Here is a 144,179-nt window from a genome sequence, read left to right as displayed (position 1 = left end):
AATAGTAAAGAACGACTTGGTTTCGTGATTTCGACTTGAGAGGAGTAACAGTGAGAACTCAGCCAGCTCGACAGGAGGTAGGAGGATGATCTTCCCCGTCGTCGACAGAGCTACAAGCAAGTTTCACGCCGTAGCCTACTCATCACGAAGTTTTCGCCGTAGCCTACTCATCACTAAAAGACTGTGGCTGTACCGGTAACCTAAGAGCATTGTGTGGTTAAGTCAACAAGAAGCACGTTTAAAACAAGTTAAACGTGAAGTGGAGTAGCGTAACCTCAACAACTGTGTTAAAAGGACTCTTTAAGTGTCAAAGTTTAATCGTTCTGGTTGCACATTAGTTTAACCCTTTGCCGACCGCACGCTCTAATTTCGGTACCCCAGTACCGATGACGTTCCGTCTAAACTCAGCCATACCCCAACCAATTTTATCAATGAAAACTTCCTCAAAAACGTCACATCATAGGCTTTCTGGCGATATTATTGGTTAAGGGATTTGTGGCGCGAATTTATTTTACTATGTAAAGGAAAAATCAAGAGTTGACGTCTCCCTCCACTAGAGGAAAAACAGCAGGAAGCACTATGCATCGTTGATCTTGACGTCGTCTAAAGGAGAAACTACTGGATCATCTGAGGTAAAAACAAGTCTTTTTATGTTATTACTACTTGTTATCCATGTTATTACTTCAAAATCGTTTTTAAAAGTTATTTTTGCTGGTAATTACACCTTGTATGCATGGCCGTAACATAATGTGTGTGTGTGGTTCACTTCAGCTAATATGACAGCTGGTATTTTAGCACACCATAATCTTTAGTAAACTCATTATTTTCAGTCATTTCTGGGGGGGGGGGGTACTATATGTCAACCAAGATTACAGACCTACTAGGACTGACATTTTAACGATTTGTTCTATTTTGAACGATGTTCCTTGCTTGTCAGCTGATACAGAAAACTAGCTAAGTTAGGTAACGTTAGCATCAGAAGAGGCTGCATCAGAAGAGGCTGCAACATGTCCCTGACGCGTAGTCGCGATAAAGTTCACTCCCGTGCTTCATGACTGCCAACTTTATGTCAAGTACACCTAATCGGTATTTTATTGTCAAATAAACCTTTCATATCTTCGTAATATGTATAGCACAATTTACAGTTGTTTGTAGCCAAGTTGCTTAGCTTACTTAGATAGAAACATCTGACATGAATGACAACGTTAATGTTGTTACCGACGTGAAGACTGTGTTGATCACCGATGGTGTAACGTAAGGATTTTATTCATTGACTGCTGTTTTCATGAATACATGACTGAAGATTTGTTATAAATGTGTCTTAGTATTGTTTAGCTTTTAGGCTGTAAGGTTGGCTGCTACGATTATGAGGTTTTTGGGTGGCTAACTATGATGGGAGCTCATACACCCAAGCCTACTCGTCGACACATTATTTTCTAAGGGGGTGTTTTGTCTTTACGCAACTGCAGTAGCCTATGCACGGTGTGTATGTGTATGCATACGCTGTTTAGATGTTTTCTGTCATATCTCCTGACTCATGTTCATGAATCAATGTTTGCTTGTAAGCTGGTATGCTATGTATGGTTTAGCCAAGGCAATAACACCTAGTGAGCTCTGAGACTAATGTTACCTCTCCAAGAAATATTTGAGTCCTCCAGTGACAATAATACTTTTAGTGAAAAGAGTCATGGTTGGTGGTGATTAAGATTATGTGGAAGTAATGTAAAATAAAACTAAACAACCTATTTACTATCAGACCTGTGATTTTTTGTTATTTTAGATGGAGGGAGAGAAGTATTTGCAACTGAGGTGAAAGCAGCCGACTGCTGATGGCAAACATGACCCCAAGGACCACGGTGGCATGGACATGGGACATGGATGGGTAGTTTCTGGATGAAGAGGAAGACAATGATGTGGTAGAGGACGAGAGTAATCTCCCATCATCCTCAGCTGGGTAAGCATGTATGTGTGTGTGTGTGTGTGTTCGCCCAACTGGGCGTATGCACATTTCTGGTTGTGATAAGAGTGTTGCTTATAACAATAATGACAGGGATTATAGTGATATAGTTTGGTTAGATTTGTAATTCAATTTCTAATTTTCTTATCTGACAATTTCTTTATTTTGAGCTTGGTCAAGTCCCATGTTAGGTAGAAAGCATACACTTTGCCTATCCTTCTAACACAGACAGGGACACCAACTCCAGTAGCATTTACACCTCATCGTCTGCTAGGCAGCTCACACACACACACACACGCCACAGCTGTGACAACACACACACGGATCTGGTGTGAATGTGGCGTTAGTGTATCACCTTATGTGTAGGGCAAATGATATCGATAATTATATATTGTATCAAATTATATGCTGTATGGTTGTTAAATGTATTGAATTTGTTAATGTTGTAATGAATGTTTTAATTGTTTATATGTGTGAATGTTAATATGAATTGATGCTTTGTTCATCATGTTAAAGTATTTTGTTGATCTTTGTTATACTGTTGTCTTGTCATTCTTGTAGTTCTAATAGTTACTGCTTGTTTGTAAACATATGTTTTGTTATTTACCTGAAGTTGTTGTTCCTGATTATTTAATGAAATTGTTAAAGACTTATCTAAATAAAATGATTTATTTCTTCTTTCGTAAACCTAACGCATGTGCCAGTGTCTCTTATTCTTGTTTTCATAGTAGAATGAAGCACACGGAGAAGCAGTTACCATCTGGCTAGTCTTTATTTCAGCCTTTATCTTTCCTCCCCACAATTGATTTAGCCTCTTCAGAGTACAGTAAGACATCCTATATTTAGCTATGCATCTTGTTTTGATGGTAAAACATCTTATATTTGTTACATGACCATTATATCTGTGTATTTTTGGTCAGATGTCAAACCAGGAAAGGAAAACTTCCTACTCTTTAAAAATTCTACATGTTACTGCGACTTGCAGTTATGAGTAAATTAATCATAACTTCTGAACCAAAGGTGATAAATTGATTGAATTTTGAAGGTATTGTTTAAAAACAATGTGTGTTACACTCAAACTTATTAACTATGATATGTACCATTTTAAAGAGCTAGTTCTCCTGATTACAATGGTGGGTATATCTTATCTCTGCCATGTAGCATGGCCACACAATAAGCCTTTTTGTCTCACAAGGGCATCAAGTATGAAAAATCGGAATGTTTCGTGCCGTCTGCAAAGGTCTAATACATTTATCTTAACTTTTGAACAAAAGGTGATACATTGATTCTGTTTGCATCACTGAGTAGAGGACAAAATTGTGAATCTCCCATACACTCTAAGTTTTTCTCTATCTACAACAGAAATTGGGGGGGAAATGAGATTAATCTTGACAAACTGATAGTTTTGTGTTTTTTGGGGTTGAATTTTAAAGATGTTTTTTTTTAAATATGTGTGTTCTCCTCAAAATTATGAATTATATTTTATACCATTTGAAAGGGCTATTTCTCCTGATTATAATGGTGGGTAAATTATATCTCTGTCATGTAGCATAATCACACAATAAGCCTTTTTGTGCCATAAGGCCATCGAGTTAGCCTGGCCCTTACCGCCTGTGACTACGAATTCTCTTCGTCATACAGTCTGGAACAAAGTAATAAGAATCCGTCTCCGTAATGGGCGGATGCTTATTTCGAGGTTTAAAATCATTGGAGTTCCCTTAACCAATCAGCAACGTTTGGTAATGACGTATGCTGTGCGCCGGAGTTCAGGCTATTACGCTTACCACTTCCGCTTCAGGCTCTTACGCTTCCCACTTCTGCTCTCAGTAGTAAACAGACCGCTGGCTAGTATGTAGGCTACCTGACCGCCAGGGCAGTCTCTTCGTAGTGGATATATCCCTAACTTGCGCCAGCCACAGACCGAGAGTTGTATACCAAAAGCGTCATGTCACCGAGATTATATCAGCTCTTGTCACACGCCAGTTTTCCTCTTATCTTTTCTCGCCGCTTATCAGACGATTGTTGTTCTACGCAGCCCGGTGACTTCGTCGGAGCTACGGAGCTTTTACTTCGTCCTACACGGGCTGTTCAGACTACACTCTTGGATAAGTTGGATTGTACTGATGACCTACGTGTTATTTAACCTGGAGCTTGCTCAGTTAAACTAACAGTTGTTCGGCATAAAACAACGCAGCCTCACCTTGAGCCATGCTCCGTGACTGGCTAACGTTACTGTCCACAAGCACGGTAGCCTCGCCTGGAGCCCAGCTCAGCCACAGGCCTCTGTCAAACACAAACACGGAGTGGTTTACCTTGAGCCCAGCTCGGTAACCGCTAGTCCCAGTCAAGCACAATCACAGCAGCCTTTCCTTAAGCCCCGCTTGGTAACCAGCTAGCTCAAGTCAAGACACACAGCCTCGCCTTGAGCCCCGCTCGGTAGGCTAGTAGCTAACATTCCATTCCTTAAGTAGGCCGCATTGATTTTGTAAAGGTAATTTGAGAGTAGGGGGGAGAATAACGAGCAGCAAACGTTTATTTGAAAACATGAAAAGTAGTGATGCATGTAGTACACTTGTGCGTTTAGGTTTAGTAATCACCATCTGATAAATCAAACTTTTTTTCCAAAGCCAGTTGGAAGGAGAGTTTTACGACGTCCTTGCCATTTATAAAATTGACAAGACAAGCCTATTGTTCCTGCTTTAATTGCGTGATGCCCTCGAGAGTTGAGACAACTTCGCGGATAGCTTCTAGCGTCTCTTCCTCCGTCGCCATTGTTGCTATAATGTTGAACTACAAGCTTCGCTGGACTACAACAAGCAACTCGGCAGGCAAGTTCCGCGTCATCACTCAACTGTTCGCTGATTGGCGCGGTTGTACGCGAACCGCATACTGTCTGTTGGGCCAGACTACGTGCGAGGCTTAAATCAAATTTTGGCCGGAAGTACGTAGGATGGTAACACCAGGCTACCATCGAGTATGAAAAAATGGAATGTTCGGCGCGGTCTGCAAAGGGTTAAATGAATGCACATTTCATCAAAGAATTATTGCTCAGCATCTTTAAAGTGTAAATAAGTTTAAAGTGTACAAGAAAACTTACTGAAACGGGTCAAGGACTCCATGATGACAAATTGAAAAGGCTTCAACATCACTTTAGTAAAACATATGAGAAATGGAAGGTTCTTGCTAAGGAGGCTAGGAAGACACTCAAACAACCATCCTCAAGCGATGTTCTACAATACCTCAAGACTAAAATTGATTCTGCTGATACTGAGGTTAACCCTTTCGTGCCCGTGCCGAACATTCCATTTTTGGTGCTGGATGATCTCCTTACACAAAAAACCTTATTTCTTGAGTATAATACATACCATCAATGGGATATACATACCATTGTAATCAGAAGGATCAGTTCTATCAAATGATGTAAAATACATATGGTAATGTTGATATAGTAATGAACAGTCTTTGAAAATCCTCTCCAAATGTATTCCGAAATTCGTTAAAATTTAATTTCATTCACATAAAAATGAATTTTCATCATATTTCTATACAAGATAGAGAAAAATGTAGAGTGTATGACATGTTCAGCAAGTTGTGGGCTATTTAACAAAAAAGACTGAATTGGAATATCATTAACCTTTCAAAAGTTATGATACATTTAGTGATCAGTGTAAAAAAATGCAGGAAACAGGATTTAGAATGTTGACAGAATTCACATTCTCTTTCTCACCAAAAACATGAAAGTATGCATAAAAACTAATAATTAAGTCAGACACAATGGTTTAGATTTATTTGGTCCATAAGAATAAACCATTTATTTGTATATAAGCAAATGCTACAGTCAATAATAATGATATATAAAAGAAAAACATGTACCTTACCAGTAATACAGGAAGTAAGTATACTGTATATTTATCGAAGATCAATTCTGAATAGACATAAAATACATTTGATTCAACAGATACAACTTCCTTATATAAATTAGTGTAATATGAAAATGATATACATCTATAAAATGTATTATTTATGAAAAGCTAGGAATACAATCAACTTCAACATCACTCAAAAATCAATGTGTTCTAAACATTTGAAAGTGGATTATATAGAACAAGCCTGTTGAGAATAAACACATACACACATATACACACAAACTCTCACACACACACACACACACACACACACACACAGAGGAGGATAGGGAAAGGTGGGGTGGGGAACCTGAAGGTTAAACACAGAAGACCTATGACTCAAAACGAAACGCATCCCCTTCTGTAGAATGCCAAATCTGACAGCAATTTTGTTTACCAAAAAAACAAAGTCACCTACTGCTAAACTCCAGGCCATACAAGCTACTTTAGTGTTATTATGTGTTGTTTTTATAACAAAGCCAACAATTTTTCTTTGGCTCCTGCTGTTCAGGAATATGTACTTGATGAAAAGACGACAGAGTAGTAGTTGGAGCAGCTGAAGGCGAGGCTGAAATTTTGACGGAAATGCCTGCCAGCTGTTGTGATAGATTTTCTCCAAAGTCTTTCTGGCTGTAGCTACCAAACCTAGGTTCAACACCAGATTCTGCATTGCCAAACTTGAAATTAGGGCTGCACGATATTAGGAAAACATGCGATTACATTATTGAGTACTGCGATAATGATATAAGTTGCGATATTTAAATATTTCCACCTCATGTTTTTCTCCAACCTCATACGCTGCGCATCCCACATTATTAGGCTACCGGCATACCGAGTGCAGCGGAAAGTGAAAGTAAGGAGTTGCGATCACACAGTCCAACGAAGTAGGCTTAACAACTTTTACAAATAACAAATCCTGATTACCTCTCTGCTGCTGTCTGGGGCTTTTGCTAAATGCAAATCATGAAATACAAGCCTTACAGTGAAAGACAGATATCTTCTGATCCTATAACTATAACGAAAGAAATTGTTTATTTTAACACAGTGGAGAAGGACGCATTTGGCGATGTGTTTGTAACACGTCATCCTTAATAAAACCAAAATATTTCCATATAACAGACGTGCTTTTCCTTTTAGTCACCAATTCCTCTTCACCCAAGTGTAACCTACCTCGCTCGACTCACTATCTTCAGCCATCACGACATTAGCTCCCGACTCAACACCTAAAACACCACACACCTAAACTGGTAGGGGACGGGCTTCTAGGGCAGCATGACAGCATCGGTTTGGTAAAATATGTTGACATTCAGAATGTGAATACACCATAGACTGTATGGAATGCGCATGGCACAAAAAATGTATCGAAATTTATCGAAAATTAAGTAATCTGTGCGGTATGTCCATCGCAAATGTTAAGCGAGTGCAAGATATCGCGATAACGATAGATTTTAGATATATCGTGCAGCCCTACTTGAAATAATAAGAAACTACTGACAACGGCAATGTCAATGGAGAAAAAGTGTACACAATATGTATTTCTCATTTGGTCAACACTCCCTGATCCCTTCAGAGACTTGGTTCCCCAGTAGCAATGGATATTAGGGAGGGAACTGAAGTCCCATGTCAATGATCAATCCCAGAAAACTGTGAAACTCTTCTGGGGTCTCTTCGTCCCATGCCCCTGCACTGTGTGTTTGCATACGACGGCCTACTAAGCACAACCTCCCACCCGTTCCGGTTGGTAAAACCACATATGCCTGGGACAACAACATATAAAAAACAACATAACAAGTCTATTTCACAGTGTTTTAGTGGCAGTCTACACCACCCTACGCACGGCACCTAAATCTATACCTTCTTCGTCCATCCTCACATGGTCTTCAACATTGTGAGCGCAAGCTCATCAGCAGTCAGCTACCTCTTCAGGCCTGCAAGGAGGTCTGTGTAGGTCTTGTCATCCTCCATCTGAAACAACAGTAAAATCATACAAATGTAATACCTTTATTAATTTAAAAAATAAAATCACAAAACTACAGATGCGTGCGTGTGTGCACATACATACACAAGAAGAGGTAGCCTAAACTATTGAAGCATTCTGAATAACTCAAAAATATTTAGAAGTATGAAAAGTCATTTTATTACACATGGGTTTAGCTACCCTAAATCTGCTTTCCTGGCTGGCATTAAGATAAAGACAGATTACATTTCACCTAGTAACTAACTGCTGAAATGCAATGACATTTCTGACATAATATGTGATTTCACATCATGTTTTCTATAACTACATATTGAGAAGAGTAGAATATCAAGTCATGCCATCTTAGAAAATGATGAGACAAGCATGTCTGATGTTTGTCATTTAGAAGTTAGCAAGGTAAAACAGTTCACTACAAACTGCCTAGCGAGGTAACAACCCGAGGAGAGGCAATAAGTTAATTAGCACTACATTTCTGACAGAATCCGTGATTTCACATCTTGTTTTCTACAACTACATATTGAGAGGAGTAAAAATATCGCTCAACTTATTTCAGGTAAGAGAACGCAACTTACCATTGATTTATTCAGCTTTGGTATGCTATACTGACTTGCCAATATAATGCTTACCTAACAAGCAAATTGGTACTAGAAAACAAACTTACTAACAGGTTATATACTAACAGGTTTTTAAATGAAATTGTCAAATGAAAATAACTGATATCAAAAGCAAACGAGAATACTGCAAGCAGTTCAGAGTAATGCAGCTAGCTAAAGTTACATGACGATGCACTTAGCCTCCGCTATGCCATAATGTTGACGCTGATGAGAAAGCATATTACTGTCAAATAACATGATTTTATGACTACAAATTAAGATTAACCATAACTAGAAACGATGTAAAAACATATATTACCTCAGTTTATCCAGCTGTGCGGTTTCCAGTCGAGGTAAACTCCAACGAAGTGCAGGTGGCATCTGGCGGTCCATGTCAAAATGTACGACTGACGTGAAAACTTTTTTTCACGACTCATCTTCAAGTATCCAAAACATTTCGCGCCATAAATCCCTTAACCAATCATATCAAATTGAAGCTTATGTTGTCAGCATTACGGGGAAGATTTCAGAAATAAAATCAGTCATTGGACAGCTGAGATATTAGATGATTGGTCATCGTTAAAATTTTAACGAAATTAGAATGGTCGGGCTTGTAAGGGTTAAGCAAAGATATGAAGATGTACGGCAACACAGCCTTCCTGATGGAGATATCCGCCGTCATGTAGACATGTGTGATGCTGTATCAAGGCAGATTCTGGAACGGATATGTAGTCTCCTTGATGACGACACAAATCAGGATTTTGATGCAAGGCAAGCACCATGGACTAAAACTGGCTCTGTGTTTTCATCTATAGAATCCCAAGGCCCTTCAAGTAAAGGATCAAGATGTTCAAGCCTGTCCTCCACAAGAAAACAAGCAGCAGCAGAGTTAGCCGCAACCCAAGCCACCTTGAAAATCTTGGAAGAAATGGAACATGAAGAACAAGAGCTTGAAAGGCTTGAAGCTGAGAACAGGAAGAAGCTAGCACTACAAGAGGCAGAAAATGCTGAAAGACTAAAGTTGAGAAGCGAAGACAGTTAGAACGTTTGGAAACAACTAAAAGGATGAATGCGGCAAGGGCAAGACTACAAGTTTATGAACAAGACGCAGGCTCTGATGAAGAGATATCCGAGCTTCTCCACAATCATGAACTGTTGCAGCATCCACCCAAACCAAAGGCTCTTCTAGTGCATCATATGCCTTCACAGCCTGCCATAAGACACACCACAAGCCATGAACCTGCTAGGCCCACTTATCAAGACAATGGCACAATAATACTTGCCGAAGCAATAGCAGAGTCCATAAATGCAAGCCGTCTTCCAGTGCCAGAGCCACCTGCATTTAATGGAGACCCAATAAGATACAAGGACTGGAAGATGTCGTTTCAAACACTGATAGGCCGGAAGAACATTCCTGTAAATGAAAAAATGTACTACCTCCGCAAATATGTCACAGGACTTGCAAAGAAAGCCATTGAAAGTTATTTCCTCTTGGGCATTGACAAAGCTTATGAGTCAGCATGGGAAATATTGGAAGAAAGATATGGCAGTCCCTTCGTGATCACTAAAGCTTTCCGGGATAAACTAAATTCATGGCCAAAGATAGGACCCAAAGACAGTGTTGAACTAAGAGAATTCTCAGACTTCCTTCGAGGCTGTCAAGCAGCAATGTCTCATATTAGGAGTCTCAAAGTCCTGAATGACTTCTGTGAAAACCAAAAAATGCTTAGCAAGCTTCCTGACTGGATAACCACCAGATGGAACAGAAAGGTCATTGAACTTGAAGAAGCTACTAGAGCCTTTCCAAGCTTCAACCAGTTTGTTGAGTTTATAACTAGAGAAGCCAAGATAGCTTGTAATCCCATAACCTCTCTTCATGCTCTTAAGTCTGGTGAAGGTGAAAAGGTGAAGCCATCCAAGTTTCGAAGTGTTGGTGCAAAGGTGCTGGCAAGTGGATCTGAAGAGAAAGCAGACACTAAAGTATAAAAAAGGTTGATGCTAAAGTGTGTGTGTTTTGTGAGAAGTCAAATCATGTTATTCACACATGCCGAAAGTTCATGGAGAAGTCCGTCACCAAACGAATTAAGTATGTGCAAACAAAGAAATTGTGTTTTGGATGTTTGAAGCCAGGACATCACTCAAAGAACTGTGAAAGGAGAAGTGTTTGTAACATGTGCAAAAGGTCAAAGGAATGGACAGAGTCTAAAGAGAGTAGTGAAATGTCAACATAGCTACGTCTAATCAAGTAACACAAAACAGGAATAGCACATATGCATCCACAATAGTGCCAGTGTGGCTGTCAACAACAAGTAACCCAGAGACTGAAGTTCTTGTATATGCTCTTCTGGACAGTCAGAACGATAGCACCTTTATCCTACAAGAAAAGGCAGAGACTCTTGATACACAAAGAGAGCCTGTACAATTAAAGCTTTCCACCCTTTCATCTAAACAAACTGTTATTCCAAGTCACAAACTAACTGGGTTGCAGGTCAGAGGCTTTTATTCCTCCAAGATAATCCCTCTTCCAGTGACCTATTCCCGAGAGTTTATTCCTGCTAGTCTAAGTCACATTCCTACATCTAAAACAGCAAGAGCATGGTCTCACCTAGAGCACCTTGCTGAAGAAATTGCTCCTTTAATTGACTGTGACATCGGTTTGCTAATAGGGTACAACTGTTCTCAAGCCCTGTTGCCCAGAGAAATTGTATCAGGCAAGGATGACGATCCATTTGCAGTAAGAACTGACCTTGGTTGGAGCATTGTCGGTTGCGTCAATCCCTGTGTTGATTATGGTGATGCCATTGGAAGCAGCCATAGAATTGTTGTGAGACAGGTTGCACCTTGTCTACAGTCACCTGTTAACCTAACAAGTCAAGTTCAGTACATATGCAGAACACAAATCAAGGAACTCATCGCTCTTACAGATGTGCTGAAGGCGCTTGAGTCAGATTTTAGTGAAAGGAATGTGGAAGATGCTCACTTCTCTCAGGAAGACCTTCGCTTCATCTCAATAATGGAGGAGGGTATAAAGATACAGGCAGATGGATGCTGTGAAATGCCCCTGCCATTTAAAGAAAACAAGCCATGTCTGTCAAACAACAGGAATTGTGCAGATCACCGACTCAATTGTCTGAAAAGAAGATTTGAGGACAAGCAATACCACAAGGACTATATGCTGCATTCATGAGTGACACCATAGCCTGTGGCGATGCCGAGAAGGTTCCAGAACATGAAGTCCACCAGAGCCCTTGCTGGTACATTCCTCACCACGGGGTCTATCACCCTCAGAAACCAGGGAAGATCCGTGTGGTGTTTGATTGTTCAGCAAGGTTCAAAGGTGTATCATTAAACGACCATCTACTCACAGGACCAGAGTTAACGAATACCTTAGTAGGTGTCCTCTGTCGCTTTCGTAAGGGTCCTGTAGCTGTGATGTGCGATATTGAGCGCATGTTTCACGAATTCCGTGTAAGAACAGATGATCAAGACTACTTAAGATTCCTGTGGTGGGACAACGGAGACGTTAAGTCAGAGCCATCAGTTTACCGGATGAAAGTGCACCTATTCGGTGCAGCCTCGTCACCTGGCTGTGCAAACTATGGCCTCAAGCACATTGCTGCACAAGGACAAGGTTGATTCAGTGAAACATCTATCTATTGAAAGGAATTTTTATGTGGATGATGGCCTGATAAGTGTCTCAACGAATGAAGAAGCCATACAGTTAGTCAGTGAAGCTAGACTGCTCTGTAACTCTGGAAAGCTACGCATCCACAAGTTCATTTCCAACTGCCAAGAAGTGCTTGCGTCCATTCCAAAAGAAGAGTGTGCTGACGCTTCAAGAAATCCAGACTTAGCTTTGGGAGAACCACAGATTGAGAGAGCCCTAGGTGTTAAATGGTGCGTCACGTCGGATCACTTCAGAGTAGTGGTGAATGAAAGGCCACTTTCAAGGAGAGGAGTCTTGTCGACAGTAGCATCCATCTTTGACCCATTAGGCTTTGTTGCACCCTTTATTCTGGTTGGGAAGCAAATCCTACAGCAGATGTGCCATGACAAGGTTGGATGGGATGATCCTTTACCAGATGATCTAAGACCACAATGGGAGTCCTGGCTCTTTGACTTGAAGAACCTAGCAGATGTCAAGATTCAGCGATGTTATCTCCCAGCAGAGTTCAAGGAAGTCAAAGGGTATGAGCTCCATTACTTCTCTGACGCAAGCATCATAGGGTATGGAGAATGTACTTACCTGAGGGCAATTAGTATAGCAGGACAAATTCACTGTTCTTTAGTGATGGGTGAAGTGAAGGCCAGAGTGGCCCCCACTAAAGTTACAACTGTGCCAAGACTTGAGCTGTCAGCAGCCGTTGTTGCCGTGCGTACAAGTGACATGCTCAGGAAGGAGTTAGAAATAGACGCTCAAGAAGTCTTCTGGACAGACTCAAAGGTTGTCTTGGGTTACATCAACAATGATGCGACGTATTTGCAAACGTATTTGTGGCAAACCGCATCCAGCGGATTAAAGACAGTACCAGACCAGATCAGTGGAGACATGTGAGCACTGAAGACAATCCTTCCGATCATGTGTCCAGAGGCCGGAAGGAGCTCATTGACTCCAACTGGTTTTCTGGTCCAGATTTTCTCTGGCATGAAGAACTTCCCAATGGTGATATCAAGGTGGGAGAGATTACGACTGATGACCCAGAGCTTCGGAAGGCCCATGTACTTAAGACCCAGGCCAAAGAAGAAAGATCAGTGCTTGATCGTCTCCAAAAGTTCTCCGACTGGGGAAAAGCTGTGAAGGCTATAGCTAGGCTTAAGCGGTGGGCCAAGGAAATCAAAGGTTTGAAGTCAAAAACCTGTGAAGCAACTAGTCTGGAAGAGAGGAAGGAGGCAGAACTTACCATCATCCAGCTGGTCCAAGAATCCTCCTTCTCTGAAGAGATGCAAAGCCTAAAATGCAAGGAAGAAATTATTAGGGAATACAAGACAAACAGATTGCACAGGTTAAGCCCATTCTTAGATGTACATGGTATCCTCAGGGTGGGTGGACGCTTGGAGTGCGCTGCATTGCACCCAGAAATAAAGCATCCAGTGATCCTGCCAAGAGAAAGTCATATATCAACCTTATTGATTAAACACTATCACGAAAGAGCACAACATCAAGGACGAGGTATGACCATGAATGAATTGAGATCAAATGGTGTCTGGATTATAGGCTGTAGCAGTGCTGTCTCTTCGTATATCTACAAGTGTTGTAAATGTAGAAAATTCAGGAGATGTGCTGAAATACAAAGAATGTCTGACCTACCTCCAGAACGCTTGGAAGCAACACCTCCCTTTGCCTATTGTGGCATGGATTGCTTCGGCCCATTCTATGTCAAAGATGGGAGGAAGGAGGTAAAGCGCTATGGTCTTTTACTTACCTGTATGTGCTCCCGTGCTGCGCGCATTTACAATATCTAGTAAATGTATTCTGGTCACAATGGAAGAAGGAATATTTGTTGAATTTGCAACACAGGCAGAAATGGCATAAGACACGCAGAAATGCTAAGGTGGATGACATAGTTATATTAAAAGATGACACTGCACCACGCAACCAGTGGAAGTTAGCAAGAGTGACAGAAGTGTATCCTGATGCAGATGGCTGCGTGAGGAAAGTGAAGCTGTTAATTGGGGATTCAAAGCTGGATGCAAAGGGCAAGCGAACAAGCACTAAGCCAGTCTACCTGGAGAGGCCCATCCATAAAACAGTCACCTTACTAGAAGCCGAGTGATGCAGCCTACCTGTACTGTTTTCTTGCAAAGTCTTAACATTCATTCTAGTATGCAATTGAAATCACAAGTGATTTGGTGGGAGCGTAGCTGCAGTAGAGGGCAGCTGAATAAATAAATAGGTTAAGAAATATAAATACAAATAAATTAGTTCATGAATACATACATCAATAAATAGTTAAGAAGTAAGAACAATTTAATATTAAAATATATACATATTATTTGTGTGTTCATTTCATTGGAGTTTTAAGTCTAAGCTTGGAGCGCGTCCTGACTCATGCCGGAACCAAAGTTCTGAAGCTAGAGACGGTGTCAGGGCTTTTGTTTTGAAGGGATTGGTACCGTTTGGACCACGCAGTTTGCGAGCGTCTACAGTATGCAAGAAAGTTGGTGTATTTCATACAGTACATGGACATTACTATTTGTGTTTAATGAAGATGTGAAGACCCGTTGGTTTATTTCTCTCAAGTAAAAGCGGCCAATGAGGTACAGTTGCTTTCTTGCTGTTATTTTTGTGTTAATAGATGTTATTGCTAGCTTGACAAAGTTGTGTTTGTCCGTGTAATCGTAAGGTTATTTACGCTATGTATGTGGTCTCTATGAGAATGTAATTTATGTTTTCATGTATTTCTGTTTCTGTATGTTTAGTTCTCACGGCACGCCTTTGCACATACGTGTGAATAAATGCCAGTAAATAGTAAAGAACGACTTGGTTTCGTGATTTCGACTTGAGAGGAGTAACACTTAATACCTACACACCGTTTCACTTGGTTTCACTGGGCGCCAAATCTAGACTGCATTTTCTGGTATCTTCTGCACGCGAGTTTGTCACGTCCGACCATCATAGACCTCTGGAGTCTAACTTGATTTCTCTAACTTGCTAACAAGTCGCAAGTTAGCTCTGGGGTAGCAACAATCAAATTGTGCCGCCTTCACGTACCATTGATTATAATATCTACTCGAAGGTTGAAGACAAAAGTGCGTTCAGGAAAACGCCTCCGATTTCGTTGTCTCCCTGGCCTGCGCGAGAATTTAACAGGTGATCTCCTTATATGGGCATAGATCGTAGCTTTTTTGTAGGCGAACTTCAGAGGTCTGTCAGAGCATCGTCATGTGTGGTGGTCACATCACATGGTTAGGCCTACTGTTTGCAAATGTGAACTTGAAAATATGTGCAATTAAAACAAATAAGCCAATGAAAATCATTTGAGAATTGTGGTACAACAGCTAGAGCTCTTACAGATCAGACTAATTTATAAAACAAATAGGTCTGGATGAGCATTACATGAGTTCACTTAGAGAGCTCTCTGATGGATAAGCCTGAGTAAAATATGAGATATATAAATTGAGCATTGTATAAGCCTTTGCTGAGATCTCTTTTGTAAATCAAAAAAGGACTAAACTGAGATAACTAGAATGAGAACAGTTCAAGCTTGTGAAGAGATCTCTCTTACAGAACTGATGGAGCCTAATCTGAGATTTACCAAAAAGATCTGAAATGAGAATTGCATGAGTTTACAGAGAGAGCTCTCTGGTGGATCAGCCTGAGTAAAATATGAGATGTATAAATTAGACAACACGAGCATTATTTAAAATATTGATGAGATCTCATTTGTAGATTGTAACAATCAACCTTTTACCTTTGGCTGTGTTAACTAAAACGCACAAAGGGCTCTTTTGAAAGATTAAGCAGTTAACAATAAACACGGTCAGTTTGTTATGAGATGCCTGAAACAATGTACAAATCAGAGTGCATCCGACACTTAATCAAAACTATAGCATAGACCACGGTATCTTCAGTTTACCAGCAGTAAAGGAAAACACGCACCAAACAATAAGGTCTAGATTACAGCATGAAACTTGTTGTAGGCTACATATTAATACATTAAATTGCTTTCCCTCTTCTCCCTCCCAGCACTTCACAACATAGTATGGACAGCTTTGTTCGCCCAGCTAAGTCATGCACAAGAGGATGCAATTTTACAGAGAGCATTTTGAACATTTTTTAATTGATGGCACTGGCACTTAAAAACACTAAATGGGTAAATTGAAATAAATGGGCTTAGTTTTGTAGCCTAATCTTGGAGTTAGAATAAATACCTCTGTGCCAATTGCTTGATCATTTTACAGCTATGTCATTTTCGTTATGCATTATGTGTTTTGGTTGTTTAAAAATGCAAAAAAAATTATCCGATTAATCGATTAATAAAGTGCTAGATTAATCGATTACAAAAATAATTGATAGCTGCAGCCCTAGTAGCCTACATCTCAGTTATTTCCTTCTATGTTTTGTTTTAGAGCAATCACGTAGGCTAGCATTCCAAGTTACAGAATAGAAACTAATGCGTTAGCTTATGGCTAATGTATATGAGAAATCCCATAGAGATGCTAATGGTTAGCATAATCGGTAAACGTAGATATTTAGAGCGAACTTCAATCCATTTACAAAAGAGTTACATGAGAATAGTTATTTGTTTACAACTGACTATTAAAATACTCAAAGGCTAATGTTTTCTCTCCATATAATACAGTGTAGGAAAAAACGTGACTGTCTCATCAATGCTACTTGAACAGAAGTAGCCGCATAAAATCCAAAGTAGGCTACTCTCGCTGCACAAAATAAACTTTAGGCTGCGTGGGACAACGTTGTGACCCACTAGTGATCACGTGACACTTGCTCTGCTGCACTTCTCCCGCATAGCCTACCTCCTGGGAATGTATGAGTCTTCAGTGCGTGATTTCGAGTGTTTTTCCCCCATAAGTAATTTAAATACTCGATAATGTAAATTTACACATCGTTAAAACAACAATCATGATATTATCGCAGACGATGTATATCGCCCACCCCTATTAGTAAGTATACTCTTTTGATCCCGTGAGGGAAATTTGGTCTCCCAATCCGCGAATTAGTGAAGCACAGTGAACACACAGTGAGGTGAAGCACACAATGAGCACACAGTGAGGTGAAGCACACACCAACCCGGAGCAGTGAGCTGTCTGCTACAATGGCGCTCGGGGATCAATGAGGGGTTAGGTGCCTTACTCAAGGGCACTTCAGTCGTGGATGTGGGCATGGGAGAGCAGTGCTCAACCACTTCCCTCGCCCACATTTTTTCTACTGGTCAGGGATCGAACCGGCAAGCCCGAAGCTTGTCGAATTAAAAAAGATAACTAGGCCATCATTAAAAAGTTTTTTTGCTTGCATGATAAAATGTAATCAGGTTATCCCCAACAATGTAACTGTAATCTGATTACACAATTTTTTTTATTGTAATCTGGGCTAATTATAGTTACTTGATTTTTGTAATCTGATTACGTAATCCAGATTACATGTAATCCGTTACTACCCAACCCTGGTTGTGCCCTTACAAATGTGGCACCCTCAATCATTCCTTCTGGTTAAATACTACAATAATACAATGTAAATATGCAATGATTTATTTATATAAACACACACTGTAAATAATAATAATGGATTAAGCCACACAGTCAACTCAATGTAAGTAAGATAAACGAGGATGCTAATTGTTCTCAGCATTGCCAGCATTGTGTATAATATGATTGTCACTTGGAGGAGACTTGTAGATAACTAACGGTAGCATAATTAGCTAACCGCTGCTAACGTGCTAGCATCGTCACGTCAGGCTGTGCACAGTAGTGTAACATTTATTCACTATACATTAATAAAGTTGAGTGGTTCTGCAATGTAGACTATGTTTCCGTTTTTTTTGCAGTACCATGTCCCTTACATGACATGGCCCAGTGTCCTTGTAACATGCATGCAGCAAACCTAGATATGAATGTGAATTTCAGCCGACTTTCAACATTTCTTTCAAGAAGACATGTAAACCACAAAGACCCGTAACGAGGGGTCTGGAATGTTGGTTACCTAGCAACCAAGACGCTGTCTATTGAAAAGGGAACTATTTTTTGATGCGTAAGAACGATGTCGAAATTAACATTTTTAAACAATAATGGGGTGTTTTCAGATTATTTAGTTTGTGTTAGAATTGTTGTATAAAAGCAATATAGCTTTTTCATTTTTTTAAACTACTTATCAAGCTGTCATTTGCCGGCAGGCAGGATGCACATATTCAGATGAAGATTTCTACACCTGCAGCATTTACCATTAGGGCTGAGCTACACCAGGCGCGTAACTGAAGCGTTCCGTTCGCGTTGCGTCTCCTGCAACAATTGACCTGTCGCTAAGCGCCACCCTAACGCCCCTGATCCACTAGCACGTGATGCGAACACCGCGACGCAGTATCCCTATTCATTTATATGAGAAGCGAATTCCGCACCTGCATAGGATTCTGGGTATGCGGTGCGACGAGTGCTGTGGCTGCGGCGCGTCACAAAGTTCAGCAATCCCCAACTTTATGCAAATTAATCCGTCCATCGCGAGGCGAGTATCCAATTGTAGAGCAAAACGCAGGGGAGGTCCATCATCACGTAGCCTAAACAAAACCTAATTTTCCGGTAGCGTGGTTACCGCCAACGTACAGAAACATGTCAGATGAGAAAAAATAGTCATAGCAGTGTCTACATTCCCGTGTTTGTATGATGTGTGGCATAAAATGACAAATTAATGGTTATTTACCTTGTTGCGGTCTTTCTCGTGCGATCTTGTAGCGGTAAAATGGTTGAACTCCTCATGCTTCACCGAAGCAATGTGCATGTACATTTCGATTTATTAACACAATCAGGTGCATTTTCTTCATCATCTGTGCTGCTTGAGGAAGTCATGGTGGCTGCCATCTTGCCACTCTGTTGACAAAATGCAGCTACCTTATTGGTGTAGCATGATCACGTGTCGAGCCATGCCACCACTTACGACCAAAATGTTATTATGCTCTGAAGACACTAGTTCTGCATAAAACATAGACGCATCGACAATCGACTGGAATTTCAGCGACAAACTTTTTTTTGGTAGCTAAGCACGACTCGTTCTTTTTTATGATCTGAAGATTGTGTAGATGCCAGACTGTGGAGCGGGATTCATTTTCTGAAAGACTTTTCGTGGTTCACCTTACGGCCTAGACGGATAACCATGGTCAAACGTTTTACATTGGGGACGTGTAATACTGATAGCCGGTACCCCGAGAGGCTAGAAAACGGGGTATATTTTCATCAAAAGTAGCCTAGGACGTCTCTCGCGTTTGCAACAGGTCAACGTAATGTAGGCAACTAAGCCAACAACGTGGGCACAGGTTCCCTGTTAAATCCCAAGATGAAAATGCTCATTAACCAACTACTATATTCTTACTACATCAAATACTAACATATCTTAGTATCAATCTTATTAACGTCAGTGGGATTTGCACGGCTATTCGCCACAACTGCTTGCCACCTTGTATGTATTCTAAAGTTTTGAATACACCCCTCCATAGCATAATTAAGTCCCTTTTGATAGCTTCTGAAGGAAAGTAAATCCTTTTATCGACCAAAACGTCCTCAAAGCCTGCTTTCATATACTGTTAGCTGCCATTGTCGACAATGTATTTCTAATCAAGTCTGGTTTGTTTGTCCGAGTTTTCACACGGTAACAATGGGGGTCGGGGCTTAGCGACAGGTCAATTAGCTTCCATTATAATCAATGGAAGTAGCTACACCAGACGTGACAGTGGGGCGTACGTTCGAAAAAAATAGACCATTCATCTAAAATGGATTTTACGCGTCGCGAACGGAACGCTTCAGTTACGCGCCTGGTGTAGCTCATACCTTAGGCTACTAACAAATAATTTTACCATTAGGCTACTAAAAAAATAATTTCTGGGGTGAGCCTATTTGCTATGGTAACCTAGCAACCTGTGTGTGTGTGTGTGTGCACGCGTGCGGTGCGTGGTGAAAAAAGATGAGGGTGCATGCATGTGTGTGAGGGGTTCTTTTTTAGGTCTTGCAATTGAACGTGAATAAGTTTATTTAAAAACATCAAAGCTAAACAAGCCATCATGACATCGCTACAAATACAGTATGTGATTAAAATCAGCCAACATCAATGTAGGCTATGGGCTACGTAGATAGATGATAGATAGGCTAGATAGATTGATAAATAGCCTAGCCTACTTTATTGACGCTTGGTGAAACAGCATGGAGTGGATATTTAGGTTCAGATGCTTGTTCTTTTCCTTTTTGAGTACCGTAAAACTTCAAATAATCGCCGAGTCCCTAAGAGACGCCTGTCTCTTTTAAATGCCTGGCGTGGCTACAGGTTTGGGTTAAAGGCCGGTCTCCAGTAGAGGCCTGGTCTGTTTTTTAGTTTCGGGTTGTATTTAATCTTCTAAAACCCGTCAGATCGTCTGTTTAAAGATTCGCAATGACACGAAACCATTACAGAAAGGAGGTTACAGTAGTGTGAATTAGATGTAGCACGTCGTTGCAAGCCGTCGCAAAGCTACGGAAGCGTATTAGGGCCATATGAAGAGAAAATATTTTTGAGAATTCTGAGATAAAAGTCAACATTTTCGAGATAAAAGTCAAAATATTTGAGAATCAAAGTCAAAATTTTCGAGAAACTAAGTCAGAAATCATTTCTGAGATTAAAGTCAGAATTTCGACGGAACTGGTTCGTGTTTTGCTACCTGAAATGGATGACTTAATTAAGCTTTATTTCAGGATCGGGTTTAATAACAAGGAGATCCTTGGTGTCTTGGCACAGAATATTTGTGATATTGTGATTTCTGTCCGTACTTTGAAGAGGCGTTGTCGCGAACTTCGCCTTTTCAGGAGGCGAAATCAGACTGACATAGACCAAGTGATAGCCTTCGTGCAGGAGGAACTGACTGGAAATGGACAGATGCAGGGGTATCGTTGGCTGCACCTTCGAGCAGTCCAGAGGGGATTGGTGGTCTCGCAAGAAACAGTAAGGCAGATCCTCAAAGCACTTGATCCACAAGGGATAGAAATGAGACGGGCCCGTCGTCTGAGGCGGCGTCTGTATACAACCCGCGGGCCTAATGCACTTTGGCATATGGATTCATATGACAAACTGAAGCCATTTGGGATTTGTATCAACGGATGCATCGATGGCTACAGTCGTTATGTATTATGGATGGAGGCTTACACCACCAATAACGACCCCAAAGTCATTGCTTCCTACTATACCCAGTGTGTTGAGCATGTAGGGGGCTGTCCAGAGCGGCTGCGAGCTGACAGGGGCACTGAGAACGGTCACGTTGAGGGCATGCAAATATTCCTAAGAGAACACGGCGATGTATTTGCCGGCGACAAGAGCTTCTTGTATGGCCGCAGCACTGCAAATCAGCGCATTGAATCCTGGTGGGGTATCCTTCGCAAGCAGAGCGCGCAATTTTGGATGAACCTTTTCAAATCAATGCAAGATGCTGGTCACTTCTCCGGTGATTCCTTGGATAAGAGTCTGATGCAATTTTGCTTCCTCGAACTAGTTCAGGTAGGCGCTAAGCATTAGGCCATCCCTGAAGACAATAATTCTCCCAAACTCTTTCTCTCTCTTTTTTCTCTCTCTCTCTCTCTCTCTCTCACACACACACACACACACACACACACACACACACACACACACACATATTAAACAGATTCACTGCGTGAGTTAAGTTTGTAACAAACGCTCTATAATGCTTCCGAAAGAGAGGGCTACAATACGCATCAAAAGGTGCGGGGTGACTATTTCATTACACTATGCTGGCAATCAAAGTAGTGGACATGCATTAAATAACCAAAAAATGGATCGTCCACGCAATAAACCCAGGAAGTTTTACCAAACACGATTGAATCACACAATAACACAAACGTTAAACCTCCGTGCTTTATAGAATTATTGTTCCGGCGGGTTAAGAAATCTACAGTAGGCCCGCTCCATTCATTCACTCATAAACAAAACAAAGTGCGCGCATCGCGCCAGCAACCCCAAAATCCCCCCAAAACAACACACAAAACAATTTGTCCAGTATATTGTCCAAAAGGTCAAGACCGTGGAATAATTAAATGTCCGAGCAAACAAAACAATGTCCTTTTAGGAAGTGGCAGCCTCTCCGCGAACGCAAAAAAATAAGGAAGGACACGGCGGTCCGGTTTTAAAAACCCCGCGTCTCACCAGCCTGTCCTTGTTGGCAAACGTCCGTCCAGATTAGAAATCCCCATATAGGAAACAAAAGCAAAGTATCCAACAATGTCCTAGAGAACGAAAAAAGGGTAATCCGAGACCGAGCGATGATACTCCACACTCACGTAGTCCAACATGTCAAACACATAGGCCTGTTCGCGCTGCCCCTACCTAACATGATAGCAGAACATAAGAAAACTTTGAACCTGTCCCACGAACGCCTCCTGTTGATTGCAGGCCAATCGATGGGAGTTCCTCATTACCAGTGTGAAAATCAGTCCTCTATACCCGTGTGCTTACTTCAGTTCTGGTATCTAATGTTCATGACTCACATAATTACTATTATACAAACAGTAACATTCAAAACCATACAATGAGTACATGCTCAAAATAAAACACATCATTTTAATGGTTGACCATTACAAGTTCACATGCCAGCGCAGCAGCCATTCTCAAAACGCCATATAGGCCATAACAAACCCTAGGCATTGAGGTAATCAAAATACTGCTTATGCCAAATTGTAAAAATGCACAGTAAATGATTTTGATGTACATCATTGACAACATCAGATAATTATGTAGCAAACCTAGACTAATTAACCCATTTAAGCCCAAATTTTTCCTAGACATGCAAATATGCAAATCATTGTGTTATTAGCAACCCTTTGAGAGTTAGTGTGCATAGTGTGTGTGTGTGTGTGTGCGTGCGTGTGTGTATATATATATAGATATATATATATATATATATATATATATATATGTGTGTGTGTGTGTGTTTTTGTTTTGTGTGTGTATGTATGTGTGTGTGTGTGTGTGTGTATATCTGCAGGTGGGTGTGTGAGAGCAGCAGGCAAAGCGCATGCCGCGTGCAATGTGAAGTCCCCTTGAGTGTGTATGTCTGTGTGTGTGTGTGAGTGTATGTATGTGTGTGTATATGTGTGTATGTGTATATCTGCAGGTGGGTGTGTGAGTGTGTATATCTGTGTGTATGCGTGTGTGTGTGTGTATCTATGTGTCCCCACATATTTTTGGTGGAGAGGACAGACTGAAGTTGTTTCGTCAGGAGGAGGTTGATCTTTGTAAGGAGTGCAGACCCAAGGGTCAATTGCCTTGTGATGAAACTCTTTGATCTGTCAGTTTTGCTGATGCAGGAAAATGGATGGGACACTCCTAAAGATGCGTTTGATGCTGCTGAACTGTACACGCTGTTACGAGAGGAGATAAGAAATAATATTTGAGGATTTCAACTATCCTGTACAAACCAAAAGACCATGGTGTGGGCGGGTGGCATCCTTGACAATGGATTTGGCTTTGTTTGTACTGCGTTTATGGTATGTATTGTGGATGGAGGGGAGTTGGGAGCCAATAGAGCCTTGCAATCGGCAGCATTGCAGTTACCTTACCATACAGATGGTACAACAGAAGTCTGATAAAATTCTAGGACATAGGTGTGCTTTCTTAAGGGTCAGTAGAAAAGTGACCCGCCTTTTTAACCAAATGCAGTTTGCGTCTAACTAGAAGCGCAAAAAAGCAGAAAAGGGCAATGTGATACAAAGTATAGACAGGTGGTGCATAGGCAGGACAAGAAATATAGTGCAGTGTAGACAGTAGTTTGTTGGTTTTACAAAAGGTGGTTTAGAGTAATATAAATTAACTATAAATATGTGCAGTGTATTATCAAAAACAATAAATATGGATATGTAATATGAACAATGTATGAACATACATGTACAGATATGTGCAATGTAGTAGCAGTAACATTAAAATAGTAGTAAGAACAATACAGATATATGCAGTGTATTAACAGAATATATTATAAGACAAACAATATGGATATTCAGTATGAACCATATAGACAGAAATGTATAGTACAGCTATGTGAAGTGTGGTAACAGTACCATTGTAGTGCATTGTAGTGTATGTGCCCATCTTCACCACATATATCATTATCCATATTGACTGTAAACTACATAGAGTATGTTGTAATGTTTTATTTTATGCTGCTTGAGAAAGATTCATGAATTTAACACATACTTATTACATATTATTGTCATCCTTTTCCTCACACCCTAGTTTAAAGTGGGCTACTGACACATAAAGCCTTACCTCTTCTATTTCATCCAATTGGTGTGCTGTTTCTTTGTGCACAATTTACTATGGTGTGGTAAAAATCCTTTATATTGTTACTTGCTCTTTCCAAGTTTGTGAAAACATATTTCATAATGTTATATCTATGCCTTATTCTCTGAATATTGTCCATAGTTATCCCAAAATAAAGTGTGGGAGCTCTGTTAATATTCCCACAACTTCAGAGTCTGATAATTATGAAAAACAATACAGAATGAATGCCAAATTAAGACAAGTTATAGGATTTGTAGGGGATAAAAGGCTCTCCCCGGTGATAATGCCCATGCCAACTTCTTGTCCTCAACTGTATTTATACAAAGTCTGCATTTACATGTGTTCATTTTGTGAAGTTGAGGTGTTTAGAGTTCGTAGGTCATTGTATCAAAGTGTAATTGAAGTTGAATGGTCTGCAATGTGTGCTTGTATGCATACTTAGCAGCCTGTGAGATTTATATAATAATTAATGATGTATATAAATTGTATAACATGTACATAGTATGTATATAAATTAACATGTTTGTCACATTAAATTGCATGTTTTTCTAAAATGCCCTTGTGTTTTGTGACTTATCACATTCACAATAATTTTAACAATAATTAATTAATAATCAACTTTAACAAGATTTAAAACAAATTTTAAATACTTCAAAAGTAACACTTTCAAGGAAACGGCAATATAATGTTTAAAATGTGACATAGCCCTGTACTGTACCACAGAAAAATAATTGTATTATGAAATGGAGACAACTTTAGCTGTTGTGACATTATTTATCCCAAGGGAAATTCAAAGTATTATTTTGCATAGGGATATAATTTACACACTGCCTACCCTGCCACAGACCTCACAGCATGCCATCACTGAATAACAATGTAAGTAACAAATAAAATCACTGACTTTTTCAACGGTTTGTAAAGCATTTACTTAAAACTCATTTTACTCATTGTTTTCAATGTACTCAAGTACAAACAAGTTCAAACAATACATAGGCCTATTGTGCTCAAACAGTATAGGCCTACACCATATAAAACATGACAGCTTTACAAAAATACAAAAGCACAAATACAACATAAAACTGCATACAAAAAAATTATTTAGTGTGCTAGAGAACAGTATCAGTATACTTAACAGTATAGATCAATATTTAAAATAGTATACGTTTCAAATGCATGTAAAAACATGTATGACCAATATGCATGTGACAAGGTGAAACATCTGAACAACACATATGCCTAAAATTGTGTTCAATCAACACATATGCCTACATCATAGAAAACATGGCAGTGGCCCTTTAAAGCCTAAACCGACGTAACGGGCAAACACCACAAAGCCACAAAAATAACTGCATCAAAAAAAGTTAATTAGATTTGTAAAGACCAGTATATAACAGTATACCGGTACATCAGTACTTTAAATGCATGTATAACGTCCATGAGCAATGTGCATGTGACAATCCAAAACATCAAAAACATCAAAAGCTCAGTCAGGCTCAAATACATAGGCCTAAACACAATTTGCACTCAATGAACACGTAGCCTTGTATAAAACATGAACACATAGCCATGTATAAAACATGAAAGTGCAATTATACAATTGGCTGTATACAAACAAACAGCTGAAGTGCATTAGTGTGCTAGAGCAGTGTTTTTCAACCTTTTTTGTGCCACGGCACACTTTTGACACATAAAATGTCCCACGGCACACTAACATCCTGTGTGAAGAAAAAATAAACATACCATAGCCTAAAATTTCAAATAATACACAGATATGGCCTTATTATGGCTTCTATGCAAGACCTGCTCAATAAAACAAGCGCCCTCTGTTTCATTTGTAGGTGACTATATCTAATTTAATTGTTGTTATGAACTGGATATGTGATGATTCTGTGAATACTGGATATGGGGCCCCCGTTGTACAATGCCTGCATACCACAAATAGTGCAATCATACAATCAATGAGGGCATGTGGTTATAAATTATTTGATGCAACAATTGCTTTTCTGGACCAGTGAGTGACATTTGGGTAATTTTCTGCGGCACACCTGATGATCTCTCACGGCACACTAGTGTGCCCCGGCACAGTGGTTGAAAAACACTGGACTAGGCTTTAATTTGTAAAATTGGTTTGAAATGTTTTAACCTGCAGCTAGGCTACTTACAGATTGTGGCATTGTGCTAGTGTGTCAGGCCACTGAGCGTTTCTTAAAAGACGGCATTACCATGTCAAACACTGTTTTTGTCTCTGAACTTGACAAAACGCACCAGCCCAGTTTAGGAGCATTTAATTCAACTATTTAGTTATTCACATTAGCCTTTGGTATACTGATAAAGTAGCCTATGCCTATTTGCTTCACCATTTGTCGATCTAGATGGCTCAAACTGCAGGTATTCTTCATCAAATGAACTCGTTATGTCTATATTTCTGTCCAATATCGCTAACTTTAACAACAGTCAATGCTACGTTGCTACACCAATCTCAATGTCTTTTTCTGACAGAAGTTGAACGTTTCAACTAGCCCACCTGTGACATCAATAAGCATCTCTCCTCGCCGGGCTCACATTCCAGCTGACATTTCAGACGCCTGTAGTCACACAGACAGCGCAAGCGTTCTGTTCGCGTTGCATCCGCGGCAAAATGTAGCTTCCACTGTTTAAATAGGCTAAATGCATAGGGGCTGCATTCACATAATCGTTGCTGGATCAGACAAGTTTTTAATTGGTCTCTTGTCTTACAACGCATCAAGATGCGTTCGCGTCTGCGCGTGATTTGTAAACTCAGTTGTAACCCCATACCCCCCCCTAAAATATTTTCTCATCGGATCTGTGCGAACCACGTAAGTCCCCTATTTTGGATTCAAAACAGGGGCGTCGCTAGCTATTTAAAACATTCGGGGCTAGAGCCCAGAACTTAGAAACCTTTTTATCCGGGGGTTTCTCCCCCGAGAGATTTTGAAAATCGGGCTGATGAACATGCAATTTTAACCTACTTTGAGAATGAAAAGGAAGGCCAATTGTAATGACTCACGTCACCCCAGCTAGCACAGTTACGTTGCCGGTACGTTGCTGCAATGTAACTGAATGACCCAAAATACATTGCCACAACGTCGTATCCAACGTTGCCACAACATGCAAAGTGAAAGGTGAGAATTCGTAACCGCAATGTCACTCCCCAACGTTGCCAATCCGTAACTGCAACATTAAGTTACGTTGCAGTAACGTGGAATTGAAAGGTGCCGTTTCGTAATCGTAACGTAAGTTACCGACGCCACCAGTCCTGTTCAGCAACGTTGCCACAACATGCAAAGTGAAAGGTGACAATTCGTAACCGCAATGTAACTCCCCAACGTCGCCACTCCGTAACCGCAACATCAGGTGACGTTGCAGCAACGTGGAGTTGAAAGTTGCCGTTCCGTAACCGTAACGTAAGTTACCGACGCCACCAGTCCTGTTTAGCAACGTTGCCACAACATGCAAAGTGAAAGGTGACAATTCGTAACCGCAACGTAACTCCCCAACGTTGCCAATCCGTATCTGCAACATCAGGTTACGTTGTAGCATCATGGAATTGAAAGGTGCCGTTTTGTAACCGTAACGTAAGTTACCGACGTCGCCAGTCCTTAACAACTTCAGGCAACATTGCGGCAACGTCGCAAGTGGAAGGTTTCATTACGTAACCGCAACGTAACTTGCCAATCCGTAACCGCAACAATAATAAAATTATAGTATGTGCCTTACATGACAACCACCCTTCTTACAGCACTTGTACATAGGCCAATTAATACCTGTAGGCACAGCGAATGCTTTGATCCGGGTGATATTACTGTTACTGTGGGAGAGAGACAACTTATGTAACATCAGATCACATCATCATGGTTATCCATTTTGCTATTAATTACATACAGTCTATGTATGAATTTACCTTATGTGTGTAGCTGATTTTCAACCATTCAGGCTTATGTCCTCCAACAAGATACACGATGGAATTGTCAGCTGGACTTTTATACTGGGTTAGAACTAGTAGTTTCACGTCCACGGTTTCTTTTTTTAAAAATATAAACTATTCAATTTATTGTTCAAAACATCAGTAAGAGTTGAGCCTAAGCTAAACTGTTTCAACCATATTGTTTCAAAATCAATAACAATAATAGCCTATAAACGAGACAACTGACTTGAAATGCATGCTGGGAAGCAAACCTCAACATGAAATAAGAGACACCTTAGGCTACATTAGTTCCCCCCTCATTATGAAATAGCCTACTTTTTACAGTTTTTCACTGTTTTTCTCAGTTGCTAAAACACTAAGGGCTCTATCTTCCGTGCCGGCGCAATTGACTTTGTATACTCGCGCGTTTGTCTTTCCTATTTTGCAGTCAGCGCATATTGGAATTTTCCCTCCACAGGTACATGCCTGTAAATTAGGGAATTCGATTGCGCCCACGGGGGCGGTTCAGCGAAAAGACGGGGCGTGTTCCGGCGCAAACGTTCACTGTTGATATTTTGCAGTTTCAGAAAACAATTCCGCCACAGACCAGGAACTCCCTGGTCTAAAGTCTGTGGCGAAAATGCAGATGCTATTTTAAGGGCGCATGCATGACCACAGGCCTGCATGAATGAATGCGTTGCACACCAATCTACAGACACCTCCGTGCACAGACGGAAACATTCAAAGCCTTGATAATATTTGTCCATTTCCCGGTTTTGTTCGTGCATTGGTGACCTAAATATTTAGTAGCCTATATAGTACAACATCTACATGCAATATCTTTACAACAACGCCTAATTACGACCTATTAATCTGGACAACTTTATAGGCTACAGCCCTATAAAGGCTAAAGTTACTTTTAGTTTTGTTCCAATTTACCGTTGTGAAAAGGTTTTAAGCACCATAATTTTGCCTACCTTGTTGTAGCCCATCTGAAATAACTCCAAGCTTTGCTATGTTCCCTCCATCCTTTCGTTATTTTCAAAAAACGTTTTATATCCATGATGGCCTTGAAGTCTTGAGTTAGTGAATTAGCTTAAATCAGCTTTTCATGTGCTGTTAACCAGCAACATATAGTACAAGAAAGCAGCAAGTATGGTTACAATTTCTGTACAATTTCTGTAGTTGCTGCATCCATTCATTGTTATTCTCTCTCCTGCTCAAATAAATGAATGAAGTTGATGAGCGTGAATTAAGTTGATGATAATGTGTTTACAAACTCTGCTTTACAGAAAATATTGTAAATAGTCTACTGTCACGCAGTTAATGGGATACTGTGCAGAGTTGAAAGTTAGGTCAACCTAAACGAAGCCCTTGCTTGGCCGCCTGTGCTGTGCAACGCACACTTAGCTCCTCTCATCTATACAATGTAGTTCCCATTTCTGTAAACCATACATAATTTCAAAGAAAAATATTACCACTCGAGGGAAATCAGTGTGGTGTCCATGTGAAAAAATAGGCATAAATCTAGCGTACACATTTTCACGGATCACTGATGTGTTGATGACATAAATTAGGAAATGTTAGAGGACTTAAGGAGACGTGATGTTGAACTGCATGCCGATGCCATTTAACCCAAATGCCCCAGCGGCAGCACGGGAGAGAAGAGATTAACTGACGGAAGATATGCATTGTCTATAGAGAGGTAATGTTAGATTACATTGTACATTGCAAATATATCACCATGCATTCATAACCTCGTGATTCAGTGAGAATGATCCCAAAACATCGGAAAGTATGTCTTTGTGACAATTCTGTATTACATTTTGTCAAGATGAAAAATCAATAGCTAACTGTTCCCAACTGAACAGTGATTATAGCGCTGTGAACGCTCCTGGCTGCGCCTGGCAAATAAGCCACCATAATAGCAATCAGCTATGGAACAAGCGTGCCTGTTGTTAAAGGGAATGTGAGATGACGCTCTGATTGGTTTATTGCACGTTACGCCCAAACCACACCCATGATTAATGTAGCTACTTCAGACCACCCCATTTTAGATTTGCGTCGGGCGCAACAGTCAATATCCCGCCGGTAAAATAGCATCAGCGCCCAAGATCCGCCCACAAAGTCACTTGCGTTTTGCGCGAAGACACTTCCGTTTCAGACCATTAAAATAGGGCCCTAAAACCCATTGGCTGAAGAAGGTTCTCAGTTGCCTGAACTCATTTAGCTAATTGTTCAGTCTGTTGTCAATACCTTAAACCATTTCACATGGTAAAACACAATTTTCAGATCCCACTTACACTTTTCAGCAAAACTCTAAACACATTCACATTCTCAAAACACATTCTGAACTCTAATGCACATGTCATCCATACTGGTAAACACAAGTGACAACAATTACAGTTTTTTTCAATCGCTAAAACACAATTTCTGAAACCTTGCTCCATTTTCTTAAAGCATTAAACACAAAACCCTATTTACAAGCACTATTTACAAAACCTCTGACTCCTCTTGCAAAATCAAACTTTCGCCTCAAAACAAGGAAACATCAAGTGGAAATTACTACTTTGCTTTGCTCTTTGCATTTTTTTGTTCTTCCTCCTCCTTGTACCTCTATTTTTACAGTATCCTGCATCTCACAAACTTGTCCTTTGATTCTTGTTCTTTGTTGATATGAACGTGCACCAGTCAAAATCTATTGAGCAGTCAGTACTGCAAACAAATGGAAAGCACAATGTTCAGGGCCATACGATTTGTTTACAGTATTGTACAGTATACAGCCTACAATGCACTGTAGTTCAGTGTCCAATAAAAATCCTCTTTCTTGCCATCCTCCCCTTCCTCCTCATCCCCCACGTTGCATATGCACTCATCTTCTTACATAGTTTCTTCTATCCATTTTCATTCCCACCTTCAACAACCTGTTTGCTCTCTGAACTGGCGTATATTGGTTTTGTCACACCATTTGAAACAAGTGAAATCAATTTTGAGTGGTTGTGTTTAATCGATGACATGTGTATGTCTATTTGTATTTTATTTTTGCCACTTGTGTTTACCAGTATGGATACAGTACATAAGCATTAGTGCAGAATGTGTTTTGAGAATGAGTGTTTAAAGTTTTTCTAAAAATTGTGTTTTACCATGTGAAATGGTTTAAGGTATTGACAACAGACTGAATAATTAGCTTAATGAGTTCAAGCAACTGAGAACTTTCTTCAGCCAATGTTAGTGTTTTAGCAACTGAGAAAAACTCTAAGTACATATATATTTTAGATGTTACATGTACTGTACATATACTGTATACTGTATCACCACATATGTATTGTGCATACATTGTATGTGCATGGTCTCATATATGTACATATATTGTGTATATACATATATCTTTACAAATATTACCAATACATTTCCCCATATACATCTGAATACATTATGGTGGATATTTCTAACTAATTTGGGGCAGTCATGGCCTACTGGTCAGGACTTGAAACCGAAGGGTTGCTGTTTCGATCCCCGACCAATAGGTAAAATGCTGACCTGATCATGATGTTGTGGCACCATTCTTCATGGTAGCAAATGGCAACATCATCAGCTGACCAGTTCACAATGTTGTGGCAACATCACTCACAATACTACATGGCAATGTCATCGGCTGACGTCGCGGGGACGGTTCCAATGGCAGCAAATGGCAACGTCATCAGCTGACCCGTTTACAACGTTGTGGCAACATCACTCCAAATACTACATGGCAACATCATCGGCTGACGTCGCCGGTACATTTCCCACAGCATCAAATGGCAACGTCATCAGCTGACCTAATCACGATGTTGTGGCAACATCACTCCAAATACTACATGGCAACATCATCGGCTGACGTCGCCGGTACATTTCCCACAGCACCAAATGGCAACGTCATCGGCTGACTTAATCACGATGTTGTGGTAACATCACTCCAAATACTACATGGCAACATCATCGGCTGACGTCGCCGGTACATTTCCCACAGCATCAAATGGCAACGTCATCGGCTGACCTAATCACGATGTTGTGGCAACATCACTCCAAATACTACATGGCAACATCATCGGCTGACGTCGCCGGTACATTTCCCACAGCACCAAATGGCAACGTCATCAGCTGACCCGTTTACAACGTTGGGGCAACATCACTCCAAATACTACATGTCAACGTCATTGGCTGACGTCGCGGGGACATTTCCTGATACTAAATGGCAACGTCATCAGCTGACCTGACCATGATGTTGTGGCAACATCACTCACAATACTACATGACAACGTCATTGGCAGACGTCGCGGAAACGTTTCCCACGGTACCAAATGGCAATGTCACCAGCTGACCTAATCACAATGTTGTGGCACCGTTCTTAACGGTACCAAATTGCAACATCATCAGCTGACCAGGTCACAACGTCGCTGCAATGTCACTAATGGTACCAAGTGACAACATTGTCTTGCAAAGTAGCTGTGACGTTGCAACAACGTAGCCAGAAGGTAATGTCGCTGTGACCAAATGACAACTTTATGGCGACATTGCTGCAACGTCATGTGTTAGCTGGGACGCATTCTGAATATTTTGATGTTTAAAGACCGTGTAAGGAGAACGTCTCTTCTGCCAAAGTGCATCACATACAACACCCAAAATATGACATTAAAATAGCCTGTAGAATAAACATCGTCATGCACCTCTGTCAAGTGCACAGGTGTGAGCGTCCATCTGGGGATAAACATTTGGACGTCATCCCCTTCAATTAATGGGCTATGGGTGCCTTGAAAGCAATGCATTTGGGTTGTGTAGGCTATCACAAACTTTTGCCCAAAGAAAAAGTTCCATTCTGTCAAAATCAAGCCCAACATGCATTGCTTGGAAGCCCCCTCAAACGAGGTCAGGTTTACCATATTTAGGCTACTGCGCATGTGATTCAATAGTCGGTCCGTGTGGAACAATCAGATCCCTGCGCGTATAGTGCACGTCATAGGAATTTAACGAGGCTTCGAGGCAGGGTTTTTGCCTTGTTAATTTTTGTAATCGAGTTATTCGAGTAACTCGATGAATCGTTTCAGCCCTATAGGCTACTCTGTTGGTCTGCTCTTAGTTTTACAGTGAATCCTATGTAAAGGTTTGAAAGGACTTCAGCTTCAGACTTTGTCTTGGGAAACTGTTAGGCCTATTCATCTTCTCTAATGCAGCTGGCTAGACCTTGTCATTGCCACACACACAAGTGGGGGCAGAATTGGAAATGTGTCATAGAGTGACAATGCATTGGTTGATTTGGTTAAAAAGTCACAGGTTAGGTTATTGGTTATTATTGTAATGATGCTATTCATAAATAATGAGCTGTAAAGTAACTCAGACTTTAACAAAAACATTTTTTAAAGGATATCGACTAATTATCGTTATCGTCAAAATCACAAAAAATATCGAGATATTATTTTTTGTCCATATCGCCCACCCCTACTTACTAACTTATTTACTATTGGGGCAGGTCTCTCGGCACACTGCCTGATCTTTTCCTCCTAATCTTAATGTAGCCTCTTGTTTTAGTGTTACCGTTTACTTTGAGAAAGTCACCAGGTCCCCCTGGTTGAAAAACATCCCAAAGGAATAATTTTCTCACCCCCACAATTGAAATGGACATGGTGTCATTCAATCTCAGGCCATGTCCCTGGGTCCAAAAAATCCAGCGAAAGCTAAATTCATTGTCCAGGTGTGCCCTTATAAAGGTTAAGCTGAGTTGTGCATGTTTGGAGAATAGTGATCCATGATCACATCCATGATGACTAAGTGATCAATTTTGGGGGAAATTTGTACCACCAAAATACCACCCCCAAAGTGGAGAATAGCTATAATGTATTCGTTTTGGGTGTTTTTCAGACAATGGGACCTGGTGACCTCAAAATAAATGGTAACACTAAAACAAGGGGCTACATTAAGATTTTTGGAGGAAAAGATAGTTCACACAGGAATGCTTTACTCAGAACAAAGACATTTCTTAGATGTAATGAAATAATAAACAGAAAAATAGAATGAGAATTCTTTCATCTGACCCAACCCTGGGCACACACATGGACTACTTTGTCTAAAACGGTTAACCCTTTGGGGTGTTCCGCTTCACACATCTGAATACCTATAGTACTTTGTAGTATAGTGTATCAGTTTGTTGTTTCACGGATAACTTTCTCTACATGGATTCTTACTGCGGCAAGTCCACGTGTGGACTCCAGCTCTACTGGGCTCAATTGTTTCCTTCCTTTGGTGAAAGCTGGGATCTTCAGCTCAGCATTATACAAGCTAATAGATTCTGCCACGTTAAACCCTTGATCAGCCAGTATTACATCACCTGCACTGATGCATTCCAGAAACCCAGAATTTTCTGTGACACGATTGTCTGATGTTCGGCCTCCCCATCCCTTAGATATGAATATGACTGTTCCTTGTGGGGATATGCCTATTAGGTATTTCATGGTGTGATGATGTTTATAGGTTGAATATGTTTGTGCTCTTGCTTCTAAGTCTTTGGGTTTTTCTATAAACATTTCAAAACAATCAATTATGTAGGCACATCTAGGGTAAGTTTGTCTAAATATCATGGGCATTGACAGCCGAAGCTCTTCTCTCTGTGGCCAAAATAAAAATGATGGGACAAGCTTTCCATGCTTTCCCTCCTTTTAAGTATAAGTATATATACTTTTTTGATCCCGTGAGGGAAATTTGGTCTCTGCATTTAACCCAATCGGTGAATTAGTGAAACACAAACAGCACACAGTGAACACACAGTGAGGTGAAGCACACACTAATCCCGGCGCGGTGAGCTGCCTGCTTCAACGGCGGCGCTCGGGGAGCAGTGAGGAGTTAGGTGCCTTGCTCAAGGGCACTTCAGCCGCGGCCCACTGGTCGGGGCTCGAACCGGCAACCCTCCGGTTACAAGTCCAGAGTGCTAACCAGTGGGCCACGGCTGCCCATAAATGGTGGTGTGAGAGAAGACAGATGGAACCCAATCAGGGGACAGTGGGTCATCAGATTTGGCACCTGAAATAATAAAATAAGATAATATAATAGATAAAACACGTTATTGCCACACAAGGTTTTGGGTATTTTCAACATTGAGTCCTGTAACGTTAGTTCCAGGTCTTTCTAGTAGCTATCAAGTCTGTTAGCGAGCTAGCTGCATAACTATGGACTAGGATTAACTCCAAGGTAGCTAAATTGTGTGAAGCAGACAAGTTTTTTTTTAATAATCGAGCAGTAATAATTCCTCCGTAAATAATCTAGCTCTACGGTTGGGTCATCTCTGGTTCTCATTGAAAACCATAGATATCACAAACCTCAAACCAACCTATCACACAACTTTTGTTGTTGTTGCAAAAGACGACAGCTGTTAGCCTAGCTTAGACTCATAACACAAACAGCTGACTCGCGGAACCAGCTGGTGGTGTTGATTGACGAAACTAGCTACAGGGTAACTTAAGACACGATTAATTACATGATCATACACCCATTGTATTCAAACAAATGTTGAAATTACCTTTGATGAAATGATCACTGCACAGACGTGTATACTGTGAAGGTTGCCAGGTCCCATTTCCTGAAACGATTGCATGTCGGATAGCTTGTATCAGATATGGGATCCGGTAAAAACATAATCCAATCGCACAACAACTATCTGGCATGTTATTTACACCTCAAAACACCAACTTTTGTATAGTAAAACTGGCGACGTCCTGGCCAGATCCTAGACTAATTTACTGGATTTCGTTGCTGGAGAACGACGTTCTTGCCCGCCAGCCAGTGGTTGTGACGTCACGTGCAAAGTATGAATAGGCTACTGAGTTTTTCCTATGCAGTAAACACTGTGCTTTGCCATATTACGTGGAATTTACCTAGCTCCCAGCTAGAAATTTTAGGTTCCCAGGACGTTCTTAGAACGTCCCCTGTGGTGCAAATAACGTATTATTGTGACGTTCTTAGGACGTTCCCACACGGTTTTGATGTGGAGTTCTTTAAGTGGCAAGGGGACGTTATTTTGGGAACCTTTAGGGAACGTTTGGGACGTCCTGGGAACCATCAATGTAGGACGTTCCCTTTACGTCTTTTAAGTATCGTTTCCAGAACGTTCTCTGAATGTTTTTGTGACACAACGGGAACCCTTAAGAAACCAACCCATATGTTGTTTTTAGGTCCTGTTTTGGTCCCTGACTCAACATTTATAGAACTTATTAGATGTGATCGGATGTAGGGACAGGATGTCGGCTACGCCGTTCATATCTGATTAGGCCTGCTGGTTTTCCATTGTGGTTTTCCTATAGGCCTATACTGCCCTACAAAGGCAAAAGACCTTAACTCACCAGAGTGTAGAACTGAGAAAAATGAGTTTAAAGTTATTTTGTTGTCCTGTCAAATCAGTTGTAGGTAGATTATTGAAAATTTGGCATGTTATTGTATGAAAAGGAAGTTATTTATCCCCCAAAAAATCTAAAGTTTAATCTTGACCTTTGACCCTTTTTCGGAAGTTACTGTACTCTGCCTTTGTATTTCCTGCAAAACAATAATGGATCATACAAAGGCAAAAGACCTTAACTTCTATTCTATTGACAATTTGGATTTGTATCACTGTACATCAACATTTCCTGTGATAACAATAATAGCCTTAAAATAACATTTAGTCAGTTTTGTCTACTTAGGCTTAATACTACATGAAATAAATATAAAAAAAATAAAAAATTGTTTGAATTTTAAGGCTAAAATAGTTTTAAAAACGTATGGCTGTACTAATTTGAGATAAAATAACACTTTAAAGTAACCTTTCACCTATATGTCTTACATTTGAAAGGTTGTCAGTAAAATGTCGTCTCTAATATCCCATTCATCCTTATCATAAACGTATAGTAATATGGTTGTGTTTAATGACATTATGTGCAAATCGATGAAAAAACACTGTAACAGTACATTTTGGATGGAAAGGAACATTTATTTAGAGCCATATGAGAGAGACTTTGACTTTAGAGGTTCCTTTATTGACAATCAAAAAGGAAACCAGGTAACATTAAAACCAACCCATAATAAAAACCTCCCTCCACCCCGAACCAAGAAACCCAAAGAAAACAAAAAACAGTAACCCAAAGAAAACAAACAAAAAAAACCCCCACAAAAAGTGCAAAAAGTAAAAACAAAACACAAAACAAACAAGCAACCAGACAGACAGACCAACCTAACTATCAATCACCCTTTGAAAAGTTCAGAACTTGAACAATAATTTCCCTTCTTCATCTAGTGCACAAATACAACCCTCAACCCCCCATGTTCCATTGAAAGACTCAAGATCATCAATTAACCGATTATATGATAATATGAGAGAGAGAGAGTGCGAGAGAGGGAGAGAGAGAGTCCAGATATCAGGTACTTAATTCTTCCCTCAACTACTCTTCATCCTCATTGAGGCCTCTGACAGCCAAAGAGCTCCAGAATAATCTCCTGGTAGGTGGCATGAGTGGAACCAGATTCCTTAGGATCTCCATCTTCTTGGCCTCCTCTACACCCCAGTCTTGCGGCCTCAAGGTGGCTGGAACACAGGAAGTAAACTTCTTCTGGAGGAAGTCCAGCTCAATGAAGTCCTCCTCCCCATGGGATTTCTTGACAAACATGGACATTGACCCACGACGCAGTTGAACCACTTTAATTTGAGCCAGTCTGGGCATTTTTTTTACCTTGGCTGCAGAATGGCCATCAATCCATGCCCTGATCATCTCATTTTTCAATTCTACCACCTCCACTTTCCTAGAATTTGAATTAGCGACCACTGACAAAAAATCTTCAAAATCAAAGACCACTCCTCCTGGTCTGCGCCGCATCTCCTGTTCCACACCATGATGGAAGCTGTCTGCGCTCATAAATGTGTGCCCAGGCTCGAAGAACTTCAGTGTCACATCTTCGGCTGAAATAGTGTCTGAATTAACTAAAGTGACCAGTGAAGTCAGCAACAACCAGTTCTTGTTTTGCGCGCTACAATTGTCCACCCAGTATATGACATGTTTTGTGTCCCGCTCCTTTTCAAGAGCTGCCGCGTAAGCTGAGGTGACCTCTTTGGCGCTCCGCCCTGCAACACCCTCATGCCAGACAACAGAGATTGTCTTCTTTTTGTTGGTCTTCTTGGCTCCAACTGTGGCGAAGGTCTCGTGGTATGCCGAGATGCGTCGGGTGAAGACTGCTGCCTTCACACCTGGCATACGCGGAAGCATTATTACCTTTTGAAGGTCAACACTTCGGACAGCCGTGTTCTCAGGCCAGTCCCTGTCTGCATCTGCTCTGTAATGTAGTCTGGTCTCAGTGGTTGCAGATGTGTGAGTACGCCAGCTCTCGCACTGAAGGCAATCGTCTGCAGCCTCCCCCTGGTGATCAGCCCTCACATGCTGGTCCTGGAGCAGACAGCTCTCACACTCCTCCTCTCCAAGCTTGACAAAGCTAATGTTTGCCGACTTCACAGCCTTACGATACGTCTCGTAAGAGCAGTGGTTCCCCTTGTCAATGAAGTCCGCAAACATTAGCTTCACTGTTACATCACTTGGGAGATAGAGGCGGAGTGGGGCATGCTCCCTCCGGTAGTGGCTGACTGATGGATTGTACGATTGTATATGGTCTCTCAATGGCTTCAAGTCCAGCTTGTTGACAGGCTCGCGTCTCCCTCTTTGGTCATTAGGTGGAGCTAGAGCAGTCGATGTTTCTTTGCCCATCACAGAGATCACCAGGCTATCATTGGTTGGATGGTAGCCTAGCGTGGAGAGAAAAAACAGCTTACACACTTGCTGCGGGGTCTTGTGTGTATCCTGCAGCCTGTAAACAAAAGATCTGCTCCGCCGACTGGGATTGGCACAGACCTTTGCCTTTGGAACCTGACTGACTGTATGGAAGATAAAGGCCCGTTTCTCTCCATACGACATGTTCCAATACGCCCTCCAAATTTCTTGGCGCCTGTCTTCAGAAAATTTTCCCAAGCATTGTCTTCGACACTTGATTCCACACGGTCCCCTCATTGGTGGTCGATTGGTGGTGGGCTCTGATGGAGGAGCAGGAGTGTTCTCTGGGGCAGAGGCTGGTGTGACTGGTCCAAGAACTGGGTCTGGAATTGTGACATGGGCAATCACTGGCTCAAGTGCTGTCAGTGTGGGCTCTGAGATCACTGAAACAAGGACCTGTTCAAGTGCAGTGAGTGAAGCAAGTGCAGGCTCTGGTGTCATACGTGGCAAAGGAGTGGGGTCTGGTGTGCTCGTGGTGAACAGGTCATCTGCTCCACAAAACAGATCATCACTGATGTCCAGATAGCTATGGAGAACTGTCCACTCGTTTGCCTCCAGTTTTGCAGGGGGCATGTAGGCTGCTCCATTTTGCTGACTTTCTCCAGGAAGAGAAGAAACTAAAAAGTATAAAAGAAAATAAATTAGACACCAGAAAATTTCTTTACCAATGTGATGGTAAAGGTATGTAATATATTAAAATGTTGATATTCTGGTACATGGATAAGGTCTTTGGGCCTGTGACATTAAGGTAAAACTGTTTCAACCTCCTAAACCATATCTCATTTGATGTTAAATTACATTGTGAGGTATAACCTCACAATGTAATTTAACATCAAATGAGACATGCCCCACCTCCCCATCGCTATGCTGGCCATATATAACAAATAGGATATAGGTAAATTGGGCATGTGGATAACACCTTTGGATCTGTGACATACTGTAAAGGGTTAGACATGTCCCACCTTCCTCATTATTTTGTTGATCATAATACATTAGGTCAGGGAAAATTGAGTGTATGACTGATGAGTTTCGACCTGTGATATGAAGGGAAAACCAATTCAACCGTCTAAACCATATATTTTCTGAGAGTGTATATTCTCCAGATGTGATATAACATGTGATGAGACGTGAGAAATGCCCCACCTTCCTTTTTAATCTGTCTCCCATGTGCTATACATCGGGTATTGGTAATTTGGGAGAAGGGAATGGCCGATACCTTTTGGCCTGCACTGTACTGTAAAGGCACTGAGGTGTCCTACCTCAACATATTCAATGTATAGTTTAGAAATCTGTCTCTACATAATATATTTTCAAGAGCAACCCCCATTGCCTACAATATTCTAGCATTTAAATGTGATGAGCGGGGAAAGAGGGTGTGGTAATTTTTTCCCATCAAGGAATACTTTTGGTGAAACATGTTGGTGACAAATGCTTGCAATCATCTAAGAATTATGAAAAAATACCTAGTTTGACACCAGAAAGTTACTAGGGCCTACTTTGAGCATTAAAAAAAGTTTCCCACAGAATTTGAACATTTTGTGTGTTATACACACCTTCACAAACACATTGGTGTTTGGTCAGGCCCCCCAATCCAAAGAGAGCACGCACATTTGTATTCTTGTATAAAAACATATTTCTAGTGGGTCTGAATTTCCAGGCTACCCACTTCAAATCATAGGCTATTGGTAAAAGTTATGCTAAAATTCCCAGACTATTAATAACTAAAATCTACAAGACTCAGTTTGCTATCATGCAAAATCGTAGGCCTACTCCTAGCTCTCAGAAAAATATAGTGATTCAACACATGTATGAACCAATATGAACACGTCAAACGGGAGCCATCCATGTAGGAGTCACATGGTGGATTCGCCCAATAAGATCAATGACATCGACCTAAGGAAATAGTGCAGCTAATTGTTTGTATGGGAGTGAAATATTTTGCAACCAACACTATTCAGCTTTAGATATCAACAGTAGGCCTACCCACAGCGATACTTAAAACTGAATGCAACCTCCAGACGATAACTCTGGCACTTTGGTTTGGCTAGTTAGAAAATAATATCGAAAGCCAGCAAATGGGCTAAACTGTTTATGGATTTAGACGATGGATTTGTCTTCTCAGTGGATGTTGTTTGCTATGGATTTTGGCCAGATTTCAAGAAAAGGTAAGTTGTGATCTAAGTTATATTTGCTGGGCTGGTTTGTGTTCGTGTAGGCTATGTTTTCTCCTCGCCTGGGAGGTGAGGCATCCCCAATTCGCTCGCTCGCATTGATTTCTGTCAGTGTGTGGACTGAGCTGTTATTAGCAGGCAGCTACTGTAACTCTACCTGTATGGCACGAGAAAATTAGTCCATACTAGTATTCAGACTTTGATTTATGGTGTCTTGCAGCTGGCAAGCCATCTACCATGTTCCCTTATAGAGGATATAGGAACAGTTGTGTTTTGTTTATCAAGTAGCCCAACTTGTTTGCATCGCTAGCTAGCTAACAAGGCGACCGGGTATGCTAGCTGAATTTGACAACCTGAAGTAGATTGCATATATATACATCTTTTTTCATATATCTTCATCATCCTTACCTTGATCATGGTGTTTGCGTTTCAAAGCCATCTCCACCATCAATTTCCCTCGAGAACAGGCCATTCTTAATGCTGTTATAGAAGGCTTACACAAACACTACAACAATTTGCTTTACACTTTATTGAAGTTAATGTGTGTGACAGAAATGCTTAAAGTACATGGAATACATAGGTCGAACACCGTATCTCCAGCGCGGTAAACAGTATCTTCACTTTGGTGCTTGGTTAAACAAAGGCCGAGGACCGTAACTCAGCAGTAACTTAATCTCAGCATTCTATAGCGCCGCGAAACAAAGCTAAAGGACGCAACTGATGTTACGGGCTTCGGCCTTGGCTTTCCCTCTGCTTTTTGAAGTTACGGCAAAAACAGCATCTTATTTTGATAAGAAAACGACAAAATTGACTCAAGATATTTGTCCACATGATAAAACTGATGCCCATTGTTCCAAAAATGACAAAAACTCATTTTTGACAAAATTGAAGTTACGGCCTTTTGCCTTTGCACGGCAGTATAGGCTAGCCCAATACATAAACAGTCATAGGCAATAATTGCTTTTTAAAATGTATTTGAATGGAGAAGAGTGAGTGTGTGATTGTCAGTGATAGTATTTGTTATATGTGTTAGTATTTATTATTATTGTCTAGTGAGTGTTAGTCGGTGTTAGTGCATAGGTGCCAACTCTCACGCATTGGCCGTGAGACACACGCATTTGATTAGTTTCACACGCTCACACGCCACACCCCCGATTTCTCACGCTGAAGTGTCGACCCGGTCGGTCAGATGCCTGAAAAATGAGTTTAGCCTATCTATAGATCTACCTGTTGAGCCACGGTTATGCTTTCAGAGACGGTGAGAGGGTTCAAGAGCACCCCCTGTCTGTGGAATTTTCAAAATGTTCTCTCATTTGCGATGCTACTTCAGAAGCCATCCCAGGCGCATCCCCCCCCGCATTTCCCCGGCTTCAGGTATGCTTTGAGTATTATTGAGTATTTTTCACGCTGTGTCAACCTGGTAGGTCAAATACCTGGCAGATGAGGTTCAACTAAACTAAACCTATACATATGATATCACACATCATGTGAACGTGCGGAATCTAAGCTTTCCAATGATATCAGCGCCAAGTTGCTGTGATAAATGGTTCGCGAGAGAATTAACATTGAACCGACGTGCAATTTAGGCTAATCATATTTGCATTTACCCATTACTCTCGGTTTAATATTTCACTAACCCTTCACACAACACGTGGAAAACCCTATTTCACAATAAACAGCAAACCTACCGAATACGAGGATATAAAGCATGCCTCTGTGCAATAAGTGGTCCCTGAGTAATCCGGTTTTGAAATTGCAACACATTTCTACATAGCCTCATTGGGGCGAAATTATAATGTATTCTAATGTAAACTATTTGTCAGTAGGCCTACATACATTTTTGTAAATTGCTCAGCCATAGATTATCCCACTATCATGGTTCTTATATTGTCAGGTTCCAGCCAATCCCATTACAGATAAATTAATATATTTATATTGGCATGCTTCCTAGTGACATTAATACAAAAATATGAAGAAAATCAAATAACGAGACACAAATATTGATATAAAGCCTGACATAAGCCATATGCAAACATTCACATCATGCAGATATGGGTACATCCTGAAAAAGGAATAGCATGTAGGCTATAGGCTATGGCCATTACAATGACCAATATATTATCTTAAATAAACTAGCTGAATAACACAGGTGACCACTTCTGCATAATTTCATGGAGTGCTGAAATGTACACACATTTTTGAACATTTCTGAACTGTGAAATGTAGCATATGTTTTTGTGGTTGTGAACTTATTACAATATCACTATAACTATTCCACCTGTGTGTGCATGGTTATAATTCTGAAGTGCAAAATAGCTTAGGCTACAGCACAAATATTTCCATAAAAATAAGCAAGTCTGACCTCTGAATTTATTTTGAAAGTGCACCTGATTGATGCATTTAAAAGTTAAAATATACAAACATTTCTTAAATTCTTACAAAACACCCACCCACTTTTTACAATTGTTAGTTTGGACCCCCCCCCCCCCCCCCCCCACACACACACACACTTTTGCCGTGCGAAATACCAGTGCTGTTTTCAGCATCTGTTTAGTGCTTCATTGTCATTTTCATTGGATTCTCCCATTTGCGCGTAAATCGCTCATAAACTTTTTTTTTTTTTTTGTTACACGCATTCTCCCATTCCGCTTCGGTCACACACACAGTGACAAGCGCCAAATCCCCCGCAGTGTTGAAGAGATCAGTCGTCCCCCTCACTTTTGATAAGGTAAAAAGCCTTATAGGTACGCCAAATAAATAATAACCTATAGGTTTACACTAGGCTATGTAAAACTCCCCATTAACAGCATCACGTCACTAACCACAGCTAAGACTGCACAATCTCTATTCACTCTGTTTGATATCTGAAGCCAGTTTGTCTACTTAGATACAGTAAATCCTCAAATTATGGCCGGGGTCTTAAGACAAAGTACAGGCCTTTAGGGGCAGGATTGTATTCGAGACGGCCCTTTATTTCTTATGCGAGTTTTATTTTGAGACATGCGTTTCTTGGAGCGGCATACTGGTAGGCCTTCAAAAGCATGACATTTTCGGTTTAGTTTGATATTTAATTTACTTTTGGACTGTTTGATTATATTGTTAAATGTTGGGACTGATGGGCACTGAAATCTGGGGAGGTATTTGATGATCACTATTACGTTCCATGTAGTTGAAAGAGTGTCGGGATTTCAAACAAACCATCCGCTTTCATGCGTTCATTGAACGTCCGCGGTGCTGTAATGGAAACTTTATTGCGTAGCCAAGTAGCCTATTGAGTTATTTTTAAATTATGCATGATTTACTTTTTATTAATTTCGTAGGCTGGCTTTATTTTGTTATATAGAAGTATCTAAATAACCTGTTAAAATGTACCAGAATTCAGGAAATTGCATCTAGTCCAAAAAAAAATTTCTGGGGGAGGACCCCCATACCCCCCGCTGAAATATCCAACCCACTTTCACAATGCCTCCGACGCCCATGGTCCTAGTAGTAGTCTAGATCCCTTTGATACCAATGTTCATATAACTCTGGGACCCTGGTCCCAGGGATGGATTACTGCACGGGCCTTCCGGGCCCATATCCAGGGGCCCAAGGTGTCAGGGGGGCCTGAAGCCCAAGCCTTTGCATGGAATCAGGATGTAGGCTATGAATCTGATTGAATTTAGTATTGCCCATCCCCAAAATGCACCAGAATACAGGAAATCACATTAAACAAATTTAAAAAAATCTGGGGGAGTACCCCCAAACCCCCCTTCCACATATGCGACAATTAGTGGGGAGCCCTTAATACATCTGGGCCCAGGGGCCCGAAAGCTCATAATCCGTCCATGCCTGGTCCCTACACCTGAGAACCACTGATGTACGTTTTTTTTACTGTACGGTATAACGCAGCAACATTTTGGTTGGCCCCACCAAATCTCACTCCAAGGTTTTTTGAAAAGTTGGCAGCCCTGTAGTGTAAGTCTCAATCCTCCGGCTGCAGAGTGGCCACTTGCTCCTCTTGTGCCTATAATTCATTAGAAAGAATTAGCTATAGTTTATAATTTTACTTCTTTTTAATATGCGCTTAATTAGGCTCCAGATGGAAAGCCTTGCATAAAATTCAACTTACCATTAATGGCACCCCCTTCTGACCTACGGTGCGGCGCATGTTTGAGGGCGTCGCCAATGTAGCCCTCAACTTCTTTCACAGTGGCCTGGGGAGTGGTAGAAGCTCCTGTAAAGAAATAATGGATGAGAAATTCTCAGTTGAATTTATATATGTTAACAGAAGGGTGATGGCCAAGAGAAGAATATGGCAAGAGACATTTGATAGGCCTACACCTTTATCGGGCTTTGCATGACAGTGATGCAGGGCTTACAGTTTTTCTCAGTCACTTTGGTGTTTTTCTCACATCACTATTAACATTTGCACAGCAGTTGGTGCATTTCTCAAAACAATTAGTGCAAACTGCAAAACCTAGGGGATAACCTACTGTGACAGGACCCTCAGGTTTATCCAACTAAATGGATGTAGACAGAGGCAGTAATATAAACAATGTTGTATTTATTATTTCTTTTCTTTGTTTAAAACGGATGGCAGGGGTGTACAGTAGGTAAATCAGATAGAAACAAAACAAAAACACAAAATAATTAAAGAAAACAAAATGTAATACACATAACCATAAATGAAATGCCCAGTGGATTGGTGGCTGCTACACGGCCTGAACTAACACAGGTACAGTAACCCTCGGATGGCTGCCCAGCCCAAAAGTGATCTATGGCCAAACACACACACACAAACACAAGTGTAACACTCAAGCTTTCTAAGTACAACCCACACGAGTATAAATAGGTGTTCAGTACACACTCAACCACTAGAATGTGCTCTCACCGCAAACTAGGGGAAGGCGGCGGTCCTAGAGTACCTTAACTGTGTGACCTGATAGACCTAGCAGGCCATACTAGCAAACAGGGGGAAGGAGGGGGCATTCAATAAAGGAAATAATACAAGACAAAAACAAGACAAACACGCTATTCAGTGCCAGTGTAGTGCTACCGATACAGCTACAATGAATAGCAGAAGGTATAATGAACTAATACTACCTGGGACATAGACCCCTATGGCCCAAGAGTAACAGTCTACCGTGTGGAGAAACTAGGTTGGGAGTCACAAAGAACTCAATATGAACTAATACCACCTGGGGCATAGATAGACAGTAACAGTCTCCTGTGTGGATAAGCTAAGTCAGGGGTTACAAAAACCCATTAAGGACTAATACTGCCGGGGGGAGGGATAAGTCTCAATAGCCTCGGAGTAACAGTCTACCGTATGAAAACGCTAACTGACTGCTATTATGAGCTCAGGGATGGCAACAGCACTACACCTTGTCGAGTAACAGTCCGTGGCAAACAGTGTAAATGCAACAGTGTATCACACTCAGACAAGCATACAAAACAAAGAAAATAAACCAACACAAACAAGCATACCGTACATCAAACTTTGACTTTGAAGTGCTGCTAGTTTAACACTGACTAATACCAAAAGAAACTAATGGGGGAAAACAGTGGTCAAACTGTGATAGACAGCCAGCTGTGATCTACAACAGAGAGAAACGTTTAACACCCTGATCCATCTTTATGTCACATTTCATATTTCATAACAATACATAATAGTTTTTATGAAGTTTAATTGTTCATAAGTAAAGAGACATGCACCAGAGACATATTTAAAATAGGACCGTTACACTGTTAAAACAATAACCAATGCTTACCTCGGCCTTTTCCACAATATGAGCTAGCCCAGGGCAACAGGAGCAGAGGAGGGAAGCGTGTCGGCTATAAAAACAAGGGAGCAAAAATTACAGACGCTGCATGCTGTTGTTTGGCCCATATAGCTAACTTAGTCGGCTCACATTAGCTGAGTGTTTGACCATACTATTGCCATATTGCTATTGTAAGAGGCCTACCTCCACGTTCAGCGTTCGCATTGGTAGTCACAGGGAAACAGGATGAGGAGGAAGGATGCGACACGACACTACAACCACCTGCCCCGTGTTCAAACTATGTGGCTAAACACAAACTCTCACTTTATGCTATTACCTACATGTCAGACAAACTTCCGTGGTCAAGTGGAGCAACTTGCGTACCAAACAATTTGGGAGAGCTTCTTTTGTGTTTGTCGGGAAGGAAGTTACGTACCCTTGACCACTCAGGTGATTGCAATTAGTCGTGATCCTGACCTGATCACACTACAAAAGCACGTCACTTGCTCAAAATGGATAGTCCATTCCTCAAAAGCAAGTCTTCATGTCAATAAAACTGCCAGTGTCATCAAAATGAGAAGTCTTGACACCATCGTTTATAAACAAGATAGTCAAATGGCTTTCTCATGTTTTCATTATGACAGTTTATTCTCTCAGTGTTTTCCAATGGAAAAAAGGTCAGAACTCGGTGACACTACCTGAACATGCTCAGGACAGCACTATACACTACTTGTACAGCCATTTGAAAACTACAGTAAAGTTACACATTGCTGTAGTTAGGGGAGTAAGTGAGTACAAGACTCTTAATACGTACGTTTCACATTTTTACTGTATATGCTCTTTGCAATTCTACAGCATTGTGACAGAATTTGATAACTAGTTCACCCATTTTCTATGTAATGACTCAAGCAATGAAATGAAGACTATTAGTTTCATTGGGAATGACTATTCAGCATCCTTAAGTATAGTTCATTTTGACTGACATGACATAAGCAAATGATAATGTTATAAAACAGCAGAGAATAGTAGGAAAGCAACTGATGTCCAAAAGCATTTGCAATTTGTTCAGAGGAAGGAGAAATTGCTACTATGATGACTAAATGTTGTGGAGGTTGAACTATTAGTAATGAGAATTTTCATTCTGATCTGAGAAAAGCACCAAAGCGACTGAGAAAAACTGTAATCTCCGCTACTGAACAGGGACCAGTGTTGTAGTCAAGTCACTATGCCTCGAGTCCGAGTCCAGGTTCGAGTCTCCAGTGTTCAAGTCCAAGTCATTAAAAAAAATTCCAAGTCAAGTCCGAGTCGAGTCCACTACTCATCCGAGTCAAGTCCGAGTCGAGTCACTATTAAATGCAAAACAAACAACCTTTGAGGCATCCATGTTTCCCGGCATTTGGCGCCGTTAAAGTTAACGTCCGTTATTGTAGAAACATGGCGTGATGTGTGATGTAGGCCTATGGCATGAACATTCCATTGCACTAATATTAATACTGAGAATAATTTAGATATTAAAATCATATACCAAATAATATTCTAATGACATATTATAGCCTATTGACATTACAAAAAAAAAGTCGAGTCCTCGTCTCAATTTCCGAGTCTGAATGGTCTGAATGTACGAGTCCAAGTTCGAGTCATTCAGTGCTCAAGTCCGAGTCCTGGACTCGAGTACTACAACACTGACAGGGACTTACTTAAAATTACATTGTAGAGGGTGTTCCCCAAGGCCAACTTTCCCTTTCTCCCTCGAAGGCTGTACTGGGCCCAGACCGCATTTGTGGCCAGTTTTCTCAGGACCCTTCTGACTACATCTCCAAGGGAGTTTCCCCCCATTAGACTGAGGAACTGTATCTATGATTGATTTATAGATAGATAGATAGAGATACTTTATTTATCCTGAAGGAAAATGTTATGTTATGGGAGATTTAATTACATCAATTAACATATCAATTAAATAAATAATTAGCTAACTCACAGCTTAGATATTAAAAAGATTTTGTCGTGGAAAAACTATCCACTTTCCCGAACCTCCAATCCAACTAGCACTTTGAAGTCAAAGACCCGAAGGAGAACACCAAGACGAGAAATGCTGAAGACTGTTGATCCTTTATTCACCGTATTGCAGTGAAAATACAATCCAAACAGCGTCAGGACTGGACCGTCAGGCAATAGAGTGATGAGTGGCAGCTGCTACCCCGATGAGATCTGATCTGAATGTGTCTGAGCTCTCTCTTTTATGCTCCAAGAGGCCTGAGGGGCGTCCCATTACCAGGGGCGTCACCAGGCCCCTTTTAGCCAATCAGAACGTTTTTGGACTTGAGATATTGGTGGAAAACCTTTCCCATTTAAACATTAAAAAATATGTGTTGCTGGGCAGAATACATGTGACCAGGTTCTATGTGTAATCTGTTGCCAGGCAGAGTATGCTTTTGTTTCAGTTCTATGTGTATTTTCACTTTTGGTTCTGCCTCCTTTTCTTGTAAATCCCTCCACTTCTCCTAAGCCTTGTTTGCTTCTACTTTCACTGCCAGTTTCACTCTTAGTCTCCTTCAGTCCAGTCTCATGACTTCCAGTAAATGTTGCATAACATCATGCGCACATATGTTTCTAATAAACCAGCATGCACACGCACACACACACGAGCATTATATCCAGATAAAATCACCACATATTCCCCCCTTTGAGGCTAAACTAGCCTCACTATGCAGCATAAGCAATATTTAAACACACGAGTGTGTCACAACACCGTATATTTGTCATGACACCTCAGACTATAGGCACATGAGCAAGTTACAGGGGGAACGGGATTTATTACTACTACAAATACTTAAAAACCTTATGCCATCACTAATAAGAGTATATATATGCTGTGTTATGTGAGTAAATAACAACAACATCAGTAAGCAAACCCTGGACGCCCAGATCAAGTGACAGACAGACCAATTACTCGTTAAGAGCGAGTTGTGAAATCTCCCCATTTATTGACTAAAACAAATGGCTGGGACCCGAAACGGACACGTCCCCAAAGTGGCCTGAAACCTCAAATATTTCAACCAGTCACCTTTTGCACACGAGGTTATATAAAACCCCATGCTTCATGGCACTCAATGCGTCAGGTGTAGTATTAGGCATTGGTGCGGTCCAATCCGTCACTCATCCATACCCTACTTGGGCGCACGGGTCTTCTGCAAACTTGACATATAAAAGTAAATGATAAGTCAGGAGCCCTGGACACCCAGACCACGTGACAGAATGATCAATTCCTTGCTATGAACATATGGCTAGGACCCGAGACGGATTTGTCCCCAAAGCGGCTAATGTGCTAGTCACTTTGAGCATTTTCATGCAACGGCCATCGGTGCCAAATCAGAATTACATAACAACTTCATGATCTTTGCACGTACCCAACCGTCTTCCAGATATATAGCTCCTTAAGTAACTGATATAGAGTATATAAATGTATATATGGCCCCATTCAGGCCTTCATGCACCACCCCCCTCTGTTACTCGTAACGTCATCCCCTTTCTCCTCCGGAGTCCTCCGGGCATTCACACTAGCGTGAGAACGGGTGAGCGTACTGGCCGCAGGTGCGCTCCACCGAGGGGACGGGCCGCCATGCTCTGCCTTAGGTTGCCCCTGCTGGCCTATGGGGTCGTACCCGTCCTTGAGCACTGACCGCGCCACACACCTGCCACACCACTAGGTGGGCCAGGCCCAACGTACGGCAAGTTGGGGCGAGGTGGGCATTACTAGTAGCAAGCTTACATCTATCCAATTTTCGGATGGCCTTGCAGTTGAGGGCTAATCCTCTATAATCCTAAAGTTACCGTCTACATATAGCGAAAAAATTAAAACAAGATTACTCAAGGTGACTTGTTCGCGTCAGGTCACAGCCCGTGATTCCACTCCTTTTGCTCTGTCACCTGGGCGTGCAGGCATGTGTCATGTGAGTTACTCATCAGTATCGTGTATATGTAAGTGTAAGTCAGCACATGCGTAGAGATGGGCGACTCGCAGGACCCCATCCCTACTCGTAAATGAACAGAGGTCGTTTCTCGAACTCTTTTTCCATTATGCTATCCACATTGGTCTGCATCAAAGGGATACTTTCGCTCTCGTCCTCCCCCTCCCATGGCATCATCACATTGTGGACCACTAACTGTCGTGCTACTACCCTAGAGCAAACCTTCCCACAACATTGAGTAGCACAGCAAAACATTCCCACAACCAGAACTGCTCCCAGCAGTATTTTCCCAAGAAATGCCACAATTTTACCCCCCCATGACCCAAAAGTGTCCGACAGCCATTGGGTGATAGGGGTGAAGATTCCTGAAATGTCTGGAACACCATCAAATGACGGTCCTTTTCCAAAGTTCTCATGGGCTTCCGTATTTACAGCTCTGAGTCGGCTCATTGCTTGTGTGAAATCGTCCATGTTCTCGCCCTCACCTGGGATGTACGTACAGCACGAGTCCGTTCCGACAATTGCACACACTCCACCTTCCTTTGCCAGTATCCAGTCTACTGCAATCCTGGTTTCCATCGCCATCTTTGTGGTTGCATTCAGCCTCCTGTCCAGTGCACTGAATGCTGCTATGGTGGCGTTCATAAATCGCAGGGCGTTATAGTGGATGTAGTTAATCCATTGCACATTCTTTGCGATTCCTACGGATGCTCCGTAGAAAGGAAGGGCAGCTTCAAATCCGGCGAGTATCTCGTCTCGTGCCTTGAACTGTTTTGGAACGCCGTGGGGCTGTCCGAACATGTCCATGTATATCCCGTCGTCAGCGTCTCTCCGTCGTCTCTTCAAATTGTTGTCATCCTCCTTGCTGGTCGAGTTGTGTTCCGACGTTGCATTACGTTCCAACCAGGGAACTATGTGGGTCTGTTGGGCCAGGATCACCCTGGCACATGTCCCTCTCCAACCCTTTGGAAGGGTGTTTCGTAGTCCCCATCTTCTTCCACATGCCCACCATACATCCGCCAGGGGAACATTCTGCTCGGCTGGGAGAATCATTACCGTTTTGTTCACTGGGATTCCTAATTCCTCTCCCTTCTCACTTCTCACTGCCAGGTAGAAAAAAGAGTGGCCAAGACTGATCCACTTTGCTGCACAATGTCCTTCAAATGTTCCTACTTCTTCCGACTCCCGGGTCCCTTCATCAAGGTCAGTTGGGGGCGTTTCAAAGCACTCGAACCCCATTTCCTCCGGTATCTCATAAATCTTGATAGTCTTCTTCGTCACCCTAGTTCCCAGGCCGGGGTAATCCTTATTGCACCTAGCCTCATTCTCCTGGGAGTCACGTCTTTCTTCCCCTTGTCCTACCTGTGATGGGACGAAACTAGTCCAAACAGTCCTTGCATGTTCGTTTCCCATCCGCATAAGGCATGGGGAAAACATGTCCTTCTTGTGCTGTTCTCCTGACTCCCGAAATGCAGCATCTTCTTCTCCGGTTCCCGGTGCCGGCAGTATTGTTAGTTTTGGTCTTACTGCCGAACATACATAGCAACCCCCTCCTGGGTGTATTGTTTTTGCCGTGTATTTAGCCCATTGCATCCATGAATTATCTTCCCAGGCACTCAGCATGCCAGTTGATCTCTTTTTTCTTTCCCTGGCCTGAGCTCCGTCGGATAAGTCCTCCGTCACGACTCTGGAAGGCATGATTGTGCTTTTCATGTTTTCACTCGCATCATCGTCCCGAGTCATTGCACTGCTCGATGCCGGGGCGTTCTCCGTACTTCCTGATGCCTCTGACTCTAATATGTACATGTCATTTCCTGGCTCTTCTATATACAAAACATTGTCCGTGTCCAGGGCACTGTCGTCGAACAACTCCTCTCCGTCCCCCCGCAGAGCGTCATTGAGGGTGGCAGTCTGTACCCCCTCCGTCGCTTTCGTCGTCCTCTGGGAAGCCCTGGAGACGCCAGTCAAGGGCCTCTTCGAAGCCTCCAATCCAATGGGCACCGGGGGAATCGTCCCAGTGGGTTCCTTGGAGTATCCGTCTTGTCTCCTGGCTTGTCCCTGGGCGGTCATCCCCGGAGTGGGGGCCGCCCGTAGTGTGTCCTGAATCCGTCGGCCTCTCCACAGGCTCCGCAGAAAGCCGCGAGCCTTGTTGAGGAGGCGTCTGGGGGGGAGGCGTAAGAAGACTCGGAATCCGGTGAAGCCTGGGGGAGTCGATGAAGTCCTGGGCCTCGGCAAACTCGTCCTCGGTAGACGGTCTTGGGTCGTTGGCGATGGTGTCGGTTGGATAGGGGTAGTCCCAGCCGCCGAGGAGGTCCCCAACGCTGATGGTGTCGTACCCTTGCAGATGTGGTGGCGGCGGCGGTGGCGGTGCTTCTTCTTCCGGCCTCGGTGCTTCTTCGGAGCCACTTCCTGTGGGGTCGGGTGCGGCCGTGGCGTGAGAGTCGGTTGTAGGGCTGGCTGGCGAGTCACCGCTGGCTGGGGCTGTGGCTGGGGCAGGTCCGGGTACCTGGGATTCGGGAGTGGTCTCAACCTCGGGTGGATGCCGCCTTCCTCTCCTCGGGCTTGGCTCGGTCCCAGCATCACCAACACCTGTAGGCACAGATAGGGGAGGGAGAACAGCAGGCAACCCAGGTACATTGCGCCCAGGGCCATCAGCAGGAGCCGGCAGTATCCTCCGCCTCGTACTCCTACGCATACTCGGCCCTCCCCGGGGTTCCCCACTATCATCATCCTCCCTGGGGGAGTCTGGTGGGGGTCCTGGCGGGCCCTGGCCCCCGTCATCGTCCTCTGACTCCTCCGGCCCTCTCGCTCCTTCTGGTGGCACCGCCCTGTAACAAGAGTTAAGGTGATACCACAAATCTGATCCTTGCACTCTTACCGCCCGGGGGGTAGCCTGGGTCACTCTGTAGGGCCCCTCCGCTCTGGGGTCGAGGCACGACCTTTTAAACACCCTCAGGTACACCCAGTCTCCCGCTTGGATCGGTCCCGGCTCGGTCCTCCGCTCCCGATCTCTCTCTCTTCTCTTCTGCTCGTTGAAAACTGCCCTGTGAACTTGAGAAAGCTGTTTAATATAACTGCTCACTTCCTGTTCTAGAATTTCCAAAGGGGGCCTCTGATCCCCTCTGAACCGTGGTGTGGGCATTGCCCGCCCCGTCACCATTTCGTGCGGAGTCAGATGCGTGGTTTGATTTTTTTCGCAACGCATTTTCATCAGCGCGATTGGTAACGCGTCAACCCAATTTAGGTTTGGTAGATTTGGATCATCGTGCGCGCTTTGGACGATCTTCGCAATCTTATTCTTCAGCGTTCCGTTCGCTCTTTCGACCATCCCCTGAGACTGCGGGTGGTAAACACAACCGAACCGAGTCTTGATGCACAGCGCTTGTGCAATCTTTTTCCACGTGTTGGCCGTAAACGCTCGGCCATTGTCGCTACTGATTATTTCTGGGATCCCAAACCTGGGTATCACCTCTCTCGCCAGGAATCGAATCACCGTTTTTTCGTCCTGCCCTCGGCTTGGACAGGCTTCTACCCATCGTGAGTAGCGACATATTATCACCAGTACGTGTTTGTACGTGTTCACCGTTCGACCCATGTCGATGTAGTCCATTACCAGGTGTTTGAACGGTCCCTCTGGGAGTGGCACGTGTCCCAGGGGCCGTGGTCCTATGCCTATTGTTATGTTGTTTCTGTAATTGTGTGTGGCACAGGTGTGGCAATTTCTTAGCACGTAATTGATGCGATCTTGAAGGTATGGTGCCCAGAACCCTTTGTCAAGTATCTGCCGCTTGACCTCCCCCCTTGCGCAATGATCCACATCATGCGCATCATGGATGAGGAGATCAAGGAGCCGACTTGGGGCCACTACTCTGCCATCATGGCTTCTCCACACCCCATTCCTGCCTTTTGACGCGCCCCTCTCTTCCCATAACAATTTTTCGGCAGTAGGTGCCGTGGTTTGGGCGTCTTTGATGGCGCTGAGCTGGAGGTGAGGATCTATGATTTGAACTGTTCTCCCATCGACTGGGGGTCGGACGGGGTCCAGGATTCTAAGTGTTCGTCCGTTAGGTAAGGTTCGGACCACTGGGGCTTGTATTGCTGTATTGGTTTCTGTGAAATAGCGGTCAATTACATTAGGCGAGTACCTAGCCTCGCAGGGCTTATCCCCGCACTCGGGACAACTGGCCCTCTGACATAGCGCGCAACAAATGGGATCTATCTGGTGCTCATGGTTGTCATCACACCACTGAGAGCACCACAAGCATGCATTGTAGGGGTAGGGGCATCTGGTAGGGCAAGGCATACTATGCACTGCCCTGTTGAGCAGAATTTTGTGTGGCTCGTTGTCTTGCGGGGAGCGTGGTGCTTTGTTCAATTTCCTAGCTTCCAGTGCTGCTTCCTTTGCTGCCTCATCTGCCCTCGCGTTACCTAGGGTGATATAGTCTTGTCCCTTACAGTGTGCTTTGCACTTGCATATCGCCAGTGTTTTTGGACGCATCATAGCCGCAAGCAACAACTGAATCTGCTCTAGGTGTTGGATGGGGCTCCCATCCGATTTCTTGAAGCCCCGTTGCTTCCATTGGGCCCCATGCACGTGGCAGACGTTGTGGGCATAGGCGCTGTCTGTGTGTACTGTCACATCCTGTCCTTCCGCCAAAGAGCATGCTGCTGTCAGCGCCTTTAGTTCAGCCAATTGCGCTGAACATGGTTGAGTGCATGGCTCACTCATGATTGTCGCAAACGTTTCTGGGCCTGTCATCTGTACTACGCTAAAGCCTGCATGTGTTTTGTTATCGTAATTGTGGCTGGAGCCATCCACAAAGTAGGTGATTCCTTGTCCTAGTGGCTCACTCTGCAGATCTTCCCTCAGTTTGGAGAAAGCGATTGAGTCAGCCACACAGTTATGTGGCTCGCCTTCGTAATCAAGGGGAATGAGATCCGCCGGGTTTCCTGCTGTGTCACATGCCTTTATAGTGACATCTGGGCAAAGTGACAGATTGTAGTATCTCAACTGCCTTTGAGGCGTCACGCAGAATTTCCCTTGTTCCACCAACTGCGCTATTGCGTGACTGGTGTGTATTACCACTGGCCATCCCATGGTGATGTTGGAGGCTTTGACGTATGCTGAATATACCGCTTCAAGACCCTGGAAGCATGGTGGGTATCCCTGGGCCACCGCGTCCAGCTTTGAGCTGTAGTATGCAATTGCCTGTTTGCCGCGTCCCTGGCACTGTGTCTGTGCCACGATTGCGGTCATGTACGCGTCTTTTCCTACTTCCTTCCTGACCGACACATACAAATAGAAGGGTCTTCTGTAATCCGGCAGTGCAAGTGCAGGTGCTCGCTGTAATTCTCCTTTGATGCGTTCAAACGCCTCGTTTCCATCCACTGTCCATGTGAGACGGTTCCTTAGGTGGCTGGTCCCAGCCTGCACGATCATGGCTCGTAGTGGAGCTATCTTTTGTTCATAGCATTCCACCCAGTCACTACTGAAACCTATGAGTCCAATGAATGACATCATTTGCTTCACTGTGTTTGGCTTCGGTGCCTTGGTAATCGCCTCAATGTGTTCCGGGGCGATGCCCTTGTGCCCATGTGAAATTTGGCGACCTAAGTAGATCACCTGGGGCTGTGCAAATTGTAGCTTCTTCCTTGATGCTTTGTACCCCCCTTCGGCCAGAACGGTCAGCACATGGACTGTGTCTTTCTCACACGTTTCCTGGTCTGGTGAGCATATCAAAACATCGTCAACATACTGCAGAATCGTGCTCCGGCACACAATGTGCTTTAAGTCCTCCTTGAGCGCCTGGTTGAAAATGTGCGGCGAGTGCTTGAACCCTTGTGGGAGCCTTGTGTACTGGAACGTCTTGCCCTGATATTTGAATGCAAAGAACTCCCTACTTGCGGGGGCCACCCGTATGGTGAAAAATGCTTGAACCAGATCAATGGCGGAAAACGTGGTTGCGCTCGCCGGGATGTTAGTCATCAGTACATTAGCATGTGGGACGTCCGCTGGATAGTCCTCAATGCGCTCATTGACGGGTCTGAGGTCCTGGACCATTCTCCATCGTACTCCGTCTGCCTTCAGCACAGGAAATATGGGTGTGTTGCACCTTGCACTTGGGACCTCTTCCAGGACACCTGCTCCCAGGAGTTCTTCAATTGTCCCTCTTATCCCTTCAGCTGCTTCTGCTGAAATGGGGTATTGTGGCTGGAAAGGCAGTGTTGCACCTGGTTTCAATCTGAATTCCACAGGGCTTGCCGATCTTACCAATCCTATGTCACCATCTCCTTGTGACCATACCACAGGCGGCACTTTTCTCAATATTCTCTCTGTTCGTTCGGCGCCTGTCTCTGTCGCTTCTTGTAACATCATCATTTTCCAGGGGGTCGGTCCCGGCCCCCCTGTCTTCTTATCCGTCTCCTTGTCTATGTAGTACTTCTTGTATTCCTCCCATTCTGGGTCAGATTTGTTGATGGGCACATGGTTCTCCTTATCCCAGCATCGATATCCTGCTCCTCCCAGCAGGCCATACATGCAGTATGGGTTGCCATAGGGGCATCCCTTAACGTAGGGTATGTCATGAACCTGCTCCGAGGCCATTTGTCTGCCCTGATGGCCTTCCGAGGAATGCATTGCTGGTTGTGCTGCCCTCTTCTTGGGGCACCATGACAGATGTCGCATGTATGTGCTCCATTCCGCGTCGTCTTTGCTGAATGGTACATGTCTCGTTTTGTCCCAGCAGCGGCGCCCCGCTCCTGGGAATAGGCGGTAAAGACAGAATTGATTCCAATATGGACACCCTTTAGCATAGGGTATCTCCTCTTTCTCCTGTGGTTTGGTGTCCATGATCTCGATCACTTGTGGGACTCCCCACACGGTGACTGGTCTGTCCATCTTTATCCTGAACATTGGTTCTCCTTCACAGCTTATGGCCGTTTGCAGTCGGTCATTCCCTGTATCTTTCCATTTGATGCACTTGGCCTCGAGCATCACTAGGCCCATTTCTCTTGCCCTGTGACCTCTGGCCACTCTTAGGGTGATGTGTGGCATTGTTCCGGGCATGTCGAAGATTAGACCTAGATCCCATCCTTCCACAAATTTCACCTCAGCGGCCACTCCTTCCTTGGCCACCACCAGTGCGCGTATGTCAAGTGGGATGCGTCCCCACTTACTCATCTCCTTATTCCATTTCTCCTCTCTTTCTTTGCTTGGTGTTTGGTTGAATTTTATTGTACAGTGAAAAGGGCATCTTGGCGCTCTCAGCCGAGCATGCAGGTTGCTTATTTGAAAAGCATGCTCGTTGTAGACCATTCGCTCTACATCAGGTTCTATTTGTCCAATCCAGTAGACCTGATGAGTTTCAGTTTGGGATGGGGCACTTATTCTTAGGGCCATTTGGGTTGCCAGTCCTGTTATCTGTACTCCTGTCGGGGAACATTCAATTTGGAGTCTTAGGTTGCATAGCGCATCCCGTCCCAATAAGTTGACGGGTGTGTGTTCTGCTATTAAGACTGGTATCCAGATTTCCTTGTCTTCTATTTGGATTGATACTGGGGCTGTCATTGGAATTAGCTGCGTTTTTCCCGAAAAACCCACTGTCTTCATGAACGTTCCTGAAGACCTGGGGAGGTGCTGGGCATCTTTTGGGTGAATACAAGTATATGTTGCCCCAAACATTTGACTTTCATGCCCTTGATTAGAACCTGCAGCATCGGTTCTGCGTCAGCTCCCCTTGTCATGGCGGGGAACTGACCCTCCCTTGGGTTTTCCGGGCCTCGTCAATGCCAGTTTCCCCCGTAAGGGGAAACTGGGCCAGAGGGTGCCTGCATTTGCTGGGGAGCTCCCCCCTGCATTTGTCCTCCTTGGTTGTTCTGGCCTCTGGCTTTTGTTGGGCAATTCCTGGAGATGTGCCCTATTCCTCCGCATATCCAACATTCAATGTTGTTTCCCTGGTTTTGCTGGCCTTGGTATTGTCCTCTTCCCTGGCCTCCTCTTCCTTGTCCTCCTCTTCCCTGGCGGAATCCTCCTCTGCCTCTTGGCTGGTACCATTGCTGTCCCTGTTGTTGTTGTTGTGGGGGTCCATATGGCGCTTGCTGCCATGTCTGCATCATAGGCTGCACAGGCTGTGGTTGCACCATTACTGGTTGTTGCACCATAGATTGTTGTATCACTGGTTGCTGCGGTTGTGGGACAGGGGCCGTAGTGGGCATCACTGGAGCTTGGGTGGCTTTGCCCCCTTTGCCTCCTGGAGTTGCACATGAGTTAGCTTTCTTGTGGCCTCCCTTTCCTGTTGCTCTTCTCTATCCTTTCCTTGTCTGTACAGAGTTACCTGGTGCACCACTGCCATCCTGAATTCCTCTTTGAGCATGATCGCCAGGCGCCAGTCATTTTCCAACTGCGTTCTTACTTCTTTTGGCAACGCGTCCATGACTGCTCTCCTGAATTGCATGGTGGCTGGACCCGAGTCTTCCGGCCTTTGTTCCATCCTTATTGTCCATTCCTGTGCTGCCTTTTCTACGAAGGCTGCAGGATTATCACTATCCTTGAGTTTTTCTATCCAGACGGCCGAAGGGCTATACTGGTTAGGGTATACTGCCCGTAAGGCCTTCCACACACGAGGTCGGATCTGGTCAAAACACCAGGCGTCTCGCTTGGCGTCCGTCATCAGGTACCCTAGGCCTTCTTTGTCCAGCACGGCCTCCGTGTCTGCCTTTCCTAATATCAGACTGAGCAAACACTTCATGTCTCCCACTGCCAAGTCTCGACCTTGGGTTTCCGATTCCAGCTTGTTTATCCATCGACCCGCACCTTCATGCAGGACAGGGAGTCGTGCGATGAGACCGCTCACATCTGAGTGAGCCCACGGCTGATAGTGGGCCCCTCCACCTTTAGTTATCAGTGGTGCCATTACAGCCATCTCCTCCGTATCTGACTCTTCCGAGATGGCCCCCTTTCTTGCCTTCTCCTTCTGTGCTCTCTCCCTTTCTTTTCTTCCTTCTTTTTCTAACTTCTCCAATTCCTTCTTATTCTCCTTCAAGCCTTTTTTGACCTCTCCTTCGATTTCGTTGAGTCCCTTTCGTACTCCTTTTCTGATTTCGTCCAGGCCTTTCTCATTCTACTGATTCCAAACAGTCCTGTGGCAAGCACACTAGGTGGGATCATTATTGGGCACATCTTTGCTCGTTCTCCACACTCCCGGTTCTTTTGCAGGTGGGTGGTCACACCCCTTTTCCCATCGTATGTCCTCTTGCAGTGGGGGCACACCGAGGGGTCCGCGTCCCCTGTGGCTTGCTGCTCCCTCTGGAGCTCGTCCTCAAGGCTCAGGAGCACCTCCTGCAGCAGCTGTTCTGTTTCCGGCCGCCCAGTGCCCATATTTGTGAGGTCATCTAGCTGTTCCTCCTCTTCTCCTGAGTCGTTCTGACTGCTTTCATCATCCGTAATTACCACCCCTTCTTGTGCCATCCCTGTGCTGGGGCTCACCTTGAGAGACAGCAGGCATGACCTCTCTTTTTTGCTCTTTTGGTTCATTGTGCTGAAGGTTTCTTTTAGGAGCTTTCTATACTCTTCTTCCAACATGTCCTTTGCTTTAGAGCAGGGGCTCATCTTTCCTGCTTCTTGTCAAACCTTTTCTGTGAAAGATTTTTCGCTGGCCTCTTCCCTTTCCCTCATTTCCTGTTGTTTTTTCAATCTCTCTTTTCTTCTGGAGTTTTCCTCGAATTGTTTTTTCAGCCCTTCCTGGGCCATTCTCATCTCACTTTGTATCAGGATCTCCCTTATTTCGTCCTGCATTTCCCTGATGAATTTCCTGCACTCTTCCCTGTATACAGTGTGCTCAGGGGTGTTGTTCTTGCCTCCTTCCCCACTTATCCACAATCCCATTTCTTCTAGTCCCTTGAGTGTTTCTTCCATCAGGGTCCTCTGCTCTGGCTCCGGTTCTCTGGCAGCTTTTAGCTTCTGTACGGTCCGTTCTATCTTAGCCCTCTTCTCATCATTCCATTTCTCAACCTTTCGTTCGGCTCCCCGCTTCTTTTGGTGCATTTCTTTGACCTGCCTGGTTGCATCCTCTATCTCCCCCTCGCAGGTCTGGATGTATTTCATGAGTCTTTGCCACAAGTCTTTGCATCTCTGTCACCGGTTCCTCGCCTGCCTGTGATCTTGCTTCTGCCAACTCTTCCAGAGCCACTCTTCCTATTTTCTCTTTCTCTTTTTCTTCCATTGTTTCCTCCCACTCTTCCATGATTGTACCATGACAGTACCACAGATCTATGCATCTCTGCCTCTGCACCTCTTCCTCTTCTTTTTCCAGGGCCTGCTCCGTTCCTTGGTTCTTCTCCTCTAGTTTTCCTGAAGTGCTTGTGAGGAGTTCGTCGTCTTTCCAGTGCTCACTTCTGGCCATCTTGTATTCTTCTGCCACCTGTTCCTCCGCGCTTTCTACGGTCCAGCCTCCCTTTCCGTCCTGTCCTGCGCCCTCCAGAGGGTGTTCAGGGAATGCTGGTTTGACGGGGGATGTTGATGTTAGATTGATGAGGGATGATGTTGATCGTATCGATGCCGGTCGGGGTGGTGGCGGTTCCGGCTGAGGGTTAGCCTGTTCCCTTCTGATTCTCTTCACCTCCTTCAATACTTCTGCGCAGGTCCCTTCTAGCGTAATCCCCTTCACCACCAGTGGGGCCTGTACTGCCAGGTGTACCGCCGGGGCTGGTGATCCATACAATGGTGCCTGTATTGCCAGGGCCCGTGGGACCCTTTCTTCCAAACGTCGGATTATGTCCCGCACATTGTCTTCCTCTCGTGGCATCTCTGGGTATAGCTTGTTCTTTTCCGCATATGGAGGTGGACGCGGCTCTTCCATGGGTGGAGCCCCTGGTTCTGGTGCTTGGGTCAAGGTATCCATTTCTCTTCCTGCAGGCTGCAGCTGGGGGCATTTCTCCATAATGGGTGTCGAGGGTGGCGTCTCACCCTGATCAACCCTCTGCTTCCTCTTTCTCTCAGCTATCTTGGCGAAGGCTTCCAGGGTGTTCAGTTCCCGTGTCCTCTTCTCCTGTCTCCGTGTGCTCCTGTCATATCCCTTATAATTCATGATTTTCTTCTTCATCTGGGCGAGTATTGTTGAACTGAAAGACCCCTCCTTTGGCCATGCCGTATGGTCTCCCTTGTATCTCAAGAACCATTTATGGTTGATGCTCTTTACGTCTTTCTCAGCGATGGCATTCTCCTTTACTACTTCCTCCAGGGGTGTCATTACTCTGGTCGCCATTCTTCTTAGAGGTCCAAACCGTAGTCCCTCCTTTCCTGTTCTGCTATGTCCTCCCGGTCAGTGCAGAACATAAGATAGTCCTGCTTGTATTGCCTTTCCCTCTCCCTCTTGCACCTGTTCTGGTCTCTTTCTTCCCAGTCCAGCCGTAGGTCGCTTACTAAGTATAGTATAGAATTCTGCACGTCGTTCCACTCCTTGAAGACAGTATTTAGTTTGCCCCTTCTTTCTTCAAACGCCCTTCCTTTATCGTTCACTGCGCTCACGCTCCACCCGTTACTCCCGTGCTCGGAGATCCTTATTGTCCACTTCTCTTTTATTTTCAGGTCACCCGATGCAGCTCCTCCTTCACTTCCGGCTGCTTGGGGCTGTGGTTCCTCCTGCTCTCTCACTGGCAGGCTATTAGGGGTCAGTTCTCCCAACAAAGAAAGCGTTGCTTTTAGGTCTATGTCGCCTCGATGCTTGCACCTATAAGGGAATTTGCACTCAAAGGGGACCTCACCCACGTATCCTACGTATTCTTGGTCTTTTCCGTCTCTGACGCTTCCAGTCGTGTTCGTCGTATTCAACGATATCTATGGCCCAGAGCACGTTCTGCTGTCCCTGTTCCATATACCTCTTGGAATCCTTCCTGTCTTTATTTAAGGGGCTCTTGAGTCTCTGCTAGTCTGATGCAGGGCCGGAGTGGGGCCACTTTTCAGCCCGGGAGTTTCAGGCCCAAGACCGGCCCACGTTTTCCATAGTGGTGGAAATTGGATAAATGAAGCAACATTTCAGCTCTTACTATCCTGTACTTTTTATTAGTACCATGGTTCAACAAATGTGTAAAGATTATATAATAATTCACTTCAACTGAGAAGTTAACAAAAAATATTCCACTATTCCACAAGTTAAAGGAATCATATGTAAGATTTTGGCCAAAACTGGTACTGCAATCACTTTCAAATTACTGTAGAGCGGTGTATCCCCTCCTCCTCCCCCGACTCAAGGTTGCCAACCCGGATGCCAAAACACTACTGACTTTGTGATTAGTAGATAGGTAGAGGGTGGTGCATCAGGCCAAAACACAACATGACATGACAAAACACAACATCAACATCAGTTGAGGGCTGCAACTTCACTTTTTAAATGGCAATATCCTGGCCGGACTACAGTTGTCAGTGATATAAGTATTTGAAATTAACATGATTTCTTAATGTCTAGTGACATATCAGGGCCATTTTATGATTAATTGAAATACATTTCTTACATATGGTTCCTTTAACAAAAACAGAAAGAAAGACAGAAACAAAGAAAGCCTTTGAAATGTAGCCTATCCCACGCTTCCACAAAGAGGCATATTGAACTAATGTTTAGGCTACATGTTTTTTGCATGGGTAGGCTATATTGTTGTTTGGTGATTTAGCCTACTCCTTTACTACACCCTCTTCTAAGCAAAAAAAGGCATATGTTCATCATGTAGCATTAATATTTTGCTCTTTCACTAATTTCGGGCTCATCATTTTCAGTGGTTGACTGGTTGATCTGCTGCTCAGAGGCTACAATTTTTACCGCATAGGCCTACACAGATCAAACTTCAGTTTTGTTTTTAATATTTGCATACTGCAAAGTCTATGAATCGGATTCAAAAGGCTAATATTTTAAGAAATGTAATATGTTGCTTGCAAATAGCTTGACAACGCTACAAACGTCCAATATTAGCCCAATAACTGCTAATAATCATTGCCTATAGGCTATCCCTCTTTACCAGTTGCCACTTTTGTCTTTTGTCTGTAGGCCTAATAGAAGCTTGGCACATTTAGCAGCATCTACCTGGCCGTTTCAGTCCCTCCTGGCCTCTTTCTACCATCCATCCTTCCTGACGCTTATGGCTACTGTAGGGCCGGCCCGGCTATCCGTATCTAAAAATTTTTTTTGGAAAAGACGGGCTATATGGACCCAACCAACTCTTTTTGGGAGGGGAGAACTCCCTCACACGGTAGGCTACAACCCATGCAGAGGCAACGGTGCCATGCACAGAATGCCGAACGTGTAGCCTACTTTAAGAGAAGTTAGACTAACGTGACAAAATGTCAATATTTTTTCCTCGACCGGCCCAAAAGTGAAGCGGCCCACCGGGAATTCTCCCGATTCCCCACCCCGGGCCTGGTCTGATGTGTCACTATCGTCACTCCTTATGTCCATGGGCGTCCCTAACTCTAACGGGTAAGCTTTCCCTATCAGATGTTCTACTTTCTCTAGTAGCTCTGTATAACTATGGCACCGATATGCTCCGCTCACAAGGCCCTCTCGGTTTCGTGTAAATATGCACCACTTATTATCCTGCTGTCGAATGAAAGTGATATGCCACTTACTTTCTAAGTTCATTCGCTATTTTTGTGGGCGTCACTCTATTTGTTCTCTCTGGATTCTTACTTTTATTTTATTATTACAACTGTCCTCCTTATCTTACCAATGTTATTTTATCAGTGGGGACTCTGAGTCCTTACCTTTCTTTTCAATAATATCTCTTCACTCAAAATTACCTTTTAACCTTTTATTTTGTTTTTTCAAAGTACATTTATTGGCTTTATTTCTTTTTTATTTTATTGAAAAACTTTCATTTTAAGCAAGGTTAGCAGATTACAAGTTTTTAGCTAAACAGTTATCGTGGCCTTTATTCAGCTAAGCAGTTGCTATAGAGATTATCTAATTAGGCAGTTGTTATTGAGGCCTTGCAGCAGTACCTCCCCCTTTTATCCTTCCTGGCTTTCTATCTATAATCCCTATCTGTCCTTCTCCTTCTTGCAGCTGGGGAATCCCTCCCAAACTTGCGCTTTCTGCCCTCAGGCGGGGCAAAGAGCTGGTCAACCACCGGCCTTGTGTTCACCCCTACAAATTTCCCTACCTGTTCTATCACTGTCTGCAGGGCCAATGGCGCTATGCGGGTGCCTAGCCTCGAATGGGTTCCTCCGTACCTGTCAAATTGGTCAATATGAACTGAATATTTATCCCTATTGTTCCCTTCCTTGTTCCAGAAGACTGATATTGCCAAAGACTCTCTCATAAAACTGGCCAGCCTACTTCTATCTCGACCAACTATTTCTCTTATCTCCCGTCCTACGCCCTGTACTGGCTGGGGCTCAACCGGGCCGTAAACCTCCTCCTGTTGAGGCACAGTTGGACTGTAGCTTGTAGGGGGCGGTGGGCTATATCTGGGGGTGGTTGGACTGTCAACTATACGGAATGGATCAGGGATCAGCTGGTGGGATACGGTGTTACCTGGATAGGGAGTTGGAGCTCTCACTAGTCCCGACTGACCTGACTCCTGGCGCTCCTCCTCTTCGGACCCTAGGCTACTGTAGTTTGCTTCTGGTGGGGCACTGGCTTCCCCCTGTCCAATGTCTGTCTCTGCCTCTCCCACGCTACTGCTCGGAGTGAACTCTCCTGGGGAGTCTGTGTCGGGCTCTCCCTCACCTGAATCGTCAGAAACTTTAAGGCGGTAGAGGACTTCTCCTAGGGTCTCTGGCCTATGGTCTCTCACAATCCTAAGCTTGGGCACCGCTGCTTCAACAGGGGGCTCGGGGGGGGTTTCTGCATAAACCTCCAACAACTGCAACAACCTTCTTATGTTCAGGCTATGATTGGTATGCAGGTTTCTTATGACTATCGCAGCTGCGGCTTCTACAACATCAGTTTGACGTCCGTCTGTCAGTGTGATGATCCTCCTTCCCTCGCCGAGTTCCTCTACCTCAAATGTGTGTGTGTACTTGTCTCGCATCTATTGTGGGCCCATGCCCAGGCAACAAAACAAAACACAACAGCGCACACTCAGCTTTTACAGAAACAACAACAGATTATGATAAAAATATATGTTGTTCATCACCCTTTGTTCAGGACAGTTTTACACCTTTAACCCTTTGCAGACCGCACGTTCTAATTTCGGTACCCCAGTACCGATGACGTTCAGTCTAATAACTCTGCCATACCCCAACCAATTTTATCAATGAAAACTTCCTCAAAAACGTCACATCATAGGCTTTCTGGCGATATGATTGGTTAAGGGATTTGTGGCGCGAATTACTTTTACTACGTGAAGGAAAAATCAAGAGTTGACGTCTCCCTCCACTAGAGGAAAAACAGCAGGAAGCACTATGCATCGTTGATCTTCACGTCGTCTAAAGGAGAAACTACTGGATCATCTGAGGTAAAAACAAGTCTTTTTATGTTATTACTACTTGTTATCCATGTTATTACTTCAAAATCGTTTTTAAAAGTTATTTTTGCTGGTAATTACACCTTGTATGCATGGCCGTAACATAATGCGTGTGTGTGTTCACTTCAGCTGATATGACAGCTTGTATTTTAGCACACCGTAATCTTTAGTAAACTCATTATTTTCAATCATTTTTGGGAGGTTACTATATGTCAACCAAGATTACAGACCTACTAGGACTGAAACTTTAACGATTTGTTCTATTTTGAACGATGTTGCTTGCTTGTCATCTGATGATACAGAAAACTAGCTAAGTTAGGTAACGTTAGCATCAGGAGAGGCTGCAACATGTCCTTGACGCATAGTCGCGATAAAGTTCACTCCCGTGCTTCATGACTGGCAACGTCAAGTACGCCTAATCGGTATTTTATTGTCAAATAAACCTTTCATTCCTTCGTAATATGTATAACACAATTTACAGTTGTTTGTAGCCAAGTTCCTTAGCTTACTTAGATAGAAACATCTGACATGAATGACAACGTAATGTTATGTTACCGACGTGAAGACTGTGTTGATCACCGATGGTGTAAGGATTTTATTCATTGGCTGCTGTTTTCATCAATACATGACTGAAGATTTGTTAGAAATGTGTCTTAGTATTGTTTAACTTTTAGGCTGTAAGGTTGGCTGCTACGATTATGAGGTTTTTGGGTGGCTAACTATGATGGGAGCTCATACACCCAAGCCTACACGTCGACACATAATTTTATGGGGGTAATTTGTCTTTACGCAACTGCAGTAGCCTATGCATGGTGTGTATGTGTATGCATACGCTGTTTAGATGTTTTCTGTCATATCTCCTGACTCATGTTCATGAATCAATGTTTGCTTGTAAGCTGGTATGCTATGTATGGTTTAACCAAGGCAATAACACTTATAGTGAGCTCTGAGACTAATGTTACCTCTCCAAGCAATATTGGAGTCCTCCAGTGACAAAAATACTTTTAGTGAAAAGAGTCTTGGTTGGTGGTGATTAAGATTATGTGGAAGTAATGTAAAATAAAACTAAACAACCTATTCACTATCAGACCTGTGATTTTTTGTTATTTTAGATGGAGGGAGAGAAGTACGTGCAACTGAGGTGAAAGCAGCCGACTGCTGATGGCAAACATGACCCCAAGGACCACAATGGCATGGACATGGGACATGGATGGGTAGTTTCTGGATGAAGAGGAAGACAATGATTTGCTAGAGGAGGAGAGTAATCTCCCGTCATCCTCAGCTGGGTAAGCATGTTTGTGTGTGTGTGTGTGTTCGCCCAACTGGGCGTATGCACATTTCTGGTTGTGATAAGAGTGTTGCTTATAACAATAACGACAGGGATTATAGTGATTATAGTTTAGATAGATAGATAGATAGATAGATAGACACTTTATTGATCCCCAAGGGGAAATTCAGGAAGTTTGCTTAGATTTGTAATTCAATTTCTAATTTTCTTATCTGACAATTTCTTTATTTTGAGCTTGGTCAAGTCCCATGTCAGGTAGAAAGCATACACTTTGCCTATCCTTCTAACACAGACAGGGACACCAACTCCAGTAGCATTTACACCTCATCGTCTGCTAGGCTTAGATGGACACACACACACACGCCACAGCTGTGACAACACACACACCACGGATCTGGTGTGAATGCGGCGTTAGTGTATCACCTTATGTGTAGGGCAAATTATATCGATAAATATATATTGTATCTAATTAAATGCTGTATGGTTGTTAAATGTATTGAATTTCTTCTAATGTTTTAATTGTTTATATGTGTGAATGTAAATTGATGTTTGTTATGCTATAATATGAATTGATGCTTTGTTCATCATGTTAAAGTATTTTGTTGATCTTTGTTATACTGTTGTCTTGTAGTTTGTAAACATATGTTTATGTTATTTACCTGAAGTTGTTGTTCCTGATTATTTAATGATATTGTTAAAGACTTATCTAAATAAAATGATTTATTTCCTCTTTCGTAAACCTAACACATGTGCCAGTGTCTCTTATTCTTGTTTTCATAGTAGAATGAAGCACACAGAGAAGCAGTTACCATCTGGCTAGTCTTTATTTCAGCCTTTATCTTTCCTCCCCACAATTGATTTTGCCTCTTCAGAGTACAGTAAGACATCCTATATTTAGCTATGCATCTTGTTTTTCTGGTAAAACATCTTATATTTGTTACAAGACCATTATATCTGTGTATTTTTGGTCAGATGTCAAACCAGGTAAAGGAAAACATCCTACTCTTTAAAAATTCTACTTGTTACTGCGACTTGCAGTTATGAGTAAATTAATCATAACTTCTGAACCAAAGGTGATAAATTGATTCTGTTTCTTTCACTGAGGAGAACACAACACTGTCTATCTTTCCCACACTATATCTACAATAGACATTAGGTGAAAAGTAAGATTCATCTTGACAAATTGATATTTTCGTGTTTTTTGATGTTGAATTTTGAAGGTATTGTTTAAAAACAATGTGTGTTACCCTCAAACTTATTAACTATGATATGTGCCATTTTAAAGGGCTAGTTCTCCTGATTACAATGGTGGGTATATCTTATCTCTGCCATGTAGCATGGCCACACAATAAGCCTTTTTGTCTCACAAGGGCATCAAGTATGAAAAAACGGAATGTTTCGTGCCGTCGGCAAAGGTCTAATAAATTTATCATAACTTTTGAACAAAAGGTGATACATTGATTCTGTTTTCATCACTGAGTAGAGGACAAAATTGTGAATCTCCCATACACTCTAAGTTTTTCTCTATCTACAACAGAAATTGGGGGGAAAATCAGATTAATCTTGACAAACTGATAGTTTTGTGTTTTTTGGGGTTCAATTTTAAAGATATTTTTAAAATAATATGTGTGTTCTCCTCAAAATTATTAATTATATTTTATACCATTTGAACGGGCTATTTCTCCTGATTATAATGGTGGGTAAATTATATCTCTGTCATGTAGCATAATCACACAATAAGCCTTTTTGTGCCATAAGGCCATCGAGTATGAAAAAATTTTATGTTCGGTGCGGTCTGCAAAGGGTTAATTTACAGCTAATATTGTAGTTTACCTATAAGCCCGTTCTTTTCTCTAAAACACACATATATTTTCCAGGGCAGCCCGAGCTCCCTTTACACAAAATACTATCTTTCAGCTTTCTCCTTGAAAACTAGATTTCCTCCTTGGAAATTGAAACACTATTTTTAGTTTTCTCCTTGAAAACTAGATTTCCTCCTTGGAAATTATTACATGGCCATTTAACTCAGTTTTCTCCTTGAAAACTACTTTTAACCGGTTTTCACAATTACAAAACGCTTTTAAGATCAACAGTACAACCCAATCTCTGTCTTGTGTCTCCACTATTCTTTTGAGGACTCAGGTTAGCACCCCTTCCCGGCCTACCCACTGACTCCCACAGTACAGCTCTCCTAATAACAAGCAAACCGCTTACCTTGTTTTTGGGCCCTGAGAGCTGCACTGGAGAAGTCTGCTTCACCCGGGACGGAACTGCTTCCCCTGTTGAATCCTTTCAAATCTCGGTAGAACCTCCAGATCTGTCGTGGAAAAACTATCCACTTTCCCGAACCTCCAATCCAACTAGCACTTTGAAGTCAAAGACCCGAAGGAGAACACCAAGACGAGAAATGCTGAAGACTGTTGATCCTTTATTCACCGTATTGCAGTGAAAATACAATCCAAACAGCGTCAGGACTGGACCGTCAGGCAATAGAGTGATGAGTGGCAGCTGCTACCCCGATGAGATCTGATCTGAATGTGTCTGAGCTCTCTCTTTTATGCTCCAAGGGGCCTGAGGGGCGTCCCATTACCAGGGGCGTCACCAGGCCCCTTTTAGCCAATCAGAACGTTTTTGGACTTGATATATTGGTGGAAAACCTTTCCCATTTAAACATTAAAAAATATGTGTTGCTGGGCAGAATACATGTGACCAGGTTCTATGTGTAATCTGTTGCCAGGCAGAGTATGCTTTTGTTTCAGTTCTATGTGTATTTTCACTTTTGGTTCTGCCTCCTTTTCTTGTAAATCCCTCCACTTCTCCTAAGCCTTGTTTGCTTCTACTTTCACTGCCAGTTTCACTCTTAGTCTCCTTCAGTCCAGTCTCAGGACTTCCAGTAAATGTTGCATAACATCATGCGCACATATGTTTCTAATAAACCAGCATGCACACGCACACACACACGAGCATTATATCCAGATAAAATCACCACAATTTCTAAACAGATGTTTTGTAATTAACAAGCCAACATCTTTTACTTCACACACACAAATATTTGAAAACTGCAACATCAACTTACTACTCCTTTTTTGAAATCAGGGGCCTCAAGCTTTGCTTGCAGCTCCTCCAGTTCCTGCACTGTCTGGCAAGGCCTTTCAATTCTACCAGGCGGTTAATAGAATTTGCTACATCAGCCTGCATTCTCTCCATTGCCATCATGATTCTCGTTTCTGACCTTTGGATAAGGTCTTTAAAAGCTGTGAAAATTGAGAAGAAAAAGGGAAGTTTCATTTGAATTAGCCTAAATTACCCTAACCCTAAATAGCCCTAACCAATGGGAAAATGTAGGCCTAAATGTGGACAATGTTTAACATAATTTACTCCTTCGTCCCCTTGGTCCTCTCCTTCCATCAGTGTTGGACATTTCTGTTAGTGACACATTGAGATATGTTGTTACTGTATGATCACACATTTTAATATTTATATGGTTTTACCACAGAAGATTTAACAGCGCCCATTCACTGGGAAATATGCAGAGATTAGACATAGCCTACCATCTGAGTGCAGTTCCTCTATTCCGTCCACAGGGTCTGGAGTGTTCGGTGTGTCTGGCAATGGGAAAATGTAGTTAAACTGTATGTATGTACGGTAACAGTCAGTTACTGTATGATCAAAAATATACGTCAGGCTCAGGCTACTGTCAGGCTATATCTCATTGGTTAAACTAAGGCTTGGCATCGCTCAAAACAGACCAGCTATCAATGACATGAACATAAGAGGACAGCATCAGTGACTTACCACGTGGTGCTACAGGGCTGTTTATTTTTTTGGGTGGGACTATTTCTTCATCAGTGCTGGAGAATAGAGCTGCACAGTCCCGCCCACAGCCAAAACGCGGTTAGGTGCCGGATGTAAGATTCCCATTCATTTGTCCCAATGACGTTTGGAAAAATCCGTATCTAAAGAGTTTTACAGCATGTCTTAGGCTAACCAGCTACGGCATAACTCATAAGCATACAACATATCATTTCGAGTGAAAAAACGAAGAGAAAATCCAAAAAAAGTCAAAGGTACAAGACTGTGTACATATTTTCACTTCCGAGTGAAGGAACTACTCATCCCATAAACCACCGCGCCTCACTGAATAATATATAACCAATGCACGAATCAGCGCGAAATCATTTCAAAACCGGCGACAGCGCGCAAACCCTTTCCTCCAAACAGTGATTTTTATATAGGGAATGTGCAGTTAATAGCAGTTATTTCAGGAGTAATCGTGTAAATAATAGTGTTTTGATATTGAATTTTATATTTATCATTGTGTATTTTATATCGTGTGTGTGAAAGCGGTTAACGTTAACGGCAGTGCTTCGTAACGTTACCTGACTCATCCTATGCTGTCATCACTGCTCATTCGGGCTGATGCATGGACTGGTGCATGGTCTGCTCTTGGACCACCATATTCAGTTTATTAATTTGCCGTGAATTATTACACAAAATGTTCATTAAATGCACGAAGTATTCCTAGGTTAATGATTGACATGAATCATACAGTATGAAGGCTACAGTAGCCTAGCTAATGTTAACTAGCACTGCTAGCAGCATTAACGTTACCAACCTCCCTGCTTAACTCACTACAACTTTGCAGGTCAATAATGTGACCCGATTTAAAGTGGCTTTCACCCAAGCGGCAACATTCTAATTTGAACAATGAAGCCTCCCCGGAAATGCGAAAAATTGCAATACATCGAAAATCCGCTAGGGGCAGGTCCCAAAAGGGAGCAAATGTCCATAGACCCCCATGTTAAAATGTCCGTTTTCACAGCATAAATTCATGCTTTTACAGGTTGGTCCCATGGACTTTTATTGTATTTGTTGGTAGTTCCCGAGTGCCTGACAACTGTGAGGGGGGTGAATTTTTTTCTAACTCGTTAGTTTAGATCGCATTTAGATAGTACATGTATGAATAATTAAGGGCGTGGTTAACTTGATTGACGGCTGGTGTCGAGGCAGCAGACGACGTCACTAGCTGAGTGGAGGAAACTCCGAAATTAGGCTATGTCTTGGCTGTGATCCTACACACCACATTCTTTCTGAAAATGTTTATTCAAATATCTGTCATAAAATGGGTTGCTATTAACTGAAGCCCACTAACCCACACTTTAAGAAGACTTCGCTCCAGTTTTTCAGGTAAGTGACATTCTATTTCTAGTAGATGTTAGCATTATAGCATCCATGTTAGTGGGCACTGTAGTGCTAGGCTACGTTAGCGTCAAATCATTTCAAATAAGTTTATGTCGAAAATGATGACCGAATGGCTGAAGCACACACATAAATTTAGTTAACTTGAATAAAGTTAACGTTAGTGAAAACCGATTGTGCTCCCGTTGTGAGTTAGCTTAACGTTTGCCATACTAGCCAAGTGTTTGAGTCAATGATCAGACGGCTGTAACGTTAAGCACGTTAACGTTAGTTCACAAACATACTGGGGTAACAAAGCATGTGTTCTCGTCAAAAAACCTTTTGTAAATACTCTCTGTGTGAATGCTTAGTCCGTTGTCAATTTATATAGTCTTTGGGTTGTCACATTTAAGATAGAAAAGCGTTCGTTCAGATGATAACTTCAGCCGAAGCATTAGCTAACTTTAGTGGAGGTAAAATTGTGAACCACTATGAACCATTGACTATACGTTGAACATGGAGCTGATAACGAGCGATAACGTTAGCTAGTCACCATAACTGTTGTTAGTTATAACTGACGTCTGAAACTCTTATTGATGCCGTTTATTTGTGAAACACAAATTTGAAACAACACTTCTTGTCTATGCAAAGTTTCCCTGTAGGTGATCCAGACAGGCTGGGTGCTGGAGAGGGCTCTGGACTCCTAACTTCACTTCTCGTCTGTGCAGTCGACTCAGAAGCATCACTTCAGTACTGATTCCGTGGTACTTTGACATTTTTCATACATTTAAATGGAGCAACCTACTGGATTCAATAGGCCTAGTTGTCTATTCCAGACATGGTTAGCATACTGAACAAACATGAATGCATTTCATACATTTAGAGTGGCCTTTTATTGTGAGCAGTTGGGGGCACATCTGTGCAATAATTATCATGACCTCTTTTGATAAGTCACACATGGAAAGTAGCCTTTAAATCAGCAGGTTTTGGTTGGATACAGATTAGATAATTAAAGAATATGGCATCAGTGACTGGCTATTGTTTGACTGGACCTTGGCCTAACTGTTAATAACTACCTCAATGGGGTGTAGATATGAGCTTACACTGTTCCACTGAAAACATTAAAATACAAGAAATGGTTGTTCTACAGAACTTTGAATACACCAAATTTGGTTTTGCTTATTGCCTGCATAAACAGGACATGTGCAAATAGTTGAATACGCCGGTCCTGTCCCCATTCAGCTAAGTGTTCTGTGAGTTTGTTCATTATACATATTGGGAGTATTTTTTAGCTTAATTTGTGAGCACTTGTTCATAGTTTGCACTAAGTTCAAAGATGTGACATATACCAATATTTCTGTTTTCAGATCTGGAACATCTTGAAATCCTACCAGATGGGGCACAAGTCATTGAGCAGTGGCAGCTTCTGACTTCAAAGACTTTGTTCACCAGCAGACCCCTTGATTACCTTTATTTACAGCATTTGCATCTGTCAGTCTTTAAAGTGATCTAATATGTATTGACTATGTACTAGCTTAGTACATATTAGTTTTTGTTATTTTAGTTTCGCAAATTCAGTGGTTACCTGTAATGCTCAAGATATAAAAGTAAAAAATCACCTTTACTTCTGCATCTGGGTCTTCAATTCAACCTACCGACTGAAGCTGACAGATTTGTATAAATGTTTTTGAGAGCACAGGCAAATTGGTTTGATAGATAGATAGATACTTTATTGATCTCCAAGGGGAAATTCAAGGTCTCAGTAGCATACAGACATCACACACAACATGCACTTACAGCAGAAATGGTAAATATAAGTATAAACATATAACAAAACTCCACTGTACAATACAGTTGAAGATAAGAAAAACTAACAAAACTAAATACTGGCATAAGTTTTAATGTAATTCACAGTTCAGAAAAGTTCCATAAACATTTCCAAGTTCAAGTGTAGTGCCATTAACAGTAAGTTTGCTTTCTGATATTTAAAGAACAGAAATGGATTTGGCATAAGTAAAGGGTAGGTGTAACATTCATCAATAGACAAAGTTAAATGTGCTGTATAGTCTCAATGGGTTCAATATCACCACACCCCAGCCAAAGCATTTCACCTGGACCTCTAGTCCCAGGTTAAGAGCCCATGGACCTCCTTGCCGCCTCCTCCCCATGGTGAACTGCAAAAACAGAAAGGTAAACATTTTATTAGTCATACCTACTTACAAAATGATACAATAATGCAAACCAACACCACTTGTTGTAATCAACAAAAGTACAGTTGTACAATGCTGTAGTACTATTGTGCGATTTGAAATGGGTCTTAAGTGACAAAGTACACTAATATTGGCATTGTTATGCCAAACACCGGACACTGTAACTGGATTTAACGTTTTGATAATAGCCTGACAAGGGGAAATAAGGCAAGCTAACCGAACATGAACGCTGGATCGTGAAATGGCCACCGATGAGAAATTTCAATGTCATCTTAGACCAAACTACCACTGACAACTTTAGAGCAATATAGCGATTTCAAAACGTGATATTAAAGGTCGAGTATGTAGGAAATAATGGAAAATAAACTGTAACCATTCCAAAAATGATCACCATATGTTGTCAGAGAGTGAGGAAACACGATGAATTGAAGTAATGGCTTATTTGACAACATTACTCTAACCCGTGAAACCCCGTAAAACCCATGAAAAAAAATCAGTTATGGGGCGCAATCTCTTGGAATTTTCATTTATGTTTTGAACGATTAATTCTAGAATAGCGTATTAATAATGGGCTAGCGCAGGGGTGTCAAACATACGGCCCGCTAGATGATTTAATCCGGCCCAGACTTGTAGAGAATACATTTCTGACGATGTCAACAAAAAAAAAAATCTCTAGCCCAGGGGTCGGCAATTACGTTTGGACCCGGGCCAATTTTTTTTCAGACAATGGCATCGCGGGCCATAGCTTTTGTAATGGGGGGGGGGGGGGTTATAGGCCTACTATTTAAATTATTAATTATTATATTATATTAAAATAAACATCATCTAACTTTTAAAATGCATTTAATTTAATTCCATTAAAAACGTTTATTTGCTTATGTGCGCTGTTTTTATGCCGCCTGCTGCATCTCCTGTCGTCTCTCATGAAACAGGCGACTTGCCTAGCAACTTGCCGTAACTAATGTGTAGGCTACAAATATTATTCTTTTGGATGACGTGTAAATGATTAGCTGAACATTGCTATATGCTAGTTATCGATGCAAAATGTCGTTGTCAAAAGCCTTGAAAAGAAAAATTGATTCAGAATGCAGGACCTACAAAGAAGAATGGAAGCAGAGGTATGTGTTGAGCCTGCCTGCATTTCTTAATGCCAAGCCTATTAATTTAACGAAACATAGGCTATTTTTGACCTTGCCCACTGGAAGAGGGAGACAGGACACTGTTGTTTTTTTTTGCACAAGATTACGCGCACTCGCGTGCCAATACCGTTCCGACCTGTGCGTCATGGATAACTGCAAGGATGTTCCACCTGTTTTGTCACTTTAGTAGGACTATCATCTATACCTCAATAAATGTTTTGAAATTGATGGGATTGCTGTAGGCCTTTTTTTCTTTTTAAAAACATGGGGTTAAAAAAAAAATTCATTCAACAGCAAATTAACGTCATCTCGCGGGCCAGATAGAATCAATGGCGGGCCAAAATTGGCCCGCGGGCCACTATTTGCCGACCCCTGCTCTAGCCCATTCCTGTGAGGAGTTATGAATTTTCAAAGAAATAACCGAAATGCTCAATTCAGCCGCTAGGCGCAGCCAAAAAACAAAAAAAAAGTTCGGAGTTGACTGGTCCTGTGCTGTCAGTTTGGCTACATTGTCGGGAGAAAAGCAGGCGTTGCGACAAAATTTAGAGACAAAGTGCAGCCTGCAAACGGAGGACAAGATGTTTGGGCATTTTATTGTATTTTGCAACACAGGAAGTGTTGTGTTGTAAAACACTAAACTTGGATCATGTTAAAGTGTGGTTGTGCAAACTGTAAATTTAATCAGGTCGCGAGGTCTGACTCACCGTCAGTTTGACTGTTTTCTTAGTGATAATGGCATTCTGTCTGGCTTACCATACCACGCTGTAGTACGGTGGTTAAGCCGAGGTGCCGTACTCAAGCGTTTCTTTGAACTACGAGAGGAAATTGGACAGTTCTTGGAGAAAAAGGGCAGACCAGTAGCAATTTAAATGCCCGGAATGGGTGCAGGATCTGGCCTTTATGGTGGATAGCCTATTACACAGCACCGCCACCTAGCCTACAAAATTATTTGATCTGATGTAACCTAATCGTATCAGTTGATCGTTTTGCTCATGCACTGCTAACTTATGTTTGTTAAATTCATTTTATTTTTCATACATTTGCACATTTACATTTTTAAGGCAGGATGTTAACTTTCTTCATAGCTCCCACTTGAGTTTAGTGTGGTGAGTTGGTTCAGGTGGTCAGATGTAAAAATGTAGGCCTATCCACTCAACTATAAAAATAAACCAGTTGTTTATGAGAGTGAAATGCATTTTATTTCAATTTCATTGGCCTCTGAATAAATGTGTAATAATCTAATATATCCCTTGTGATTATGTAGGCTACAAATGTAGGCTGAAGGGTAAAGCATAGCCTACTGAAAAAAACTAAGCTGGAGATTTGGAGTTGTCAAAGGATGTTTTGCAATTATTTCACTGGTCCGGCCCACTTGAGATCAGATGGGCTGTATGTGGCCCCTGAACCAAAATGAGTTTGACACCCCTGGGCTAGCGCGTCCTCCTATTTGGGTTGCCAAATTAGCAAAGGCCAACTGTCAACAGCTGTCAGTTGTAGTAATGAACGCCTACACGAGGCAGGCAAATTTCCAAAATTAAAACAAGAAACAAATTAAGTGGACATCAGAGGAGCTTCCTGAGATGGTGACGTCTTCGTCAAACTAAGAATATCAAGTCTGACGCAGAGCTGGCCATATTTCTCCACAACAGGTAGCCTATAATGCTAAACTTCTAAAATCTGCATCGCTAACTTCAGCTAAATATGTTACGTTGGTTAGAGAGGTATTTTTTGTTTTCACTGTTTCCGTAATGTGTAGCTGGGTCATGGTTGGAGAAACGTTAAAGCAGCTGCAGGTCAACTAACGTTAGCTAAGTCTTCATTACATCTGGCAACCCAGAAGAGGCTCGCGTCTGGTAGTCTTGAGTTCACCAGTGTTTTGATTTTGGCCTACAGAACGTTCGTTAACAATCCTACAAATCGCACCTTTAAGAGTTAATCAAAAATAATTAATGATGTACAAGTTAATACCCTACGATTTTGTTATCAATTCACACCATACGTTGACAGATACAGCGAGCTGGCTGATGTTATCGTAAATTAATTAACGTTACAATGATGGCTGCCACTGAGGATATGAGATGGATAACGTTAATTACAAAACAATAAAGGCAAAGTTACATTTTTGTCAGTATGAGTTGCTGAACCTGTAAACTGCTAAGTTACTCTACCTGAGTTGGTGAACCTGTAACGTTAAATTACTCTACGTTATTTGACCGTAACTTCAGCAAGGGAGGGATAGCTAACGTTAGTTTATTTTACCTAGAAGCTAAAATCTGCAAACTCAACTCTTCATTCTCAACTTTTCAACCGTTCATCCGAATTTAACCTTTCAGCATACAACATTAAAAAGTGTTTGAACATGGCATTAAGAAACATACATGAACTTCACGTTAGCAGATCAAACTTACCAGCAATGTTACAGCAACGTCTGTGCCAGTCCATCTTGTAGGCCTAACGTTAGCTGAGGCTGATCGGCTGACGACGAGGCTGGTTCACCGGCTTGCTCAGTCTCATACAAAGTCCCGCCCTTTTACCCATATATGGATTGGCTAGGAGGTAGGCGGGGTTAGGATTTCCCAAGGTTTCCCAAGATGGCGCCGCCCATACCCCCCAGAGTGTGCCAGTGACTTCCGTTTTACTTCCGCTACAAGGGACCTGTCTTTAAAAAAAATATGAACGGGAGTTAATGGAGAGATAACAATTATTTTTTGGTCCAGTTTGAATTGTGCCACGAATTTAACATATGATATGTGTGAATTTAAAAGATAATTTTTCACGTCAAGAAAGTACTGTTGTTCGATAGACTTCAAAAGTTATGTTGGTTTTGTACGAATCCGCTCAGTGGAATTCATCTCTCGTCTCGAACGATGTACGTCACCAACGTAATGAAACGATAAGATAAGCTAGCTGATAGCTGTTATGCTAGTTAACGGTTGCATCTTGCTGCCTGCTGTCACTTAACAGTATGTAATGTACAGTCTATGGACGAATACAACTTACCTGATGTGTTTAATCCTCTGACTCATGGTATTTTCATCGGCAAGGAAAGCCCAATTAAGACCTGTTGCTGGTATGCTTGTACATCTAGTGTGGCTGTGAATGAGCTAACGTCACTAGCGCGACTGATGGGTTTGTAGTTGTTGGAATTACGATCTTTCACAATGTTGTAATTCAATAGTTACGAAACAAACTGCAAATGTCTTTACATGAAAAATTGTCTTTAAAATTGACAAACATCATATGGGTAATTCAAGGCACAAGTCAACCGGGACCAGAAAATAATTTCTTTTTTGCCATAGACTGGCGTTCAAAATTTTTTGAAAGAGTTATGGCGATAGAACTCGAGCGCTAAAACATGCATACGGGCGTATTTTATTATTTCACACTCGTAGATATTCTCTGCGCTTGCAAATACTCTCTGCGCGCACGCACTCAGAGGAAACTGCTCCCCGAGCGAGGAAAAATATGCTGCGAGCGAGGAGGAATCTGACCAGCGCTCACTCGAAAATCACTCAGCTCTCTCGAAGTTGATTTCTGCTCGCGCGAAGTGAATTTCTGCTCTACTTGGGGGCGGTAACCAGGTTTGGTACTAGCTCTGCTGTGATTGGCCGTGTTTGAAGAGTGAAATTTGATTGACAGCCCTCCTCAGTCGAAGAAGACAACCAGAGACGAATCTTCCAGACAGACAACAACGGCATCTGGCAGTGGGCAGAGGTTTCTTCAGGTAGCAGAATCCCGTGGCTAAAATTCGAAATTGTAAAATTTCATCTGAGTATGTTTCTGAGAAATATGTTAGTGTAGCTTAACTTCAACATTCGTCTTCTTTGTATAGTCTAGAACGTTATTACTTAGCAGCTAGTCTGTAATGTTAACCGCTAGCGACTAGCTAACGTTAACTTTGGTAAAGTTTAGCTCCATGTCTGGCTGGCTGCTGGCAACAATTAGAAGGTCATTAGGCTAACTGAACTATTGTAAGGTGAACGTGCATATTCTGTTTGTTAGAGAAAGAATTAGAGAAATAAACATTTCTGAGAAATGTTAGTGTAGCTTAACATCAACATTATCCGTAGTCTAGAACGTTATTACTTAGTCTGTAATGTTAACCGTAGCTAACGCTAGCGACTATAATGTTAACTTTGAGATTTCATTGACAGATCTCCTTTCAAGCCCGGGAAGTTCCTGAAAGGCGTTTCAACTCTGCGGCTGAGCAGGCATTTTTGAGGTAGGATAACCTGGATTGAATCAAGTATTCAATAGATGAAAATATGTTTCTGAGAAATATTTTGTGTAGTGAAGTAAACTTAATAATCACCATTAGTCTTCGTGCATTCTATCTAGCTAACTAACGTTAACTTTTCAGGTCTTTAGGCTAACTGAACTATTGTAAGGTGTACCTGATTCCATGGTACTTTGACATTTTTCATACATTTAAATGGAGCAACCTACTGGATTCAGTAGGCCTATCTGTCTATTCCAGACATGGTTAGCATTCTGATCAAACATGAATGCATTTCAGACATTTAGAGTGGCCTTTTATTGTGAGCAGTCCAGGGCACATCTGTGCAATACTTGTCATTACATCTTTTCATAAGTCACACATGGAAAGTAGTTGTATTATGCCTTTAAATCAGAAGGTTTTGGTTGGATACAGATTGGATAATTAAAGAATATGGCATCAGTGACTGGCTATTGATTGACTGGACCTTGGCCTAACTGTTAATAACTACCTCAATAGGGTGTAGATATGAGCTTACACTGTTCCACTGAAAACACAAAAATACAAGAAATGGTTATTCTACAGAACTTTGAATACACCAAATTTGGCTTTGCTTATTGTCTGCATAAACAGGACATGTGCAATAGTTGAATATGCCTGTCCTGTCCCCATTCAGCTAAGTGAGTTTGTTCATTATAAATATTGGGAGCATTTCTTTAGCTTAATTTGTGAGCACTTGTTCATAGTTTGCAGTAAGTTCAAGGATGTGACATATACCAATATTTCTGTTTTCAGATCTGGAACATTTTGAAATCCTACCAGATGAGGCACAAGTCATTGAGCAGTGGCAGCTTCTGACTTCAAGGACTTTGTTCACCAGCAGACCCCTTTGATTACCTTTATTTACAGCATTTGCATCTGTCAGTCTTTAAAGTGATCTAATATGTATTGACTATGTACTAGCTTAGTACATATTAGTTGTTGTTATTTTAGTTTCACAAATTCAGTGGTTACCTGTAATGCTCAAGATATACAAGTAAAAAAATCACTTTTACTTCTGCATCTGGGTCTTCAATTCAACCTACTGACTGAAGCTGACGGATTTGTATAAATGTTTTTGAGAGCACAGGCAAATTGGTTTGGCATGAGTTTTAATGTAATTCACAGTTCAGAAAAGTTCCATAAACATTTCCAAGTGCAAGTTCAGTGCCATCAACAGTAAGTTTGCTTTCTGATATTTAAAGAACAGAAATGGGTTTGGCATAATTAAAGGGTAGGTAACAGTCCACCAATAGACATTTGAACAAACAAACAGTAAATATCAGTTCAAGTTCTATAATTGAAATGAACAATAACTGATTCTTTGAACTGATTGAAAAAACGGCTGATTTAACTAATTTAGAGCAGTGGGAGTTAAGAGGGGCTCAAACAGCGGTCATGTCCGGGTCACTCTGGTCAAGGAGGGCCTAAACATCTTCCCTTTGTTCTTCCCTCACCGGACAGTCAATGTGAGGAACCACCATCACTCCTTCTGCCTCACCATTGTGGTCCATGGCAACATCCCAGTCAATGTCTGGCTCCTCAATGTCCTAGAAGAGAAGAAGCAGAATGTTACAGGCTGATAGTCTATCCTTCCAGAATAGGCATCTGACATAATAGTACTTGTTTGCATAGAACAAACCAAACCTACGATCAATGAATGTGTTTTTTCTAATTTAACAAACAGAATATGCACGTTAACCCTCCAATAGGTCAGTTAGCCTAATAACCTAATATTAGGCTAATCCAGCCAGACAAGGAGCTAACTAAAGTTAACGTTAGCTACGGTTACCATTACAGATTAAGTAATAACGTTCTAGACTACGGCTAATGTTGATGTTAAGCTACACTAACATATTTCTCAGAAATGTTTTTTTCTCTAATTTAACAAACATAATATGCACGTTCACCTTACAATAGTTCAGTTAGCCTAATGACCTTCTAATTGTTGCCAGCAGCCAGCCAGACATGGAGCTAAAGCTTAACCAGTTAACTATAGAATCTTTGACTTAACCAAAGTTAACGTTAGCTAGTCGCTAGCGGTTAAAGGTGCGATTTGTAGGATTGTTAACGAACGTTCTGTAGGCCAAAATCAAAACACTGGTGAACGTTCTCAAGACTACCAGACGCGAGCCTCTTCTGGGTTGCCAGATGTAATGAAGACTTAGCTAACGTTAGTTGACCTGCAGCTGCTTTAACGTTTCTCCAACCATGACCCAGCTACACATTACGGAAACAGTGAAAACAAAAAATACCTCTCTAACCAACGTAACATATTTAGCTGAAGTTAGCGATGCAGATGAAGTTTAGCATAGGCTACCTGTTGTGGAGAAATATGGCCAGCTCTGCGTCAGACTTGATATTCTTAGTTTGACGAAGACGTCACCATCTCAGAAAGCTCCTCCGATGTCCACTTAATTTGTTTCTTGTTTTAGTTTTGGAAATTTGCCTGCCTCTTGTAGGCGTTCATGACTACAACTGACAGCTGTTGACAGTTGGCCTTTGCTAATTTGGCAACCCAAATAGGAGGACGCGCTAGCCCAGTGTTTTTCAACCACTGTGCCGGGGCACACTAGTGTGCCGTGAGAGATCATCAGGTGTGCCGCAGAAAATTACCCAAATGTCAGTCACTGGTCCAGAAAAGCAATTGTTGCATCAAATAATTTATAACCACATGCTCTCATTGATTGTATGATTGCACTATTTGTGGTATGCAGGCATTGTACAACGGGGGCCCCATATCCAGTATTCACAGAATCATCACATATCCAGTTCATAACAACAATTAAATTAGATATAGTCACCTACAAATGACACAGAGGGTGCTTGTTTTATTGAGCAGGTCTTGCATAGAAGCCATAATAAGGCCATATCTGTGTATTCAAAAAATGTCTGTCTAGGAGCGCTTCCTGGACTCAAATTTGGGATGGGAAAAAGTAGATGAGAAAAAAACAGGGGATTCCAAGGCACGCTCAATTATCAAAGGTTAAAAAGCCTTTATTTATTGGCTTGGTTACATTTAAACCTTTAAAAAACTCCGACGCGTTTCGGCAAACAAGCCTTCATCAGGGAGTCAAACAGATGAAGGCTTGTTTGCCGAAACGCGTCAGAGTTTTTTGGAATCCCCTATTTTTTTCTCATATCTGTGTATTATTTGAAATTTTAGGCTATTGTATGTTTATTTTTTCTTCATGTTAGTGTGCCGTGGGACATTTTAAGTGTCAAAAGTGTGCCGTGGCACAAAAAAGGTTGAAAAAAACTGCGCTAGCCCATTATTAATACGCTATTCTAGAATTAATCGTTCAAAACATAAACGAAAATTCCAAGAGATTCCGCCCCGTAACTGATTTTTTTTCATGGGTTTTACGGGGTTTCACGGGTTAGAGTAATGTTGTCAAATAAGCCATTACTTCAATTCGTCGTGTTTTCTCACTCTCTGACAACATATGGTGATCATTATGACCGCCGCTAGCGAAGCTAGCGAAGCGGTCATATAGGGATTATCAAAGTTTTTTTTTTTTTTTTTTTTTTCCCCGTCATCTACTTCCTGAATTTTTGGTCAACGATACCCGGGACACCGAACCACCGGGGCACATGAAATTTGGTGGGTATGTAGCCCCACTAGACTTTTACGGAAAAATTTCGTTTCGTCCCCGGGGTCCACTCCCCCCCCGTGCTGGGCCCCCCGAACCGCAAAAAAAGCAGTTTTTCCTAAATAACTACCTGAACCGTGGCACCGAGGATGAAGAATCTTTTATGGTATGTTGGTCTCAAGGGCCCACATCAATCTGGCCCATAATCACTCATGTGTGATTTGCACCCCCCCGGTAAAAAATGAAAATGCAATATTATTCTGCTTTAATCGTCCCTATCTTCAGTTAAGATGTTCAGAACTGCACCAAATTTTATGTGTATGATTGACCTGGCATTCTCTGGGGGTATGCCAAGTTTCGTAGAATTTCATCCATGGGGGGGTCTTTAAAAAAATAGATTATGTGTACATTTAGTGACTGTACACTCATTGGCCTGTAGATGGCGGTGCACACATATACACATGCACACACACACAGGCACCCACATACTATCGGTATTAGAACGGCTGATACATAATTACAAATTCAGTAGGATTAAAAGAAAGCCAAAATAAATATTCATCATCATCATCATCATGGCTGCATTTCCAGTATTGGCGATAAGTAGTCGTTTGTCCACTAGATGGCGCATCGTTGCAGTGAGACGTAATTTTGTTGGAAGTTAATCTAAAGTGGGTTAGAAAGACACTATGCTTCCTATAAGGACAAGACTGTAGGCTACAGTAGTTTACCGCAGAGAACGTCTAAGGGTAGGATGATTTCTGCATGAAATGTAATTCCCATTTCCTCTTGAAGCCGAAATAAATCTGAGAATGTTTATCGGACATGCTTGTTTTTTACTGCAGGTAGGCTACGTTAATCCTATCAATAGCAGAACGTAGGTAAAATAATGTTACCGTTAGCATGGTTGAGTGATGGAGGCCAATTTGATTATTGATGTATTTGTAGAAAACCATAAATGCGTTTATAGGCTACCAAGCAAATCGATAACAGCACTAATTGTATCTTTCGACTGTCATCTCATTTGCTTATGACCATAACCTAGGCTACTAACAGGAGCTAAGTGAGTTAGCCACAACACGTTCGCTACGTGATGGTTTTTTAATGGAAAATATATAGGCCTAGGCTACCTGAAAGATAACCTGTCTATGATCCCGTGATGATCTACATCTCCATTTAAACCAGATGTTTTAGAGCGCACGTTGAGATGTATTCAGGGCAGGGCTGTACCTACATATATTTGTTGCACGTGCTACAAAAATCATTCTTTGCGATGGATGATTTAATACCAACGTTACACCGGTCAGATACAGTTTTGCCTATGGCTATTCCGTGAGACTGAGGCGCTTTTTGTTTGTTCGAAGTGCGTGTTTAGGGTGTGAGAGGGGAGTCGATGTGCTTTGATTCCAGCTTGGTAGTTGTAGTCTATGCGATTAAAAAACACGTGTGTGTGAAGTATCCAAACAATGATAACGCTTTCATTATGGCTGCTTTAGCCACAGACCTTGAGTTACTGTACAGTGGGTTGGGTTCCATTTAGAAGTGTCCACTTCATTCGCCCTTTCCGTGATTCACAGCTACGTGAAATGTATTACTACTGATATGCAAAACTATTAACTTTTCGCCAAGAGGTGGCAGCTTGATACTGTAAGGTGTAAGCCATTGGTTCCAACGGATATTTTATTTGGGTCGCCAGCATAGCCTGGTGACAATTTGTGTTGTGTAATAGGCCTAGCATAGGGCCTACCTTATATAGCTTATAGTTTGTTAACAGTCACGGTTTTGTCATGCAATGTCTATGCATTTTTGCATTTAGAATAGCTCTAAAACCGGGGGGCGAACACGTCGCAGGGGGGGCGCCAGTGCGTGGATATCTCAATCGCAAAATTAAACAATATTTCTATCGGGCGCCTACCATGGACTAGGCTGGGTGAAAATCAAAAGATTGCGTCAAAAGATTGAGCTTAACCATGGACCTCATGGTTGCAAAATGCAAGGGAACATGAATCAGCATATTATTTGCACAAACAATAACGGAGAGTAGCTCTTCAACTTTGCCCGTTAAAATGTGTATGAACAGTCTCGCAACGCATTTCATGAAGGCCCTTTTGGACATGTCAGTTATTTGCACCACTGGGTAAAACGGCATTTTGTTTTAGACTACTGGTATTTAATTTGTGCATTGACAATAAAGCTGAATATAATTTGAACTAGATGACTAAACCTATGCATATGTAGAAGAAGAAACATTCACAAAAATCCATGACATGACCTCTCTTCTTGATAGCTGTTGAAAACTGCATGGAACTGACAGGGATTGTTTTAGTTTAATAATAAATAAATAAATACATTATGCTGCTACCTTCTGCTTTTCCCAAATACAATGTAGCCTACAGGTGTACCTTTCATCAGTCCAGTTGCAATGGATGGACTATGATGAACTGCCCTACTTGTGATTGTTTAGAGATTTTAAAGGTTTTATAACAATGTTACAGATTTTTTGGCCCAGAAACAAATCTATTCACCTTTGCAGCGCCAGTAGGCTACTTTGTGTGCGGAATGTGTGCAAACACACATTCCAAACAAGCATACACAAAAGTTTCAAGAGTGGGGGATGGAGTAGAAGATGGAGACAAATTCATTAATATGATTTATTTTCGTGGAATGGATGTGCAGGACTGAGCGGCGGTCATATTTTGTACCGCTACGCGGTACATCTAGTTTTTGGAATGGTTACAGTTTATTTTCCATTATTTCCTACATACTGGACCTTTAACATTACAGACTAAGTAATAACGTTCTAGACTATACAAAGAAGACGAATGTTGAAGTTAAGCTACACTAACATATTTCTCAGAAACATACTCAGATGAAATTTTACACAAGCCACAGTTTTTCGGTCATCACAAATGCCCGAATTTAGCCACGGGATTCTTACCTGAAGAAACCTCTGCCCACTGCCAGATGCCGTTGTTGTCTGTCTCGAAGATTCGTCTCTGGTTGTCTTCTTCGACTGAGGAGGGCTGTCAATCAAATTTCAATCTTCAAACACGGCCAATTACAGCAGAGCTAGTACCAAACCTGGTTACCGCCCCCAAGTAGAGCAGAAATCAACTTCGAGAGAGCCGAGTGATTTTCGAGTGATCGCTGGTCAGATTCCTCCTCGCTCGCAGCATATTTGTCCTCACTCGGGGAGCAGTTTCCTCTGAGTGCGTGCGCGCAGAGAGTATTTGCGCGCGCGCAGAGAATATCTACGAGTGTGAAATAATATAATACGCCCGTATGCATGTTTTATCGCTCGAGTGCATTATGGCACTTTTCTATCGCCATAATAGGTCCCATGGAGGCAAGTGGAAGTGGCGTCACTTGCACACTCTATAAACATAGACAGTAAAAGAAATGGACGAACAGACTCCGTCGTTTTCAATGGGAGGGCACTGAGTCAAATAGAACGATTTTTCAGTTGGTCCCCCCAGTACTGCGCAGACTCACACTTAACTTCGTGACGTTAGCCATCGAACTGAATCTTGTAACTCATATGATAGATACACAGAAATTCTTCTCACACTTCCTTTGCCTTCAAAGTCATCAAAGTTAAACATTTATTTATGTATTATTATTAATATCATCCTCACCAAGTCGTGTTAATGTTGTAGCTACCACACATGATCATCTTCAAAAACAGTCATGCTAAAACAAAACAAAAAAGTTATAGCCTTGAAGCTAATCTTCTTTCCACTTTTCCGACCTACGGTCAATCCATCGAAAACCTCTGAAATGATTAGTGCTGTTTAAAAAAAAAATTAGGTTTACTTTTTTATTATTATTAGGTTGCCTCTGTGTAATGCTTTACCTTAACATACGATCGTGTATGCTAGGTTTTGCTTATGAGTTACCGTCATAGACAGTAAGGTTACCGTCCTGGGTGGACTGAGCTTCTTATCCAAACAATACGGTTATCTCCCTACGGTGCGAAAGAGATTACGTCAAAGCTAGCTTCCCTCCAACCGAACAAGCTAACCATTCTTCTTACGGGTAACCAACGTTACGGACGAGGTAATGGAGTCTGTTTTGCCTTTGTAGTGTTTATGTAGATTACACAGAAGCTACAATATCGGCACAGGATATATGTTATATGAAGTTATGGTATTTAAAAAAAATCTTAGAATGAATGGACTTCTATGGGAGTTAGCAGAGAGGTGGTCCCTCCAGCCTACGTCGATTCTTCTACTTCCGGGAATTCGCCTGCCCCCTTGCCCATAAACGGCTTCATAACCGTTCTTCAGAAAATCTATGGGTGACGTCACAGACGCTTTGTCCATATTTTTTACAGTCTATGCTTTCACCCCTTTGGACACTCACTAAAACATAATATATTTCATACCTGTGTTGCAGCATGTAGGCTAATGTTAGCTGCATTATGTAATGACATACAATGTCGGAAATGCTAAAGGTTAGCCTGTCGGCTAGTGCTAGCCTACCTGAAAAGTTTGAGTGTTTAAACTAACATTTACAGTGGTCTATTTGATAGTGTATTGGCCCTGACTAAGTTTGTGTGATGTATAAACCCCAATCCTTGTTGATACAAGTACCAATATTCGTCAAGAAAGTTTTTAATCACATTAAGATTTTCGCCATAGGCAGTAAAAAACTCCGCCATCTTTGTCAATATTTTTCCGCTGAGAAAGTTTCAAACTAGACCATAACGGCCTTTCCACCAGTCATCACTGTGGGATTGTTCAGGATTGTGGGTAATGAAGTACTTATCCAAGAGATCGCGAATAAAAGGCATTTATCTCAAAACAAGGTTAGTGCCCCACGAACTCTTGGTATCTATAGGAGCATATACAATCGCTTAGTACAACCGTAGCTGGTTTTAAGTCTACCACGTGCAGTTAAGTTTTTATGGCTTACACCGCAATTGTCAATGGAGAAATTGCATTGAATTTTTACATCCGGCATCGGCTGTGGGCGGTACTGTGCAGCTCTATTCTGTTTGTTACACATTTAGTTATGTAGATGCTGTATGATCATGCATTTTAGTATTTTTGTGTTTTAACCTTAGATTATTTAACAGTACTCATTCACTAAGGAAATATGTAGACATTAGAGCATTGATTTGAGAAAGGCAGGTTAGTCATTGTAATGTACACAGGCTACATGTTTGCATGCATGAATTGTTATCATCGCAAATATAGGCTATAGGCTACTGTCATTAAATATAAGCTACTGCCATTGGTTAAACCAAGGCTTGGCATCACTCAAAACAGAGCAGCTCAATGACATGAATGTAAGAGGGCAGATCAGTGACTTACCAGGGATTGCAGGGATGCCCTTGTTTATTTTTTGGGGTGGGACTATGTCTTTGCCAGCTGTTGATTTGACTGGCAGGTTAGTCATTGTAATGTACACAGGCTACATGTTTGCATTGTTATCATCACAAATATAGTCTAGGCCATACATGGGCAACATCCGGCCAGTGGGCTTTCCCTGAACGGCCCGCGTAAGGTCCGTGAAAGAACAATACTGAAGAGCCTAGCATAGAGATAATGCATGCAAATCAATATCGTTGTTTTTATTTTGAAAACGACTGCTATTTGTACGCCCATACATTTGTGCGTGGATGCATATGACGTAAACACCCTCACTGATGTGCTGGTGAATAGAATTTATGCTTTTGCGTCGACACAATGCAGTTGCCTTTACGTCGGCGTAGACCTTTCAAAGTTTTGTGTCTCTTATGTCTGCGTCGCTCACCACCGCAAAGGTTGTTAGGACGAACTCCTACTGCTGCTCGTTGGCGATACGAAGTGTTCATTTCAAAACGTTACTGGCAGATAGACAGTTTACAATCGGATAACCCCGTAATTGTAACCAAAATATGTCTGAGTTTATTTGCAAAGCTTATGTTAGCGAACTAGTATGATGCTACTACCCACAGGTTGCTTAAAGCAGCCGGCTCAACACACAGAGCGAGTTGACCAATCACAGTTATGTGCATAAAGTTAAAGCAAAAACATAGCCTACATTTTTAAAATAGTTTTCTTTGTGCATGTTGATTAACTAATGACAGCCTACTATTGCCTGCTCCACATTTTCGTAGTCTAATTCTGCATAGAGTTAATTTAATGATGGTAATGATTTAATGATGAAATAATATTGCTGAGTGTTGATGAAATGGTGGCACAGGCCTATCGTTTATACTGACTCCTTCACATTTTCATGACCTAGCCTAATTATATAGATATTGTAGTACTTTTTTATATCAGTCTTTGAAAACTGAAAAAAAATGTCAATGTCAAAAAATCATTTTCGAGAATGAGGATTAAATACTGGCCATAGATTAAATATTGCTGTTTTTCCTTTGTCTCCCTCACATTTTCATCTTACGACTAGTAAACAAAACCATATGATTTACTTAATGTTATACAAGAACAGAATAGAATTGAACAGAATTGAGTTCAGACTTGAGTTCGGTATTTTGGGTCCGGCCCTCCTCAACAGTCCCAGTTTGTCATGTGGCCCCTTGGGGAAATTAGTTGCCCACCCCTGGTCTAGGCTTACTGTCTGGCTTGTATCTCATTGGAAGCTTCATCTTTCTCCCCGTCTCTTCCTCACTCTCAACATTCGATGTTTCTATGGCTTGCCTTGCCCATGTCCTTGCTTTAATGTAGTCATCTTAAGACAAAACAATATATTAGTGTGTATTATAGGCCTATACTTTTATGATGCTACGTATGTATGTATGTATGTATGTATGTATGTATGTGATGTATTTATTTATGTGATGTATGTATAAGTGCATGAAGTTGTCCAAATGAAATAGCTAATTGAACAAGTACATCATGTATGTGAATTTATTTATTTTATTGAGCTCATCTTTAAACTAGGTCATGTGAAGTGTAAACTTGTACAGCACTGCAATGCAACATGTGATTATCTTACCAGTTTTGTAAATTATTTTAATTTTACACTTGTTCCAATAGGCCTTATCAGGCATCTGGCTGGTTTTGACCATGGCTGTAGAATTTTTTCTCGGCCAGTAGCAAATCTGAGAAAACAGGAAAAAGTTAGGCTAGTTACTTCAGTAGACTTTCGGGGCCTGTTAATATGAATATTGTTATGTTAGCTCTTACCCCATCTTTTTCCTCCACCCACGAGGCAGGTGCCACAGCAATCGAATTTTTCATTTCGAAAATGAACGTAGAACAAATTCTGAAAAGAGCATACACTTTTTAGGAAATGAAAACACAGATTAAGAAGATCAAATTTGACAATAGCAAATAGGAAATTAATACTAACATGAACTATGTACATATTGACTGAATTTATTGGAGGTCATGGAGAACAGTCATGATCATTTTATGTCCACGACTGTCCTCATGGAGGATGGCCCTTCCTTGCAATTTTGTGGGGTCGATGACCTCAATCCTGCCTTGGCCACACACAAAAGTCCCATACAGCCTAGAATCACAGGGGGAATTGTGCAAGGGCTCCAATTGTGAGTATACCCTGCATAAAAACTGTCCAGAACTGGTTCCCTCCAACACTTCGCAGCAGGACGAGGGGCTGAGTAACACATTCTGAGTAACACATTGTTAGGATGTTTCAGTTGGATTGGCCTCGCTTCTGCTGTAATTAGTTGGATCTCCGCCTCTTCCTGGAGACGTTTCCCAGCTTGCATTAACACATTGTTGCCAGATCTGATCATCTGTTTCAAATGGTGCAAATAGTTCTCAAATTGAAATGCACTGCATTGGTCCAAGGAACCATATGTGGTGGCATCAGAAGCAAGGTGAATTAGCAAATGCACATTGTAGACCATACATTTTGCGCCCTTGCTCCACAAAATAAACAAGGAGGTTGTGGGCATAGAGGCAAAAACCCCTTTTTGGGTGCATTTATCACATCCGTAGTAACCAGAGTACTGTTTCATGCACTTTAACATTGCTTTGGCTGGTGCGTCACATGTTATGCATCTTAATTATCTTCCTACACCTATTGTGAGTGTTTGGAGAGACCGTAGGAGTTGGGACTAACATATACATGTAGCAAACAAACCACATTTCACTAACAAGATGGTTAGGTTAGCATTTTGTTTGCTATTTTGGTGTTTACGTGGAATGTCAAGGGTTTTTTGTTTCGTTTTTTCCCCCCACATAATTTGCAACCTTATATTCTGTTTATGTAATGTTTGCTTGTCACACTCCTGGTGCAAGGCATTCGATAAGGGACAGAGAGGTTGGCTATGGGCTAGATAGAGGGGTAATGATGTGAAGGTGATCAATGGTGTGAAAAACGTCCTCTTCTAACGCATATGGAACTTACAGAGGACGTTCCCTTTTGGGCACTTTAACCCTTAGAACCCTAAGCTGTTTTTAGGGCATTTCACTACCCTTATAAGGATTTATTCTTGTCATTGTAAGTGCCATACACACATGCTATAAATTGTTTTTTTCAGCAGAGTCTAGGCATCCAGATCTGCCATCATTTCATGTATTAGTACTAGCATTGATTTTATTTAGATTTTTAAATAATAAAAATACAAAAAGCGTAATATAAAAACTAGATTTGCGGTTCCGAGGAACTGCAACAGTGGGTTTGATCAGGGGCATGGAACTCGGCCTCATCCAAGGATTCCGACGGTACCTCATTTATGAAAATCGGGCACACGGATCAAAAGTTATCTGCATTAACGCAACATCCAATAAGCTTAAAACGCATAAATAACGTGGTTGCTATGCTGGTTGCTATGGTGGTCGCTAGGTTGACATTACAGGGGTGGTTTCTAGGTTGTTGCTAGGGTAATTAGTTAGTTGCTAGTAAGCCATCTTAAGCTGACGGCATAAAGTGATTATTTTAAGAGATACATTTTCAAACCAGAACTGTGTATAGGTCATGGTTAAAAACGTATCAGAATCTCAGAAATAATCACGTAATGCAGCCAGTTTAAGATTTTTTAAGAAGTCAGATTTTTTAAAGGCAATCAAATTTCTGCTGACTCTCTTCTGGCTGCGGTTAAAGGCCAGCGCCTCCTGAGAGGCCTGAAGGGTCAGTTCTGAGGTTGTTGGCTGCTGGGACCGAAAAATGGACTGCATTTTCTTAAAAGACAATGTGACTGAATGTGACTGAAGTGCGGGCAAAGTTTGCACAGAAATGTACGATTTTTCCCACCCTCATCGACCTTGTCATAAAACTTGTTTAAATGATCACACGACGCCTCCTTGCTGCTTTGTTGTCTACATCAGCCTTTCTCAAACTTCTTTGACCTGAGGCCAAGTCAAGGCATACTTTGGGGTCATAGGGCCCACCTACATGAACCCACCCCCTCCTCCCACCCCCCCATCAAATTGTAATGATATCACATTATTATTTTTATACTATTGTAACGTCGGCGCAAAAGACAGTGTTAGCGTTCTCCCGCGCAGGGGATCCTGGGATACGAGAGCGAACATTTGGGGGGTTTATGTCGTTATTCTCCTTAGTTTTGTGTGTAATGTTAACGTCTTTATTGTAACATGTTTCCCTTTTAGTTCTCCCTCGTGTGTGATCCTTTTTGTGTGGGAGGCTGCGTCCTCCCCTGTATGTGTAGTGTGTGTGCGTGCTTGACTTGCCCTGTTTGCATGGTGTTCTGTGTCTTGGTCGGTCTGTGTCCCGGCTCTCGTTCCCAGTGAATAAACCTTTTGATTGGAAAACCGTGTGGTTCGCGATCAAATCGTTACACTATATTGCCTACATGCACTTCAAAACAGTCAATGTTTAAAGTGCTAAGATTGTTCACAAAAGTTTGTGAAAGCATGCACATCAGAGTACTGCTTTACTAATGTAAAATATAATTAGGCCTACACTAGTTTCATTGTTTTTGCATTGTTGCATGATTGATATGCTATTTAATTACATTTCATTTGAATGCCTGAATGTAAGAATTCATGAAACACAATACCAGCTTTTAACATTTCTGTTGTTTACTAGTTTATGTAAATCACATAACACATGAACTGTTTACATACTACTGATAGCCCATTACTGTACACAATAATACTGTGCCCATTCATTAACATATATTAAACATCAGGTGTCTTGTTTACACATTTAAACCATATTTGCACTTCGAATTTCGCTTCCAAATTGTAGTAACTACATCTACGAAGTCTAAGGAAGATAACCATGTAGTCTGTTCAAAGATAAGATACATTTTGACAGAACTACAGACTTCGTGAAAGTAGTACCTAAAATGACTCCATTCACTTCATTGCAAACAGTGTGATAAATGGCCATCACGTAAAGCATATAGCATATGACAACAGCAAATAGCTAACGTTTACGTTAGCCTAACTTACTTATCGTTGACGTTGACCCGACACTTTCATAAGTTAGACCATAGACTGATAAGGACGTCCATCAAACTAAAAGGGTTCGTTCTTCGATGTCTTCAAATTCGTTCGAATTCCGTGTGTATCCTGTGTATCTTTCGTGCTGCTATCCTGTTGCCTCTTCCCTGCTGTTCCGGCAACAAGGTTTCACGCGATATTTACGCCACATCCCAGAGAGTTGTGTTTTCCCAAGATGGCGCCCGTCTGTATATGTGAACGAGACGTGAACGGTACTGTTTTTCTTTTTAATAAACTGCCTGTAGACTTACACAGTTCTCAATGCTTCGGTTTACATGTAGATACCCTCATTATGCTACGGTGTAAGTGTGTTGCTATTTGGAGCCTTGTGGTAGCGATTTATTTTTACTCTACCCAGTAGCATCGTTGTTTGGTGGGTCAGGTGACGAGCCGTCGAATCACAGCACAGCACCCAGAATGCATTGCAATACACCGTCATGAAGGGACTCATCGTTAGGTCGGCTTTAAATAGCATACAGAACCTATGGTAATATAATGTTGTCTGTAAGCTCCACAGATTGTGGCAAGACAATTGAATTCATTGTGGACTTCTTGCCGGGCAATGATGAGTAACTTAACTTGAATGGTAGTGCTGCGTGGATGTGCATAATATCTGTATGAAAGTATGGTTCTTAATGTAATAATCTATACAACTGTACACATGACTAGGTTTGAGTGGAGCTAGCTGGGCATAGGACTGGGCTGAATGGATTGGGAAAATACTTTATTTATTTATTTTTTTAATGACCTATATGAACATGGTTTGGCTTTTAAAAAAAAGATGAGACAGCGCGAAGCCTTTACAACTGGTGCTGGCAAGGCATTGAACTGGGCTGAATGGATTTGGAAAAAAAAAATATATATATATATATATCTTTTTTTACATTACCTTTACACTTAGTGCTGGCAAGGCATTGAACTGGGCTTCATTCGAGGATTCCAACGGTACCTCATTCATGAAAATCGGACATACTGGTCAAAAGTTACATGCACACACCTTCATATACATGCGAAGCGCTGTCTCATCTTTTTTTTAAAGCCAAACCATGTTGATACAGGTCATTAAAAAAAATATATATTTTCCAAATCCATTCAGCCCAGTTCAATGCCTTGCCAGCACCAGTTGTAAAGGTCATGTAAAAATTGTTTACATCTTTTTTTTAAAGCCAAACCATGTTCATATAGGTCATTAAAAAAATACATAAATAAAGTATTTTCCCAATCCATTCAGCCCAGTCCTATGCCCAGCTAGCTCCATTCAAACTTAGTCATGTGTACAGTTGTATAGATTATTACATTGAGAAACACACTTTCATACAGATATTATGCACGTTCACGCAGCACTACCATTCATTCAAGTTAAGTTACTCATCATTGCCCGGCAAGAAGTCCACAATCAATTCAATTGTCTTGCAACAATCTGTTGAGCTTACAGACAACGTTATATTATTATAGGTTCTGTATGCTATTTAAAGCCGACCTAACGATGAGTCCCTTCATGACGGTGTGTTGCAATGCATTCTGGGTGCTGTGCTGTGATCCGACGGCTCGTCACCTGACCCACCAAACACAACTATGCTTGAACCAGAGCGCTTGAACTAAACGTAGTAAAAATAAATAGCTACCAAGGCTCCAAATAGCAACACACTACACCGTAGCATAATGAGGGTATCTACATGTAAACCGAAGCATTCAGAACTGTGTAAGTCTACAGGCAGTTTATTAAAAAGAAAAACAGTACCGTTCACGTCTCGTTCACACAGACGGGCGCCATCTTGAGACAAAACTCTCTGGGATGTGGCGTAATCTCGCGTGAAACCTTGTTGCCAGAACAGCAGGAAGAGGTAACAGGATAGCAGCAGAGCCCTTATTAGACATTCTCTGATAGCAGCACGAAAGATACACAGGATTTGAAGACATCGAAGAACGAACCCTTTTAGTTTGATGGACGTCCTTATCAGTCTATGGTCTAACTTATGAACGTGTCGGGTCAACGTCAACGATAAGTAAGTTAGGCTAACATAAACGTTAGCTATTTGCTGTTGTCATATGCTATGCTTTATGTGATGGCCATTTATCACACTCATTTTAGGTACTACTTTTACGAGGTCTGTAGTTCTGTCAAAATTTATCTTATCGTTGAACAGACTACATGGTTATTTTAGACCTTAGACTTCGTAGATGTAGTTACTACAATTTGGAAGCGAAATTCGAAGTGTAAATATGGTTTTAATGTGTAAACAGACCAACCGCGATTTTGCAATTAAGTGAATGGAGTCATTTTAGGTAGGGCTACTAGGCTCACGAAGTCTGTAGTTCTGTCAAAATGTATCTTATCTATGAACAGACTACATGGTTATCTTCCTTAGACTTCGTAGATGTAGTTACTACAATTTGGAAGCGAAATTCGAAGTGTAAATATGGTTTTAATGTGTAAATAGACCAACCGAGATTTTGCAATGAAGTGAATGGAGTCTTTTTAGGTAGGGCTACTAGGCTACTTTCACGAAGTCTGTAGTTCTGTCAAAATGTATCTTATCTATGAACAGACTACGTGGTTATCTTCGGTAGACTTCGTAGATGTAGTTACTACAATTTGGAAGCGAATTTCGAAGTGTAAATATGGTTTTAATGTGTAAACAGACCAACCGCGATTTTGCAATGAAGTGAATGGTGTCTTTTTAGGTAGGGCTACTAGGCTACTTTCACGAAGTCTGTAGTTCTGTCAAAATGTATCTTATCTATGAACAGACTACATGGTTATCTTCCTTAGACTTCGTAGATGTAGTTACTACAATTTGGAAGCGAAATTCGAAGTGCAAATATGGTTTAAATGTGTAAACAAGACGCCTGATGTTTAATATATGTTAATGAATGGGCACAGTATTATTGTGTACAGTAATGGGCTATCAGTATTATGTAAACAGTGTTATGTGATTTACATAAACTAGTAAACAACAGAAATGTTAAAAGCTGGTATTGTGTTTCATGAATTCTTACATTCAGGCATTCAAATGAAATGTAATTAAATAGCATATCAATCATGCAACAATGCAAAAACAATGAAACTAGTGTAGGCCTAATTATATTTTACATTAGTAAAGCAGTACTCTGATGTGCATGCTTTCACAAACTTTTGTGAACAATCTTAGCACTTTAAACATTGACTGTTTTGAAGTGCATGTAGGCAATATAGTATAAAAATAATAATAATAATTGTGATATCGTTACAATTTGATGGGGGGGGTGGGAGGAGGGGTGGGTTCATGTAGGTGGGCCCTATGACCCCAAAGTATGCCTTGACTGGGCCTCAGGTCAAAGAAGTTTGAGAAAGGCTGATGTAGACGACAAAGCAGCAAGGAGGCGTCGTGTGATAATTTAAACAAGTTTTATGACAAGGTCGATGAGGGTGGGAAAAATCGTACATTTCTGTGCAAACTTTGCCCGCACTTCAGTCACATTCAGTCACATTGTCTTTTAAGAAAATGCAGTCCATTTTTCGGTTCCAGCAGCCAACAACCTCAGAACTGACCCTTCAGGCCTCTCAGGAGGCCTGGCCTTCTAACCTAGTAACCACCATAGCAACCAGCATGATTGCCCTAGCAACCAGCATAGCAACCACTATATTTATGCGTTTTAGCTTATTGGATGTTGCGTTAATGCAGATAACTTTTGATCCGTGTGCCCGATTTTCATAAATGAGGTACCGTTGGAATCCTTGGATGAGGCCGAGTTCCATGCCCCTGATCAAACCCACTCTTGCAGTTCCTCGGAACCGCAATTCTAGTTATATTTTGATATGTATCTCACCACTGCAAGCTGGCAGCACAACTTGCCTTACATGTGTGTGTAGAGCAGACTCCTGAATCTGGCAATATCATTGCCATGGTGGAGGGATTTTCTGGGGCTGAGCAATTAACAGACATGTGGTGTGGCCTTACAGAAATAAATGGCATTTTTTTATTTAGTGATGAAAAATGACCTTTCTGCACTCCATATCTGTGACACGAACTGATCTGACCTGACTTGACCCGAGTTTGCATGTTGGCCTGTGTGTGCCTATGGTGCACTCATAATGATTCTAACCCTAACCCACAACAACTTTTTACTGCATTGCCATCCCGCTCTCATTTGTCATATGTCTGAGCCAGCGTGTGACAACTCAGTTTCAGGAGAGCAAAGGTGCCTTTTTGTGCCTTTGTCCAGTGAAGAAAGGTTGAAGGTATGAGAGGTGGTCTGGAAGGGTAAAGAACTTCCTCATGTGTGGCAAGTGGCTAAAGCCAAGGAGATGATGGAAATGGGAGATCCCAAGCCAAGCCACCTTCCCAGCTTATCTGCACTGCAAAAGGCCAAAACAGGAGAGAGGCAACAAGGAGTTGGGGCACAATGATCCTGCCCTTTAATTGCAGCTGATGAAATACAGTGCCTCTCACTGTGGAAGCATTTTTGACATTGGCCTGGACAAGTTCTTCTGTCACTAGTGGACTCCATCTCAGTGGTTTACAAGTCCCTTTAAAAGGCCCGTGGATCACATATGAGATTTAATGACACTCGTACAGTCGTGAAAAGACTCAGCACACCAAAAGAGAGATCAGGACACATCTTCATATCCCAAGGTGTTCTGTCTGGTGAGTCTGGGGTTCACATACCAGTTTAGTCCTTCCAGAGCTTCTCCCTCATGTGGTTAGGAAGTGCTCATACCTGCCATTGTGGACTGGTGTGATGATGCCACATTTTAAAGGCAGTACCCTAACTGCTAGCTCTACTCACGTGGAAGAAGAATTAAAAAACGATGGCCTGGATTGAAACGTGGATTGTTTAAACACGACAACTTGCCCATTCGCCTGGACCGTTTTGTGAGCAGACACTTGATTTATATTGAAGGGCAGATGAGAATTTCTTCTGCAGCTGTCTCAGTTAACAGCATAAAAGCAGAAAAATTAAACTGAGACATCCTCAATTAAATGTGATGAAAGGGAGACAGAAGACAAAATTCAGGAACCTGTGGAAAACTGGAGAGGCCTGGCTGTACCACCAAGAGAAAGTCCTATCTAACTAACTCCATGCTCAGAGTGGCTTCACGTTGACATGGCTCCTAAAAAAAGTAAAATGCAAATTGGCCTTCTACAAAATGGTGATTTATCAAAGCCTATAAAGGTAGGCAAGGCACATGTACAGTAAGTATGCCCCCTCCACTCTAATTACTTTATGAATTGTTTACACCTTGTGGTGAACCCTGTATTTTCTCTCGTCATTTATTTTTTGGTAAACTTGGATAAGGATGTGCATACATCCTGCTGTGAAGGGGTTCTCCTCTGATGGATTTTACTTCCATTGTGAGTTCCTATGTTGTCCGCTTGTTAATGACAAGGAATGATCCTGTACAGCCAATAGAGCAGCTTTTGTCCCAACACTTATGGTCCCTTGAAATGAGGGAACTAACTATGTATAGAAATGCTACTCTTAAACCCTTCCTCCTATTGGATGTAGATAACCTCAGTAAAAAAAGAAAGGAATTTATGTTGTGTAATTGTTTATCTGTTACTATTTTTGTTTTTTTCAGTACCATCATGGCCGTTGCAGTAACACTTGGTGCCGTTCCCACAACTGGGTTTTTGGCATGTTGGAAGTGAATGTGGAATCGAGGAGACCCATCCTGAAGCTAGTGAGGAACCACTGCAGGAGAACCCTCTTCGCCAAATCCAGAAGCATGTCAGGAGGAATGCCAGCATTCTCACAGATGAATGACGGGCATTAGGGTGCATCATCTGCCTTGACATATGCAAATTAATCTGTCTACAAGACAATCGTCTTGGATATTTGGTTTGGGCAGTGGCCTTGTTCAGGATGACTCGATTATCACTTGAGCCCGTCTTCCTAACAGTCACGAAGTTCTCAGGTGCTTCATGTGGTATCTTGGATGGTTCATCAAAAAACAGAACAAAGTGGGAATCAGCAAATATCATGTGAATGTGAAGTGATAATGACTGATCGGATTATAGTATAAACGGCAACTTTCAAATACGATAGGTAGGTATTTTACATCGACTTGGTGGGCCACATATTGTTTTCCAGCCTTCAAATTTGGTACTGGGAAAACCCATGACAGCAAGCTTTTAGTTTACTCTCATGCTGTTTATTGAAAATGCCTGGCAAAGGCAATTTTTATTGCATCTTCCCCCAAAATGTACACTACTGCCATATCTCAGGAAGTAATAAAGATACACACAACTCACACCAAATGATGCGGAAAGTCCATATTTATATTCAACTTCCATTGACATTATAGGGCTAGACCCAATATTTTGGCGTTATTTAAAGGGGAACTTGGCAACTATTTCAACGTAATAAACCTGTTTAGAAATCATTTGGATGGTTAAATGACCTGTTCCGGTGAAAATGGTGACTTTCCCCGCTGCGCCTAGCGTCCCCAGGCGGAAAACCAACCTTGCAACACTGAGATTACCGTCCCGGAAAGAGAAGTGAGAAACAAGAAACTCGTTTTAAATTGTGTTTCTTACCCTGTAACATCCACATAGTTCTGCCAAACTTATGCTAACCGTTTGCTATCTTGTAAACAAATCCATGTGCTTCATCGTTACCTTTTCCCACAGTTTGACATAGCATAATGCACAATTTCTCCAGCAGAGGGGGAAATCCTGCCAAGTTTCCCTTTAAGAAAAAAAAAAAAGATATTTTCAGCCTAGCTTTATGGACATCTTTAGTTGGCAACTTCAGAGGCTCAGTGGGCCACCTAAACATCAATAGAATTGAATACAATTTCTCATGGAAGTTTTATTTGGTTAATGGAACAAAAATATTCTAGGGACAGATTGATTTTCAAAAAGTGAGGTGGATGATGCACCCTAACATGCATACAAAGACCGTCTTGCCCGATATGGGTATAGATAATTTAGTGTCTGTCATAAACAGAACTTTGTGAACGCAGGTAATGGAGCAGACTTTCAAAAAAACAAATATGGCGCCTCAGAGGAAATAGGACAATGGAGTCCCTCAAAATCCACCTTGAGATGATTGAATGGTATTGTTGGTTGGGAACTCAAAATCCACTTCAAGATGATTCAATGGTATTGTTGGTTGGGAACATCACAACGACATTTTGGGTCAACTGGTGCATGAAATTAAAAAGGTATAGAAGTAATTAGTGTTCACTTATCAAATCTAATTCATGTATTTTTGCTGAATCAAAATCTCCATTTTAGTATTTTCCCACTGTCTGTCAAAATGCCTTGTGAGGTCCCAAGAACTTACCACAGCTGATATTGAGTTTGTCCAGCTGATGCCGGCAAGACGACTTCAAAAATCCTGGTAATCAAAGCCCACATTATGTGGTGATAGTATAAATACACAATTCAAGCTTATTACATGCTGAACATTGATCAGAATGTTAAGTAAGGGATAATGTATAGAACGCCGGTCATTATCGGGATTCGCCTTGTGAATCAACTAGAAAGACTTTACATTTTGGTCTCTATGTAGGGAAAGCCAATATACCACTCAAACCTTACATTTTCTGAAAGCTTATGTCCTCTACATGTTATTAAACATGCAAAGACAGATGTCACACCTTCCCCTAGCTCATTGAGAGTCATGTTACTGTAATGCATTTCCCAACATTTCTACATTTTAACATTTCACTGTTAACATTTTTTATCCATGTTCCGCATGGTCGGACCTTTGACATCAGTGTTTCAATTGAGTTACATCAACAGGCAAACTGGCATTGGACTTAAATCCATTTTCCCTCTCATCTCAATAGATTGCCCGCTTGGCCATGGTGGGAGGCACCAGCTCTACCTGTATGATCAGGAGGATGCTGGCAGCAGCCTTGACGAACGGCCTGGCCTGCAAATTTAGTTGGGCAGGGAAATCTTACAAACAGAGTGAGGCCAAGCTGCCATTTAAGGACACTTGCCTGCAAGACTGCATGTTTGGTGAGTTTAACTTAATATTCCTTGTGCTGTTTTAACACAGTAACAGTGATGTGCATTTAAGGCCAAACAAAAGTATTTTCGGTCTCTACACATCATGAGTGTAACTGGACTGTTGACATTTCAACTGCATTAGCACTAGGCCTGTCAAACTCGATTCCTTTTAAGGATCCGGGTTATTCTGAGTCACTCACTAAACTGATCCGGGTTGAACGAGTCACTTGAGTCAGTATTGCTAAATCGCAAGGAAATTCAGTCCTACTTCAAGCAGTGCAGTGGGGTGCTTCATTTTTAAAGGAACCATATGTAAGATTGTGGCCAAGACCGGTACTGCAATCACTTTCAAATTACTGTAGAGCGGTGTATCCCCTCCCCCTCCCCCTCCCCCCTGACTCGAGGTTGCCAACTCGGATGCCGAAGCACTACTGACTTTGTGATTAGTAGTTACAGTAGGTGGAGGGTGGCGCATCAGGCCAAAACATGACATGACATGACAAAACACAACATCAACATCAGTTGAGGGCTGCAACTTCACTTTTTAAATGACAATATCCTGGCCAGACTACTGTTGTCAGTGATATAAGTATTTGAAATGAACATGATTTCTTAATGTCTAGTGACATATCAGGGCTATTTTATGATTAATTGAAATACATTTCTTACATACGGTTCCTTTAAGTGCCTTCTCATGTTGGATGTGGATCCTCCATGATTTGAAACCAGGTTTTTGCAGTATTTGCATTTAGCCTTTAGAGTTTTGCTCTCCTGGTCGAAGTGCATCCACACATTGTTCATCTTTCTGGTGCTTGACATGTTGTCAAGTAAGTCTAAAGAAACCTATTTGAAATATAGCTGCAAGCAGCAATGAGGGGGCCAAGCAGAATAGGCTGGAGTAGCCATGGCGACAAGATAGAACTCAGCAGACATCCGCGATCAACACTTTCAACTAGTGTCACATCAAAACATAACTGATTTTGTAGGGCTGAAACAGGGCTGAGAATTGCCACCGCCTCCGCCAGCCCCCCACGCTTGACCTTAAGTTTGAAACACAAATTGCAAATGACAAATTTAGAGATATAGCCAGATTACATAATAACCCATGCTTCAACAAATAACATTATTTAAGACTGCTAGCTATTTTCTACATTACTATGTTTACAAAAAACATAGCGAAACTGTCGCCAAAATGCAGCCTAGGGTGTTTTTGTGATATACACGAGTCAAACCTTCCTATAAAAGCATAAATTTACTAAGAAGGCTCGACACAACATGAAACTTTGCTTGTAGTATTACCAGGGTCTCTACACATGTAATCGAGGATTGGGAACATTATTTGTGTACAAGGAGTTTACTTAAACAACGCAGAACACTGGACCTTACCTATGATGACAACCCGGAAGGCAACGTGAGGTAGTTCCTGTACTAACAAAAACGTCTTTAAGCTAACTATTTATACGAACAGTGTTCTCAATGCTCGCGTTCATGTGTAGGGACACTGATAATTCGAAAATTCGATAGACACCTAATGTGTCTGTGAATGGTAGTTTGCCTTGGTTTCACTCTACTTTTACAAACTGCAAACTAAAAATGTAAATTTAGCTAAGTAATTTATTAGGTAGCCATATGAACTTTTAACAGATTGAAGAGCAGATCATGTACTTCTTATTTGTGCAATTTTTTTTTTTTGAAAAAGTGCAGATACTGCTCTTAGCCTTTGTAGGGCAGCCCTGCATACAACATATACAATACAACATATTTTTTTCATTTTCATGCACTGGTAATTCCTTTGGAATTGCTTTTCTAGTTTATTATTGTTGTGGTTACTGTACTGTGGTAATTTATGTTCATCATAGAGACACAATTCCCTCGGCTCTATGCCAACACTAAAAATGAAAAGGTTGTCAAATGATCAGAACCTGTCAACATTAAAGTGTGATATCTCCGGACTATGCCATACTTCAGCGTCTCAACATAGGACAGAATGGGCTGAACTCTGTCTCTGACTCATACTGTGTGTGATGTAAGGACTGTAGTTGGCTGATCTGTAATTTTTGCTGAGAGTGTGGAGCCAATTTTATGTTTGTGTTTACAAAAACACCAAAATCCAAATGAAAGGTTTGGCCACCCACTTTGTTATAGCTTTGTTAAAGCATTAGTTGCATATATATTTATTTACTTATTTATTTATTTGCTGTACACTACTAACAACTGTAGGCTATGTAAGACAAAAAATAATTGCTGAAACAAAAGGGAGTGTAATCAGCAGGCCATTTTTTCCAAGACCCTCCCTGCGCTCATATTGGCTAAAGAGAGCGACCCCTCAGTACCTCCCTGCTGGCCGACAGCCAAAGTCAACTCACAAACTTTCCCCTGACGGTCAAGTGTCAAAGTCCCTTCATCTCTCAGCGGATCCTCCGCTGCCTTTCGTCCACCAACCCACCACGCGCTGTTGCAGCATTTCATACCGTTAAGCGATGTGGTCGAGTCGAGTCGCCGTTCAGCGGTTGCAGAGGATTGCTGCTGCTCAGCTCACCATCAGCACCATGCACCGGGCTCAGTCCACACTCCCACGCGTTTACGTCACACGCAGCATGCCGCCAGACGGACTGGACATTCTTAGAAAGTCTGGACAGTAAGTCTGTTGACTGTATAATAATTATATCAGCTGATGATTTCAATAGTTCACATACTATATTGTGGAAACTCAATAGATATTCAAATCAAATGGTCTTTATTGTCTGGCCCGTGGGGGAGAAACAATTTTAATGTAAATTCAATTAAGAAAAAAAAATCTGGCTATTAGTCATTGCTCTTTATGGCCACGTGTTTTTGTAGCATGAGATTTTTGATCAGCAGTAGAGGCTCCATCTTTATTTTGTGTTGTTGTTTTTCTTGTTTGGGCTCTGCCCCACCTGCCTGCCCCTCACCTCTCCCTCTCCTGCGCCCATGACAGGGTGCAGTTTGACATGTGGGACTCGGATGACCCAGTGCCCCGAGCGGAGCTCTTGAAGAAGGTCAAAGGAGTGGACGCCCTCTTTTGCGTGCTGACAGAGAAGATAGACACTGAACTTCTGGATGCAGCTGGTGCGTGTGTGTGTGTGTGTGTACGTGTGAGTGTACGTGTGAGTGTGTGTGCGTGTGTGTGTGTGTGTGTGTGTGTGTGTGTAGTACAATGGACTGCCATCTTTGCACTTGTGCTCAATGCTTGAAAAGTGCTACATAAATAAATATTATTATTATTATTATTATTATCTTACATAATTGTGTCCTACCTGTAGGTCCAAATCTGAGGGTGGTCAGCACTATGTCAGTAGGATATGATCATCTCTCTCTAGATGAACTCAAAAAAAGGTCAGTAATATTCCTCATTCAAATAGCATTGCCTGCCTCTCAGAGACAGTCTAAAATGTTAATGTTAGTGTATGCACACATGTGTGTGTGTGTGTGTGTGCATAGGGGGATCCGTGTGGGCTACACTCCAGATGTGCTGACCGATGCTGTGGCTGAACTTACTGTTGCTCTGCTGCTATGTACATCCAGACGCCTCGTTGAAGCAACACACGAAGCCAAAACGTACAAACAATACTTTTACATGCATGCAAACAGACACACATACACGGTAGATTTTGTGGAAGAAATTAAGTCTCTCTCTCTCTCTCTCTCTCTCACACACACACACTGTGTGTGTGTGTTTGTGTGTTCATGATTTATGCAGGGGAGGCTGGGGTACCTGGAGGACACTATGGCTGTGTGGGTATGAACTGGCTAACAGCACTGTTGGAATAATGGGACTAGGAAGAATTGGTGAGAGATGTCAGTGACTCAGTCATCTAGCTGGAAATTTCTGGGTTACTGTTAGTCTGTTTATGACAGATTACTATTCTTTGCTCTCTGTTGGGCTTTTTCTCTATGTCTGTCTGTCTGTCTGTCTGTCTATCTGTCTCTGCAAACAGGACTGGCCATTGCTGAGAGACTTAAGCCCTTTAAAGTGAAGAAATTCATCTATTCAGATGTGTCTCCCAGGCCTGAGCTGGCAAATCAGATTCAGGCAGAATATGGTGAATTTGATATGGTCATTCAAACATGATTGGCACTCTGACACATCACACACACACACACAAATAGAGGCATGTGAGTTTTGTTTAAATTGCTCCTTCAGACATGCGTTAATGCTCTCCCACATGTGCAATCACAAACAAACACAAGGGTATGAGTTTGTTTAAATGTGTTTCTGTGTATGTGAATGTGCCTGTGTCTAGTCTCTATGGACGAGTTGGCCAAACAATCTGACTTCCTGGCAGTGTGCTGTGCACTGACACCAGAGACTCAGGGCATCTGTAATAAAGAACTCTTCTCCAAGATGAAGGACACCTCAATCTTCATCAACACAAGCAGGTACATAAAGTGCACATCACATCAGGGAAATAGGCTTGATGTAGAATGGTCACTGCAGAATTTGTCATGTAAGTAATGTAACCCAGACAGACAGGCCTTTTGATAATATCCTTCTAAGTTGTTGTTGTTGTTACTGTGAATGTGTGTGTGTGTAGGGGTGGTGTAGTTAATCAAGAAGATCTGTATGAGGCACTGTCCACTGGACAGATTGCTGCCGCCGGATTGGACGTCACTGTGCCTGAGCCCCTCCCCACCAGCCACCCACTCTTCACCCTGAAGAACTGTGGTAAGTTTAGTGGTTCTATATGACAACATAATACTGGATCACAGAAAAATCATGATCGTTTGTTAGGCTAGAGAATCTAAGAGCTAATTCATTATTTCACTGTGTTGATGTTTTATTTTATTATTATTTTCTTTTAGTGATTCTGCCCCACATTGCCAGTGCCTCCTTCACCACACGGAATGCCATGTCATCCCTGGCAGCCAATAATCTGCTAGCTGGTTTGAGAGGGGATCCAATGGAAAAAGAGCTTCAACTGTAATCCTTACCTGCACATTGTACATCAAAATAGACCACATGCCTTTAAAGATATAGGGTTAATGATACCGGAGAAAGATTATTGATATTTGAGCTCAACAGTCAATAGTCCCTTCAGTGTTCCATAGGTTTGTGATAGGGAAATAGCACCACCTGTTTGTGATTAGATGCAGTAGTGTTGTGTGAGTGGATACACATTCTGTTTGTTTTCAGTTTATGGAGCTAGGGTTGTGTACTTTTATTTTTTTTCCATGTGCACACACAATGGACCGCTATAGCGCATCCTGAGGAGATATTTGCTGAATGTGATAAAACGTGTATGGCCTTAGAATCGTTCCTTTAAGGGAACTTTGGTTATGCTCAGAGATAAACACACACAGACATCACTTCTCCTCAAACTGTAGTCTCTACATTTCTGTACTGCAAGACATTCACCTGTAAAGAATGTTTTTGGACTACAGTGGACTAGGGGAACCATCCTCTGCTAATTTTATGAATGAAGTTACATATTACTTCATTACTCATAGTAACTCATCATTACTATTCCTTTAAGTATTGCTGATTTTTAAATGTGATTATATACATGTCAATTTTAAGGCTGGGGCATATGAGTCACACCCTTTATCCTCATTAATAAAGAATGAGTATTTGTAAGTGACAAACACTCAAGTACTATAGGACATTTTGTAAGGACTATTTATTTTGTAATTGATATGAAATTAAAACAAAGTCACACAACATACAACTAAACCATGGAAAGGTTCCTCTTTTATTTTGGGATATACAGTGATCGCAACAAAACGTTCATTGTTAGTTAGCATCTTACAAAAGAACATAAAGCAACATAAAAATACATTTCTAGTCCTTTTTCCTTTTTTACTACAGTATGTTTCCATTTAGCCATTCCTTCTCTTTTGGCATGTTAAGACCTAGGCTTCAGAAGCGTAAGAGTCATAAGGCAGCTTACTCCCACTATGTCAAGGGATCACTTCCGTTTTTCATATCACCCCTTAGCTCTACTCAAACAGAGCCTTTGCATACAGTGCACTTTCAATGATTCATACTGAACATGACATATTTTAAACCAGTAACAGGCCCAAAACCACAGCATGACATGAGGTGGAGGGACAATAACTTTTTAACACAAGTACAGCACCATGAGTGGGCATTCCTGTGGTCATGGAGGTGAAGAGCAAGAGAGGTCCTGTTGGAGTTCAGCTCCAGCTACTCGCTCTGTTTGACCCTGGCAGCAGTTTACTGATGAGCTCCAAAGCCAGCTGGGTGCAGCCATCTGAGACGGCGTGAGTGAGCAGTGAGAGAGCTGTACCCAGAAGGGTGGGAAAGTAGTTTAGCTCACATACAGTCTCAGCTGGAAAGAGTGAGCTGGTTCTAGCCAGACTGCTCCACCAATCATTAACTCCTGTTAGCTCAGCCATGACCCCATGGGCCCAGCCTGGTAGGCAGACTCCGCTGCGGGGCCTGACCGGACTGGACCCACCCCATCCTCCACCCTCCATACAGGAATGTTCCTGGATTTTTGGTTGGAAGAGGAAGAACCATTTCTATCACATACAGTACAGCTCGAGCAGGTCTGACAGAGAAATGCAGATACACACCGGAAATGATCACATCACACGAAAACTTTTCTTAAAAGCGTTGCACATAGTTTATCAGCTTCTCGTTAGGAACACTTGCTGTATTTACATCAGGATGTGGCGTTGGTAGTCCTCCCTTTCAGCCCCTCAGTTTACATACAGGAGAACAGTAGGATATATCAGCATCAGCACCAGGTGCTACACCCACGCTCCCACACACACAAACACACTGCTGTTCCAATGTACACACATATGGGCACAAAGAAAAAATACTGGATTTGGAATACGCCCATTCTAAAAATGAGCTTTCTGTGCAAATCAGTAACTGTGACATGGGGACAAAATCTTACTGTGGTTCAGTAGAAACATCATAATTAACAAATTCTTCTAAATGCTTTTCCACTTCATTTTTAACACAGTTCAAAACAGTACACTATTTAGTTCATATGAATAAAAAAAGCTCAGTGCCAGCATGGAAATAAAAAATGATAAAAACTATGAAGGAAGCAACATCATCACTTTTACTTCCTTAGTGCTAAAACAATTTTTAAAAGGTGCTTTCAGTTTCAAAGGCATTTACACATGAATGCTCTCGTCAGGTCATAACAACAAACCTCATCTCCCCTCAGAGAGTCTTTCAGGAAAGTCTTCATCTTCTACCACCACCCATGGGCCACCTCAGTAACTTTTAATTTAATGAAAGTGTGATTCAAAACAGGATACAGGAAACAGAATCACAGTCACACCAAAGCCATGACTACCCTTGTTCAGAGAAAAGGTCAGAGCAGGTTAGGTTGTCCAGTGTGTTTGAATGTGTGTGTTTGTGTCAAAGAGTGTGAGTGTCCTCTGTGTTTAAATAGGACTGTTTTTGCAGGGACGTGTTCTTTGGAGAAGTTAATGTGTTCTTGTTCTTGTTCAGATGAGTTGTAAGCATGTGTGTGTAGCTGTGTGTGTCCACGTGCTTAGAGCAGGGCGTTGGGCAGGTTGCTGTTTTGCCAGCGCAGGCACGTGGTCTTGGAGTGTTTGTAGAGGTGGCTGGACTGGCTGAAGCGCTTGCCACACTTAAGGCAGGCGTAGGGCTTCTCCCCTGTGTGTACGCGGATGTGCTTCTTACAGTCCGTCAGGGTGAGGAAGGTCTTACAGCAGATCTTGCAGGCGTACTTGCGAGCCCCTTCCACCACCAGCACGTTGTGCTCAGAGAGCGCCTTCTTGCACTTGGACAGGACGTCGGCGGAGGCGCGCGTGAGCTGGGGGTGGTTGGGAAAGCCCGAGCCCCCCTCGAAGCCTGCCGCCGTGCCATTCAGCAGCACTGCTCCGCCCGACGAGGACGCAGACGAGGAGGAGGAGGAGGAAGGGTCCTGGTGCTGAGGATCCCCCAGCGCTGTTTTGGGGGCGATGCGGCGGTAACCTGGGAAACCTACCGTTCCTGCGGCGGTGTTCTGTGCTCGGGGGAGTCGTGGGAGTGAGTGGAGGCCCAGGCTGGAGCGCTGGAAGTCGAGGGCGAGCGTGTCGGGCGCAGCGCCAGCCCTCTGCAGGCCGAGCGAGCTCTCGTGGACCGGCCGCAGAAAGAGCGACTCGGCCTGTGCCTCCCCAAAGCTCTGCGCCTCCCCCTGGAGCAGGTGTGGGGATGAGAGGAGGAGAGAGGAGGAGTTGAGCCCGTCGCCGGCTCCCAGCAGGAATCGGCCTTCGTTGGTCGAGGAGGCCCCGCTGCCAAGCACGTCGTCCCCAAAGCTCCTCCCGCCCAAGAAGTTGGAGATGCGGAAGCCCGGTGACCCAGGCTCCAGGCTGCTGCTGCCCTGCGCCTCCCCCGCTCGTTCCCTCTCGCGATGCAGCCGCTCGGTGCTGGGCTGCGGGGTGCTGTAACTGCGCTCACTCCCGCCAGGGCTCAGCTCACTCTTCTCCACGCACGGCTCTGATTGGTCGGCGCCCTCCAGCGGAGAGGCTCCCTCACTGCCTGCGTCGTGAGGCTCGGGCGAGCTCACCGGCTCGCTCTTCACCACCACCTGCATCTTGTCGTCCTCCCCCTCCTTCCCCTGGCCGTCTCCATGGAGATGCCCTTCTCCGTCAGCGTCCATGTACTCCTCCTTGCCGATGGGCTCTGCCCCCCCGCCGCTCCTGCCCCCGTCTGACTGGCTGGGCATCTGGGCGTCCTCCTGGGCCACGGACCTGCGGCCGTAGTCCGCCCCGCTGCTGGCCACAGCGTCCATGGCAGTGACTCCTGCGACGATGTCCTGTTTGGAGTCCTCGCCCACCTTGTTGTGGGAGTCTGGCGAGAGGAGGCCGGACTCTGTGGTGCTGCTGCCCTCTGCGTTGCCACACAGCAGCCCCTCGGAGGCGGACGCGGGACGCAGCCGCTGCCTGGCCCTCTCGGCCTCGGAGCCCATCAGGGACAGGTTGGGCTTGCGCTTGTGCAGGCGGCGGTTAGGGAAGGATGCTCGCTGCTCGATGGCGCCACCCTCTCTGCCCTCCTCCACCAATCCGCCGCTGAGGGCCGAGCTGACTAGGCTGAGGCCGAGCTGCTGCAGCAGGAAGGAGCGCTGCAGGCGAGAGCTGGGGCTGCCACTGTTGCCGCCGCCGCCAGCGCCCCCTTTGGGCGCCTCCGCGTGGTGCAGCGGGTGTTGAGCAGCACTGGCGGGCGAGAGCGGCAGGGTACGCGTGGTCAGGTAGTGCTTGCAGGCCTTCACCACGGCATTGAGGTGCAGGTGTGAAGCGGCCAGCAGTACATCCATGACGTTGCTCTCGCCTAGCATGAGTGTGGACGTGTACATCATGTCGATGAGCGCAGAGAAGGCCTCAGCAGTAACCACCTCCGAGTCCAGCTGGATCATGCTCATACTGGCATCACCCTCAGCAACAGTGAAGAGGGCACGGAAGTGTGTGCTGCAGGCCGCCAGGACGGATCTGTGCGCTTTGAAGTGGCGGCTGCCCACCACAATCACACAGTCGCATAACTGCCCATGCACACGCTGGTAGTTGAGCTGCTGGAAGATCTGGTCAAAGTGCCCTGGAAAGTCCATCACCTGAGGGAAACCGAAAAGAGGGATCAGCTCTTATTTCAAGACTGCAACTGAATGCACCTGTCTGCAAACAGAACAACACTACACTTTTCTTGTTCCACTTTCTTCCAGGCCTACTTGAGTTATGAAAACATGAGCGAGTTGATTCGCAGTAACACTACTTCATTAACAGGTAGGTGCCATGACTTCACCATAAAAAGGTGATGTTGACAGTTGCACGAGCGCATACAATTACTCCTGATGATGAATCCAAAATCAAGAAATATCCCAAGTAATTCACGTTCTTCCCAGCTATCAAAATAATATCTCGATGTCGCAATGATTCGTTTTGGTTCGATTTTGTAAGAGATGTATTTTAGCTAAGTTACGTAGTAATACAGCAAGACAAGACTCCTCGGGCGACAGGGTGCGTGTAGGAGCTACCTTGCAAGTAATACAGCTCAGCCTTAATACACTAGTAATGGAGCTAGCTATAGCGAGCATTAAAATCATATAATGTCCCCAGTATTTCATATTCTGCGCAATCGCCACCACTTGCCTATTGTTAATTTGGCAATGGGAAAACAGAAACAGCGATCACTCACCGTCCAGCGTTTGTTTCACACTCTCTGGTCGGAGACGCGGATACCGCAGGCAAGAACACTTACCTAGCAGGCTAACGTAGCAAGCTAGTTAATGTCTGCTTCACTCTCTGGTTAGGACAGCTTTGTTCATTTTCGGAACTGATTGTTCAGACACTGCCTGTTGATTATGGTAGTGAACGTGATGCTACAATTCATTATTTTAATTGACATGAAACAATTGCAGAAGTAGCTAACAAGCTAGGAAATCTCAGGTAGTTGAGAACAACGAGGTTTCAGTGGTAGTAGAGGTAACGTTAAACGCAGCAACACAACGTCACTCTATGTCCTCGCATCTGTCTAGGTTACGGCCCCACGGTGGTAACATGACGGCGCCTGACTCCTGAATACAGTCTGCGCAAAATATCCTACGAAGAATGCGTAATTCCAGAGAAAGGGCTCTGGTAGTTTTCGGGTTTCTCGAAACATGTTCAAACATTGTTTTCATCCATAGACTGTAAAAAACCCTAACATATTAGAGATTCGTTCACAAAAGCTTCACACACCACTTGGAGCTGCAAACAATATCGGAGTTTTGGTTGATTAGACCATCTGTTTCGAAGCAGGCACATTTAGCAATATTTCATAGGAGTGATTAACGTCAAAAATTTGGAGTAACTCAGCATAGGCACCATATGTTTAGTTAGGCGTCAAATAGCTCATTATAGTTACCAAAATGGTAGCGAAGTGAACACACACAGTGCTTTCATTATAGCTTCTAGCCCTACATACTACTTTTACCCTTGATTCCTTGGATTTTTGCCGGTATTGTAATGCTGATTCAAAGCCTATTTACAATGAGATTTTAATCTCAACCAATATGATGATTTTGATGGAAAATCAACATCATATCAATGTCATTTGATAAAGATGGTCATACAGATAATCAGTAGGCTACACTCCAGACCTCAAGGTGTCGCACTTCTTTGGCTGACAATCCTTCCCCCTTTCGTTCGTCACGTTTCAACAACAACAATGGCGGCTTCCAGTTACACATGGAAGTGTTGTGAGGAAGAGAAAGAAGACGACAATGTTGCTGTCTGTAAGTCAATATTTGTTTACTTCTAGAACACATTTGGTGGTGTGACATTGATTTAAGAGATATACTTCGATTTCGCCGAGATAGTCATGGAGCTTCAAGGATGACGGAAGACATACCCACGTGGTTGACAGCCCACTTAATGCACTTCATACCATACGTCTTTATTTTCCAAAGAAATACTCTGTTAATACGTTTGGACTTTGGCAGCATTCAAGTGGTGCATTGTTTACTCAGATTAGTTTATCTCTGTATTTCATTTGCCTACAGTACAGTTCTCGAATGGGAACGTGAAGAATACGGACCAACTGGATTTCAACTATTACAAGAATGTACTTGCTAGCAACCCAAGAAAAAGGAATCGACGTATCCTGGTAAAGGAGTAATGAATCGCTTATGATGACTTACATGAGTTTTTTAGTGGCAAGTTTGCAAAGACAAAACCCAAAGAAATGATCAGATTGAACAAATGTGCTGCTAACATGTCTTTCAGGTGGCGGAGTCTAACAGATTGTCATATGTAGGGAACAACTTCGGCACAGGATCTTTGCGATGCAACAACATGTGCAAGTACGTACCTGTCTTTTTATGTTAAATTGGATGGAAATTGTGAAAAGATTGAGATGTAACACGATCGCTGGTTGGCTGGTGTTCAGGTACTATGTGGGAGTCCTGGATAAGACCAGCATGCAAATGGAAGTGCACAGTGCTCAACTCTTCAACATGCAGCCTCTCATTCCAGGTTTGTGCATGCTTGAAATCTGCAACCTCTGCAAATGTTAACTCCTCAACAGCTCTGAATATCTAAAACTTTACAGTGTCAGCCCTATTTAGTCTCTTATGTAGACTATGCTGATGATGTTATGGTTTGTACTGGTGTTCTACTGGATGTTTAAAATTCTCTCAGGAAATTATTGGTCTATCTATTAATCTATGGATATATCTGTCCGTACCATTTAGATGTCAGACTCATAAATCCAATGGCTCACTGTGTTGTTTTTCATAGGAGAATCCATGCCCGCTGATGAACCTGACACCAAAAAGTCTTACAGACATAAGGTGGGGTGCCTGCGTATACTATTCCAGTAGTTCTTGAGAGAGTAAGTGGATGCTGACACAGTGTGTTGTTGTTCTGACCTAAACAACATTTCTTTGCATGCCGTGTGAAGGTGGATTCTCTGATTGAGGCATTTGGAACAACGAAACAGAAGCGTGCACTGAGCTCTCGTCGGAACAACCAGGTTGCTGATGACTCTCTGCAGCAGGCTGTGGCCCAAGCTGCCAGTAACATTATTGAGCAGAAGGGCATAGAAGGTGATGCACATGTGTTTCACGTACATACCCTCTCACATAGAAACACCCCCTTAGTAATAGTATAAATCAGGAAAGATGCTGTTTTAAGGTATTTGTATGTCTTGAATATTTTGAGCGGCTTGTCCATTTGTAATCTTCAAAGCGCTGTAGACTAATGTATGTGTTCATCTGTCTCCTTTCTTGGTCAGTCCTCCAACAGGAGGTGGCGGATTCAGAGGCTTTGACAGACACAGTGCTGTACCTGCCTGTGTGTAACCTAGAGGCAGATACAGAGGAAGATGTTTACCCATTTAATGAGTGTATCCTTTTGTCTGTCATTTCAGTCAATCCTTTAACTGCATAAAGACCTACTGTTCAACTTTGTTCATTTTCAGAAAATAGTTCCAACTACTATATTAACTACGTTACTTATAAAGATGTCAGTTTGTCATGGTTTCTGTATATATTTGTGTTAATATGAATAATATTGTATACCAGTATATTGTATTTCTATAATATTGTATGTTATTATTACAGGTTACAGTTTTAGTATAGTATATTTTTTTGTCATGGTTTCCTTAACTATTTTCAGTGCTTTCTGATGTAGAGTATGCTGCGCTGGAGCCTGTTGGAAAGAAAATGGCTGGGCTCACCTCAGAAGAGCTGCTTAAGATGAGAGAGCAGGGCTGGTATGAAGGCGGCACACATACACAGCACCCTGATATACATGATTTGTGCATAACTGAACATCTAACTGGACGTCTAATGAACAAATTCAAATGTTCAGAAGCAAAACTTTCACAGGCCCAGATCATTATTTATTTTTTATTTATTTGTTTATTTGGTAGGGACAATGCTAATTAATTAACAGACAAACAACTGTAAATAAGCCGGAGTTAGCTTGTTAGCTTGCTAATTTCCATCCGTTGTCCCAAGCCAGTTCTTAAAAAGGCAGCCTAGAATAAAAGAGCAACCAGAAAAATAACCAAACCAGAATAAGATACCCATCAGACAAGACAGTTAAGCAATATAACTCAATTTTAAGCAGTGTTGCTCAAAGTTTGTCTACCTAATTCCTAAAGTTTGTCTACTGCCCTTAGGTCCCAAAACTAAGACCTGTAAAGCGGCTGTAACCGCGAACCGCGCATCTCTACTCCATAGTACTGAATCTGCTCTGTTGGCAATCCACAATGACATCCTCCTCTCAGTAGATACTGGTTTTTATGCCCTCTTAGTCCTTCTTGATATTAGTGCAGCATTTGACACCAATGATAACCTCATCCTTTCAAAAAGATTGGAGGATGAAGTTGGTTTGCATGGCCCAGTGGATAAATGGTTCATGTCCTATTTGAGAATAGGACTAGAACTTTCTCAGTTAGAATAGGAAGCTCTTATTAAGTGTGGTGTCCTCTGCTCCTATTAAGTGTGGTGTCCCCAAGGTTCAGTTTTTATTTTCATTATACATGCTCGCTCTCCCTCAGCACCATCTTTAAGAAATACAGATTTTGGGGAAGCTGTGCCGCAAGTGGTAGCACCGTACCACATTTGGGTCTCAGTACCCATGGGGACCCAGGTCAGATTCCAGCCTGTGGTCATGTTCTAATCCCAGCACATCTCTCTCTCCCATTTGCTTTCTGTCTCTCTCTGCCCTATCGAAAGGCAAAAAGGCCAAAAAATATATTTAAAAAAAGAAATACAGTTTTAAATATCGTTGTTATGCAGATGACACTTCAATTCTACCTCCCAGTTACCCCTGATAATGCTTGTTCATTGGAAAATCTGTTCACCTGCCTTAATGACCTCAAAAGCTGGATGGCAAGGAACGTCCTACAACTCAACAAAAAGAAAAAGGAAATAATCATTTTTGGGCCTCGTAGCTCTGTTTCAGACCTAAACCATTCACTTGGTCCCCTGTCTACACACTCTCACAATTTAGTTAAAATCTTGGTGTTTTTCTTGGATTCATCTTTGAATTTTAATAAATAAGTCAGAAGTGTGGTGAAGGGTAGCTTTTTTCAGCTCAGAGCTATTTCTAAATTAAAACCCTTTGTTTCTTATAAGGATATTCACTCATGCCTTCATTACATCTAGGCTGGACTACTGCAATACTCTCTATTTTGGTTTAACGCACTCCACACTCCACTGTAGACTGCACTACTAGTCCACTACTAGTCCAAAATTCAGCTGCCAAATTACTGAGTGGAACTAAGAAGAGAGAGCACATCACTCCGGTCTTATCTGTCTCTCTGACACTGTGATCTGCAGCACCGGAGCGCCACAGGGAACTGTGCTCTCTCCAGTCCTGTTCACCCTGTACACATCTGACTTCTGCTACAACACCGAGTCATGCCACATACAGAAGTTTTCTGATGATACTGCAATTGTGGGGTGTATCAGGAACGGGCAGGAGGAGGAGTACAGGAGCCTGGTGGAGGACTTTGTGCAATGGTGCTAACTCAATCATCTTCAACTTAACACTTCAAAGACCAAGGAGATGGTGGTGGATTTCCGCAGGTCATAGCCCACTCTGCTACCAGTCCACATTGATGGGGTCAATGTGGAGGTGGTTAGCACCTACAAGTATCTGGGTCTCCACCTGGACAATAAACTGGACTGGTCAGCCAACACTGATGCACTCTACAAGAAAGGGCAGAGCAGGCTGTACTTCCTGAGGAGGCTGCGGTCCTTCAATGTGTGCAGTAAGCTCCTCAGGATGTTCTTCCAGTCTGTTGTTGCCAGCGTCCTTTTCTATGCAGTAGTATGCTGGGGAGGAAGCTCAAGGAAGAAGGATGTGGGGCGAATTGACAGGCTGGTAAGGAGAGCTGGCTCTGTAGTGGGAGCTGAACTGGAGTGCATCACTTCACTATCTGACAAAAGGACCCTGAACAAACTGATAAACATCTTGGACAATGAGTGTCACCCACTCCACAGCACTATTGTTAAGCAGAAAAGCCTGATCAGCTGGAGACTTCGCTCACTGCCTTGCACAACTGACAGACTGAGAAAGTCATTTGTCCCCAGGGCCATTGAACTGTTCAATGCCTCACTTAAGGGAAGAGGAGAGAGAGACTTCTCTGCATAGTCTGTCTGCCTCTTCACCCCCTCCATGTTTGGTACTGTCTGTCCACTAGCCACTTGTACCACTGTCTTTATGCCTCACTGTTTGCGTGCTATATTAGCACATTAGCACATATGCATAACCCCTCCCCTCCATGCCACAGCAGAACTGTGGCCACACTTATACATTTTCTTAAATAGTTAAATATATAGATATATAGACTTTACTTTACTTTACTTTATTTCTGCATTGTTGCACTGTTGACTTACTCATTTGTACTATCACCATGACCACTATCACCATTGCACTACTACCATGACACTCATTCACACAGAGAACCTTAGAGCACCTTACCATACCTTACTATGCACAGAGAATCACAGGCTCAGTCTCTGCCTCAGTCATTGCAAGCGCCTCTGATTTATTAATCACCACTATGTGGATACTGTTTTTAGAATTGATTTAGATTAAGTGTTAGTATAATTTGTATTTTTGTAATTTGTATTTTAGTATATTTTTACATATTGTATTAAGTGTTAGTATAATTTGTATTTTAGTATATTTAGCATATTCTTTATCTTCTACTGTCCTTACTGCTTAGTTGTGTTTTTATATGATATACTTTAATTACTCTTTTTGCTGTTAAAGAATGTGTTTGTGTTGTATGTATGCTGCTGAGACCTTGAATTTCCCCTGGGGATCAATAAAGTATCTATCTATCTATCTATCTATCTTAACTACACTGGTTACCAGTGAGATTTAGAATAGATTTTTATTTTTTATTTACATTTATTTTTTATTTAAAATTGTATTACTATACTGCCACTGCTTTACTATTATTTGATATACTCTTATTTAAAAGTTAATACAATTAAAATAATTGAAATTAGTAATTTAATAATAATAAATGTATGTTATTATTCAGATTTAATCATTTGTATAGCATTTTGGTTAAACTTTTCCGTAAAATGTGTCATAAATAAATTAACTTGATTTAATTTAATTGATACATTAATCAAACGGATAATAGGCCATTAGGTAGTTCTCGTAACATAGATTGTTTAACAGATAGTATAAATGTAAGTATATATACTCTTTTGATCCCGTGAGGGAAATTTGGTCTCTGTTTTTATCCCAATCCGTGAATTAGTGAAACGCACACAGTGTACACACAGTGAGGTGAAGCACACACTAATCCCGGCGCAGTGAGCTGCCTGCATCAACAGCGGCGCTCGGGGAGCAGTGAGGGGTTAGGTGCCTTGCTCAAGGGCACTTCAGCCGTGCCTACTGGTCGGGGTTCGAACCGGCAACCCTCCGGTTACAGGTCCGAAGTGCTAACCAGTAGGCCACGGCTGCCTCCAAGATAGTTACATGGTACAGTAGACATGTTTGTAACACTTGGGTTCTGTTTTTTCTCCAGTTAGGTTTTAGTACTGATGTTGAGTGATGCTAGTCTCCGCTCAGTGTGTTTGTGTGTGCATGTTTTGCAGTCCTCAGACAGTGATGCGATATTTGGAAGCGATGCCAGTGGATCCAGAGGCTCGTGACAGACAGGCGAGATGTCTGTGGTACCTCTCCCTGCTCATTAAAGTGGCGCATCAGAAATTCATCTCCCGCAAATGTAAGTGGATATGCCTTCCTGTGTGATTTTAGGAAGCTGTCAAATTCAAATATTGGGTGTTTAATTGTGAATAAAGATTTTCACATTCATGTTTCAGTTGGTTCTGAGGATGACTGTCCGAAGATCATTATAAATAAAGTGATGAAGACCTTCACAGTGGAAAGTTTCAGTCATGGCAGGTGCGTGTTAATTGCACGTTAACATAGTCTTTGTGCAATACTTACAGGGATTTTAGTTTAAGGGTAATTTAACCATCAGTTACACAGTTATTCACTAAAGTAAGTGCATTGGATACATTATAGTCACTGCATCAAACATTTGAATGTTTAAAATGTTTAAAAAAATATTGCAACACAACAATATGCCACTTTTTGCTGAATGCTTTTACAGCATCAGGCAACTATTTTTGGCAACATCTTCATGTTTATTGTATATGGTCATGTGAAGGACATTCCCACCAGCCATCCAGAATATGCTAAGCTATAAGGCAAATTGGGCTACAGGTCTTCTAAAGGCATATAGCATGTTTGAACGGGCACTGCACTAGTAGACCTGATTTCTTTTAGGCATGTTTATGACTTCGGAGGGATTTTTTTTCTCTCTGTTTGTCATAGGGTCAAAAACGTTGTGGCTTCCTCAATGCGAATAAAGCTGGCTTCATACTGTTTGGCTCTGCTTCTACACATAAACCACCAGACTGCCAATCTCACCCGACTGCATCAGGACCTGGGCTTGCACGACAGCAGGTGTGTACTGTAGCCGCCACTGTACTGTTTGACCTTGCGCTCTCTCTTTCTCTCCCCCCTCCTCTCCACTGACCGCTCAGTGACCTGTTGTGTGTCATTGTTAATCTCTTTGTGTTTGACCAGCTATGCTTCAAAGTTGTGTGTGTTGTAAGTTTGTGTATCTTGTATGCCATTATTGTAGGATGATTGAGGTAGCAAAGTCCATGGGGCTGAAGTTGAGTAAGATGCCCGCAGAGTGTGCGGACCAGGCTGGATTTGATGAACACAGGATCGCCACCCTACAGCTCCCCCTCATGAAGTACGAACGATTTACACAGACTAAAAAACGCAAGAAACTCAGATAATAGCTGCTGGGACGAATGTGGACTTAAGGGCCAGGATTGTTCTATTCATGCCCTAAAGACTTGTGTACCAATTTGTCAAGGATGCAGATATTGTTTATGTAAAAGTGTGCCAAATGAACACCTAATTCCTTTGCTTACATTATACTGTACCTTCTGGGGGGAAAAACTGTCTGCTGAGTTGTTTATAAAATGATCAAAACATTGAAATGTCTTTCATTTACTGGGTCATATTGAAAAGTGAGCTCTCATACTATGCTAAAGACAGTCCAGTGAGCTGCAAACTGCATATATATCAGTTTTAATGAAACAAAAAGATAGGCACATTTGTAAAAAAGATTTGTTGATGGTTTAGCTGGTTGAGCTGAGACAAATACTAAGATAGTGGGTTCATTTTTACCAAAGGTAACCACAGGAGAGTACTTTGAAAAGACAACACGTTCAGTTTCAAATAGATTGCCGGTATGGAATGTTAGCATTGACACTGGGTCTTGATCAGTGAAACCTTGTAAACAACGACGTAGAAGGGTGCTGGTCCTTTGGCTCGGTGAGGTGTGAGAGTAGCCCAGGCAGGTGTCGTCTTGGCAGAGGCAGCGGGGCATGTTGTGGTTGAACTGCTCCTGCTGGCTGCAGATGGGCACTGAGGGAGACGGGGTCCCTTGGCGCACCCGCCACTGCTGCTTACCTTCCTCAGGCCCCTGTAGGGCAGAACGCATCACCCTGTTTGTGCTTTTATTCCCTCTCACCTCCACTATGTTCTTCTCAAGAGTTAGGAATGTGCTTTGGCACACAGCTTACACACTGCTGTACTGATGTGATCTGCTGGAAAGGCTAAGGCTCTTGACACTTCGGTACATTTGCCAGCAGACATTGCTGTATCTAGCTCAGGGACCACTATCACTAGGCCTGTTTTGCTTACCCAAACTTGGCTCAGTCATCATGCTGCGGTGTTTGACCACAGCTGTTCACAGCTTAATCACACAAAAAGGCAAAACTCTGTAAAATGGTTGCTCAGTAAGCTTCTTTCAACAGGCCAGGTCAATCCTGTCGTGCATATTGTTGTAGAGCTATCTGGGCCCTGCAGTGTCAAAGTGACATGTACAGTCAAAAGAATCTTCACAGGTCCTCCTCAAAGAACTGTGCAGAAGATGCTGCCGTTGTTATGGCAACCACTCTCCACAGAGGCGGTAATTCTTGTTGTTACAGCGATAGCAAGGTTTGTGGGATGGGCAGAGGAGCTGGAGCCAGAGGAGTCGTTGCTATGGGGACGGGGAGGGGGGTTTTCCAGGGCCCAGTGGGGGTCAGGGCAGCCGGATCTGGTAAACAAACCAACAGTACAGGCTGGTTATTTCTGGAAACCAGATCTGTCTGCTCACTATATGAAGGCAATCAGAATTGTGAAACAGAGTGAATGCAAACTAGTCTGGGTGTTTCTGTCTCTAAACTTGTGTTGGCTGTGAGGCAGTGGTGGGGGGGACTGACCCGTGCAGTGAGGGGCTGAGCAGGATGTTGTTGAGCAGCACGCAGTCATGGTTCCCAGGGTCCAGTTGAATCTGGGATGTGGGGCTGGACGGGTGGCGCTGGAAAACAAGGTTGTCCTGTACCAGGCCTCGCACCTGCTCCTCGATGCTGATCCCACAGCCCAGGCCAGCCTGGACTCGGTTCCTCAACACCTGCACCATTCATATATATACACACACACACACACACACACACACACACACACACACATACATAATGCATTCAAAGCAGGAGACTGATATGGGCATTCAGTCATCATCACTAAGAAAGAACTTCATTGTAAATATCACCTAGCATGTCACTGGCTGTTCCCTCCCTTACTAACCTTTACGTCTGCATTGTCTGTCGCTCGGATACCACTACGCCGGTTTCCCACAATATCATTCTCCACAATCAGTCCGTCTCCACAGTAACTGACCCCATGGCCACCGTTGGCATAGACACCATTTCCGCGGAGCTCCACGCGGCATTCCTTGGCCACGGTCACTCCAGCATGGGCATTCCCGCGGATGCAGTTGCCCACCAAGCGAGTGAGCTGGGTGCTCTGCAACACGGCCATGCCAACTCCTCTGTTCTCCCCCACCATGTTGCCCACGATGTTCACACTCTCACAGCTCTTCACGTACACTCCCTCCGCTACAGGAAACACACACACAGGCATCAGCATAAGCATATACTGTGGCTTTTAATTACTACCTTTTCTTACGTACACAGAAACACAGAAATGTCGATCAATGACCTCCATTGTGGCTCATGCAGTTGCTCTCGACCAGTGCAACACTGATTGGTCGCCGGGCAGAAAAGCGCTCGTCCTCGCTGTCAAGGTCATTCTCCCATGCAGACAGCTCTCCTTCCTCATTCAAATTTTCTCCTCCAACTCCTCTCTCTCCATCTCTCTCGGCCCCCCTGTCCACTCCTCCCTCTCTCCCAGCTCCAGGCTCGGGGTCCTTCCGGCAGAACAGAGCCAGCCCATACATGCGGTTATGGGTGATATAGTTCCCCAGCAGCTGAGGCAAGCTGGACGACATCACCCACACACCACAGCCATTGTTTCCTAGAGAGACAGAGAGACAAAGACAAAAATGCACAGCTACATCAGCAATATTAAAACATCTATTCAATGCTCAGTGGGATTATTGTCCAGCAAGCACTACTAAACAGATTTGTGGTCACTATTAAAAATAAAAGTCCAACAGGAAGTCCTGAGACAGAGAGTGAACAGGAAATGCGTACCATAGATGTGGTTTCCTTCGATGAGGCCCCTGCCCCTCTCCCCCACCACCACCCCATCAGAGTAGCCGTGGCAGATGAAGTTATTCCTCAAGACGGGATCTCCACCGCGTCGGATATCTGCCCCGCCCCACTGGTTCTCACGGATCACGTTGTCTACAACCACCAAGACAGCAGGGAAACAGAAATGAGACTAGTTGGGGAGAAGGGACAAAATCATACAGTACAACAACATTTAACAAGAGGGGGGATCAAGAGTCATTATACCAGTGATTAGGCCTCGGCCATTTTCATTCACAGCGATGCCTGCTGCCTGCCCTTGGAAGATGTGGTTTCCACTGCACCACAAACACAAATCATTAAATCATTACTATCATATACAAACCAACTAACATATAAAAACACCAGTATTTCTTGAACTGTTTTAATGTCATGATCATAACTCCCACTTTACCTGACCACAGGATTCCCATTGAACAGTATGTAAACTCCGGCCTCCTTGTTGCCATAGATCTGGTTGCTACGGATAGAGCCTTTGCCGTTTCCCAGAACAACAATCCCAGAACGCAGACCACTGTGTATTCTATTGCACTAAGGACAAAGAGCAACAAAAGCAGCAAGTGAGGGAGTGAACAGAGGCAACAACAACAAAAAATAACATGACAAGTAGAAGTGTAATTCCTCATGAGACAATAATTAAAAATATGATGACTCTTTCATGAATTCTCAGCTGCAACCATCGGGAGACACAGTAGGCTCATGTATGCTTTTGAGGGTCTGGCCTGCATTCCTGAGTGGGATAGCTGTTCACATCACCATGGTGACAACATAAGGCTCTTACTAAGCAGTGATGATGTCAAACAGCTGCTCATAGCCCTGCCTGAAACTTCATAGGGCTGCACTCTAGTATACAAACTGTCGCTTAGAGATCCATTATTAATGGAGGTGTGACACAGGCTCAAAGTGGAGCTGTTAAAAGAAGTAAATATAACTCATAAGAGGATTACAGATGCACTGGTTGTTAATTGAATACCAGGATGATGGGGTTGGCTCCCTTGCGGATGTCGAGGCCAGCTTCAGCATTAGAGTGGATATTGTTTTCAGCAATGAGCCCCTGAGCAGAGAGGCGAAGGAACACCCCCGAGGCTCTGCACCCACTCACCTCGTTACCCAACATCACCATCTGAAAGAGGGAAGGAGGGAGAGAGAGATAACAATTAATAAATGACTCAAGAGGATGACAGAAGAAGAACGGAACGAGGTAAACCCATTGCTGTGCCAAGGTGCAATAAATTATGCACTGGAACTTGAGCATATGACCTGTCCACTCCTTGTGCTGTAACTTACATAGGAACTGTGTGTGTGTGGTGTACTTGGTTTATGGTGTGTTGTTCTGAGCGTAGCACCCTACCTTAGCATTCTGAATGCAGCGGACGGCGTAGTGCAGGCGGGTGAAGATGTTTGCTTCGAGGCGTGCGTGGGCGTGGTTGCACATGTGCACGCCACCCTTGCCATCCCGCAGCAGGCAGTGACGCAGCACACAGCCGTGCACCGCCGCAACCAGCATCTGTGCATCGGCATCCGTTTGCAGCTCTTGGACCAGGGAGCGTAGCCCAGGCTCCTCACTCTCCGCCACATCCCCGCGCTCCCACAGGTGGGCCAGCCCATGGGCCTCATAGGAGAGCAAGTACGCCAGGTCCGTTCTTTTCATCCCCCCACCCTCCTCGTCCTCTTTCTTCAGGTCACCCTCGATCCATCCATCCTCCAGCAGCGTGCCCTGGCTCAGTAGCGCTCCCTTTCCCCCTCTCGGCCCTCCTCCTTTCTCTGTGTCTTGACCGGTCCAAGACTCCATGGGGATGGGCCCTCCAGGGGGCATAGCTGTGGACGGACTGTTCACAATGCCCTCTTTAAGGGCGTCTGTTGGTGTCATTGCCACGGAGTTTGTTGCCATAGTTTTAATAAGTGCAGCCAGATGCTTGCAGGCCCAGTTGCGTTCAGCAACAGGTGGGCCTTCCACAGTCACAGAGGCCTGGTCGCTACCACTGAACTCACAGCTGTCCATCAGGCTCAGAGCCACGCCCAGGAAGTGTGCGGAGGCTCCCTGAGCGAATGAACAGAAGCGTGCCTGGCATGTGCCTGGACCCCTCACCTGCATCTGGGCACCCTCGAAGTTACAGTTATCCAGCTGGACATGACCTGCTGATGACTGCACATACACACGCACACAAACAATAAAATAGTGTGTGTGTGTGTGTGTGTGTGTGTGTGTGTGAGAGAGAGAGAGAGACAACCATGGGAACATGAAGGACAGTTCTTTCCCATATGTGTAAACTTCCACCTCTTTCACTTATTCTTTAAATTAGAGCCAAATCAGTTTTATTACATTTAGTTTTTACGCTCTCAGCAAGTTGGTCTCAATAATTCATTTTGATTTGTTGACATATCTTTTTTACCACAAGATAGATGCAAGGTAACATCAATATGCCTAACTTATGTGCCATTCATAGGATAACCATGTTAATTAACAGAAATGAAACATCAAAAGAACTTTCATTGCTGTAGTTCTCTTACCTTGTAAACCACAGGGGAGAACCAAGCGGGCATCAACACCAAGTTGCAGAGTCGGGCAGTAGGGCACTGCTGATCAAAGCTAACCAACAGTGCCACATCGCCCAACTTGCCCACACCCACAATCTCCACAGGCACCTTGAGGGACACCTCAGCCTGCTCCTCATAGAGGCCCGGCTGGAGTGCCACCCGGTCGTAAGGTCCTGCCACCGTCAGCGCTCCCCTCAGGGTCTCGAAGTCACAGCCGGCACCGGCCCCCACACGCCACACGCGCCTGTCTTTGCGCCTGCGGAACAGGGTAAGGCAAGCAGAGGACTGCAGCTCTGGAACATTCTGTGCCCATGTGCGGCTGGCCAGGGCGTGCTGCCGCAAGGCCTCTCTCCAGGAGGGCGGCTCCAGGTTGGGCCAGCGGGGCCAGTTGGGGTGGCGACACTCAGGACAGCCCAGGCAGAGCTGGCGCCAGCGGGTGGCATCCAGGCTGAGGACCAGTTCGCGCCACGCCCGGCACACCTGGCAGCACCTGCCCAAGTCAGGAAGGGGCAGGTAGGCCAAGATCAGCCGCCACAGCTCCAATGGCAGCGCCCCCATCTCCATCATACTCCTGCCCTCTTTCCTACATAGACGTAGACGCCGTCTGACAATTAATCACTTCATTCAAATTCATTAGTCAGGTAAATGGTTCACTAAGAAAGTCACTATACCTGAAGCCCCTTGAGGATATCACTTGTCAGTTTAAATCCCAGTGGGTCAGGTGTTAAGGAAGTTCCATGACATTCAATAGATTGTCCTCATCTGATAACAGAAATGCATGCAGCATTGATAGGCCTTTTGAGTTTTGTAGTTGCATGGAGTTTTAACTCAAAACAAATTCCTCCTGGTAGGCTAAACTTGAAAACTGTAAGGACAGTTATTCTGTTGGCTTTGTAAGTTGATCACTGAGCAACCTCATATCTCCTTCAAAGTAAGCAAGGCGAGACAATAGACAACCTGTCTAAGATTCCAAGTAGGTGCAGGCAATTCTAAGGAAACCCAGATGAAGTTGTAAACCTGATAATAGAGCAGCTCCAGGGGCTTCAATCTCCAAACTAAACAAAGCCAAAAGGCTCTTCTAAGGTTTACCACTTCCTCTGGGTTAATTAACCCAGATCTGCCACTTAACCATCTACTTGGAATACACCCCTGCATGCAGTGTGAGAGTATCCACACATCAGGGCAGATGGCATCCAACTCAGCCTCAACCTAAGTTTTTGAAGTCCTTATGAGTAAAAATTAGGCTACTTTGTCCTACATTCCTCCGTGTCAGACCATTATACATTATATCCTGATTAAGTGAGCACTTACAACACAACTCCGACTCTGACTGGATTTTATGACAGCAAAACCTTAGGCCTATTGCACAAATCAACACACATATTTCACCTCTATCCTCGTTCAGCATTTTCTGATGACGTTTGAGTAAGGCACCTCAAATTCAGCTACATTTTCTTTGGTCCCTCCTAGCGCATGTGATCAGTCTTTCCTGACAAAAAAAAAAAAAGATTTAACAAACACAGTTAAGTGGGGGGTCTCGCAGCGCAACAGGAATGAAAATGACAAATAATGTTTATGCATGACGGCTACGTCGATGTCTAATGAAAATATCTGAACAGCATCTAGATCCACCGCACTAGGAAAAACAAAAACCATTCATGCAACTTTGTAGCCATCATGCTGCTGCCCACTACAATTTCCCGTGTAAACAACGATACAATGTTACAATACACATAGCCTACGCGAGTAGCAACGACAAAAAAACAAACTTGCGTCATTCAAGTATGCGTTTAGTCTTAATACCGTTTACGTTTTCTTTCGCCGACCGTCATTTTAGTCGCTATCAGACCTCAATCACTCATTCCAGGCATACGGGTTTCCTAGTTGCATTCAAGAACTGCACACCGAGCAAGGACGAATCGGATGTTTTTCCTTCGCTTTCTCCTCCGGTTTACGACGAGACGTAGAAACGGGGGCAGGCCAGTATGTGAACCCAAAGGGAGTGGGTATTCTCGGAAAAAAGAGGCAGGCGACCAGTCTCCTGAAAACGATTCGACTACAACCGGTGCAACTTCATTATCGTTCTCATGATTAGCACTCAGAGGAAGAACTGCAAGGTGAGGTGCCAGTTGTTGTTGACGAATGACGATATGGTTTAAGGGAGATGAACAGTTACTGTGGCTGGGCAGGGACAGAAAAAGAATAGATTCATGGAGAGAGGACCAATCCCCATTACTTAAACATGAATGTTAGAAACAGTTATCCTAACCAGAACTTGAGTCTAACCATTGTGATTCAGTTGGCTTAAAAACAAAAAGCATGTCTCATTATGTGATGATGGTGTAGGCCTAGTTCATTAGTTTATTTTCATGATCTGCAGAGGGAATCAGAGAACTCTGGGTACATTACAATGGTGGAGCTGTACATAGCTCAACACTACCATCTAGTGGTCAACTCTGCTGAAATCATAGGCTGAGACAGGAGCCGGGAGTGGATTTGATTTTTCATTTATGTTATGTTCTAATTAAACGCATATTGTCAGGCTTCAGCGTATATCATGTTTTTGGCCACGGATTTCTGTCGTGTTAATGAATAAACTGTGAATCCGACTGTAAGTTAACATGCATTTATGTGTAGCCACCCCCACTTAGCGGCAACTCTAACTGATAACCTCTGACCTTACAGATGATGTCATCACGCATATCTAATTAACATACATTACACCACATCTCCACGTCTCCCCTTTCTAGAATCACTGGGTGGACTAGTTCCTCAGACCGTAGCCCAGATAGCACATTCATTTTGGCCCAAAACTGGCTTGGCATTTTGGCAGAGTTTTGGAGGGATGTAGGCCTTTGGCCATGTGTATATGGCCCAAATTAGGCAAGCCAGAATCAAAACAAAAGGAGGCCAAAACTCACCCAAAACCAATTGTGGCATTCCAAAATATGGCCATAACCATCCCAAAGAGAGCCCAAAATACCCAAAATCCAGCCAAAAAGTAGCCAAAACTGACCCAAAGTGAGGCCATAAGTATGCCAAATGATTGCATCTACATTGAAACTCCACTTGAAAATCTTTAAATTTATTTAATTTTGCATTTTGCAATATGTCTACATTAGTTTTATACATTAATTGCTATGTCCTAGTGCACTAGGCTCATACTGTTAAATTAGCCTATATGTCAAAAGATATTTTTACAACAAAAAAAAACACAAAGATTAAATGCATTTCATTGTGATTTGTATTTATTAAGTCATATCAGCATACTTATTACTGTAAACGGGTCGACTGTTGGCAGAGCAAACAGAATTTCTTCTCACAGCATCTGAAATTGACAACATACACACAAAGACAAAAGAAACACAATTACTAAATCTACTCTTTAAATAGCCTTGGAAATTGTTTAGTGAAGTTTAATTCAGATGCAGTCATTGAGTGTAGGGTAAAAATGAGGCTGTATTAGGCCTACAGTGATTGAAACTTACCCATTACTTATGCCTTAAGGTGCAGCTCCACTGAATGCCTTATGCACTGAAAACAGAAGAGAAGAAAGGGAAATAAGTGGATGTGTCCATTGATATAAGTCTGTCTGTGTTTTAAAAAAGTTGGCCACCTGCAGAGCATTTAGGTTAACATGTTTACTAGCTACTTAGCTAGCTATATTAGGGCAAAATGAGGCTTTATTGCCATGATAAAAACTTACCCATTTATACTGCTTGCTGCAGATTTTTTCTCACAGCATCTGAAATTGACAACATAAACACAAAGACAAAAGAAACACAATTACTAAATCTACTCTTTAAATAGCCTTGGGAATTGTTTGTGAAGTTTAATTCAGATGTGGTCATTGAGTGTAGGGTAAAAATTAGGCTCTAGGCCTACAGTGATTGAAACTTACCCATTACTATTGCCTTAAGGTGCAGCTCCACTGAATGCCTTATGCACTGAAAACAGAAGAGAAAAAAGGGAAATAAGTGGATGTGTTCATTGATATAAGTCTGTCTGTGTTTTAAAAAAGTTTGGCCCCTGCAGAGCATTTAGGTTAACATGTTAACTAGCTATTTAGCTAGCTATATTAGGGCAAAATGAGGTTTTATTGTTAAAACTTACCCATTTATACCGCTTGCTGCGGATTTCTAGCATCTGAAATTGACAACATACCCGTACACACAAAGATAGAATAAACACAATTACTAAATCTACTCTTTAAATAGCCTAGGAAATTGTTTAGTGAAGTTTAATTCAGATGCGGGACATTAGGTGTAGGGTAATGAGGCTGTATTAGGCCTACAGTGATTGAAACTTACCCCATTAAGGTGCAGCTCCACTGAATGCCTTATGCACTGAAAACAGAAGAGAAAAAATGGAAATAAGTGGATGTGTTCATTGATATAAGTCTGTCTGTGTTTTTAAAAAGTTTACCACCTGCAGAGCATTTAGGTTAACATGTTAACTAGCTACTAAGCTAGCTATATTAGGGCAAAATGAGGCTTTATTGCCATGATAAAAACTTACCCATTTATACTGCTTGCTGCAGCTCCACTGAATGTCTTATGCACTGAAAACAGAACAGAAAAAAGGGAAAGAATTGGATGTGCAATATTGGATGTGTTCAGTGATTAAGTTTGCCTGTGTTTCACAAGTTTGCCTTTAGATTAACAAGCTAACGTTACATAGCTACTTAGCCAGTAGGCTACGTTACAAATGCTGTAATAAAAAGACGTGTTGTCGATAAATAACGTTTCCATAGTGGGCTGTTACAAAGCTATTCACCAAAACGAAGCTATAGTCATATCTGTTATAGAGCTATGTAGAAACACGACTATAGTTGTATACAAGACGTTTATTTGAAGACAGGAAAATGTTCTTACCGTCTGTGATAGTGCTGGAGTTAGTTAAGTACTAGACGTCTCTTCTAGAGAAAATTCCCGGTCTTTGATAAGTCTTCTGGCAAACCACAAGGACGCCAAAACGCACCTGCATACGTCAGTAAACAGTCCCGCTATTTGCCCATTCATCTGGTTAACCAGACATATGCCATAACTAGTTATCTACCGCTGGCGCCTTTTTATCTATTATGGTAAACCACAATCTTGCCACAGTTCAGCCGAAAGCATTTACTTTGCCGCTTCTATGCCAAAACAAACCCAAAAATACCAAACGTATGCCAGACTTCAGCCAAAACGTGTGCTATCTGGGAGAGGATTATTATGCTTCTTTAAGGTAAGGTTCAAACCAGTCAAGACCTTTCCCAGAAATTCCCAGTTCAGCTAGTGTAGAAAGGAGAATGTCATGGTTAACAGTACCTAAGCCTGCAGATAAATCTAGTACACTTAATATAATACTGATAACTGAGCAGAGGACTAGCTACTCTCAATGCTTCAGTCACAGACAGAAAAGCAGTTTCAGTAGAATGTATGATTCAGTAGAATTCTGATAAAGGATGTCACATAGGCCTACTTGCTTGGAGACCACTTTCTCCAAAACCTTTGACAAGAAAGGAAGAAGGGAGACAGGTCTGTAGTTGGATAAGTGTACTTTTCTTTAGCAAAGGTGTAACCCTTTTCTGTTTAACGGGAAACTTGGCAGGATTTCCCCCTATGCTGGAGAAATTGTGCATTATGCTAATTCAAACTGGAAAAAGGTAACGATAAAGCACATTGTTTACAAGTTAGCAAAACGGTTAGCATAAGTTCGGCAGACAATGTGGATGTTACAAGGTAAGAAACACGATTTAAAACGAGTTTCTTGTTTCTCACTTCTCTTTCCGGGATGGTAGTCTCAATGTTGCAAGGTTGGTTTTCCACCTGGGGACGCTAGGGGCAGCGGGAAAAGTCACCATTTTCACCGGAACAGGTCATTTAACCATCCAAATGATTTCTAAACGGGTTTATTACGTTGAAATAGTTGCCAAGTTCCCATTTAAAGGTAAACTATGCAGTATTGGCAATTTCCTTACTGTTTTCTCGGTTTTTGCTTCTTTTTCGCTGGCTTTGTCGTGACGAATGTCTGAGAAACTCCATCGCTACCTTTTTCTAGCCGGTGCCTGGCGTGTATGTGTATTTGAATGCAGTAAAGCAATTTATTACACTCGTTATACTTCCTGACACTGAGGCCGTCGGCCTGCCGGCCCACAGTTGCAAGGGTGGTTTTTCCGCTCACAGGCGCTAGGGGGAAGCGAGACGGCCACCATTCAACCCGAAAAAAGTCATATAACCATTCCAATGACTCTGAAGCTGGTAAATTAAGGTAAATTAAGCGAAAAAACATGCATATTAAGCTAAAAAACGTGCATAGTGTGCCTTTAAAAGAAGAAACTATTCCAGAACTGAGTGAAGTATTAAACACATGTGTGACAGCCAGTAGAACAGCAGGTGCGATAGACTGTAGAAGAGTGGACGGGACAGGATCCAAAGGGCATGGTGTTGGACGACTTCGCTGTTGAGAGACCGCTTTCTCATTAACAGGAGAGAAAGAGTCCAACGATGCCATCATGCTATCCTTATAGGTTCATTAAACTGAGCACTTATTTTAGCAACTTTTTCAGTGAAAAATGTTGCAAAGTCATCTGTTGACAGTGAAGTAGCTGATGGCGGTGGTGGAGGATTGAGAAGAGACTTGAAAGTTGAAAAAGTTTTCTACTGTCAGTGGCGCTCTCAATCTTGCTCTGATAGAATGCCTTTTTTGCAAGTGTAATAGTGGTAGAAAAAGATGATAGCAAAGACTTGTAGTTACTAAGATCATTCCCATCTCTTACATAAAATATTTGCTAGTAGGCCTACTGTCAAAATGATAGGCTGAAGATGATGTGCTGCTGGCTAACGTGAAAGTCTTAGCTTCTATCAGCTAACGTTAACATTATGTAACTCCTTGTGATCGATCATGTATGGTTTTGTGATTTTAATAGGCTAACGATACTGATATAAGTTAACTTTAAGTCATATCTGACTATCATTAACCATTCATTGGGCAGCAAAATTGTTGGCATGGTTCATTGAACTCACCCAGCTAACGCTTGCGAAACTGAATTAACATTATTCTATTCTCAAACACCATCTTCAGCCTAGCATTTTGACAGTAAACTCAACAAACATTATATATATATATATATATTCTATATTATTATATAGAAGGCTATTATATATAGCCTTCAGTTTCATTTGAACATATTTATCTAACACTATCTATCTTTTCTTTTTCTGTTAGGTGCCGCCTCACTCTACTGGATGGTGGAGGATCAGGCTGACTGCAACCGTACTGAATGGATGGCAGGGAAGCACAGCACACAGGAATTTCTAAATGAAGAAGAGTGAATAAATGCACTTGGTTTTCAAACTAATAACAAGTTGTCAATGGTTATTTATGCAAGCTTGTGTAGGCTAAACCAGACATACAGTACAGGCCAAAAGTTTGGACACACCTTCTCATTTCAATGCGTTTTCTTTATTTTCATGACTATTTACATTGTAGATTCTCACTGAAGACATCAATGAATGCAAAGTGATTTGGCCCACAGATGAATATTTGTCAAGTTACAGTATGGCTTGCTGAATATGGTATTAAATATAAAAAAATAGCAACTTTGAAGAAACTAGAATATACAGTAAGACATGTTTTCAGTTATTTCAAATTTTTTTGTTAAGTACATAATTCCACATGTGTTCATTAATAGTTTTGATGAATCTACAATGTAAATAGTCATGAAAATAAAGGAAACGCATTGAATGAGAAGGTGTGTCCAATAGGGGTGTAATGGTTCATGTATTCGTATTGAACCGAAACGGTACGGGCGTCACGGTTCGGTGCATGAATTTACATGGAGAATACACGGTATAAAAATACATAAAACTCGTGTGCGAATTAATGCGCAATTACTGTTAAGTAGCCTACCGTACGAGAGTTACTAGAGTTCTTTAGCGACACCTAACGCTAATCTGTAGCCTCGCCTTAGCTCTGAAGGTGGCGACCCACAAGAGTTAGAGGATCCGCTGGTCTCTTTAAGATCGCAAGTTTGAGAACTTTAGTTAAGTTACAGTAGTACAGGCAAGAGAGTGGTAAGATGAAACTGTGTGTCGGCGTTGTTCAGCAGTTGTTGGGTATGTGAGTGGAAATATAACATGCTACACATATTCAAAGCCATCACCCAGATGATGTAGTAGGCTACCATACCAATCACTGAAACGAGAGGAAAAAAAAAAACTTCCCCTGCGCTTTACAAGCCTTTGGATATACAAATAGGGCCAAAACCTATGGCTTAAATTAAATGATTTCGCAATGACAGACAGCTATGTAAATCGCGTGGTAATTACCTTTATGTTGGAGTAACTTGTAACTTCCAACATGAGGAGCTGGTAGTGTTAAGTGCACTGACAGTAAAAGAAAGTGTCAACTAATAAACAAACCATACTACGGTGAGTTAACGTGGAAGGGCAAAGTCACGTGACTTCTAGTTGTAGTCTGTTTATGAAATGAAAGGAGCAATTTCGTTTTTTAAAAGAAGGCAAAATAGTGTGATATTTTCACAGTTAGTAGGCTAGATTATTACTGTACACACACTGAAAAATATTGAGGCAAACTGTAGACCCTTCCATATACAACTAAACACAGATGTTAAAGGTCTTGCCTAAGTGGATTTTTAAACATTATTATTCTATAATAATATGCACTTTCAGAAATAAGAGATGCTGTAAGGCCTATTTTCAGTTTTATAGCTGATTGTCTTATTTTGTTTACAAGTTACTTTATTGATCCCTGAAAGTGTTGTGAATCAGAATCATTTCTGTAAATATACTGTGTACTTCTTATGGTCATTTGTGATTTTTGTATCCATGTGTATCTCTTGTGTCTTTGGTCTGTATATAGAGTATCCTTGAATTCAATGAAAGCCTGTCTAGAGGCCTTTTGCCTATCACCAGGTGTGAAACGTTAAATTAAATGTTTGTAGAAACAGTATGTGGCCAGGCCTCTGAAGAACTTCCCAGGAAAGGGGGGTAGTTTTAATTGAAAGACAATAGAAGCTGACCAGACTTGATGACACCAAGAGACCACATCCCCTCCTATCATACCTTTACATTGCATATTTATAGGTCACTCCTTCTTTTTGTTTGTAACATATAAGTTAGTATCAACCTCTGTATAGTCAGAGAATACTGGTGAAACCCATGATGGGGTGACACAAACATGCATCTCTCCCTTGAGGGGCACTGGCCCCTCATTGAAAAGAATAAAAGCCTGGATCCATGGATTCAAGTTTTGCTGAGAGATCTTCATCATCGTGTTTGACGGCACACTCTTAAGGTAAAGTAATTGATATTTTCTGGTGGTGAGATATTGGGAGTTGAGTCCTAAACAGTCCTAGTCAGACTGGTCGGGCGTTAATACAATCTGGGTTGTATTGGAAATGGCTCTAAGGGACCGTTCGTTATTTATAAATGGGATCACCGGAGGGATTTTGAGCGCTTCGATCAAAAGTAGCATGACCCTCCCCTGCCTGCAATATAATTTCCAACGACCCTCCAGCAGCATTTTCTAAAATGACATGACCCTCCCCGGCCAATTGTCGATGTCTTCCGCATACGCTCTAACGCACTATGAAAACACATCAACATATGCTACCTGTTACGACCCCCTGTGCCCTCCTCAGGCCATCCCATGTCAGTGCACGGGAGGGGTTGGACCTGGGGAGGTTAATTGGTAATTGGGTGCACCTGTAACCAGGTGCTGCTATATTAGGGGCTGTCCTCTCTTTCCCATTAGGCACTTTTCTTCTTTCATGCAGGCACCTATTTTGACTTTCTCTTGCACTGGCACTGTTCACTCTCCTTTATTCTAGATCTCTCTACTTCTCCCTTTTCTTTGTCTACTCATTCAGTCTCTCACATAATCTACTGACACGTACATTGCATCCACACACGCACGTCACTTCTCCCATTCATTTTCCCCTAGACATCTTGTATTTGGTAACGTTGCTTTGCGTTAATTTAATAAATTATTATTTGCTTAGAAGCTTGTTGTCTGTGTCCCTCTTTATGTTTCGGTCTGGTAACGAGCTGGCCGTAACATAAATTGGGGGCTCGTCCGGGATACAACTCGCAGAGATCCAGGTGAGATTGTCTCTCGGTTTGTTAATCAGTCAATTAGTTAATTAACTCACTCAGTCTCCGGTTAGGAAGAGTGCTCGAGCTGGGCTGTGCCCTTCCATCTGAGTACTGTTTGTTTGTTTTTGCCGTTTTCTGTAAACTTTCGTTTGAGGGGTAATCCTGGTCGGGAGTTTCATATTCCTGTCGGGGGCACGCTTCGTGCAGTTTACTGCAACGAGTTCACGCGTTAACCAGTCGCCCCGAGGCCGGCAGGCCCCTGAAGACTAGCAAGGCAAAGTTAGTTGTTTGGAGAATAATAGGCTAGGCTACCGGAGTATTTAATGACTGATATCGACTGTGACCGGCTGGTGATTTGACCTGGATCTATTGCAGAGTATTTTGGTTTAGCGTGTGGATGTTTGGTAAGTAAATTCAGTATAGTTTGCTGTTAGCGTTTGCTGTGCAAACGTGGTATTTTAGAAATGGTAGACAATTGATTAGAGAGATGTGTTGGTTTTGTAGCTTCGTGTGGTGTGTAGGCTGTGTGAATGTGTAAAATAACGTTGCATGTCCTTAGCTGTGCATCTGTGTAGGCCTGAATTACGCTGAGCTAGATTAGCGTTCTGTTTATGCATTCCATCAGCTGTGCTGGCTTCACGATTTGAATGACGTGGGTGACAAACACACTAGTCAGCTGAGCAACGTTCTGTGTGCTTGGTTAGTAGTCAGGCCACGTTGCTTCTGTTAGCTTGCTTGTGTGCATCTCTTGATTTCATTAGGCTACTTGTTGTGTGAGGAGAGGGCTTTAGTGTTTTGTGCCTGTATTTGTGTTTTTGTTTGTGTTGTGCCTCAGATTGCTAGTTCTATTGCGCAGCTAGGTAGCTTTGCTGACATTTTAACCTAGTGGGCATAGGTTGCACTATCTACTGTTTGTGAGTTGCTGTGATTTTGAGTGTTTGCCTTTGCTGGTTAAGTTAGTTTGGACATTTTCAGTCATGACTTCTTCCCTTAAAGAGTTTTATGTCAAACCATCTGAAGAACTACTTACACAGCTTACAAAAGATGAACTCTGGAAGGTTGCAGAGCATTATGAGTTGCTCATAACTGCTCAAGAGAAGAAAGTTAAGGAAACTTTATATATTGCTATTAAAAATCAGCTTACCAACAAAGGTGTGTTTGAGAAGGAGGTGACTTCAGAGGATAAAGCGTTGCAGCTTAAAAAATCAAAGTCTGAGCAGGAAGCGAGAGCACTTAAGGAGAAAGAACTTGAGGTACACAGGACTCTAGAGCTTCGTAAATTGGAGCTACAGCTAGAACTAAAGCGTATGGATTGTGAGGAGCGGGAACGTGAGCGTGAGCATGCGTATAACATCAAAAAGCTTGAGCTAGAAATGGCTATGACTAACCCTACTTCTGGCTCCACAACATCTCTCAGTCCTCAACAGCCTGCATTTGACGTGAGTAGAAATATTCGCCTAGTCCCACCCTTCATTGAGAAGGATGTGGATAGATATTTCGCTCACTTTGAGCGTGTTGCAACCACACTGAAATGGCCAAGAGATGTGTGGCCTTTAATGTTACAATGTGTGTTTACAGGGAAGGCCCAAGAGGTGATCACTGCTCTCAGTCTTGATCAAGCTAGCCAATATGACGTTGTTAAAACAAGCATTTTACATGCCTATCAGCTAGTTCCCGAAGCCTATAGACAGCGGTTCAGGAACACCAGGAAGTCTGAACAACTGACTTATGTGGAGTTCGCTAGAGAGAAAACATGCCTGTTCGATAGGTGGTGCATGGCTCAAGCAGCTGAGTCCAGGGAAGAATTGAAGCAACTCATTCTTTTAGAAGACTTTAAGAACTGTCTCCCTGAGCCGGTAGCTGTGTACCTAAACGAACAGGAAGTAAAAACTCTAGATGAGGCTGCTGTCTTGGCTGATAAGTACATCCTTACACACAGGCGTTTTCCTGGGTCCCTTCAGGTTAGCGGCCACAGTAGGAAGGACCAGGGCAGGAGGAATAGATTGGAGGAGGAATCTACAGCTCCTAGCTCCCCACAAGCTTCAACCCCTGGTAGTCCTAGCCGTTCCCCTGTAACTGAGAGCTTCCCTGTCACAAAGAGGGTCATCAAATGTTTCTACTGTAACAAGGCTGGTCATAAAGTGACTGAGTGTCTTGCCCTTGGTAGGAAGGGAAAAGAAACAAAGTCTATAGGTCTGATTACTTCTTTCATGCCTGGGAAAGCCCCGAGTAATCCTGAGTTCATTCACACTGGGTATGCTGGTTTCATTACTGTGGGGGTTGTGTCTTTGCCTAATCAGGAGCGAAGTGTTACTGTCCGTATCCTTAGAGACACAGGGGCTACCCAGTCCCTTCTGTTGGACAGTGTATTACCCTTGTCTGACCATACAGCCACCGGAACACATGTCTGGGTCAGAGGTTTTGATGCCTCTGTTCCCGTGTCACTCCATCAGATACATCTAACATCAAAGTTGGCAACTGCTAAGGTTGTGGTTGGCGTGCGGCCTTCACTTCCTGTGCCAGGGGTTGCGCTCATTCTCGGCAATGATTTGGCAGGTGGTATGGTTTGGGGAAACACTGAAAATGTGTTGCTACCTGGGTGTGTGCCTGAGATGTCACTGAAACAAAGCACTGGGCATTCGGCAGTGACTGTAGTTCCCGGTAGGGCAGGAACACCCCCAGATGTAGATGTTAGCTTGAGTGACTCCTTTGTCACCCCTGAAACTGAGAAAAAGGACTCATCAGCTCCACCTGTAGGACAGGTGAAGAACACGTTGGCCGTCACTGAGACTGTTGGTAACGCTAATGTGGAGAGTAAGTTCTCGGTTAGGAAGTCTCTGGTAAAAAGTGAGGGTACTGCTCAGACCAAGGGTGGTCTTATGGTGTATTTATCCTCACTAGTGGTTTTCTTTTTAAGTGCCTTTCTTTACATCTCCATAGTGCATGGTGTTCGTTTTGGGTTGGCGTCACCCATTCAACATGCGTGTCCTGTGGGTGTTGGCAATGCTGTGGTGCAGACTGACTGCTGCCTACTGCCACCTATGGATGGGAGCTCTAGTTTTGCTCAATGTCTGATCCAGACTAGGGTATCCAGAGGTTATTGGCCAGACTTTTATGGCTAGTGTTATAATTTGTTTTCAATGATTATGGTTATTGGTGTAATGCTTCTAGTTTGAGTTCATTTTTGGACATCTTGGATAGGTCTCCATGTGAGATGGTGTTCCTTTGGTAGGATTTTGGTTTGGTTTTCTCTTATTGAGTGTACTGTGTACCTTCAGTGGTTTCTCTTGTCCTGTCTTTCCTTCATCCCCAGGTACCAGGATGTAGGAAGATGTTTGAGACCATGGGAGGTCTTTATTTTTGTTTGTATGGAGGTTTCCCTACAGCAAACCTCTTTTAGGGAAGGAGGTGTTACGACCCCCTGTGCCCTCCTCAGGCCATCCCATGTCAATGCACGGGAGGGGTTGGACCTGGGGAGGTTAATTGGTAATTGGGTGCACCTGTAACCAGGTGCTGCTATATTAGGGGCTGTCCTCTCTTTCCCATTAGGCACTTTTCTTCTTTCATGCAGGCACCTATTTTGACTTTCTCTTGCACTGGCACTTTTCACTCTCCTTTATTCTAGATCTCTCTACTTCTCCCTTTTCTTTGTCTACTCATTCAGTCTCTCACATAATCTACTGACACGTACATTGCATCCACACACGCACGTCACTTCTCCCATTCATTTTCCCCTAGACATCTTGTATTTGGTAACGTTGCTTTGCGTTAATTTAATAAATTATTATTTGCTTAGAAGCTTGTTGTCTGTGTCCCTCTTTATGTTTCGGTCTGGTAACGAGCTGGCCGTAACATACCATACTAATATCAACCTCTGTTTTCTGATCTTACACATCACACTTCACCAAGATGGTGGCCATTTCAGTAGATTTACTCACTAACATTGTTGTGGAAACACAATAAGCATGGAAACTAAATGCACACTTCCTGCAACTGCATTACCCTACTTGAAAAGTTACTCCTCTAGTAAGTATTCACATGAAATAAAAAAATTAAGCATTGAGACCATTCAACAAAGCACACTGGGTAACAAATTCAACACATGAACTTGTTGCTATGGACTCGTCTCTAGGCTTCCTCAGTCATTGTAAAGCTGCCGAAGCTGAACATTATCCAAAACTCAATTTCTCAGACGAGCGTCAATTTGGGAGCTTGCTACACTCCTTCCTTCTCAAATGACTTGAAAAGGCCGTTTGCACAATTTCACAAATAATCACAGGGACCGAAAAATACCTAACATGCCAACTTTTTCAGGGTTTATCATTTTAACGTTTCCCCGCTGTCTTGCCGTTTTAATTTTTTCTCGTAGAATATCCCACATTACTGTAATACTCTCATAACATTAGTCCTGCATTCTGGCCTGTCTCTGTGTTGTCCTGTTGTTACCCCTTGCCCTTCCAGTGAAACAGATGTATTCAAATCATCGTTTTGCTTGCTTGAATGCAAACTCAGAGTGATGTTAACCTAGGCCTATTCGGCCGTAGGCTATGCCTACGTGCCGCGCACCTGCCAGGCTACTCAGCTAGACAAATAATTCCCCCTGTATATTCACTCCAAGTTGGCCTACCATAACTTACCAACTACACTGTAGACCATAAACTGGTTATTTATATGACCAAATGTATTTGTTCAACTTTATGAAGCAGAATTACGCACTGCTACTTGGAACGTAACACATTTTTGTTGGCAGGAGAGAGAATGATAGCGATTAACAAATTGCACTTGTTGCTGGTTACCAATAAATACTATATATTTTTTTGCAAACAACAAAAACAGAAAGGATGGAGACAGCAAAGCTAGAGATGGGCAGGAACAAGTAGCCTGGCCCTTACCGCCTGTGACTACGAATTCTCTTCGTCATACAGTCTGGAACAAAGTAATAAGAATCCGTCTCCGTAATGGGCGGATGCTTATTTCGAGGTTTAAAATCATTGGAGTTCCCTTAACCAATCAGCAACGTTTGGTAATGACGTATGCTGTGCGCCGGAGTTCAGGCTATTACGCTTACCACTTCCGCTTCAGGCTCTTACGCTTCCCACTTCTGCTCTCAGTAGTAAACAGACCGCTGGCTAGTATGTAGGCTACCTGACCGCCAGGGCAGTCTCTTCGTAGTGGATATATCCCTAACTTGCGCCAGCCACAGACCGAGAGTTGTATACCAAAAGCGTCATGTCACCGAGATTATATCAGCTCTTGTCACACGCCAGTTTTCCTCTTATCTTTTCTCGCCGCTTATCAGACGATTGTTGTTCTACGCAGCCCGGTGACTTCGTCGGTGCTACGGAGCTTTTACTTCGTCCTACACGGGCTGTTCAGACTACACTCTTGGATAAGTTGGATTGTACTGATGACCTACGTGTTATTTAACCTGGAGCTTGCTCAGTTAAACTAACAGTTGTTCGGCATAAAACAACGCAGCCTCACCTTGAGCCATGCTCCGTAACTGGCTAACGTTACTGTCCACAAGCACGGTAGCCTCGCCTGGAGCCCAGCTCAGCCACAGGCCTCTGTCAAACACAAACACGGAGTGGTTTACCTTGAGCCCAGCTCGGTAACCGCTAGTCCCAGTCAAGCACAATCACAGCAGCCTTTCCTTAAGCCCCGCTTGGTAACCAGCTAGCTCAAGTCAAGACACACAGCCTCGCCTTGAGCCCCGCTCGGTAGGCTAGTAGCTAACATTCCATTCCTTAAGTAGGCCGCATTGATTTTGTAAAGGTAATTTGAGAGTAGGGGGGAGAATAACGAGCAGCAAACGTTTATTTGAAAACATGAAAAGTAGTGATGCATGTAGTACACTTGTGCGTTTAGGTTTAGTAATCACCATCTGATAAATCAAACTTTTTTTCCAAAGCCAGTTGGAAGGAGAGTTTTACGACGTCCTTGCCATTTATAAAATTGACAAGACAAGCCTATTGTTCCTGCTTTAATTGCGTGATGCCCTCGAGAGTTGAGACAACTTCGCGGATAGCTTCTAGCGTCTCTTCCTCCGTCGCCATTGTTGCTATAATGTTGAACTACAAGCTTCGCTGGACTACAACAAGCAACTCGGCAGGCAAGTTCCGCGTCATCACTCAACTGTTCGCTGATTGGCGCGGTTGTACGCGAACCGCATACTGTCTGTTGGGCCAGACTACGTGCGAGGCTTAAATCAAATTTTGGCCGGAAGTACGTAGGATGGTAACACCAGGCTAAGGAACAAGGTCAATTGGTAGAAATGCTTGTCAAAACGTTAGGAGCTGGATGTGTGGATGAATGAAGCACAAGTATGCTTTATGTTAAGCATGCACACTGTTTAAAGTTAGGCTACACGGTAAACTACAAGTAAACCAAAGTTAAATTTAGGGCTGGATAAAGTTGACCAAATGGATATAGGCTGTTAGGCGAGAATAAAGTAGGCTACTTTGTTGCTCTAACCCTTCCAACGTTAATGGGGACGAATGTTGACATTTTCCGTATTTTGCGTGAGAAACCCGGGAAATCTCCCTTATTTTCATTGTTCAATGTTGACAGAGCTATGGAACGAAAGAGAACGTTATATGGCGACAGAAATCAACAATCAAACAAGCCACTTTGATTTTTTGCTGTTTTCATTAATACAAAAGATGGGTGACCCTCCCTCCTAGACAAAAAAAAGTTAGGTGACCCTCCCCTCAACATAGAATAAAAAGACATGACCCTCCCCTATTTTCCTCCGGTGACCCCGTTTATAAATAACGAACGGTCCCTAAGTATGAAAATACTATCGGTTCTGTGAACCTAAGCTTCGATGTTAGAAACAGTTTTGTTTCTGGAAATGGTCTATGCATTTAAGACTAAAATGCAGCCGGTCCTATGGACCTATTCAGAATTCTGGTTGAAATTCTGGGGTAGTCGGGGAAATGGCCACTCTCCACTGGAAGGCTACCAAAAATGAGGTCTGCTTGCCTAAGAATCTCTCACCTGAAAATTAAATTGCTTAAGAGTGTTGCTGGTCATAACAGATGTATGAAACCTGAAATTTAGAAATAATTTGTATGAAATTTAGATTACAAATTTATATTTGGATAAATTACAACTAGTTTGAAATTGGATTGATAATGCAACTATTTAAATTATGGAGACTTATGATGGATGATCAGGATTCAAGTAATATTTGCCCCATCTGCAAAGATGGAGTCTTCTATGTTCAGTGTTATGTGTTGCAACTAATGGCCTCCTTACACCAACAAACTTTGACAAGATTTGGGAAAGATTATTGAAAGATTGGAGTCTTTTGAGTAAAGCTTGAATGGGGGGCATTAGTTAAAAGACTACAATCTTTCAAGAATCTTTCCGAAATCTTGTCAAAGTTGTTTGGTGTAAGGTGGCCATAACATGATGAGTTTGTCTTGTCTTGCCTGTCTTGTCACTGTTCTTGTCACTGTTGTCAACATGGGTCCTGAATGAATAAATGTGTGAGTGTATGTGCTGGCCAGCATGTGTGAATGTGGAAACTTAATTCCAACGGTAACACTTTGTACCAAAGGGAATTCTTATAAATGTCAATTACTGTAATGTTACCTGTGGGTACACTTTCAATGTATGGGTAACACATATTTAATTTTTTTGGTGATCTACAATCACGGTCCTGTTTTTATAATGTTTTGAATATTGCTTTATGAATTTTTGCCATGACAGAGTGGCTTTGTTGTTTGCTTTTATTTCCTTTGTCTTTCACACTAAATGATTGCTCCTCTAAAGGATTGTTCCTTTACACACTTCCTTTTCCCCTCTGTAATACTAAGTTTGACTCATGATTACTTAGTTTATTTTACTCTATTCACTATTCATTTGCTAAAGATAATAACCCAGATAGCAAAGGGGCGTTGAATCCACGTTTATTTGAAGCGGAGGAGGTTGATTCAACGTGGATTCAACGCCCCTGTGCTATCAGGGAAG

The 144,179-nt window shown here is 42.5% G+C and overlaps 5 protein-coding genes and 1 long non-coding RNA gene across 21 annotated transcripts; 3 read left to right on the top strand and 3 right to left on the bottom strand.

Annotated features, from left to right (window-relative positions):
- Positions 1 to 64,910: 64,910 nt before the first annotated feature.
- Positions 64,911 to 94,825, bottom strand: LOC143133639 (uncharacterized). 2 transcript variants are annotated; one of them, XM_076293418.1, is made up of 10 exons: positions 94,485 to 94,825; positions 91,281 to 91,359; positions 91,090 to 91,195; positions 90,709 to 90,822; positions 71,565 to 71,725; positions 71,321 to 71,374; positions 71,148 to 71,192; positions 70,846 to 71,023; positions 69,984 to 70,135; positions 64,911 to 66,046 (listed from the first exon to the last, which is right to left on the bottom strand). In XM_076293418.1, the coding sequence occupies exon 10, from the start codon at positions 66,044 to 66,046 to the stop codon at positions 65,039 to 65,041; it is 1,008 nt and encodes a 335-aa protein (XP_076149533.1). In that variant the 5' UTR covers positions 69,984 to 70,135; positions 70,846 to 71,023; positions 71,148 to 71,192; positions 71,321 to 71,374; positions 71,565 to 71,725; positions 90,709 to 90,822; positions 91,090 to 91,195; positions 91,281 to 91,359; positions 94,485 to 94,825; the 3' UTR covers positions 64,911 to 65,038. The 2 variants fall into 2 exon arrangements, with proteins under 2 accessions (XP_076149533.1, XP_076149534.1); XM_076293419.1 differs by lacking the exon at positions 69,984 to 70,135.
- LOC143133640 (uncharacterized) lies at positions 80,466 to 81,566 on the top strand. The gene is made up of 2 exons (XR_012988524.1): positions 80,466 to 80,518; positions 81,308 to 81,566. It is a non-coding gene; the product is annotated as an uncharacterized LOC143133640 (long non-coding RNA).
- Positions 94,826 to 96,386: 1,561 nt separating the features above from the next.
- Positions 96,387 to 108,150, top strand: grhprb (glyoxylate reductase/hydroxypyruvate reductase b). 5 transcript variants are annotated; one of them, XM_076293414.1, is made up of 12 exons: positions 96,387 to 96,541; positions 100,099 to 100,565; positions 101,759 to 101,864; positions 102,316 to 105,119; positions 105,441 to 105,571; positions 105,766 to 105,838; positions 105,944 to 106,060; positions 106,203 to 106,291; positions 106,441 to 106,545; positions 106,747 to 106,882; positions 107,038 to 107,168; positions 107,306 to 108,150. In XM_076293414.1, exons 4-12 carry the CDS (start codon positions 104,962 to 104,964, stop codon positions 107,425 to 107,427), a joined length of 1,062 nt encoding a protein of 353 aa, XP_076149529.1. In that variant the 5' UTR covers positions 96,387 to 96,541; positions 100,099 to 100,565; positions 101,759 to 101,864; positions 102,316 to 104,961; the 3' UTR covers positions 107,428 to 108,150. The 5 variants fall into 5 exon arrangements, with proteins under 5 accessions (XP_076149529.1, XP_076149527.1, XP_076149530.1 ...); XM_076293412.1 differs by having other exon boundaries at positions 100,099 to 101,864; positions 102,316 to 102,490; positions 104,769 to 105,119; XM_076293415.1 differs by lacking the exon at positions 101,759 to 101,864.
- Positions 108,151 to 108,163: 13 nt separating this feature from the next.
- zbtb5 (zinc finger and BTB domain containing 5) lies at positions 108,164 to 113,107 on the bottom strand. The gene is made up of 2 exons (XM_076293411.1): positions 112,620 to 113,107; positions 108,164 to 112,038 (listed from the first exon to the last, which is right to left on the bottom strand). Exon 2 carries the CDS (start codon positions 112,033 to 112,035, stop codon positions 109,981 to 109,983), a length of 2,055 nt encoding a protein of 684 aa, XP_076149526.1. The 5' UTR covers positions 112,036 to 112,038; positions 112,620 to 113,107; the 3' UTR covers positions 108,164 to 109,980.
- Positions 113,108 to 113,587: 480 nt separating this feature from the next.
- polr1e (RNA polymerase I subunit E) lies at positions 113,588 to 120,963 on the top strand. 2 transcript variants are annotated; one of them, XM_076293410.1, is made up of 12 exons: positions 113,588 to 113,697; positions 113,965 to 114,068; positions 114,188 to 114,264; positions 114,351 to 114,436; positions 114,701 to 114,753; positions 114,864 to 115,008; positions 115,197 to 115,307; positions 115,580 to 115,676; positions 119,536 to 119,666; positions 119,764 to 119,845; positions 120,281 to 120,412; positions 120,594 to 120,963. In XM_076293410.1, exons 1-12 carry the CDS (start codon positions 113,631 to 113,633, stop codon positions 120,754 to 120,756), a joined length of 1,248 nt encoding a protein of 415 aa, XP_076149525.1. In that variant the 5' UTR covers positions 113,588 to 113,630; the 3' UTR covers positions 120,757 to 120,963. The 2 variants fall into 2 exon arrangements, with proteins under 2 accessions (XP_076149525.1, XP_076149524.1); XM_076293409.1 differs by having other exon boundaries at positions 119,743 to 119,845.
- A 34-nt stretch (positions 120,964 to 120,997) lies between these two features.
- Positions 120,998 to 132,350, bottom strand: fbxo10 (F-box protein 10). Of its 10 annotated transcripts, none has more exons than XM_076293404.1 (13): positions 132,065 to 132,350; positions 127,492 to 127,591; positions 126,774 to 126,864; positions 126,076 to 126,685; positions 124,916 to 125,710; positions 124,538 to 124,687; positions 123,959 to 124,095; positions 123,772 to 123,842; positions 123,508 to 123,660; positions 123,014 to 123,328; positions 122,600 to 122,910; positions 122,236 to 122,426; positions 120,998 to 122,069 (listed from the first exon to the last, which is right to left on the bottom strand). In XM_076293404.1, the coding sequence occupies exons 4-13, from the start codon at positions 126,667 to 126,669 to the stop codon at positions 121,883 to 121,885; spliced, it is 2,904 nt and encodes a 967-aa protein (XP_076149519.1). In that variant the 5' UTR covers positions 126,670 to 126,685; positions 126,774 to 126,864; positions 127,492 to 127,591; positions 132,065 to 132,350; the 3' UTR covers positions 120,998 to 121,882. The 10 variants fall into 10 exon arrangements, 5 of the variants coding, with proteins under 5 accessions (XP_076149519.1, XP_076149523.1, XP_076149518.1 ...); XM_076293408.1 differs by having other exon boundaries at positions 127,537 to 127,591; XM_076293403.1 differs by lacking the exon at positions 132,065 to 132,350 and adding an exon at positions 127,906 to 127,997.
- Between the last annotated feature and the right edge of the window lie 11,829 nt (positions 132,351 to 144,179).

This window comes from Alosa pseudoharengus, unplaced genomic scaffold (assembly GCF_046254945.1).
Source record: "Alosa pseudoharengus isolate Yale_2024_CS ecotype anadromous, Long Island Sound unplaced genomic scaffold, YU_APseudo_1.1 YU_APseudo_1.1_scf_2, whole genome shotgun sequence".
Lineage (NCBI taxonomy): Eukaryota > Metazoa > Chordata > Actinopteri > Clupeiformes > Clupeidae > Alosa > Alosa pseudoharengus.
Note: the sequence above shows the minus strand (reverse complement) of the source record. Positions and strands in the feature narration are given on the sequence as shown.

Coding starts and splice junctions, on each gene's coding strand:
- polr1e (XM_076293409.1), top strand. CDS start 113,631: ATGGCGGCTTCCAGTTACACATGGAAGTGTTGTGAGGAAGAGAAAGAA. Junction 114,069..114,187: donor AAAGGAATCGACGTATCCTG/GTAAAGGAGTAA, acceptor CATGTCTTTCAG/GTGGCGGAGTCTAACAGATT. Junction 115,677..119,535: donor AAGATGAGAGAGCAGGGCTG/GTATGAAGGCGG, acceptor CATGTTTTGCAG/TCCTCAGACAGTGATGCGAT.
- fbxo10 (XM_076293404.1), bottom strand. CDS start 126,669: ATGATGGAGATGGGGGCGCTGCCATTGGAGCTGTGGCGGCTGATCTTG. Junction 124,096..124,537: donor GAGCCAACCCCATCATCCTG/GTATTCAATTAA, acceptor CTTTGTCCTTAG/TGCAATAGAATACACAGTGG. Junction 122,427..122,599: donor CAGACAATGCAGACGTAAAG/GTTAGTAAGGGA, acceptor TGAATGGTGCAG/GTGTTGAGGAACCGAGTCCA.
- grhprb (XM_076293415.1), top strand. CDS start 104,962: ATGTGGTCGAGTCGAGTCGCCGTTCAGCGGTTGCAGAGGATTGCTGCT. Junction 106,292..106,440: donor AATGGGACTAGGAAGAATTG/GTGAGAGATGTC, acceptor CTCTGCAAACAG/GACTGGCCATTGCTGAGAGA. Junction 106,883..107,037: donor ATCTTCATCAACACAAGCAG/GTACATAAAGTG, acceptor GTGTGTGTGTAG/GGGTGGTGTAGTTAATCAAG.
- LOC143133639 (XM_076293418.1), bottom strand. CDS start 66,046: ATGCGAGACAAGTACACACACACATTTGAGGTAGAGGAACTCGGCGAG.
- zbtb5 (XM_076293411.1), bottom strand. CDS start 112,035: ATGGACTTTCCAGGGCACTTTGACCAGATCTTCCAGCAGCTCAACTAC.